Source organism: Desmodus rotundus, chromosome 3 (assembly GCF_022682495.2).
Source record: "Desmodus rotundus isolate HL8 chromosome 3, HLdesRot8A.1, whole genome shotgun sequence".
Taxonomy (NCBI): Eukaryota; Metazoa; Chordata; class Mammalia; order Chiroptera; family Phyllostomidae; genus Desmodus; species Desmodus rotundus.
In genome coordinates, this window is record NC_071389.1 from 101,113,893 (window position 1) to 101,258,071 (window position 144,179).

Here is a 144,179-nt window from a genome sequence, read left to right on the forward strand (position 1 = left end):
ATTCCAACATCTGAATTACAGGGGTGGCAGAAGGACAAGAGGAAGAACAAGAAATTGAAGACTTATTTGAACAAATAATGAAGGAGAACTTCCCTAATCTGGCAAAGGAAATAGAATTCCAGGAAATCCAGGAAGCTCAGAGAGTCCCAAAGAAGCTGGACCCAAGGAGGAACACACCAAGGCACATCATAATTACATTCCCCAAGATGAAACAGAAGGAGAGAATCTTAGAAGCAGCAAGAGAAAAGGACACAGTTACCTACAAAGGACTTCCCATAAGACTGTCAGTTGATTTCTCCAAGAGACCTTACAGGCAAGAAGGGGCTGGAAAGAAGTATTCCAAGTCATGAAAGGCAAGCACCTACATTCAAGATTACTGTATCCAGCAAAGCTATCATTTAGAATGGAAGGGCAGATAAAGTGCTTCTCAGATAAGGTCAGGTTAAAGGAGTTCATCATCACCAAGCCCTTATTATATGAAATGTTAAAGGGATTTATCTAAGAAAAAGAAGATAAAAAATATGAACAGTAAAAAACAACTACACCTAAAACAAAAACAAAAGCAAACTAAGCAAACAACTACAACAGGAACAGAACCACAGAAATGGAGATCACATGAAGGGTTATCTACAGGGGAGTTGGAGGGGGAGAGAGAGTGGAAAGGTACAGAGAATAAGTAGCATAAATGGTAGGTAGAAAATAGACAGGGGGAAGGTAAGAATAGTATAGGAAATGTAGAAGCCAAAGAACTTATAAGTATGACCCATGGACATGAACTATAGGGGCAGAATGTGGGAGGGAGGGGGTGTGCAGGATGGAGTGGAGTGAAGGGGGGAAATGGGACAACTGTAATAGCATAATCAATAAATATATTTAGAAAATAAAATAAAACATTAAAAAAATTTAAAAACTAAAAAATAAAAGATTTTTCTCCTATATCCCTGGTTGTTAGCAATATAACTAGGATGCTACCTGGTGTAACTTTTCCTTTCTCATTTTTCTAATGTTTTATTGAGTGTCTTGGATCTGTGTTCATTTATCAAAGTTTGAAACTTGCCCTTGCCAGTGTGTTTGGATTGTCGTTCCATGCACCAAATGGATAGGGGTTCAATTCCCAGTACGGCACGTACTTAGGTTGCTGATTCCATCCCTGGTTGGGGTATATATGAGAGGCAACCAATTCAATGTTTCTCTTTCACATATGTGTTTTCTCTCTTTTTCTCTCTCTCTCTCCCTCTCTGATCAATAAACATACTTAAAATTTTTTGAAACTTTACAGTCATAATTTATTAAAAAATTTGTGGTCCTCTCCTCTCACTTCTCTCTTTTGGGGACCCCAATGATATGTACATTAAGCTTCTTGAAGTTTTCCTACAGTCCACTAATGACCTGTTGAATTTTTTTATTCCCTTTTCTCTGTCTTCCATTTTATATGGTTCCTATTGCTAAAATTTTGAGTGCATGCATCTTTCTTTTTTAATGTCTACACTGCCACTAATCCCATTCAATGAATTTTTCACCTTACACTCTGCTTTTCATCTCTAGAAGTCAATTTTGAACATGTTTTTGTAACTTCTGTGCTACAAACTTTTTTGAAATGTGGAATATAGTTATAATAACTGTTTCAATGTATTTTTATGCTCATTCTAACATCTTTGTCAGTTCTGGGTCAGGTTGAATTGAATGATTTTTTTCTCCTACTATGGGTTATATTTTCCTCCTTCTTTACACTCCTGGTGATTTTTGACTGGATGTCAAACATTGTGTATTTTAATCTTGCTGGGTGCTGGATTTTTTTTTTCCATAAATATTATTGGGCCTATGTTTACTTGAAAATACTTTGACCCTTTTTGGTGTTATTTAAAAATATGTTAGGTAAGATTGGAACTGTGTTTAGTCTAAAGATAATTACTTTACCCAATGCTCTATGAATTTTGAGTTTTCTAATCTGGTTGGTAGGAAGAGGCACTATTTCTGACCCCTTGTAAACTCCAAGTATTTTCAGGTGGCTCTCTTCCTATCGTCAGGTAGTTTTCCTTATCCTCATATGCTAATCAGTACACAACCCCTTCCTAGAGAGCAGTAACTAATCAAATATATTTACAAATTGTTCATATATTAATCAGATGCTCCTTAACACAACTTCCTGAGAGCTCTCGGAACCATTGGGTGTGGTTCCCAAATAAGATAGCCTCATGACAAGCCATCACACATTGCTGAGATAAAAACAGTCGCACAGGAATTATGAAACTTGACTATTTGAAACTAAAAATACAGACTAGTCATAATAAAACATGAGCAAAAATTATGCTAAATTATATCACATTGATTTCATGTGTGTTTTATTTTTTAGAGACTTTTAAAAAATATTTTATTTATTTACTTTTTTTTAAAAATTAATTAATTTATTTATTTTTGGACAGAGGGGAACGGAGAGAGAGAGAGAAACATCAATGTGTGGTTGCCTCTCTTGCACCCCTCACTGGGGACCTAGCCTGCAACCCAGGCATGTGCCCTGAGTGGGAATTGAACCAGCAACTCTTTAGTTCACAGGCCAGTGCTCAGTCCACTGAGCCACACCAGCCAGGGCTTATTTATTTACTTTTAGAAAGAGGGGAAGGGAAGGAGAAAGAGAGGGAGAAAAACATCAATGTGGGAGGGTGGAGGCAGGGGAGGGAAGAGGGTTTGGCTGGGGTGGGGTAGAGGGGTGAGAAGAAAATGCAGACAACTGTAATTGAACAAAAATAAAATAATTTTTTTTAAAAAAACATCAATGTGTGGTTGCCTCTCACATGCCTCCTACTGGGGACCTGGCCCCCAACCCAGGCATGTGCCCTGATCGGAAATCGAACTGGCGACCATTTAGTTCACAGGCCGACACTCAATCCACTTAGCCACACCAGCCAAGGCTCTTTTAGAGACATTTTTTCAATTCAAAGTCAAACCAAGAAGAAATTCCTTTGGGAACAATTTTTAAGCAACCAGTTGAATGAAAACCAAAAGATTTCCAAATGACAATAGCTCATTATTTAAAGTACTTGCTTTACAGTGACGGTATCTTGCTTTAAACCTATCCAAGTCCACTTCTTCAGAAAAAAAGTGATATTTTACATAAGGGAGACAAGAAGAAAAGCTTATGATGATTAGCTCATAACATTATCACAAAGGGTAGGCATAAGTCAAATAGGTCAACGTATATTCAAACTGTATATAAATTTCAACAATTCTGTTTCTATTTTCATAATCTCAGAAATATGTCAATAATTGCCGAGTAAATTAATGAGTTCCAATAAAAAGTTTCCTCACTTAAATTTTGCTCAGGTTCTAAATCATCTATTGGGTATTATATACACATGTTAAAAATCATAGGTTTGTCTAAGAATAAAACTTACTAGTTTATCAATTTTTAAAGATTTATCTTTTAAAAAAAGCATCAAATGTGACCCATGACTACATAAAACAACTTTGACTTATCGAAAACTACAATAATATATATTACTCCTATTTTTTTCCTATAATCATTATGCTATTTGAAAAAATATACATGGCCCCAAATATAGCAACCATCTAATTACAACACAGAACAAGTCATTTTAGGTTCAGTTTGATCATTTCAAGGTGCTGATTCATTTGGAAACACATTCAGGACCATGTGGAACACAGATGGGGCCATGGCTCATAGATATGGGCTACATGTGACATTTTCAGGCAGGTTAATCCACATACTTCAACAGGAATCATTGTTAATGCAACTATTCTACTATATATATATATATGTATGTATATATATACATATACACACACACACATCCACATCCTCTGGTGAGATATGTGTGTGTATGTGTGTGTGTGTGTGTGATTATTGAGAGGAAAGGAGAGAGAGAGAAACATCAGTCAGTTGCCTTCCACACACGCCTTGACCAGGAGTCAAACCCACAACCTAGCAGCATTTTGATGTATAGGACAATGCTCCAAACATTGAGCCACCTGGCCAAGGCATTAATAGTCTATCTATATTTTAACAAAAGTAAGCATTTACTATCTGGAAGCAAATGGAAGCTCTGAGATGAGGATAGTGGAACTCAGCTGTCCTGCACAGGAAATACACCAGGAGGAAGAAACAGAAAACAAATCTATATGTACATTAGAACCACCATGAAATTTAAAGTTGCTTTTTAAAATCAGATCACCAGAAGAAATGCCTGATTTCTAATTTTGTGCCTACCTGTTAAAGATTCATTCGTGACTCAAATCTACCTCTAGGTAGCACTTTGGATACCCAGTGAATGGCAGCATCATGGAACTGTTCTGTCCTTAGGTTTTGTCCAACCAGGGACAGTCATGATGTCTCTCCTAAAAGACAGATGCCCTGCTTTGAATCCTGCTGTAATTCAATTAGCCTTCATTTCTAGGTTTATAATCATGATGCTATTCTGGAGAAACTCTAAAGACCAGCCATCACATTCTACCAGTTCCACTCATTCTGTACCATGTGCCTAAACGTGTCTACTCTTTAATTGTGGGTTTGAGGAAGGGAGACCCAAAAGTAAGGGAAGTAATGGTACCCCAATAAATAGAAGAGGAAATCAAAGCAAGACACAAGGAAACCACAAGATAATTAAATACAGACACGTAATTATTGTGAAGACAAAATGAGCCCCTGTGAACACCTAAAGCTCTGCCCCATTATGTAATAGGCACGCCGAGACCAAAAAAAAAAAAAAAAAAAAAACCCAAATGAAAGAACAGATCAAAGCTCCAGAAAAAATACAACTAAGCGATGAAGAGATAGCCAACCTATCAGATGCACAGTTCAAAACACTGGTAATCAGGAAGCTCACAGAATTGGTTGAATTTGGTCACAAATTAGATGAAAAAATGAAGCCTATGCTAAGAGAAACAAAGGAAAATGTACAGGGAACCAATAGTGATGGGAAGGAAACTGGGACTCAAATCAACAGTGTGGACCAGAAGGAAGAAAGAAACATTCAACCAGAAGAGAATGAAGAGAGGAGAATTCAAAAAAATGAGGAGAGGCTTAGGAACCTCCAGGACATCTTTAAACATTCCAACATCCGAATTATAGCAGTGCCAGAAGGAGAAGAGGAAGAACAAAAAATTGAAAACTTATTTGAACAAATAATGAAGGAGAAGTTCCCTAATCTGGCAAAGGAAATAGAATACCAGGAAGTCCAGGAAGCCTGGAGAGTCCCAAAGAAGCTGGACCCAAGGAGGAACACACCAAGGCACATCATAATTACATTACCTAAGATTAAACAAAAGGAGAGAATCTTAGAAGCAGCAAGAAATAAGGGCACACTTACCTACAAAGGATTTGCCATAAGACTGTCAGCTGATTTCTCCAAAGAGACATTACAGGCAAGAAGGGGCTGGCAAGAAGTATTCAAAGTCAGGACTGGTGGGAAGATGGCGGAGAGATAGGTGGGGGCAGAGTCCACTTGCCCTCCACACCAGTGAAACACCTAGCTGATCTGAGGAACAGAGCAAACAGCCAACGGTATTCCAGCATATATGAAGATTGGAGACCAAAAATAGAGGACATTGAAAGATCAGAAGGTAAGAAGAGTGCTTAAGAACAGTAAGGTCCCTGGGGCCAGCGTTCGGACCAGGGCGGCTGAAGCCCCCGGTGCAGGGCCTGCAGCAGGTTTCTTGGGAGAGAGCCAGGCTGGGCTGTGTGAGAGGCCAGGTACTTCTTTGGACCAAGGGGGCTTGAATAGGAAATATTTCTCAAAAAGAAAAAGAGAAAATAGAGGCACTCCGTGGCTAGTTAGAGAACTCTCCGCAGCAGCCATGGCCTCTTGTGCCCCTACCCCTCAGCCCCTGGACCGTGAACACGGGAAAAGCAGCCCCAGCACACACCTGAAGCCTGGTTGGCGTGCACCCAGATCAGAGGACTGGGCACCCACAACTGAAACCCTGGGTGGGTGTGCACCTTGCTCAACGACCCAGCTGCCTGAGCGCACAGACCCAAAGCGCCCGAGTGGGTGCATAACCCAATCAGTGTCCTGGGACCCACACCCGAAACCCCAGGTGGGCATGCACCTTGATCAGTGGCCTGGTTGCCCACAACTGAAACCCCGGGTGGGCGTGCAACCTACCAGCGACCTGCTGCCCTGGCTGCACAGACCTGAAGTCGAGCATCAGTGTGCATCCAGATCAGCGACTCAGCTGCCTGGCGCACAGACCCAAAGCGCCTGGGTGGGCTCGCACCTCGATCAGCTGCCAGGGCGCCAACACCTGAAACCTCGGGTGGGTGCGCACCCGATTCCGCGGGTGGCTGCCCCGAGCACAGGCCCAAAACCAGGGATCGGCCTGCAACCTGATCAACAGCCTGGCTTCCCGAGGGCGACCACACCTAAAAGCACCCACCTAGCCCCTGCACATAGAGCCCTGCAGGGCCTACTGGCTCTCTAGGACTAAGGCAGAACGCCCAGCAGAGGGGAGCTGCAGGGCTAGGGGAGACTGCATTCCCGGGAAACACTTGACCCAGTAGGGGGCTGAACTACCCCGTAGGAGCACCGAGAGCCCATAGCATCTAAGATAGCAAAGAGCAAGAAGGTGGAGTGTGAGTTGCCCCTAATTGGTGCAATTCAAGGACAGCACAACTGGTGAAATAAAGGCCTAGTGGGGAGCAAAAGGACCCGGAGGAACTGGACTGAAGGCTGAACAACAGCGAAGAGTGTGGCTCAGGAAGGGAGAAAAGTGAAACCAATCCCTCCTACCACTCCCTCCCGTTCCACAGACAGGAAGACCAGCAGAACTAACCTGACCAGTTTAAAGAGAGCAGAGGACTTTTTTTTTTCTTTCTTTCTCTCTCTCTTTTTTTTCCTTTCCATCTAAATTCCTTCTTCCTTTCTGTCCTTCTTTCTTCTTTTATTCCTTCTTCCTTCCATCCTTTATTTTTTATTACTTCTTCCTGCCTTCTTTTATTGATTTTTTTATTTTAATTTTTGTTAAAATTCCTTCTTCTAATCTTTCATCTGATCTTCTTTTCTTCCTTCTTCCGTCCTTCCTTCCTTCCTTCGTTCCTTCCATTCCCTTTCTATTCTCCTTTTCCCTCCATCCCTTCTCCTTTTTTTCTTTTTTTCTTCCTTCTATCTCCTTTTCCCACAGCTGATATAATACAACCTGGAGCTCTGAAAAGACCAGAGTTAGACCCTGTTAGACCTATAAATGTCAGCTAAAGACCAGTGAGTGCAGGAGATCAAGGAGATGGCGCCACTGAATCCCATCGGCATTCTACTATAGAAGGTCATACCAAAAACCCAGGGAATCAGAACAAATCAATTTAAGCAAAGGCTAACAAGAAGAGTCTCACACACAATGGGAAGACAAAGAAACAATCCCCAAATGAAAGGAAAGGAGGAAACCTCAGAAAGAATGCTAACTGAAACAGAGGCAAGTCAACTATTAGATACTGAGTTCAAAGCAATGGTAATCAGGAAGCTCACTGAGCTCACAGAGAACTACCAGAAACGGGACAGAAACTACAATGAACTCACTGCAAACTATATCAACATGAAAAAGGAAATAGAAACTATCAACAAGGGCCAAGAGGAAATGAAGAATACAATTTCAGAACTGAAGAAGACAGTAGAAGGAATCAAAAGCAGACTTGATGAAGCAGAGGATCAGATCAGCGAACAACAGGACAAAGTAGAAAAAAACACCCACAAAGAGCAAGGAAAGGAAAAGAGGCTCAGAAAGAATGAAGAGGGATTAAGGGAAATGCAGGACAACATGAAACGTAACAGCATCTGTATAATAGGAATACAAGAAGGACAAGAAGAAGAGCAAGGGATAGAAAACCTGTTTGAAAAAGTAATGATGGAAAATTTTCCTAATCTGATGAGAGAAAAAGTCACCCAAAGCCAGGAATCACAGAGAGTCACAAGCAAGAGGAACCCAAAGAGGCCCACTGCAAGACACATCATAATTAAAATGGCAAAATTCCAAGACAAAGAGAGGATCTTAAAGGCAGCAAGGGAGAAAGAGGAAGTAACATACAAGGGAGCCTCAATAAAGTTAGCAACTGACTTCTCAATGGAAACACTCCAAGACAGAAGAGAATAGCAAAAACTATTCCAAGTAATGAGAACCAGAGCCCTGCAACCAAGACTACTTTACCCAGCAAGGTCTCAATCAAGATAGAAGGCCAAATAAAGAGTTTCCCAGACAAAAGAAGTCTAAAAGAATACAGCTCCACCAAACCAGCTCTGCAAGAGATGCTAAAGGGACTGCTTTAAGGAAAGGAAGGAAAAGAGAAAGAGAGGGGAACACAGGCATGAAAAAATGGCAATGAATAACTACCTATCAATAATAACCTAAAGGTAAATGGATTAAATGCTCCAATCAAAAGACATAGAATAGCTGAATGGATAAGAAAACATGACCCACACATATGCTGCCTACAAGAGACCCATCTCAGGACAAAAGACTTACACAGACTGAAAGTGAAGGGCTGGAAACAAATTTTCCAAGCAAACGGACAGGAAAAAAAGAGCAGGGGTAGCAATACTTATATCAGACAAAGTAGACTTCAAAAGAAGGGCCATAAAGAGAGGCCCAGAAGGTCACTTCATAATACTCAAAGGAAGAATCCACCAAGAAGACATAAACATTGTAAATGTATATGCACCCAACATAGGAGCACCCAAATACATAAAGAAAATCTTGGAGGACTTCAAGAAAGATATTGACAGCAACACAATTATAGTAGGGGACTTTAACACCCCACTGTCAAAAATGGACAGGTCTTCCAAACAAAATATCAACGAAGATATTGTGGCACTGAACACTGTTCTAGATCAAATGAACTTAACTTATATACATAGAGCCTTTCATCCCAAGAAGAAAAATATACATTCTTTCAAATGCACATGGAACATTTTCAAAAATAGACCCCATGATAGGACACAAAACAAGGCTCAACAAATTCAAGAAAACTGAACTCATAGAAAGCATCTTCTCAGACGACAAGGGCCTGAAACTAGAAACCAATATCAAAAGAAAAACTCCAAAACACTCAAACTCATGGAGATTGAATAGCATGCTATTAAACAATGAATGGGTCAAGATGAGATCAAGGAAGAAATCAAAAAGTTTCAGGAAACAAATGAAAATGTACTCACAACAACCCAAAATCTATTGGACTCAGGAAAGGCAGTCCTGAGAGGGAAATTCATAGCAATACAAGTCTACCTCAAAAGATAGAAACATTTCAAACAAATAACCTAACCCTATACCTAGAAGGACTTGAAGAACAACAGCAAAGACAGCCCAGATCAAGTAGAAGGAAGGAAATAACCAAGATCAGAGCAGAGTTAAATGACATAGAGACTAAAAGCACAATTCTAAGGATCAATGAATCCAGGAGCTGGTTCTTTGAAAAGATAAACAACATCGACAAGCCTTTAAGTAGGCTCATCATGAAAAAAAGAGAGAGGATCCAAATAAACACAATTAGAAATGAAAGAGGAGAGATTATAACTGATACCACAGAAATACAAAGGATTGTAAGAAATTACTATGAAGAACTGTATGCCAAGAAATTTGAAAATCTAGGTGAAATGGACACATTCCTAGAAAAATATAATCTTCCAAAACTGAATGAAGAAGAAGCAGAAAACCTGAACAGACCAATAACAACAGATGAAATTGATGCAGTAATCAAAAAACTCCCAACACACTAGAGCCCTGGACCAGATGGTTTCACAGGAGAATTCTACAAAGCATTTAAGGAACAGCTAACCCCTATCCTTCACAGACTATTCGAAAAAATCCGAACTGATGGAAGACTCCCAAACACTTTTTATGAAGCCAGAATCATCCTAATCCTAAAACCAGATAAAGACACAACAAAGAGAGAAGAGTTCAGGCCAATATCACTGATGAACATAGACGCTAAACTTCTCAAAAAAATATTGGCAATATTTTAACGCATCCAGCAATACATTAAAAAGATAATACACCATGACCAAGTGGGATTCATCCCAGGGATGCAAGGATGGTACAATATTCGCAAATCAATAAACATAATACATCACATCAACAATACCAAAGACAAAAATCACATGATCATATCAATAGATGCCGAAAAAGCATTTGATAAGGTACAGCACCCATTTGTGATAAAAACATTCAGCAAAGTGCAAATAGAGGGAGCATTCCTCAACATAATAAAGGCCATATATGAGAGACCTACAGCCAACATCATACTCAAGGGCAAAAACTCAAATCTTTGCCACTAAGATCAGGAACAACACAAGTTTGTCCACTTTCACCACTTCTATTAAAAATAGTATTGGAAGTCCTAGCCACAGCAATCAGACAAGAAAAGGAAATAAGGCATTCAAATTGAAAAAGAGGAAACAAAACTGTCATTCTTTGCAGATGACATGAGAGTATACAAAGAAAATCCTATAGACTCCACCAAAAAACTATTCAACCTAATAAATGAATTTGGCAAAACATCCAGATACAAAGTCAATATTCAGAAATCAAAGGCATTATTGTATAGCAACAATAAAACATCAGAAATAGAAATCAGGAATAAAATCCCATTTGATATAGCAACAAGAAAAATAAAGTACCTAGCAATAAACCTAACCAAGGAGGTAAAAGACCTGTTCTCAGATAACTACACAACCCTGAAGAAAGAAATTAAGGAACACACAAACAAATGGAAACACATACTGTGTTCATGGATTAGAAGAATTAACATCATCAAAATGGCCATACTACCCAAAGCAATTTATAGATTCAATGCAATCCCTATTAAAATACCAATGGCATATTTCACAGATATAGAACAAACACTTCAAAATTTTATATGGAACCATAATGTCCCTGAATAGCTGCAGCAATTTTGACAAAGAAGAACAAAGTAGGAGGAATCACAATACCTGATATCAAACTGTATTACAAGGCCACTGTAATGAAAACACTCTGGTAGTGGAACAGACAGATGAACCAATAAGAACAGACACATGGGCCAATGGAAAAGAATAGAGAGCCCAGAAATAAGCCTAAGTCTCTATGGTCAGTTAATATTCAACAAAGGAGGCAGGAGCATAAAATGGAGCAAAAATAGCCTCTTCAACAAATGGTGTTGGGACAGCTGGACAGCTACATGCAAAAAAATGAAACTCTAGCACCGACTTACACCATACACAAAAATAAATTCAAGGTGGATAAAAGACTTAAATATAAGCCATGACACCATTAAAGTCCCAGAGGAGAACATAGGCAGGAAATTCTCAGATATTCCACGCAGCAATATTTTCACTGATATGTCCCCTAGAGCAAGGGACTTAGAGGAAAGAATAAACAAATAGGATCTCATCAAAAAAAAAAAAAAAAAAAAAAAAAGCTTCTGCACAGCTAAGGAAAACAGCATTAAAATGAAAAAAGAACCAATCGTATGGGAAAACTTATTTGCCAATGACACCTCAGACAAGGGTTTGATCTCCAAAATATATAAAGAACTCACATGACAGCACTCTAAGAAAACAAGCAACCCAATTAAAAAATGGGCCAAGGATTTGAACAGACACTTCTCCAAGGAGGACATACAGAGGGCCCAGAGACATATGAAACAACGCTCAGTTTCACTAGCCATCACAGAGATGCAAATTAAAACCACAAGGAGATACAACTTCACATTGTGAGAATGACCATCATAAACAAAACAACAAACAAGTGTTGGTGAGGGTGTGCAGAAAAGGGAACCCTGGTGCACTGTTGGTGGGATTGCAGACTGATGCAACCACAATTTACAATAGCCAAGTGCTGGAAGCGACCTAAGTGCCCATTAGTAAATGAGTGGATCCAAAAACCATGGTACATTTACACAATTGAATACTACACAGCAGGGAGAAAGATGGAGCTTCTACCCTTTGTGACAGTATGGATGGAACTAGAGAGCATTATGCTATGTGAAATAAGCCAGGTGGTGAAGGACAAACACCATATGATCTCACCTTTAACTGGAACATAATCAACAAAAGAAAAAAGCAAACAAAATCTCACCAGAGACATTGAAATTAAGAACAATCTGACAGTAACCAGAGGGGAGGGGAAGGGGATAATGAGGGGAAGTGTTTTCAGGAAATACTATGAAGGACACATGGACAAAACCAAGGGAGAGGGTGGAAGCACGGGAGGGAGGTGGGTTTGGCTAGGGGGGGTGGTAAATGCAGACAACTGTAATTGAATGATAATTTTAAAAAAATAATTCTTAATATAAATGCATTAAATGCTTCAATCAAAAGACACTTTAACAAGTGATACAACTGACAAGGCGTTAATATCCAAAATGTGCAATGAATTCATACAACTTAACACCAAAAAACCAAACAATCCAATTTAAAAAATGGGTAGGAGATCCAAGATGCCAGTGGAGTAAGTGAAAGCTTCACTAACCTCCTCCCAGGACCAATCTAAAATCACAACAAAATTGTAGAGAAATCATCTTGAATAACTAACTGAACACTAGCTGGAGCGAAGCTTTACAACCACGCACAGACAGAAGAAATCACGTCAGCACAATGTGACTGGTAGAGAGAGCAGAGGAGACACAAGAGGGTAGGCTAGGCTCCCATGTGTGGCAGCTGAAGTGCAGGAGGGATGTTTCAGTGTCAGGGTGTTCACCCAAGAAGTGTGGGGTCTAGATCCCAAGCTGGGCTCTCCAGCCCACAGCACCAGAGCCATAAAGGAACCCAGATAACATCCTGTCAGCTGGGAGAGACTGTTGGGGACACAGAAAGCCTATTTAAAGGCCAAAGAACAAAATTTCGATTGCCCATTCATCCTGGGTAGTGGTAAAGGGAGTGCAGAGTGGACTAGCGATACTTGAGGAAATTCTGGGCTTGGTGGCTCTGGATAAAGAACTGAGGGAACAGTCTCCAGGATACTGGTGCTGAGTCATCCCCCATATTGCAGGAGCCATCTCTCTCAGGCAGAGCAGTCCTCTCTGAATGGCATCAGCCTGAGGGGAAGCAATACCTCCACCAGGAATTCCAGCAGGAATTACCCTGCCCATCATGTGGGCTTAAGCCTGACTGCTGATTACAGATTAATTAGATTAACAAGTGATCGGTTTGCTGGATGATTAGTTTAACATCTAAGGTAGAAAACACAAATCAACCAAAATGAGAAGACAAAGAAGTAGAAACCAAATGAAAGAGCAAGAGAATTTTCCAGAAGAATTAGATGAAATGATAAGTAAGCGATTTATCAGATAGTTTAGACTAATGATTGTAAGGTACTCAATAGCATGAAAAAAGACATAGAAACCATGAAAAAGGATCAGTCAGACATAAAGAATGCAATACCTGAGATAAATAATACATTTGGAAAGAATAAACAGTAGGCTAGATGAAGCAAAGGACCAAATCAATTTTGGGGGAGACAGGGTAGAAAAAAACAATCAGGCAGAGCAGCAAAAAGAAAAAAAGGATTTTAAAAAATGAAGAGAACTTGAGAAACATCTTGGACAACATGAAGTGTAATAACCTCTACATTATGGGGATGCCAGAAGGAGAAGAGAGTGAACAAGGGACTGAGAACCTATTGAAGAAATAAAAACCAAAAACGCCCTTAATCTGGTGAAGGAAAAAGTCGCACAAGTTCAGTAAGTTCAGAGAGTCCCAAACAAGTTGGACCCAAAGAGTCCTACACCAAGACACATCATAATTAAAATGACAAGGCTTAAAGATAAAGAGAGAATCCTAACAGCTGCAAGAGAAAAGCAGATAGTTACCTAGAAGGGAGGACCAATTAGATTATTACCTGATTACTCATCAGAAACATTTCAGGCCAGAAGGGAGTGGTGTGAAATATTCAAGGTGATGAAAAGCAAGGACCCACAACCAAAGCTACTATACCCAGCAAGTGGCTATTATTTAAAATCAAAGGAGAAATAAGGAGCTTCCCAGACAAGAAAAAGCTAAAAGAGTTTGTTAACACCAAACCGATACTGCAACAAATGTTAAAGGGCTTGCTTTAAGGAGGAGGAGGAGGAGGAGGAGGAGGAGAAAGACAAAAACCAGAGGAAAACAGTCTAACAATAAAATGGCACTACATATCTATCTATCAATAATCACCTTAAATGTAAATGGGTCAAATGCTCCAACCAAAACACAGAAGGTAGGTGAATGGATAAGAAAACAAGACCCATATATATGCTTTCTCCAAAAGATCCATCTCAGATCGAAAGATACACACAGACTAAAAGTAAAGGGATTGAAAAAGATATTTCATGCAAATGGAAAAGAAAAGAGCTGGGGTAGCAATACTTACATCTGACAAGGTAGATTTTAAAACCAAGGCTGTTGTAAGAGACAAAGAAGGACACTACATACTGATAAAGGGGACAATCCAACCAGAGTATATAACCATAGTATACATTTACACACCCAACACAGGACCACCTAAATATATAAAACAAATCTTGATGGACATAAAAGAATAAATTGAAAGAAATACAATAATAGTTGGGAATTTGAACATGCCACTGACTTCAATGGGTAGATCTTCCACACCGAAAATCAACAAGGAGACAGCAGCCTTAAACAACACACTAGATCAAATGAATTTAATTGATATCCTCAGAGCATTTCATCCCAAAGCAGCAGAATATATATACTTTTCAAGTGCACATAGAATGTTTTCTAGGATAGACCACATGTTTTCTAGGATAGGACACAGAACAAGTCTCAATGAATTTAAGAAGACTGAAATCATATTAAGCATCTTCACTGACCACAATGCTATGAAACTAGAAATCAATCACAAGAATAACACTGAAAAATATGCAAAGACATGGAAGCTAAATAACATGTCCTTCAATAATGAATGAGCCAAAAGGGAGATCAAAGAAGAAATCAAAAGATACCTTGAAACAAATGAAAATGAGGACACACAATCCAACATTTGTGGGACACTGGGAAAGCAATCCTAAGACGGAAATTCATAACATTAAGTCCTATCTCCAAAAAACAAAAACAAACAAAAAAAGAAAAAAAAAACACCCCAAAACAAGAAAAAGCTCAAATAAACAATCTGACTTCATACTTAAAGGAACTTGAAAAGGAACGACAAACAAAGCCCAATGTGAGTAGAAGGAAGGAAATAATTAGGATCACAGCAGAAATAAATGAAATTTAGTCTGAAAAAACAATGCAAAAGACCAATGAATCCAAGAGCTGGTTCTTTGAAAAGATAAACAAGATTGACAAACTTTTAACCAGACTCATCAAGAAAAATAGAGAAAGGGCCCAAATAAATAAAATAAGAGGTGAAAAGGAGAAATAACAACTGACACCAAAGAAATACAAAAGATTGTAAGAAAATATCATGAATGATTATATGTCAACAACCTGGACAACATGGATGAATAGATAAATTCTTAGAAAGATACAATCTTCCAAAACTAAATCAGAAAGAATCAGAGAATCTGCATAGACAGATTTCACCAAATGAAATTGAAGCAGTAATCCAAAAACTCCTCCGTGAAAAAAGCCCTGGACTGGATGACTTCACAGGTGAATTTTGCCAAACATTCCAAGAACAAACACCTCTGCTTCTCAGACTATTTCATAAAATTCAAGTGGAGGAAAGGCTCCCTAACTCCTTTTACAAGGCCAGCATTATCCTAATTCCAAAACCAGATAAAGAAACTACAAAGAAAAAGTTATAGGTCAGTATCACTGATGAACATAAATGCTAAAATCCTCAACAAAATATCAGCAAACCAAATGCAATAATGCATCAAAAACTCATACACCATGATCAAGTGGGATTTATTCTGGGAATGGAAGGGTGGTACAACATTCACAAGTCAATAAATGCGATTCACTACACACAAAAAAATGAAGGATAAAACCACATGATCATACCAATGGACGCAGAAAAAGCATTTGATAAAATCCAGCACACATTTTTGATAAAAACTCTCAGCAAAGTGGAAATTGAGGGAACATACCCAAACATAATAAAGGCCATATGTGACAAACACACTGACAGCATCATACCCAATGGGCAAAAACTACAAATGTTCCCTTTAAGATTGAGAATAAAACAGGGATGGCCACTTTTACCTCTCCTATGCAACATAGTACTTACTGGAAGTCCTAGCCACAGCAACCAGACAATAAGAAGAAATAAAAGGCATCAAATTAGAAAGGAAGAAGTAAAACTGTCTTTATTTCAGGTGACATACTATACATAGAGAACTCCAAAGATGCCACCAAGAAACTACTAGAACTGATAAATGAATTCAGCAAAGTATCAGGATACAAAATTAATATTCAAAAATCAGTTGCATTTTTATATGCCAATAACAAACTAACAGAAAAGGAAATTAAGAAAACAATCCCATTCACAATTGCTTCAAAAAGAATAAAATACCTAGGAATAAACCTAACCAAGGACGTAAAGTACCTGTACTTGGAATATTGTAAGACACTGAAGAAAGAAATTGAAGAAGATACAAATAATTGGAAGCACATACTGTGTTCATGGATAGGACAAATTAACATCATTAAAATGTCCATACTACCCAAAGCAATCTATAGATTCAACACAATTCCTATCAAGATTCCAATGACATATTTCACAAAACTAGAAGAAATATTTCAAAAATTTATATGGAAACACAAATGGCCCCACATAGCAACAGCAAGACTGAAAAAAAAAAAAAAAAAAAAAAAACCAAAGTTGTAGGATCACATACCTAATATCAAACTATAACTACAAGGCCATAGTAATCAAAACAGCATAAAAACTGGCATAAAAACAGACACAGAGATCAATCAAACACAATAGAGAGCCCAGAAATAAACCCGCACATTTACAGTCCATTAATATTCAACAGAGGACGCAAGCACATACAATGGGCTAAAGACAGTTTATTCAATAAATGGTGTTGGGAAAACTGGACAGATAGCATGCAGAAAAATGAAACTAGACCACCTTCTTATACCACACGCAAGAATAAGTTCAAAATGGATCAAAGACTTAAATGGTAGACCCGAAACCATAAAAATCCCAGAAGAAAACATAAGCAGCAAAATCTCGGGCATTGCTCATAGAAAATTTTTAACCAGATATATCTCCCCAGGCAAGGGAAACAAATGGGACTTCATCAAACTAAAAAGGTTTACACATCAAAGGAAATCATCAACAAAATAAAAAGACAACCCACAAAGTGGGAGAACATATTTGCCGATACATCCGATAAGGGATTAACATCCAAAATTTATGAAGTACTTACAAAAATCAACACCAAATAAACAAACAACCCAATTAAACAGTGGGCAAAGGACCTGAATAAACTCTTCTCCAAAGAGTACATACAGCTTGTCAATAGACATATGAAAAGATCCTCAACATCACTAACCATCAGTGAAATGCAAATAAAAACCACAATGAAGATACCATCTCACACCTGTCAGAATAGCTGTCATCAATAAATCAAAAAACAAGTGCTGGAGAGGATGTGGAGAAAAGGGAACCCCTCTGCACTATTCGTGGGAATGAAGACTGGTACAGACACTGTAGAAAGCAGTATGGAGATACCTCAAAAAATTAAAAATGGATCTGCCTTTTGACCCAGCGATCCCACTTCTGGAAATATACCTGAGAGAACCCAAAACACTAATTCGAAAGAACATAAGCATCCCTATGTTCACTGCAGTGTTGTTTACAATCACAAAGATATGGAAGCAGCCCAAGTGTCCATCAATTGATGAGTGGATAAAACAACTGTGGGACATTTGCACAATGGAATTCTACTCTGCCATAAAAAAGAAGAAAATTTTACCCTTTGCAATAGTATGGATGGACCTAGAGAACATTATGCTAAGTGAAATAAGCCAGTCAGAGAAAGACAAATACTATGTAATTTCACTCATATGTGGAATCTAACGAACATACTGAACTAACAAGCAAAATAGAGCCAGACTTACAGACAGAGAGCAGGATGACAGCTAAGGGGGGAAGGTTAGGGGGTGGAGAGATTGATCAAAAAGGAAAAAGGACTCATGGACATGTACAACAGTGTTTTTGGTCACGAGTGAGGGAGGGGTATAAGAAGGGATTACAGACACACAGATGGAAAATACATGGCAGCTATGGGGGGAGGGGAAGTTAGAGGGTAGAGGGACTGAACAAAAAGGAAAGAGGATTCGTGACCATGGACAACAACATGAGGATTGCTGGGGGCAAGGGAGTTTAAGAGGACTGAAAGATAAAGGAAAAATATATAATAAAGGTTCAAAAAATGGGCAGAGTAACTGAGCAGACATTTTTCCAAAAAAATAAATAAACCTTAGAGATGGCCAATAGACATATGAAAAGATGCTCAACATCAGTGATCCTCAAGAAAATGCAAATAAAAACCATAATGAGACATTACCTCACACCTGTTAGAATGGCTGTCAATAAATCAACAGTGCTGGCAAAGATGTGGAGAAAAGGGGAATGCTCATGCATTGTTAGTAGGAATGCAAATTGGTGTAGTCACTGTGGAAAACAGTGCTTAGATTCCTCAAAAAAATTAAAAATAGTACTACCTTATGACCCAGCAATTCCACACCTAGGTATTTACATTGGAGCATTATTTACAATAGCCAATATATGCAAGCAACCTGAGTGTCCATCAATAGATGGATAATGTGGTCAATGTAATATGACTGTTATAAAAAGAATGAAATCTTGCCATTTGCCAAATGGATGGACCTAGAGATTATAATGCTAAGCGAAATGCCGGAGAAAGACAAATATCATATGATCTCATTTATATGTGTAATCTAAGCAAATAAACAAATAAATGAATAAATGAATAAACAAAACAGAAACAGGCTCATAGAGAACAAGCTGATAGTTGCCAAAGGGGCAGGAATGAAGAGATGGGAATTAAAGTAATAATTAAATTAAATTAAATTACTCTAGGCAATGTATGTCCTAAATTGTCTAGGAGTGTTTGGGGCTCAAGGAATACACTTTTTAAAATTTCATGAGAATGCCAAGATAATAGTTCCCAGAAACTTTACCAGAACTCAAAATGAATGAAGTGACAAAACAATTTAAATAAATGTGCAATGTCTATGGACACACATGGGTGTTAAGTAACATTTATAACGCACATACACACACGCCCTCAAGAGGGGCTTGGTGGCTGACGCATCTTCTGAATGCATCTGATGTATCCCCCCCCCTCCCACCAATGCATTGCTCTTTTGTATAAGTGACTAAAATAGTGGATCTAAATTTGGCACATTTCAAGCAAATGATTCAGCAAACAGAATTTGACCTCAAACAATGTGACTTTGTCCATTCACCCATCTACATAAATGTGCACACACACAGTCTTCCTTGCTACAACTCTGTCAATGCCCATCCCAGAAGGTTACCTGCTTCTCCATCTCAGGCTCACCGAAAGAAAAGACATCTGGTTGTGTTTGTTCCTCCCCCTCGATCCTCCACCCCCATGCCCTCAATATACACACAACAGCTGTTAAGAGCAAGAAGAGCATGTTTTTAAAATTCCATAGGCTCATGTAGGCACATAACTTGAAGCATCCAAAATGGACCAAAAAAAAAAAACAACAGTTTTCAAAAGTCCATAATTACATATTTACACAAATTACATAATCCTGTATGTATTTACATACAATTACAGATTATCAAGGAAAACACTACAGTGTTTGTGAGATGAAACAGAATGAAAACACCATAAACTGAATCCATTCATTTATCTACACAACAGGACCTGGTGTGAACAGGTTCTCCAACCTGGCACGTCCTTCAACATTGCCTGGAATATTCACAAGACAGATGGGAGTGTGGTTCAGTCAAGCCTGTTAAGTCTTTAACCAGGGTGCACATATTGGCACTTATAACATGTGGTTATGATGTCTTTGCATCTGCTTGTGAAAACTGGGACTTCCCATTCCACAGTAGCTCAGGGCTGCTGTCCAAAGGGCTCTGGGTCTCTTAGGACAAAACTAGATGCAAACCCATGAGCTGGGAATAACTCACTCTGCTGCTGCCCAACAGGACAATACCCACGAAAACCCTGAGCCACCTACTCTCCCAGAACACTTATTTATATAAATTTCATAAGTCAATATTTATTTATTTACAGACCATTACAGTTTATTGTATCCATTGCCAAAAGCATAACATTTTTATTAAAAAAAAACAAAAACAGGTACCAAAACAAAATAACTCCAAATGTAGACATTAAGTAGCATTTTCTAGGAATGCACGGAGCTCTTAGTCTTTTTCACAAATTTTTTCTTTCTTTTGGGCTAATGAGCACCTCATGCTACCTTAAGATTACTTTTGCTTATCGCCTAAAATCAATTTTTTCACTGCTAAATACTGTACCCATGACATCCTAGAAACTTAATTCTTCCCTGTGGCTAGATGTTTAATGTTTTTCAGTCAAAAAATATTAAATGCCTTTTGGAAAAACTAAAGCCTGAATATATGCACAATTTTAGCAGCAGCAAAGGGTTTCGTAATCAATAAGACTACTACTTCTTGGGATTAAATGCAGTTTCTCTTTAGAAAGTTTTTAAAAAACAAGAAAATGGAGAGCATTTTGACCTTTATCATAAATCAACTATCTTACATCACTTCAGTCCTTTCCCCCAAAGTATTTCTTAATTCCAAAGGTTAGACTTCACATTTCCTTAACACCCATCATCAGGCGGGCTCTGTGGGCTCCAGCTTGAACCTCAGAAGGGCCACATGTACTCACGGCAGTAAGTCACAGGCTTCTACTTCAAAACAGCTTTAACTCACTGGTGACATTTATTTTTCATACAGAATGTGCACCAGAGCAAAACAAAGTTGGAATATTACATTTTAAAATTAGCTACATAAATCCCAACACATTTTTTTAACTATCACTTTCAATTTACCAACATAACTGACTAGAAACTGTTCTCTGTGGTATGAGAATTTGTTAAAAATTCCTTTTTCCTAAATATTGCTTTAAGAATTTGGTTCTTTTCTCCTTAGATATAGTAAGGAATAGTCCCCCTTGCCCAAAGGCAAGTTCCAAAATTATTGCTACTAAAGAAATATGTATTCTTATGCTTTTCAGCATAAAATCTTATAAAAGCATTGTAAAAGATACAGTAACTTCCCCTCTAAAAAAACTGAGTGCTTACGAAGACCTTTTTAAAAACAGAATACAGTCAGCAAGTATAATACTTTCCCCTTGTCATTATTAATGAAGACCTGTTAGTTTCATTTGCAAATTTTACTTGAAGGGTCTGTTACCATGCATTATGACAGTTCACAGCAAAAGCAATTTTCTATAAAAGATGTTACAACGACCCACCCATCTGGTGCTTTTATAATTTCATATGTGATAACCAAACTTACAAATAAAAAATTTACAAGAATGATCCTACTAATCTGGTTCAGGTGTCCATTTAAAAAAAACAAAACTGTGCTATGTAAGCTTTTTTTTTTTTTTCCTTTTTGAGAATTCTCAATCAGTACAGTGTTTGATGTTCACCCTGTTGTGGAGACTGGCTAAAATAAAGCATGGCTACTGATTAGCTTTGGTATATTCTGCAAGAGATTTAGACAAGTCAAATATATACTGACCCTCATATTTTCCAACCGTGACAAGAATGACATCAGTCACTTATGAAAGAGTAAATAGTACAGACACAGAATAAAAGTTTGAGACCCAGTTTATCTTTAATCCTCTGGGATAAGCTATGAAACAAGCAGTCTGAAGAGTGAATACTCAAGTGTCATGAATGATGTGCATAAGTTACAATAATATGGGCACAAAAGAGATTGTCGCCTTCAGTACATTAAGGGTCATCAGAGTTTCTCATATCCACGCAAAGTTATATTCACTTGCATGAATTCACCACAGGTTCATAGCGGACTTTCCCATTTAATGCTTACACAGCCTAAAGCTTCCAAAATGCCTATCTGGCCTGTACATATTTCATTAAAAATAAACTCTATATAATAAATAAATATATAAAATAAATAAAATGTTGCCTTTGGAATTTCTATAAATAAATTTAATTTTTTTTTATTAAGAGGTCTTTGCTTTAAATTCACTGGGATGGTACCAGTGAGAATTAACTGAAAACGTCTCTTAAGTAAGACTGCACCCTTCATGCCTCTGAAAATGCAGTGTGTCCTTGTGCAGGCCACCAACAGATCCTGATGAGTCCAAGTGTGGCAGCTGTGCTGATACCGGCTGAAGGACAGCTGATCGGACATGTGAAAGTCTGCCTATTTCCCAGCATGCATCAGGCCATCATCCTCTACTTTGCTCCTGTCTTTGCATTTCCTGCTGCTCATTCACTCCCACACTCACATCCTCCCCCCCATCCCGGCTCCTCTCCTCTTCTCACAATAAATCAGGTGGGCACAGGCAGGCCTCCCAGAGGACAGGCCCCTAAGTGCAAGACAAAATCAGCATGTCCCCATCAAAGCCTCCATCCTACGTTATGCATGCGACAAAGTTTGGCAACAGTGGAGCAGATGTGATGACAGCTAATCAATAAGAACCCACTGCACAGAACCTTTATAGTGGTTACTTTTTTAAGGGCTCAAGTGAAGAAATGGTCTTTGTCAACTTTGGCTGAGAATATCCTTATATAGCTCAGGTACTTTGTCGGGGTCCACTGGTCTTGGTAAAAAATGTGTGAATTTCTGGTGGCGTTTAGTCCTCGTTCCTTCTCTTGGGGTCCCATCTTTATTTAACGCAACATAGTATCGTCTTCCAGTGTCCACATGTTTATAGAGATTTGAAGAGTACGTGTTATACCAGTTTTCTTCAAACTGTTCTCTAAATACACACTCTTGGGTTAGTTTTTCCTGTTTAAAAAAAAAAAGAAGAACATAAGTATTTTTGTAAAATTAGCTACTTTCTGTATTTAAAACAACATTCAATTGCTACACACTATAACTCTGGCAAGAAAATGATGATCTTAACCTACTATAACCATTTTAACACATTTTACAAAAACTGTTTAACTGTATAAATTTAAAACAATCTTTTTTTTTTCAGAATGACTAAAGCACAGACAATTCCAAGTGTCTTCTAGTTAAGACTTTTCCACCCACCAATTATAAGAATGAGTCAAACAGGCAAAGGATAACTAACAAGATGAGTTGTTCTCCTTTTTTTTTATTTAATTGTTGTTCAAGTACAGTAGTCTCCATTTTACCCCCATCACTCCCTCCCACCCCAGCCATCCCCACTTCCCACCCTTGATCCTACCCCTCTCTAGTTTTGTCCATGTGACCTTTGTACATGTTCCTGAAAACCCTTCCCCCTTTCCCCCCATTACCCCCTCCCACCTCCCCTCCTTCTGGTTACTGTCAGTATGTTCTTAATTTCAATGTCTCTGGTTATATTTTGCTTGCTTATTTGTTTTGCTGATTAGGTTCCACTTTTAGTATTTGTCTTTCACCACCTGGCTTATTTCACTTAGCATAATGGTTTTCGTTTTTATTACAGCAATTAGGGTGATGACAAGCCCAGTAGAAGCCAAAGGCTCAGGTAACTGCTTCATCTTTTCTATATTTTCCATAAAGTTCTTGCTACATAGACCAATATCAGCCACATCACCAGTGATGCCAAATGGCTTCTGACCTTTGAACAGGGTGTTTGCTTGTCCCTCCATAAGCATGGTTTTCAAACCTCAGTGTACATAAAAATCACCTCAGATGCTTTTTAAAATGCATATTTCCAGTCCCCAATCCTTTACAATTCTGATCCAGAAAATCTGTAAATACACATTTCTAACAGGCCCTAGGGTGAATTCTGATAAAGATATTTTAAGATATAATGCTTATGGTCATGAGTGAAGTAAAAACAAATATTCCAGCTCTCCTACTTTCCTCAATTTCAATGGAAGAAGAACCCCCAATTTAAAAAGCCATATTCCCAGGCACACAGCTATCAAGAGAAAAGTTGTACTAATTCTCAGATTCCTAAAGCAAAAAGGTCCCAGATTTTCATAAATGTGGTATATTTCTCCCTACACCCCAAAATCTGGGGCTCCTGTGGCTGCCTGTTATGGGCAGGAATCGGGACCAGAAATGACATGCACATGACATCACAGAATCACAAATAACGCTCTGAGCACAAGCTGGAGCTGTTCACCTAGAGCAAGGAGGCCACAGACTGAAGGGCGTCTGTGCTCTTCTCACCCCTCAACTGAAACTTATAACAGCGATCCCTTCCTAGAGGGCATTTTGAAAAAATAAGTACAAAAATAGCTTTTTTAAATCTTCCATTGCTTTTGTCCACCTGGCACCCTATATATTAAGAAAACAAATACACCCCCCCCCAACACACAGTTAAAATAGCAGAACAGATCAAGGCATTTGACATGCTTCCAAATCTATCATTCAGACCCAGAGGACAGACAGCAAACTATACATCCCGGAAAATACAGACGTCCTCGCACATGCACACACCTGAAAACACAACTCAGGACACTGAGTTCACAGTTCTCAGCTGCACAGGATCCATCCTCTCCAACTGCCAGGGAGTAAGTCAAGAGAGCAAGTCAGGAGAGAGAAAGAGGGAAGAAAGGAAGAGAGTCTGATGTAGTCCAGACTCCCCAGGAAAATCAGTAGTCCAACAAAGACCATCTTCTCACCTTCACTTCTTTAATTAACTGAAGCTTAAAACACACTAAAAAGAGAACAAGGGTCTGCAATTCTTCACAGTTGTTCCTTCACATCAGGAAACACCGAGCAGCTCTGTAATAAAGTGTTATCTCTTAGGACAGTTTTTGCTAAGTGGTGGAAACAGCAGAAAACAAAAGTTAAAAACAACACTACTGGCAAGGACAGAAATGATGGGAAAACTAAACTGTTTATGCCAGGTGTATGCAGACAATGGCAGGCAGGGAATAAGAAGTGATCCATACCCCTCTCCACAAAACCACTCCCATTTGGGGGTGCCAGGAGAAGTTCTGCCCTGCAGGGAGGGGCCATTGGCCTCCTCTCCATGTAAACTATAGGCACATTCATCTGAGGAGACACACCACTGTACCCTCTGTGCTGGCAGATGAGGCTCAATCTCTGTTAAAACAGGAGAAATAAAAATTGTGTGCTAAACATCCCATTGTCAACAATGGACAGATCTTCCAAATGAAGAATCAGGAAGGATATCATGGTACTGAACAATGCTATAAATCATATGGACTTAATTGATATACACAAACCTTACACTGCAAAGAAGCAAAATACAAATTCTTTTCAAATGCACATGGAACATTTTCAAAGATGGACGCCATGATAGAACACAAAACAAGCCTCAACAAATTCAAGAAAACTGAAATCATATCAAGCGTTTTCTTGGACCACACGGACTGAATGTAAAAACCAACCTCAAGAAAACACTCAAAAAGTCTCAAATGCATGGAGACTGAATAACATGTTATTAAACAATGAATAGATTAACAATGAGATCAAAGAAGATGTCAAAAAGTTTCTGGAAACAAATGAAAATGAACACATAACCAAACCTATGGAACACAGTGAAGGCAGTCCTGAGAGGGAGGTTCATAGACACCACAGGCCTACCAAAAAAACATAGAAACATTTTAAATAAACAACCTAACCCTAAATATATAAGAACTGGAGGAACAAATAACAATAAAAATTTAAATAACTAAATAAAAGAACTGGAGGAACAACAACAAACAAGCCCAGAGCCAGTAGAAGGGAGGAAATAAACAAGATCAGGGCAAAATTAAATGACATAAAGACTAAAAGAACATTCAAACGACTGATAAATCCAGGAAATGGTCTTTGAAAAGATAAAGAAAATTGACAAGCCTTTAACTAGACTCATCATAAAAAAGAGAGAGAGGACACAAATAAACACAATCAGAAGCGAAACAGGAGAGATTACAACTGATACCATAGAAATACAGAAAACTGTAAGAAATTACTATGAACAACTATATGCCAAGAAATTTGAGAACCTGGGTGAAATAGACATATTTCTAGACAAGAATAGACAAAAATATAGTCTTCCAAAACTGAGTCAAGAAGAAGCAAAAAGTCTGAATAGACCAATAACAGCTGAAGAAATTGAAGCAGTAATCGAAAAACTCCCGACACACAAAAGCCGTGGACTGCACAGTTTCACAGAATTTTACAAAACATTTAAAGAGCTAACCCCTATGCTTCACAAACTATTCCCAAAAATCCAATAAGAGGAAAGACTTCCAAACACTTTTTATTAGGCCAGCACCATCCTAATCCCAAAACCAGATAAAGACACAACAAGGAAAGAAAAGTATAGGCCAATATCACTGATGAAGATTGATGCTGAAATCCTCAACAAAATATTGGCAAACCACATCCAGCAATACATTAAAAAAATCATACACCACGACCAAGTGGAATTCATCCCAGGGTTGAAAGGATGGTAAAATATTCAAAAATCAATAAATGTAACACATCACATAAACAAAAGGAAAAACAAATGTCACATGATCATTATCAAAAGATGCTGAAAAAGCACTTGATAAAGTACAGCACCCACTTATGATAAAAATACTCAGCAAAGTGGGAGTAGAGGGAGCATTTCTCAACATAAAAAAGGCCACATATGATAAACCTAAAACCAACATTATACTCAATGAGCAAAAAACTAAAAGCTTTCCCACTAAAGTCAGGAATAACAAGGATGTCCACTTTTATCACTTCTATTCAACATAGCATTAGAAGTTCTAGCTACAGTAGTCCAACAAGAAAAAGAAATAGGAGGCATCCAAACTGGAATGGAGGAAATAAACCTGTCATTGTTTGCAGATGATATGATAGTGTATATAGAAAACCCTATGGACCCCACCAAAAAACTACTTGACCTAATCTGTGAATTTAGGATACAAAGTCAATATTCAGAAATCAAATGCATGTTTGTATATCAACAATGAAATATCAGAAACTACAGAAAATATCCCATTTTCTATAGCAACAAGAAAAATTAAGTACCTAGAAATAAGCATAGCCAAGGAGGTAAAAGACCTGTACTCAGAAAACAATACAACACTGAAGTAAGAAATTAAGGAAGATATAAAAAAATGAAAGCACCTACTGTGTTCATGGAATGGAAGAATTAACATCACCAAAATGTCCATACTACCCAAAGCAATTTAGAGATTCAAAAAAATTCCAATTAGACTTCAGGCAAAGATGGAAGCATAGGTACACACACTGTGCCTTCTTGCACAACCAAAAGAAGGACAACAACAATTTAAAAACAAAAACCAACCAGAACTGACAGAAAATAGATCTGTAGGGAAGTCCAACAACCAAGGAGTTAAAGAAGAAACAGTCATCCACACTGGTAGGAGGGGCGGAGATGTGAGGCTAGGGAGAGAGAACACGCGGAAAAATGGTGGCTGGTGGACCCTGCGGTCCCACTACTCATGCTCATATAATGGGGAGGAACAAAGGGGGAGTGAAACAGACCAAGCATCCCAAGGGCTCCAGCTCGGGGAAATAAAACCACTGATTGAAAACCCATTGGGGGTTGAGGCTACAGCAGGAGAAACTCCCAGCCGCACAGGAGAGTTCATTGGAGAGACCCACAGGGTCCCAGAATGTACACAAAACCACCCATACGGGAATCAGCACCAGAAGGGCCCACTTTGTTTGTAGGTAGTGGGGGAAGTGACTGAAAGCCAGCAGAGAGTGGACAAAGTACCATTTTTCCCTCTCCGACCTCTCCCCCACATACTGCATCACAATGCAGCCAGTGGGTTACCCTGCCCTGGCGAATACCTAAGACTCTGCCCCTTACTACAAAACAGGTGCACCAAGACAAAAAAAAAAAAGGCCCAAAGGAAAGAACAGATCAAAGCTCCAGAAAAAATACAAAAAAGCCACAAACAGATAGCCAACATATCAGATACACAGTTCAAAACACTGTTAATCAGGAAGCTCACAGAATTGGTTGAATCTGGTCACAAATTAGATGAAAAAATGAAGGCTATGCTAAGTGAAATAAACAAAAATGTACAGGGAACCAATAGTGATAGGAAGGAAACTGGGACTCAAATCAACAATTTGGACCAGAAGGAAGAAAGAAACATTCAACCAGAAAAGAATGGAAAAACAACAATTCAAAAAAATGAGGAGAGGCTTGGGAAACTCCAGGACATCTTTAAACGTGCCAACATCTGAATCATAGCGGTGCCAGAAGGAGAAGAGGAGGAGATAATGAAGGAGAACTTCCCCAATCTGGCAAAGGAAATAGACTTCCAGGAAGCCCAGGAAGCTCAGAGAGCCCCAAAGAAGTTGAACCCAAGGAAGCACACACCAAGGCACATCATGATTACATTACCCAAGATTAAACAGAAGGGGAGAATATTACAAACAGCAAGAGAAAAGGACACAGTTACCTGCAAAGGACTTCCCATAAGACTGTCAGCTAATTTCTCAAAAGAGACTTTACAGGCAAGAAGGGGCTGGAAAGAAGGATTCCAAGTCATGAAAGTCAAGGACCTACATCCAAGATTGCTCTATCCAGAAAAGTTTCCATTTAGAGTGGAAGAGCAGATAAAGTGTTTCTCAGATAAGGTCAAGTTAAAGGAGTTCATCATCACCAAGCCATTATTATATGAAATGTTAAAGGGACATATCTAAGGAAAAGAAGATCAAAAATACGAACAGTAAAAATGACAGCAAACTCCGTTATTAACAACCACACCTAAAACAAAAACAAAAGCAAACTAAGCAAACAACTAGAACAGGAACAGAACCACAGAAATGGAGATCACATGGAGGGTTATCAATAGGGGAGTGGGAGGGAGAGAGATGGGGAAAAGGTACAGAGAATAAGTAGCATAAATGGTGGGTAGAAAATAGACAGGGGGAGGGTAAGAATAGTATAGGAAATGTAGAAGCCAAAGAACTTATAAGTATGACCCATGGACCTGAACTATGGGGGGGGGAATGTGGGAAGGAGGGAGTGGGCAGGATGGAGTGGAGTGAAGGGGGGGAAATGGGACAACTGTAATAGCATAATAAATAAAATATGTTTTTAAAAATTCTGATTAAAATACCAATGACATATTTCACAGATACAGAACAAACATTTCAAAAATTTATATGGAACTATAAACAACCCTAAATAGCCTCAGCAATTTTGAGAATGAAGAACAAAGTAGGAGAGATCACAATACTTGACATCAATCTATATTACAAGGTCACTGTAATCACCAATGTAACAGAACAGAGAGACCAGAAATAAATCCAAGTCTCTATGGTCAATTAACATTTGACAAAGGGGGCAGAAGCATAAAATGGAGTAAAAATATCCTCTTCAACAAATGGTGTTGGGAGATCTGGACAGCTACGTGCATAAAAAATGAAACTCGATCACCAACTTACACTATACACAAAAATAAATTTGAGGTGGATAAAAGACTTAAATATAAGTCATGACACCATAAAAGTCCTAGAAGAAAACATAGGCACAAAAATCTCAGATATTCCACGCAGCAATATTTTCACTGATATGTCCCCTAGAGCAAGGGACATAAAGGAATAAATGAATGGGACTTCATCAAAATAAAAAGCTTCTGCATGGCTAAAGAAAACAGCATTAAAATGAAAAGAGAACCAACTGTATGAGAAAACTTATTTGCCAATGATACCTTGGACAAAAGTTTCATCTCCAAAATATATAAAGAATTCACATAACTGCACTCTGAGAAGACAAACAACCCAATTAAAAAATGGGCAAAGGACTTCAACAGACACTTCTCCAAGTAGGATATACAGAAGGTCCAGAGACATATGAAACGATGCTCACTCAGCATCACTAGCCATCAGAGAGATGCAAATTAAAACTACAATGAGATATCACTTCACACCAGTGAGAATGGCCATCATAAACAAATCAACAAACAAGTGTTGAAGAGGATGTGGAGAAAAGGGAACCCTAGTGCACTGTTGGTGGGAATACAGATTGGTGCAGCCACTGTGGAAAACAGTATGGAATTTCCTCAGAAAACTAAAAAGGGAACTGCCTTTTGACCTGGCAATTCCACTACTGAGATTATACGCTAAGAACCCTGAAACACCCATCCTAAAGAACCTGTGCACCCCAATGTTCATAGCAGCACAATTTATAATGGGCAAGTGCTAGAAGCAACCTAAGTGCCCATTAGTAAATGAATGGATCAAAAAACTATGGTAAATTTACACAATGGAATACTATGCAGCAGAAAGAAGGAGCTAGCACCCATTTGCAACAGCATGGATGGAACTGGAGAGCATTATGGTAAGTGAAATAAGCCAGGCAGTGAAAGACAAATACCATATGATTTCACCTATAAGTGGAACCCAATCACCAAAACAAACAAGCAAGCAAAAAATAACCAGAGACGTGGAACTAAAGTACAAACTGATAGTAACCAGACGGGTTGAGGGAGGTGGTTAATGAGAGAAAGAAGCAGAAGGATCGTCCAGGAACATGTATTAAGGACCCATGGACAACGCCAAAGGGGGTAGGTTTGAGGGTGAGAGACGGGGATGGGTGGGGCAGTGGGGGCATGGTAGGGGAAAAATGGGGACAACTATACTTGAACAACAGTAAGAAAATAAACAAATAAACAAACAAACACCCTTTTGCAGGAGGGATGGGAACAGATGACTAGAAAACACATTATGAACAAAATTTTACAGTGGCAGGGATATCGCAGTCTAACCATGAAACATACTTATTTTCTGTATTTAAGAAAATATTCTCATTTTACATGTTTTGTGTTTTATTTTTGTGGGGTTTTTTAGTTTAAAAAATTGCTAAGAAATTGAATAGGCCTTTTCAGTGCTCAGTAAACACTGCAGTATTACCCTAGCAGGCTATTTTAGCATCTTTTATACACACATAATATAACTTTCTCAGCAACTTAGAAAAATATTCCATTTAAAACAGTGTAATCTAGGGCTAGCATTTGTTGTGATGAATGAGAGTTCAGTTGTCTCATACATGGGAGGGTTGTAACTTCCCTTAACAAGTTAAATAAGATTGTTCAGACATTACCTAGCAAAACCACTGGGACCTTTCAACTCATGTAATTATTGCAATTGGTATAATGTCATTCAGATAAGCTTATATACCTTAAAAATGTTAATGATAATTAAAAATTAAAGACCCTGTTACTCTTCTGTGCCATGTGTGTGCTTTTAAATAATTTCTTCCTCTTATTAGGGATTAGCAAGATTTACAGAATTAATCTCTTTATGCTCACACTTCAGTACTTAGTGATAACATATTTAATTGAGGATAATATATTTATGTTATGCATTTGTACTCCAAAGTGATTTTTCTAAGCTAAAAAGAAGTAAATGAGTTCAAATTGGGGCAGCAAAAAACTATATTAACTTGTATTTTTATAAATATAAGCAAAGGAGAAAAAAAGTTTCTGCCTTCAAATAAACTATACATTTTAGAATTATAGAAGTCAGATGTTTGAAAACTCACCACATGTTTCCAATGCAGACAGTTTATAGAGTATTCCACTATAAAGTGATCAATCCTTGTTTTATTGTATTTCCATGTTTTAATTTTTTTCAGATTATTTAACTACAGCTGTTTATGGCATACCTATCTTTGAACTGTTTGGATTGTATCACTAGACTTGGGTGAAGAATGTGGATTTAATTCAAAAGTCTACTAAAGCCCATACTTTGGAACAAAATCTGGTGAATGTTAGCAACTATGGAAACCTTTTCTCATTTTATATCACCAAACTCTGAGCAGTGGGGAAAAACTGAAATTAAAACTTCAAAACTTTTAACAATCCTATTAAAACCAAAGTATGAGATAATCATGTGAAAATTACAGTATACCCCAGAGATTGCTTATAGATATTATAAGATATAAACACATACCAAAAATAATTTAAAATATTAGACAATTGAAAAATGTGCAATCCACACAGGCTTTACTATGCCCAATTCATATCTATAGCCATTTAAAAACTGAAATCATAATTTTTCAAAATTTGAGAACCAAGATGGTGGTGTAGGTAGACACACTGCGCCTCCTCGCACAACCAGAACTGACAGAAAATGGAACGGCAAGGAAGTCCAAAACCAAGGAAATAAAAAATAAACATTCATCCAGACAAGTAGGAGGGGCAGAGACGGGCAGCCGGGGCAGAGAGGACTCACGTTGCTGTGGCAGGACCGAGACTGGCGGAGTGTGGGACCAATAGGGCAGACAGTCTGACCACTAGCAGACCCTGCGGCCCCACATTCGCGCAGATAAACCGAGAGGGCCGGACTCAGAGTGGCAGAGAATGGGGCAGGCAGAGCGGCAGATAGCACCCCGCGGCCCTACATTCGTGCACAGATAAACCGGACAAAAGGCGGGGAGCAAAGCAGACCGCGCAACTCAGGGCTCCAGCGCGGGGGGGAGGGGGGGGGAATAAGGCCTCAAACCTCTGATTGAAAATGCCCGTGGGGGTTGGGGCGGCAGCAGGAGAGACTCCCAGCCTCACAGGAGAGGTCGTGCACAAGCCCACCCACTCGGGAACCAGCAGCAGAGGGGCCCAGTTTGATTGTGGGTAGCAGAGTGAAAGATTGAGGTTTGGTGGAGAGTGGAGCGGGTGCCATTGCTCCCTCTCGGCCCCTCCCCCAGGTACAGCGTCACAGCACAGCGACCAGCGTTACCCCGCCCCGGGGAACACCTAAGGCTCCGCCCCTTTAAGTAACAGAGGCACCAAGACAAAAAAAAAAAAATGGCCCAAATGACAGAACACTTCAAAGTTCCAGAAAAAATACAACTAAGTGAGGAAGAGATAGCCAACCTATCGGATGCACAGTTCAAAACACTGGTTATCAGGACGCTCACAGAATTGGTTGAATTTGGTCGAAAACCAGATGAAAAAATGAAGCCTATGCTAAGAGAAACAAAGGAAAATGTACAGGGAACCAATAGTGATGAGAAGGAAACTGGGACTCAAATCAATGGTGTGGACCAGAAGGAAGAAAGAAACATTAAACCAGAAAAGAATGAAGAAACAAGAATTCGGAAAAATGAGGAGAGGCTTAGGAACCTCCAGGACATCTTGAAACGTCCCAACATCAGAAATATAGGGGTGCCAGAAGGAGAAGAGGAAGAACAAAAAATTGAAAACTTATTTGAACAAATAATGAAGAAGAACTTCCCAGTCTGGCAAAGGAAATAGACTTCCAGGAAGTCCAGGAAGCTCAGAGTCCCAAAGAAGCTGGACCCAAGGAGGAACACACCAAGGCACATCATAATTACATTACTTAAGATGAAACAGAAGGAGAGAATCTTAGAAGCAGCAAGAGAAAAGGACACAGTTACCTACAAAGGACTTCCCATAAGACTGTCAGCTGATTTCTCCAAAAAGACCTTACAGGCAAGAAGGGGCTGGAAAGAAGTATTCCAAGTCATGAAAGGCAAGGGCCTACATCCAAGATTACTGTATCCAGCAAAGCTATCATTTAGATTGGAAGGGAAGATAAAGTGCCTCTCAGATAAGGTCAAGTTAAAGAAGTTCATCATCACCAAGCCCTTATTATATGAAATGTTAAGGGGAGTTACCTAAGAAAAAGAACATCAAAAATAGGAACAGTAAAAATGACAGCAAACTCACAGTTATTAATGACCACACCTAAAACAAAAACAAAAGCAAACTAGGCAAACAACTAGAGCAGGAACAGAACCATAGAGATGGAGATCACATGGAGGGTTATCAACAGGGGAGTGGGAGGGAGAGAGATGGGAAAAAGGGAGAGAGATGGGGAAAAGGTACAGAGAATAAGTAGCATAAATGGTAGGTAGAAAATAGACAGGGGGAGGGTAAGAATAGTGTAGGAAATGTAGAAGCCAAAGAACTTATAAGTATGACCCATGGACATGAACTATAGGCGAGGGATGTGGGAGGGAGGGGGTGGGCAGGATGGAGTGGAGGGGGGTGAATGGGACAACTGTAATAGCATAATCAATAAATATATTAAAAATAAATTAAAAATAAAAGAATTTTTCAAAATTTGAGACTTATTTGTTCCTCTAGAAAATGAATAAATTTTATCATGCTGGTATTTTAAAATGTGGTTTCCATGTTTATATATACATGTAAACATACATGGTAGAGCATTAATCACACTTATGCAACTGAAGGGGTTGCTTCAACTATTTGCACTAATCCAAGGTCAGTGATGTACAGAAACTAGCAGGACTGTAGAGTCCCCAACACTTTATAAGTTAATGATTTGATGCAATAACTAGCTCCATACCTGTCACTTACTAGTCATGGTATTCAAACATCCCTAGACCACAATTTCCTGTACCTGTGTAGTGTTCCTCATTGATAATCTAGCAATAATGTCTTAACGGGAGTTGTTGCAGGGATCACAGTGGTTAAACATAATGACTAAAGGTCCATTAATAAGAAGCCAGGTCTTTGGGTTTTGATTTTTCTGTGTGTGCATGGGATTATAGCCTAAGAACCCTGAAACACCAATCCAAAAGAACCTATGCACCCCAATGTTCATAGCAGCACAATTTACAATAGCCAAGTACTGGAAGCAACCTAAGTGCCCATCAGTACATGAGTGGATCAAAAAACTATGGTATATTTACACAATGGAATTCTACACAGCAGAGAGAAAGAAGGAGCTTATACCCTTTGCAATAGCATGGACGGAACTGGAGAGCATTATGCTAAGTGAAATAAGCCAGGCGGTGAGGGACAAATCCCATATGATCTCACCTTTAACTGGAACATAATCAACAAAAGAAAAAAGCAAACAAAATACCACCAGAGACATTGAGGGGGGGAACTGTCTAGCAGGGGCCAGGGGGGAGTGAGGTGGGGACAGTGGGAAGAGGGGTTTACAGGAACTACTATGGAGGACACATGGACAAAATCAAGGAGGAGGGTGGAGGCGGGAGAGGGGAAAGGTGGGTTTGGCTGGGGTCGGGTGGAGGGATAGGGAGAAAATGCAGAGAGCTGTAATTGAATAACAATAAAAATTTTAAAAATAATAAAAATTTTAAAAAAATTTTTTAAAGAAGCCAGGTCTTTTGACTCTTCTCTCCTGGGAGAAGTCCCCAAGTAGACAGAAAGCAAAACAGAGAGAATAGGCACACAGCACTACTGCTTGTTTTATTAGAAGCTCCAATTCAGATCCAACCCCCATCTGCCCTAAATACAGCTCACCTTAAGCCCCACTTTTCAAAATCACTTTAAAATCCCCACTATTCCAGATAGGCCTGCTTTCAGATCCATGATCCTGGACAACAGGATTGCCACCAGAGTGTGGGAATAATTGAATAAGTTGTGTCTGGTCAATGTAAACAACAAGAAACAAGTAAGCAGAAAATTTTTCATTTTGTGTCATCAACATACACAAAAGTTAAGAATTCCTATTGACTCCACCCCTCCCCTATCAAACCAAACCAAACAACAACAATAAAAAAAAAACAAAAACAAAAACGGAAAATACCTTCCCTCCAGAAGCTGCTGACCTAGATATTTAGGGACTCAAGATTAGGGCACAGTCTGAATCCAAGGTACCCAGAAACATCTGTTATGCTGTGAGCTCACCAGCCTTGAGGCACCATCAATGACACCAAGGACAGACCTGCGACATTGCCACAGGAGAGGCTAGACAACTTAGGAGCCTTCCTAAGGAGCTGTCTATATAGACATTTGTTTAGCAAGTCATATTAGCTCATAAACTTTCTACGTATTTTCAGAGATGCTGTCCCATTGGTAAAAGAAAACCGTGCCGAGGGTATAATAGAATTCAAATCTGAGAAGTTCGATATTCACTTTAAGAAATATTTTTGCTTGTATCAATGTGTAGACAATGTACATTTAATTCTTTCACAAAGAACACTACAGGAAAAAATAATAAAATTTGTTTTAGAGTCTTAGAGCACCAAATTAAAAGTTTGTCATCCAGTAACCACTTAAAATGCACATCAAAGATATGCAAAAGCTGAGGAAATTTCAAGCTAAATATTTCATTACATAAAAACTGATAGTAGAATGCCTTTGAAGAATCAGACTGACAGACAATGGAGGAAACATGGAAAGCTAAGAGGCTGAGAAGTGAAATTAAGGAAATAAGGAATCAAAAAAGAATCCTATACAGACAGTTGAATCCAACTAATTTTTTTCCATGGTAAGTATCAGATATATTGTAGTGGGTGGAATCAAAAAATAAAACTGTACCAAAGATTTTCTATGATAGACAAAGAGGGTTAAATTCAGAACTCAGTTTGTAGAAATACAATTAAAGAAACTGATGAAAGATTAACAATATAATGACAATATAAGCCCCAAGACAATTTTTCTTAGGTAAAGGAGTGCCACCCTTCCAGAAACATACACACACACAACCTGGTCACTTGGGGTGGGCTGATTAACAATTCTGGGCCTCAATTCCCTTCTCTGGAAAATGAGGGTGTTGGACCAACAAATGTCTAAGGTCTCTTTTAGTATAAGATTCTAGTGATTCGGTTTTAGAAAATGGAAAGAAGAGCCACTCACAACAACTCTAGGACACATTGAACAGGAAATGGAAAAAGAAACTGCAGTGGAATTGGTCAACAGAGAAAATGCCCAAATAAAATGTGCTGTATCACTCACTCACTGGTGGGGCAGCCAATCAGAAATGTAGCCAAGGGAATGAGGTTGCTACTTCAGGGAACAAAGAAGTACAAGGAAGAAGATACCACTTTGGCACAAGGTACCCCTTCTCTTTCCTCCCTAGGAGACCATTAGGGCTGTCTCCTCCTGGGAGGTGTCTTGTCTACCACTTCTTTGCATTTGGGACCTGCCATTGTTCTCTTCCAACATGGCCCATTAATGAATGTGTACCTAACAACAAACCCTACCTCATGCTACCCTGCAAGGACTTACTTGAAAGAAACACAAAATCCTGTAAGAAAACAAAAAGTTAGTGATGTTAGAGAGCTCTCAAACCGGAGGGAAAGCTGGAAATATACACAAGGCATATAAAATGCAACTCCAAAGATACCAGAACTCCTGAATTTTTTAAGCACCCTCAGCCAATGCTCAAAGCCTCTCTGCACCTCCATTTGCCCAACACCCACAGAGAAATCCTAATAAAATCACAGGTAGATGAAGTTTGTTTCTAACATCCTACCCACTCTGTGGATCCTCAACTCCTAATTCCAACTGTATTTGTGTCTGCTCAGAATTGTCTGGAACCAAACACTTCCTCCCAACCCCCAATGCGTGATATGTAAATGACCCTGCTCTCTTAGAAAGTGATAAGGGCTGTCCTTCCCTTCTTCAATGCAATACCTAGTGACTGTGTCTAATTCTCTCAGGGCCCCTCTCTCTGCTGGAGCAGAATAGCCCACTTCCAATATTAATCAGGGCTGACAGCATTGACTAATAATTCCCTCCTCCAAGGCACAAAACTCATATGCTGACATAGGCCTTTTTTAAAACAGCCTTAACCTTGAAAAACCAATGCTGATGGTAGACATTTCAGGTGCTGTGAGAGTCTAGGGAGTTCACTAACATTTTAATATTAATAATAATAATCAAGAATCATGATGATCATAATCAGCAGCAGCAGCATCACAAAGTAAATTAAATACACCAAAATGCATTTCTTTAACTTAATAAAATCATATTGAGCTACATATGAGAATAAAGTATACAAAATTAATCTTGCCAAGACATGGAGACAATCTAAGTGTCCATGAATAGATGACTGAATAAAGAAGATGTGGTACATACACACAGTGGAATATTACTCAGCCATAAGAAAGGATGAAATATTGCCATTTCTGACAATATGGATGGATCTTGAGAATATCACACTAAGTGAATAAGTCAGACTGAAAAGAGCAAGAACCATATGATTTCACTCATATGTAGGATATTAAATAGAAAGCAACAAATGAACAAACAAACTCACAGACACAGAAAACGATATGGTGGTTACCAGAGGGAAAGAGGGTTGGGGGTAGATAATAAAGGGTAAAGGAGTCAAATATATGGTGACAGAAGGAGACTAGATTTGGGGCAATGTCACACAATGCAATATACAGAAGATGTACTATAGAATTACACACCTGAACTTACATAATGTTATTACCCAATGTCACCCCCAATAAATGCAATCTAAAATAAATGAAATTAATATTTATAAATAAGGCTTTATGGTTAACACTTTAAAATATAATTCAAGGGATGCCATATGTTGACCTGAAGAAAAAATTTTATTTTTGTAGACTATGTAATAAATCTTTATCTCAGAATTGAAACTGGCAAGAAACATAATTTCTGTGCCTCTCCCACCCAGAAAGGAGTCTCAGAGGGTGCACAGGACAGCTGTCCTATCATTGCCATAGTCACCCAGGAGGAACACCCAGGGAAAAGCCGGTACTGAGCAGGTACTGAACAGCTACAGTGAGCTAAGCCCCATACTAGTCACTTTATAATACCATAGTCTCTATCCTCACAGCAATGCTGCAATGTGGCTTCATCAGCCCTGTCTCATCGTCATAACTTAGCAAATTTGAGTAGGCTGCCTGAGTTTGCACAACTAGTGAGTGACAGGGCTAGGATTTTGAGCCTTGTGTTCCTACCACTCATGCTTTAACTCTATGTTCAACCACTACTGAATGCAAATATGGGTTTGACTACTGCATCAAAACAGAGCAAAGTGAAAATTAATTTGAAGGATAGAGAGGAAAAAACAATGCAAATCAGGAGAAAATGATCTGAAACACAGCAATTCATATGGGAAATGGACAGAAGGAGGGATGGAAGGGAAGGGAAGGGAAGGGGAAGGGGATGGGGAAGGAAGAAAAGGAAAGGGAAGGAAAGGAAAAGACCAGGAGAATAGAAAGAAACCTAGAACTGAAAGTGAACAGTAATTATGTGATAAGGTACAGTGTGATGAGGTAACTCAAATGGCAAAAATCTCTCCATGCAACAACAAGGCAAACACAGGGTGCCCCATAGGCACAAAGGTGTCTTTGCCATGACCTTGGCAAGTCTGTTCTTGGAATACTGCATTGAGCTTTGAGTACTTCATCACAAAGGAAAGGCAAATCGCATTGGCGATTTCAATGAAGAATTACAACAGCACAAAAAAGAGATTAAAAAAGGAGGGGATCAACTTATGTCAGGATTTGAAGCGTTTATAGAGAGGGCGAAGGAAGACAGCTCTGTGCCTGTCTCTCCCACTTAATGCTGTAACCCTGTAGTCCTCAGGGGAGCCCTCAACAGCAGGCGTGTCATGAATACAGACGGTTTTTCTCAGCACCTGTCAGTTTGCTGCTGAGGCCACAGACTGACTGAAACAAGATGATGTCTTTGCACAAGTACAAGTTGGTCCCTGACATTGTGGGACATGGGGATGACTGGCCAGGCCACTGCAGAAGCTGACCCCAGAGCAGTTACTCCCACTGAGGCTCAAGGGCACTTCCCAGGCCAGGACACAGCCACTTAAGCACCTTCCCTGATGGCAAGGGATAATGACAAGGGAGGATCCTCTGACTGTCAGCAGGATAGCCTCCAGCAGCAGCCTGGAGATATAGAAGCAGAGACAGGACCATGGTAGGAGAGGGGATGTAAAGAAAACATTCAGGAGACATCTAGCAGCCTATGTTTCCAAACCCTGCAGCAAAGCTGTCTTCTCTCTTGAGAATACCTACCTATTTTTCTACATCTCCTCTGTGAATAATCCTGATATTTTCTTCCACCCCTAGAACTAAGCTCCCTCCTCCAAACTCTCCAAGTCCCTTTCTGTATATAATAATCCTACGATAATATTTATCATACCAAATTATAATACCTGGTTTGCATGTCTGACTCCTCAACGAAGTTGCAAGTTCCTCTTGAATCAGTTCTAGGATCACCCACATGAGGAGGTAGAATTTGCATTTGTAGGAATGGTCCATTCCCATTATCATGGTAGTCCCATTCAATAGAGTCCACACGAACACTGAGTTAGAGAATACCAAACCACTGCTCCTGAGGAAAACACAGTTCCTGCCAGCCTCTCACCATAACATTTTTGTCCAATAATCAATATATAACTCTGGTTTACATGTGTTTCTGTTTAAGTTAATGTTGTTGATTCATTAACAATGAAGCTACAGCCAATAGCACTGGAATGTGCCTGAACAAAGCTAATCTAACACATGTATTTGCTCCATAAGACATATCACAGCCTCCTTGCTCTCAGGAACACCACACATCACTCTCAGCACAATGCTTGGAGGCATCTTAAACCACAAAACCACCAACATAAACACAAAAATGTAAAAAATGTGGTGCTAACTAGATCCTGAAAAGGACACCTGCTGACAGTGAGAGCTGGAACAATAAGGCAAGAGGTTGCCTTGATGGACCTCAGTTTGGAGAGTACCCACCAGGCAACTCATTTTTTTGTTTCTCTGCTCATGTTTGAAAATGACCACAAAAGTGCCACAAGGAATAATGTTAGGGTTACCAGCAAATTTTAGCAAGTAGAGAAACTGGCAAATACAAAATCTACAAATAATGAGGATTATCTCTATATCCAGCACCTACTATGTGTCATGTGTTCATAAGAGGTGACATCAACAATGCTTGCGGACTTTGTGAAAGAAAGTAAGCATAAGCATGCAAGTGAGTGAATGGAAGAGTGAGTGTGAGAGTGAATGGAATACTGACCAAGTGTGTGGGTGAGTGAATGGAAGACTAGTGGATGAGTGAATGTGCACGTGAGGGAATGAGGAGAATGAGTAAGTGAGTGTACAAGTGAATGAAGGAGTGAGTGAATGGAATAGTGACTAAAATAGAGCAAAGTGAAGAATGAGTGTGTGAGTGAGTGAGCAAGTACATGGATGTGTGAATCAAAGTGTGAATGCGTGAAAGAGTGACTACTGAGTACATCCTGATTCTGGATCAGGCTCCTAACAGATTTAATAGGAGGAACTGGGGAGAGGGTCCCCTTAAGAGGTGCAGGAAGCTGTGCAAGTAAAGGTCCACAAAATAGGCCATGGTAAGGAGCAGAGCAGGTTCTGTGGGACCTACAGTGTATTCTAAGGAAAGGGGCATCTGCAGAGGTAAAGTGAAGGACAAAAGAGGGAAAGTGGTCCCAGGAGCTCAGGAGTGCAGAAGATTGGAAGGGGCAGAAGTGGGGAGCACTAGGAGGCAGGGAGCCCATGGTCCTTGCATTCAAACTTACAAATTCACTAGATGTCATGGGTACAGCGAGGCTCAGGACAGGAAAACAGGGGTCTGCACAGACAGTAAACTTGATAAAGGAAATAATACCTCACAGACATGCTGCTCTTTCCAAATGTTTATATGGAAATTCACTTAAAAATGTTAATGAATTCACAGGAATTTTTGTCATAAGATATTTTTTCTATCAAAAGACACAAGTACAATTGCTATCATGTGGCACTCCCTGACACTTTTTATCAAAAATGAGCCATATATGCAAAATAATCAGGAATTACCCCGGTCTCTATATCCCCTCTTCTAGCCTCAAATACCTGTTCATAAACTAGATGCTTGTAAGCCACAGTCTGCCTGGTCTTCTTTTTACAGAAAATGAGAAATAGGAAATCTGGAATCCCACTGACAATATAGTCACATATTCAATATTTATTAAGTGCCAACAGCATGCAAGACATGGTTTAAAAACTGGCAGTTCCATGGAGAACAAAAGTGACCGCAACCTTACCTTCACAGACTCACTCTTTCTGTAATGGAATTCTATTAGAACTAGGCACCCACCGGGTTCCTCTGCAAGAACAGCTTCCCTAAGTGCCTGACTCAGAGCTTCCCAAAACCCCTTTCTCAGCTCTCCTCATCAGACCTCTTTGGCAGGGAGACTTTGAGCACACAGCAGTGTACAGCAGGGAAAATGACAACACCAAGGGCAAGAAGAAAGAGGAAGAGTTGGGATCATGTGTAAGAACTGTGCCCATCGGGAAGAACATTCTGCTCCAGAATTCCTGAGCCTGAAAAAAGACCATCACTGAGGATGTTACAGGGTGCCCAGAACATCCTCCTACCACCAAGGGGGTGATAGTCATCTACAGAGCTGTTAGTTATTAAAACTCAGTCCTTTGCAGAACTGTAAGATCTACAGACCTCAGCCCTATGACACACTGACCATACAACAAGGTCCACACCCATGTGTTTAATTAAGCATAAAAAGAAAACACAATGTGATTCTTCACAATCACATTCATTTCAATCCAATAAGCATTTATTGAGCACCTAGCAGGTACAGGGGGCATGGCTATGTTAGCAACATTAGGGAATACAGAAATACAACTAACTACACTGTACATAATACTGTTATATGAGTGACCATGAAAATATAGGCAGTCCTACAGGGGCCCAAAGGAAAACACCAGAACTGCTAAACAGAATAATAGGGATTCAAGTTAGGGGTATGTTGAAGGTTTTGCAGAAGAGCAACACTTTCATTGAATCTTAAAGAAAGAATCCTGCTTCATCAGGTAGAGAAGAGAAAGGCACACTAGAGAAAGGGGCTAACTTGACCACTTGTACAAATTAGACAGAATAATAAGTACACAACTCAAATTCCACAGGGAAAGAGGGTAAGAGATGGAACTGGCACAGTGTCTGCAACAGTATTGAGGGCATCACCAAAGAATAAGAGCCCTGTGGTCTAGATAGAGGCATAGGTAGACACTCTTCGCCTCTTTGTACAACCACAAAAAGAATTACAACTAAATCTCAAAACAAGTAACAGCCAGAACTACCAGAAAATTGAACTGTATGGAAGTCACACAACCAAGGATTTAAAGAAGTCACATTCATCCAGAAAGGTAGGAGGGGTGAAAATAGGGAGCCAGGGTGGAAAGGTGAGGAGACACAGTGTGGCACAGAGAGGCAGTAGTGGTAGCAGAACTGGCATGGGCAGTCCCACATTCATGTGTGGTAGACAAAAATTGGAAGGAATACCTTGGGAGCAAGTGATCCCAGCCCCAGGCCAGACCACACAGCCCAGGGTTCCAGCACTGGGAAAATAAATCCCCATTAACTTCTGGCTGTAAAGACCAGTGGGGGTTACAGCAGCAGAAGAAACCACCAGATTTTCAGTGAACTTCCCTTAAAGGGCCCACATGGTCTTAAAACATACACAAACCCACCCACTCTGGGATTCAACACCAGGGCAACAGCTGGCAGGGTGCCAGTCCCATACAGGGAGTGAGTGAAATGACTGGAAACAGGGCAAGTGCCTGGCAAACCCCCAGAAGCCGGGCAGCAGCACAGTCTCTTCTCTGAGCTGTCCCCCGACACAGAGTGGTGAAACAGGTTGCCCCAACCTGGAGATTACCTAAGGCTCTGCCCCACACAATTTACAGGTGCCTTTTACAGGGAGTCAAAGCAGCTCTACCTAATACACAGAAACAGATACAGTGAGGCTGCCAAATTGACAAGACAAAGAAATATGGCCCAAAAGAAAGCAAAGAAAAAAAAAACCAAACAAAGAAATAAATAAAACAGAGATAGCCAACCTATTGGATGCAGAGTTCAAAACACTGGTGATCAAGATGCTCTGGCAACTCAATGAGTGTGGCAAAAACATAAAGGAAGAAATGAAGGCTACACTAAGTGAAATAAGGAAAAGTCCAAAGGAAAACAACTGTGAAGGGAAGGAAGCTGAGATTTAAATCAATGATTTGGAACATGAGGAAGAAATAAACATTCAGCCAGAACAGAAAGAAAGAACAAGAATTCAAAAAAAATGAGGAGAGGCTTAGGAACCTCTGGGACATCTCCAAACACGCCAACATCCAAATCATAGGGGTGCCAGAAGGAGATGAGGAAGAGCAAGAAATTGAAAATTTATTTGGAAAAATAGTGAAAGAAAACTTCCCTAATTTAGTGAACAAAATAGACATACAAGTCCAGGAAACACAGAGAGTCCCAAACAAATAAAACCCAAAGAGGACCACACCAAGACACATCATAATTAAAATGCCAAAGGTTAAAGATAAAGACAGAATCTTAAAAGCAGCAAGAGAAAACCAGAGTTACCTACAAAAGAGTTCCCCTAAGACTATCAAGAAATTTCTCAAAAGAAACTTTGCAGGCAAGAAGTATTCCAAGTGGTAAAAAGCAAGGACCTACAACCTAGATTACTCTATCCAACAAAGCTATCATTTAGAATGGAAGGCCTGATAAAGTGCATCCCAGACAAGGTAAAGCTGAAGGAGTTCATCATCACCATTATTACATGAAACGTTGAAGGAACTTATTTAAGAAAAAAAGAAGATAAAAACTATGAACATTAAAAAAGCAAAAATGTACAACTATCCACAATTGAATCTAAAAACAAACAAACAAAGAAAACAACTGAAACAGGGCATTTGGAGGGTTATCAGCTGGAAGGGGAAGGGGGAGAATGGGGACAAAAGTGCAGGGATTAAAAAGCATAATTGATAGGTACAAAATAGACAGGGGGATGTTAAGAATAGTGTAAGAAATGGAGAAGCCAAAGAATTTACATGTACAACCCATGGACATGAACTAAGGGGGAGCACTGCTGTAGGGAAGGGGGTTACCGGGTTGAGGAGGGCAAGGGGGAAAAATTGAGACAACTGTAATAGCATAATCAATAAAATATACTTAAAATAGAAATTGAAAAGAAGAATGTGGACACTGGACTTTAAAGGCAAGTATGGGAAGGGGTCTGAGCTGAGGACACTCATCTCTGGATTGTGGAGGTAATTCTCCCATTGGTGTGGAGAATGAATTGGAGAAAGGAGAGGCAGCACACACTAAGCCACTTAAGATATTTTTCCACAAAAGAAACACAGTATGGAAATGCCTTGTCACACTTTCCTCTAAGCAGCACCCAAACCAGGGGACACTTGTGAGTAGGTATGCATTTCTCAAGCACAGAAGGAAGACGAGCATTTTTTGCCTTTTCTCAGGTTGTCCCCTTTGTTGTGATAGGACTGTCAGCTAGCCCTGTGGCTGTGTGGCCATATTGCTGTCAGGCAGAGGAGGTGAGAAGTCCACTCTTAGCCCCAACCTCTGTGGGCTCCAAAAATCCTAAACAAAGCTTTTGGGAATCACAGAAAACCTGCCAGAATGGGATTCTCCAACTTTCTGCCCCTGGCCACCTTTTCAGATACTTCTGTCACTGGTATTCACTGAGGGCCTGAGCCCTTACTCTGTCCCCAGCCTGTGCTACAGATGGAGCCACACAGACAGGAGGTTAGCTGGTTAAGAGGAGAGATGGGTAAGGTAGCCACTGAAAGAATCCAGAAGGAGAGACAAGGTTGAGCTCGGACAACAAATGTGAGGCCCCTGTGCTGAACACAAAGTTCCATTTGCTCCTTATCAACCAGCAAACCGAGGGGGCTGTCACACAGTCATATGGTCATGTGGTCACACAGTCACAGGGCCATTTCATCTAAAAGATGGGTCATCTTTCTAAGGGGCATGTTCTTGGAGAAGTATGCAAGGTGGTCGGTCCCCAGAGCAGGGGACAAATAGTCCAGTCTCCATTTGTGTTGACTCAGTCATTGCATCCTCGAAAAATGTTTACCTTAATATATGTTTATAAGCTAACACCTACGAACTATATACAATTTCAAAGTAATTTAATATGCACTGTTGAAATCCATACTCAAAAACATTTTTGGTGGTGGTATATAATTTCAAAAGTTTGGAGACTATTATGATAAACAATAGTCTCTGCCACCCAAAGGAGGTCAGATTATGTCCTACACACAAAAAGCATTTTATTGAGTTCAACTGTGCCTGACTTAAATCCACATTATATGCCCAAAGGGGAAAAAATTGAGGTGGGGACAAAAGGAGAATTATCACTTTATATTTAAAATTGAAAAGCTACCTTGCATCTTGTATGTTTGCACTTAAAATGTTAACAAAAATAATTTAAGAAATAAATGATTTTATCAAAACCAAGAAATATATTTAAAAAGGTAACTCAATCCTGTACTTAAAAACATATTTTAAAATAATCTATTCTCTCAAAGAAGCACTTTTTTAAATAACTTATCTTTCTAACAAAATCAGCCAAACCTCATTCAAATTTCACCAAGGCAGGAAAACCATCCTTGAGTCATTAAAAATGGTGTGTGCTATATTCAAATTAAATAGGCCATAACTTATTGTCATCTGGAGTTTTTGAGTGAAAGTTTGATACTATTTCCAAGCCCTGTACACACACACACACACACATACACACGTATGTAGACAGGAAAGGAGCTCTCTATAGAAAATTTCTCCTGATTGTATATGCATATGCCCTTCAGTCCTATTGATAGGGATCTCCAGAATTTCTCCCACCCTGAGCCTCTTTTAATTTTCACCTTTTTGTAGATTCTAATCCAAGTTCTCCTATGGCAGAGAATGTGGATTAAATTCCCATGTGATCATAATGGGAATGAAAAAGTAAAGGTTGATGTCATTAGAAGTTTTGCATTGAAAACTCAAGTTAGTGTACAGGGACTAATAATCTATTATTTATACTCATATGCTCAGCAAAAATGTTTTAAACATCCACTGTGTGCCATGCAATGTGTTTTATAAACTGTGCTAGCACCAGTAAAAAGACACAAAGATGTCAAGTCAGTCTTTCTTCTTAAAGCAGAAGCAGGGACACTGTCTCATCCACTGATGTCCCTGAGCACCTAGAACAGTGCCTGGAACCTGCAAGGTACCATAAATACTTCACTGCCTCCTACTGGCAGCTCACAACCACTGGAGATGAGAAGTGAGAGACAAAAACAAGAAACTCAATACTTGCAAATAATTACATTTATATTCTTCATACAAGAAAATCTGACAATAACTTCCATTTCCCTTCTGTCTCCATAGTGAAAATGTCATGTAGCTCAGAGAAAGCCCCCCTTCATGCTCTATTTTTAGTTTTAAACAATGATTAGCAAAGCTTGGGAGAAGATAATTTTAACTCATTTCGAAAATAACTCACATTCAATACAAGATGATAGGATTTTTCACACGTAGATTTTTTTATTTACTTGATAATGAAAATGGTTTGGCATATGAATAAAGCACTTTCTTAGAAACTCTGCTGTAGTGAAGATCTGGGGCTGGTATTTATTAATAAAAATGAAATGATTTGCCTCAAAAAAGTAAAAGCTCATACTCTCCTTCCCAAAAGACTCGGTTTCATCTAGGCTATAACAACCTAGAGAAAGTACATTCAAGACAGCATGAAACATAAAGGTTGTGAAATCTCTCACAGTACTTACTGATCCATACAGCTCCCCCTTCTCATTCATGCCAAGGTAGAGTCCACTGTCCACGCCTCGAATGCTGACAAGGCCCACAGCTATACTGATAAATTCCAGAATGCCTACAAGATAAAGGGCAGAAGACAAAGGACAGTCAGAGCACAGAGGATTTTAGAGTCTCAATGTCACCATAAGTTTCAAAGAGGACTGAGCCTAGCTCCCAACTGAGATAATCTCACACTCCTTGAGGAAGTGTCCTCTCTTAAAACCACTGCCTAGCCCTGGCCTGGATGATCATTTGGCTGCAGCATCATCCCGTGCACCAGAAGGTTGTGGGTTCAGTCCCTGGTCAGGGTGCAACAGGAGGCAGCCAATCTCTCTCTCGCCCTCTCTCTCTCTAACCTCTTCCTTTCTCTCTCTCTCTCTCTCTCAATAAACAAATCCTTGAGTGAGGATTAAAAGAAAACACTGCCTAAAAGAACTGACTTCTATAATAATAGGATACAATAATACTTATCAACACGATGTAGAACATTTTAAAAATAAAAAGCTAGTATTTACAGAGATAAGACAAGAAGTGATATGACATAAACCAGTGTATGTATTCTAATGAATCTAAAAGGTATAATTGAAAAAAGCATCCAGTTTTACTTCCAGTTGATAAAATGTGAAATTAAGCATTTGTGTATGGGCATAGATCAGAAAAAAATTCTACTCAGAGAATAGTCTTATGTCCCTCAAAATGAGGATGAGGTGCTAACTTGATTGGTTTATACAGAAAGTTATCCAGCTCTCTACTGTATATTGAGCTCCATCTGGAACACTAAAATAGCCTACACACATCCCAAATATTTCTGCTTAAACAAAATATTTATTTTTGCTGTAGTTATCTAAGCCTCACAGTAATTGTTAAGCAATTAAGACAGCACAATATTCTGGAAAAAATGCAGGTTTCACAAACACTCCTGATTTAAAATAGCCATGAAATACTATATCCCCAAAACAAATTAACATAATGACCTTCGTTTATTTCCTTCTTTCTACTTACTTACCTCACTAAGAATAAAAACACTAAGCTGGGCATAAACCCAGAATTTTATGGCCATACAACAGGAGCTTCAATTTCTCTAACTATATTGTTAACATGATTACCCAACAGTATATTTGGGACGACGCTAATATTACTTGTGCTTAGCTATTTTCTCAATTGTGTTATAAAGTGCTAGACTTTGTAAAGACCTTGCATTAATGCATACTAAATATTGAAGTTTTTTATCTTCAAATATTAAAAAATTTACTTACATTTTAGAGTTTAGAAAAAACTAAGAATAGCATTGGCCTATAGTTAGTCTCATGTGACTAATAAAAAAGCACTTACATGGATTTCTTTAAACAGTTAATTTTTCAACTCTCACACAAATAGACTGTGCTACAATGGAAAGAAGACATGACAAATACATGGTGATGGAAGAGAACCAGGCTTTGGGTGGGAGCACACAGTGGAATATACAGATGGTATGTTATAGAATTGTGCACCCGAAATCCATATAAAGTTAACCAATGTCACCCCAAGAAATTTAATTTAAAGCAAAATACATGAACTACATTAATACAATAAAGGGTTCCAAGGCGATGTGAAAGACAAGAGATATTTCTTATAAAGGGGCATTCCTAATGGTTTTATACACACAAAGTGCAACAAATATCTGTGTTTACAATTCAGAGAATATCTGGACCTGAAAAATTATTTATTTTTATAGAATGTGAAATACTATATGAAAAAATAGAAAGAGAAATTACAAATTACATTTTGGATCTGATACTCTGTGACTCTATAATGGAAGATACACCAAAAATAAGCAAGTTTATTTATGGTCTTTCCTACCTCACAAAGCTAATGGAAAGACAAACAAGGCAATATTCCCATGAGAGTCATTTCACCCTTATTGACGCAACCAAGTCTGTTTCATTGTACTATTTCTAACTGTTATGTTTGAAAATAATTACAATTTTGGCATTTAATTAGTACTAGGAGTCACATACATGTGAATCTCTTCTTAGCTACCTGAAAACACAGCACAATATAGGTCACGGTTATCCTGAAATTAGTGTCAGGAATTCATTAATGTCCAACTGTCATCATATAATGAGAGACAGGAAACATTTTGCCCCCTTGGAGGTCTGACCAATTAGGTAAGCCATGTCTTCAGGGAAAGGGTTAATCATTAAGAAAAAAATACTTGCATCTTCTAAGGGGATATATGGTGACCTTTCTTCTTTCCCTAGTCAGGATGCAGCTCTGAGAACTAATAATAAATATTGGCCAAAGGTGAGCATCAGGCCCAAGAAGAAAGAGGGCACATGTAACCTCACAAATCCACATGACTGGATGGTATGCAGAACATCAAGGTTGACAATCTAATAGCTCAAACACTTGAGAATTTAATGTGTGCCGAATGAGATGCCTTCTCTCATTCAAGCCTCAGAACAATCCTAGTGATTACAATATTTTAATCTTTATTTTACAAATGGGCAGACTGAGGTTTAAGGGTATTAAATAGCTTGCCCCCAAGCAACAGACTCCAAATGCTATCTCCTCATTTATTGCACACATTTTACCATTGGTCCCCCGTTTTCCTCACAAATTTGGGATTTCTGTACCATTTGTGTATAGTTATACCATGACTAGTGACTAGAAGATGTTGCCTAGGTCATACTCCACAGATCCCATGGGCAGCACTAGAAGCAGCAGGGAAATGAGGACAGGCAAGCCACTGGGTCTCTGTGCCCTTCTCATGCAGACACTGGGAAGGCAGACATATCTTGTGTGTGTGGACTATTTACATAAATCATTTATGTGCACATAGCACAGATCTTCTTCTGTTAAAGAATTTAAGTTCTGAAATTATTATTATATACTTTGGAAATAAAAATATTAAGATATCTATCTTGTTTCTTTTCTTATATCAAGATAGCTATAATTCATTGCATTGACTTATTCAATCCACAAATTATAAGTGACTGTTGTAAGCCAAGCATCAGTCCATTTGTTGAGTATATAAGGATGAATAAGGTAAAATCTAGGACCTATAACCTCAAAGCCCTCCCCATCTAGTGAAAGAAAAGACAAATAAACAGATGAATATGATAGCAATGTGGTGAATGCAGTGAGAGGGAGCCAATTAGGGAAGAGTCAGTGTCCAAAGATGGGCTTGGGAAGTAGAGTCAGAGGGGTTTCCTAAAAGAAAAGTACCTGGGACAAGCCTCCAAGGGGCTCACATTTGAAAAGGAACTACTTATCTAGTAACCCCAGGTGGAAAAGATTTCATCACTTCAAACACCATCCATATTTCTGCAACTCCTTGAAAAGTAAAGACTGCAAAAGGACAGCCCAGCCCTGGCCAGGCAGCTCAGTTGATTGGAGTATTGTCTGGTACACCATAAGGTTGTGGGTTTGATCCCAGGTCGGGTGCATACCGAAGGCAACTGACTGACGTTTCTCTGTTTCTCTCTCTCTCTCTCTCTCTCTCTCTCGCTCTCGCTCTCGCTCTCGCTCTCGCTCTCGCTCTCGCTCTCGCTCTCTTGCTCTCTGTCTCTGTCTCTCTCTCTCTCAACCCATATACTCAGGTGAGGATTATTTAAAAAAAAAAGAATAGCCCAGCTTCTCATGAGGTGGTCTCAGTGAGCTGACACCAACTGCAACACCCAAAGGTTTGAGTCATGGCCATGCTCCCAAGTCAGAAAGACCTGGCAACCTGGCAATTCACCACAAACACACACACAGACACAGGCCAGGCTGGAATACTTACCATTCATAGAACCATCTTGTCCCTAGTAAGCTTTATAATCTCAACCAGGTCAACTCATATGTTTCTTGGCCTGAGCCAGAGCCAAGCACATGCTTCCAACTGTACTCATTTGAGTACAGCCTACTCCCCCTCTTATCTGTTTATATGAGTGTGCAGCACAAAGGAAGCCCAGGAGAAGGCTTCTGTGTAGAAACATTTAAATGCTTAATGATCAACGAGAGTGGAGGAAAAGAAGGAAAGAAAAAGAAAGAGAAGAAGGGAGGGAGGGAATGGTGGGATTGTGCCTAAAATTAAAACTGTGACCCTTACACGTGTACCGTGGCTGTCTCTCCTCTTAGGCAGACACAACCTAGACATCCTCAAGTAATGGGTATTGATGGACGTACACGGGAAACACAGCGTCCATGTCTAGTGTTATTTGGCAATTCCCTTTCACAGTAGCCAACAAGTCCCAGTGAGGATGAGCTCACTGAGCTCCAGAGGGTCTTATGCTGTCCAAGGTCATCCTTGGTACACAAGATGCCAGGTCAGTTCGTGGGACCACTTCAGGAAAAAAACCACACCAGACCTTTATCCTTGCTCCAGACTCAGTAGGTAATAGTGATGATCCCCAGAGCTCTGTTCAAATGGACAATTAACCCAAAGCTGGCTCAGCTCCCAAGAGCCCCCTTTATTGGGCCTCATCTCCAAGGCCATAACAAGGCCAGCCCTGGGAAGTGGAAGGGGGGGCAGAGGCTGCTCCACTCTGGCCCATGTTAAACAGCTCCCTAGCCTAAAATCCCCCAACACTTAACAGAGCTGCATTCTTTAGAGTACAAGAATGTATGCAGACTGTGGAGAGAGGCATAACATTAGGCTTTTGAAAACAGATTACCACCCCCTCCTCGCAACTACAGAGAGTTTCCTGCTCAGTCAGCAACCCCACACCACAGCTACCCAGTCAGTCATCTCAGGGCCTGAATCCCAGAAAGTCCAGTGAGCAGCAACTTGAGCAAATCTCAGGGTTACTTAAGAAATGACTACCTGAATGGTAGTGATAACCCCACCATTTTTCAAGACTCTGGACCAATCCTGAAAACAGCTCCTTAAACAGGCAGTCTTTACCTTAGTGAGAAGCTGAAGAGTCAGACACACAGATTTTTTTAAAGTGCAAAACCCTGGAAATAAGATTGCTTTAACCTCTTTTTAAAAAATCATACTATCATGTTTCCCCCCTCTAGTACAACTTCCACCTGACATCTGGACCCTTTGAAGTGCAGCCCCAGTTCAGGTGCTCATCTAGGGTCCTTGCAGGGCCACCATGCCAGGCCACAAGGCACAGCTAGAAAAGCAGGCCATCTGTCCACCAAGGAAGGCCAGGGTCAACAGCTCAGGCTTCCTTCCCTGTGAAAGTAAAATAGAGGATCAGGCCCAACACTCGCTTTTTTATTCTTCTACATGACCATTGTCTCAATTCGTGTTCTGCTCACTTTTTTCTGCCTAGCAAGTGTTTTAAAGAGAAAAAAAGATAGGAAATGAAACATCTGCCTCCCCCAGCCTGTATCCCAGAGACACAATTCCCAATTCCTTATCTCCACACCAACACCCCCAAAAGGAAAACACAGGGCTCCCTCAAGGTCCCACCTACTTTGTCAACTCAATAGCTTCTGCTGGGACGAAAGTAAGATCCCCTCCCCCCACCATGTCCCCTGCACTGCTGCTGCTGTGTCACCCTCAGGCTTGCCCCAAGCCTCGGTCACCTGAGGCGGTGGGGGAGGTCATTTTCCAACCTGTTTCCTCCTGCCGGTTCACTCCAGGTGGAAGATGCATCTTCCATATATCAAAGTGTAATCCAGCCCACCCCTGCCCCACTACTCTTCGAAAAGAGCAGTCTCTTAGAAAAGGGACTGCTCTTTTCTCTTTTCTACGAGAAGACACTGAGGTTAAGAACGTTGTCCCCAGAGAGGAGTCAGGAGGAGCACAGAGGTGAGGGTGCCAGATGCCACGTGTGATGCACTGCCGCAGCCTTCCCACTCCGCCAGTGCTGGGTCCTAACAACACTGTACTCCTACGGATGGGGCTGCGCAGCAAGAGCAGGAGGCAACACGCTGCAGAGGTTGCATATTGGGACCTTGCCACATTGGTAGCAGCCGGTGACCGCCGCACTGCTGTCACTCCGGGGGCCAATGTCACTGCAACCAGATGAAAGACTTAAATAATTCTTCCCTACCCTCACTGTGCACAGCCACCCATTCAACTTCATCCAAGCCACGGAGAGCAGCACCACTGAGTTGAGCTGCCGGAGCGGCTGGAGCGCCCTTCGCCTACCCACCCGCCAGCTCTTGCTGACCTTCCGGCTCCCCACCCCCGACTGACTGGGGGCCTGTGCTCCCTCCCTCCCACACACAATACCCCTGCCAAACAGGAGAGATGTCATTTCCTTGGCGACACTTTTCTCCGACACCCAGTATGGGGCGGGGGTGGGGCTGGGGGGAGTGACAAGGTCTAGTTTTTTGTTGTTGTTTTAAGGTCTTCATTCAGTCACTGTACCAGCCGTCCTTGTCTGCAGACCCCAGAATGCACTTCTTGCGTCCTCCCCACCTTCGTGGTCCCCACCTTCCCTTACATCCTCCTCTCCCAGTAGCAGTTACTGGATTTCTAATGGTTCGAATGCATATAGCAAATGTCCTACCCTAAAAGTGACTGCAAAAATAATAATAAAAAGCTTGGGGTATGGGGAGCCCCACTGGCACACCCCATAATCTCTCTACGCGGGGCCCAGTCGTGCTGCATAGTGGTTCTGAGGGTCCTTCAAAGACCAGGCTCAGCCAGTTTACACAAAGCACCCGGCCCTGCCCGGCCCGGTGCGCCCCGTGGCGCCCTGGGCTCCCCAGAGCTGGAAAGCAGCCGTGGGCCACCTCCGTTAAGCTGGGCTCCCGGAAGGGGTTAACCACAGCTCAACGCTGTTCGGCCCGCCTCTACAAGCCTTTGTCCCCCAGCCCACCCCTTCCCCTGGCAGGGCCCCGCCCCCCTCCCGGGTGCTGCAGAGCGACTCTCTGAGCCCTGACTGTGCACTTCTGAAGGAGAAAGAAGGATCTGGGCTGAGACAGGGGGACTCAGGCCTGATCTCTCCAGCTTGTTCTCAGTCCCCACCACCAAGTCTCCCTCCGCACGGTGCACGCCTCCAGCGGTTCCCACACCGAAAACCACCGAGCAACTGAGGGGCGGCTGTCAGCCCCACGGACCCACACACACAAAGGAACGGGTTCAACTTGGGCCAAAAACCTGGCTCCCAAAATGCGGCCTTAAGTACACAAGCCATCGCCCGTGGCCCCCAGACAAGAGTCCAGAATCCTCCCAGTACCGCAGGGAGCACCAGCTGAGGGTGCGGAACATGGAGTGTGTTAGGACCGCGCGGAACTGAGCGGGCGACCGCCGAAAGCTCTAATGGACACGGCTGCGGAGCCGGAGCCGGCACCTGCTTGCTGAGAGCTGGCGGACCCACTGCCTCTTAGGGCGCAAGGAGGGGCCCGCCCCCTCCACCGCAGCTCAGCCCCGGACGCGTAACCCAATATAGGGCAGCCTCTGCGACCCTGACACTCCAGTTGTACCACCCATAGCGCCCACCGCCCTTGTCCTGGAGCGAACACTGGACACGGTGGCAGCCCCTAGAGCGGCCCCAGGGCAGCACTTGCAAAGTTTGGTTTTCGCTGTGCAACCACCAGAGCTGTCCAACTGGGGGCAGGGGGCAGGGGACGCTCAAAGGAATGATTGCAAAGCCAAGAGTTACCTTTTTTCTTTCTTTCTTTTTTAAGACAGCCAGGAATATTTGCACTAGCAGGTTCAGCTTGGGGCTGAGGCAGGGGGGGGGGGGGCAAAGGGAGAAAATTCTGGGCCATCCCAGGCCTGAATCCTGCTCTCCTCCTGGCCTCATCCACAGCCCCCCGAACCTAAAACAGATAGTTTAGATTGTGGTCAACATCTGGCATGAAAGCTGGAGGGAGAAAACCACCGCAGGACTTTGTTTTTTACGACCCACTTTAAGTGTTGTCAGGTGGGTCCACTCAAAAGTTAACTCCTTCCAACAGCCTGGTTGCCCAAACTGGTGCTTTTTATTTATTTTTCTTTTTTGTGTAAGTACGGGTAAAAACCCAGAGTCCCCAACCTGGACTGTGCTGGATGTTGGGCTCAGGGTGGCCCAGCGGGCACGTGTGTGTAGGAATGAAAGGGGCCGGTCACCAGCCCTCTGTTCTGCAGCCTCCATGCTGAGTCACAAGTACCCTCCTGGGAGGGTGAAATCCTCGGCGCTGCTCGCAGCTTTTCGCGGGCACACACACTAGAGAGCTACCCTGGAACCCCACGCAGGCTGCACACTTTGAAAAATTGCAGGACATTGGTGGTAACTTGATGGCTGGGAGGACAAGCGCCCCCAAGTCTAATATGTGACTTCAGTCCTCCCAACTGAAAACTACCAGCAAGCTTCATCCAAGCGGTGCAGACCCTCACGGTGGGAATAAATATGTTTCATTTACAATTCAAGCAGGATACTTGTTAGAGGAAAGGGGGAAGGCAAAAAACTTAATTGGGGCACCAGATTATAAAAACTCATGCTTTCAGGAAAATGCGTTTTTAATTTCTCAGTAGTTAATCATTAAAGCTTTAAACGCCTGGAATTGGTCCATCAAAACAACAACAACAATTTCCTAAACCCGATCTTCCCAAGCACCTGATTCAAAAGAGCGAGGGACTTGTGTGATATTTATAAATCATGCCTTTCTTTGGGGGCGGGGGGGGGGTGGGTGCGGGAGCCTTTCAATGTAGACGTGCATCAGTGCCAGCCAGCGGCAGAGACCTGCAATTCCGGAGGCTTTTTTTTTTTTTTTTTTTTTTTTAAGCCGGCAAGTCAGGGGCAGAAAAAGGGAGAGAGCCTTCCCGCACCCCGCCCGGCCAACCCCTTCTTGGTAGTTATAATCCCAATCTGTCAAGGTGCGGACACGATTGTGTTAATGGTATACCTACCAAATCGGCTGTGGTCTTTCCTGGTTCCCTGGATAGTACCATTGGGGAAGATTTCCAAGTGAAATCCAGTCCTGCAGTAGAGCTGCCTCCGCCTGAGAATCCCCTTTAAATGATCCAAGTCCGTGACTGCTGGCCCCCGGGGAAGTCCCCCTGCTTCGGACTGACCCAGGTGGTCACTTAGCAAGACCGGGCTGTCCACCGGCAACACGGGCACATTCCCAAACGGTACTGCATCCTGCACACCGAAATAGTTCCCAACTTCACCTAAGGGAGCCATCAGAAGGCTGGGCTGCTGGAGCACAGAGATAAACAATAATGATGGTGCCAACCCGGGAGACTTTAGGCGAGGTATATCCAACTCCCCTCCCTTACTGCAATTGCAGGCGGGGAGGGGGGGCGGGGGGGCACAGGTTGTTTTCTTCAATCCATGAAATGCATAAATAAAAGTAGTCTGCCGTTTCACTGGCACAGGTTCAAGGTCAAACCACTAATAACCTAAGAAACCAGCACTGTATACTCACACACTGACATACTGATAAACACATCTATGTATCTCTCTACGAGGAGATCCCGGCTCCTAGCAAGCAGGAAGGTCTGCATCCCAGCCGGCCGTCAAACGGGAAAAAATCCGTAGTTTCTCCATTTGGTTCCAGATCGAAATGACCATAGCAACTTCAATGCCTAGGCGTTATTATAGGATTTTTAAGATGCACAGGCTACGTCAGAATCCACGGGTCCTGACTCTGGGGAAGGCATGCGCCGTTTTTACTCTAACCGACTCTGCAGACATCAGCAGGAATCCTTCCAGGGGGGAACAAAAATCTCACGTTGAAGGCGGTGAAGACTCTCCCCTCCTGCACACCCCTCCAAAAAATCAATAATAATATGATAAAACAAAAAGAAGAAAACTTTAGGCGTCTAAAGCTGGGATCTAGAATCGTGCGGCAGCTCGGTGGAGGTCCATTGGTTCAGCGCCGGCAGCCAGCGGCGAGCAAGGGAGAGGCGTCCGGACATCGCGTGCGTCCTGCAGCCGCGAACAGGTGTTGCCGCGCGGGCTCCAGCCTGGTGACTGGCGGAGCGCTAGTCCTGCGCAGCCCCGCCGGCTTGCTGAGTGGCGCAGCATCAGCTTTAGCTGGGTTTAAGGTAGCGCCGCGCCGGCCGCACGCCCCACGGTCCTAGCGCCTGCTCTTCCACTATGCGCTGCAGCAGGCCCAGCGCAGCCCGCCGGAGCGACCACCCGGGACCGCCGGGGAATCCCGCGTTACAAAGACACCCGAGGAGAGGCAAGGGACGCAAGCCCTGAGACTCGAAGTTCTCCTACGTAACTGGAGCTAGGACCCCGAAATCTGGCTGGGTGCAGTGATGAAGGTTCAAACTGGAGTGGGAAAGTAGTTTCGCATGCATGGACTCTAATGTTGCATGAAAAATACAACTCAGTTGAGAATTGGAGGGAAGGGGGCTGATTTAATGACAATGAACGGACATGGCAGTTTTTCTTTCATTCCTCTGCCAGGCAAACAGTACTACAGGTGAGACGGGCGGACACGACCGCAACCTCTGTCACAGAGCACACAGACGGGCACACGCACACATGCAGGTGCGGCCTCCAGGTCTGTTTTGGCCAATTTCCCTCCCCCCGCTCCCCCCCCCTCCTGTGTGCGTTGTTCTAGTCCCGTCCGCGCTGTTCCCGAGGCTGCGGGGCAGGCAGCGGGGGGCGCCCGAGACCCGCCTCTATCCCAGAGTTGGACCTTCAAGAGTCTAAGGAGACTCAGGGCGGGGAACGCTCCAGTGGTCCCTCCGTCAGACCAGGCTACTCAGAAGAAGCTTGGACAAGGAGAGGGAAGTCCAGTATCCCCTCCACTGCCGGAGCCCACGAGAGCCGGGCGCATGGGGTCTTCCTGCTCCGTCCCAGAGACAATGTGGAAGCCTGGGCTCCAGAGACGAGCTCGGGTTTCTGCTTGTGGTCTGGGGCCTCTGCCATGCCGTGGCCGGGACAAAGTAACCCGCCACTGGGAGCCGTGAACGGCCCTGCGGGGCCAGGCTAGGCACGCTCTGCTCTGGGTCCACCGCGGTGGTCACACACACACACACACAAACACACGCACGCGCGCGCTTCGCAGCCGCCCGCGGGTTTCTCTCCCTGCTGCTCTTTGTTCACATTGTCCTAGAAAGGGCCCGGCTAGGGTCAGGCGGGGAAACTTGGCGAGACTTGCACGCAGCCTCAGACTGCGGGGTGGGCGATTAGAATCAAAATCTGAGCCATGACTGGACCCCTGAGGTGGGAAGGGGAATCCGAGCCTTTTTAAAGTCGTCTACCCGCCATAGCAGCAGCCTCGGAACGAAAGGGAAAGGTTGGGCTGCCCCCATCGGGACATAAGGTTGTCGAGATGAAAGACAGGGATGAATTTGCAGATTCTTGGGCCATCTAGGGCGACCTCACCCTGCCTCCGCGTGGACGAAGTGCTCCGGCAGGTGAGGAGTAAGGACAAGGACGAAGTGACCCTCCCATTCTCCCATTCCTACACCCATTTGCCGCATTCCTGGGTCATGGGGTGTCCGGCACTGCCTCCGCGCGTCTTGCTCACGTGTTCATGAAGCATCAGCGTCGTGCCCAGCGGTATTTCCAGCAGTCACATCCACTGTGTGCTTTCATGTTAACCGTTTGGTGGCGGATACAAGGAGCTGCGGAGCAAGCTTCTCATAAAGCACCTGACTAGTCTGCATTCATCTCGGGGGCAGCCAACAGCGATGGGTTAAGCAGGGCCCGGATCACTTGGGTACAATGCTCCTGGATCACTTGGGTACAATGCTCCTGGGTGGTTTTTTGGGGGGGTTGCGTTTTTTTTGTTGTTGTTTTTTGTTTTTTTTTTTTAATGATACCTGATGAAGAGAGAGAGGCAAACAGAGATGGAGAGGGGTAGATGCTTGATCATGAGACAGCCCAGCAGCACGTGGACATTTCCACTGAAGGCAGGACTGGGGCAATTTCCACCAGCTGTCTCCCACCAAATTCTTTCTATCTGAATTTAGACTGTCAGCCAAAGAGCGAAGACCGTTTCCGCTTATGAATCCTGACACCTCGTGACTGTCACTTTAAAAAGCAGTGCAGCAATGGGAAGTAGCTGATGGAGCATTTTCTCACTTAGAGGCAGCCTCCCATGGGCATCCCTTTTCCACTGCAGTTGACTTAGTCCACACTCCACCCACACCCCTAACTCCAGCTGCAGGAAGACTTCCCTGCTTCCTTGCCCCATTAACTTACCATCTGGTTTCTCTCCCTGCTTTCCTATGAACAGACATAGAGGTCCTTCATTTCACTGCGCACATCACACTTCTTGGGAGCACATCCCAGTAGCTACCACTGACTCCTTTACAATTCCCTCCCAGTCTGTCACAATCAGGAGCTCCTATGTCCAGGCCTGTGTGTGTGTTTTACAAGTATTCTTCAATTAGGATATAGACATTAAGCTCCAAGAAGACTGAGGCCTGGCTTTCTAGAGATACATGGTGTGATTGGCATAATAACACCTGCCTTGGAAGATTGTTATTAGGAATAAAAGAAAAAATGCACATAAAACAGGCAGCACACAATAGACACATAGTTGCTATTATTATACTATTTCTAACATAATTCCCCAGGGATTTCTGCACATGGTATTCCGAAAATACTTGTCTTTATTGTAACCCCCAAGCTCTCTTAGGCTATCTTTTCTCAAAACATTTTAATCCATCTTGTTTTCCCTTCTTCTAGTTTGTCCTCTGTCTTTTCTGCTGACAATTTAGTACTGGGTTGGCCAAAACGTTCATTTGGGTTTTCCATAAAATAAAAGACACAGTTTTCATTTTCACCAATAACTATTGATTTGGATATTTTGAGTCATTGTTCTCAATTAATGTCTCAATTTGATCACTATCAACTTCAATCCTTCTCTGTACGCTGCACAAATCTTTTTTTGCATTTCAGTTGCCTTTTTTACCTTTCTTGAAATAATAAAGCATAGTATGCCAACAATGTTGCATATTTTCTTCCATCTTCAATATTAAAATGGCTACACAAAAATTCACCTTTTTTGATACGTTTTTTTAAATGCATACTGATATGACAGCTGTCACAATACAATCTAACAAAGTTCTTTCGAATAAAGTTAAAGAGAACTAAAGCACTACTAGAGCCATCTTACTGAAAAAAACAAATGAACTTTTTGGCCAACCCAATACTTAGCCCCACTTGGGAATAAATGACAAGGGAAGTAGAGAGAGGCATGAACAGGAATGAGCACCAGCCATAGCTCAGTAGATCTGGACCTGGCTTCCCCAACACCCTCTTACTCCCCATGATTTTGAGTCCCTCTTTCATAAACCAACTGAGCTGCTGCCAAGATAGGTGTATGATACAAGTACGTATAAATGGCCTGTAAGATGTCAAGTCCCTTCCAATTTAAGGTAACAATTTGAAAAAGTGCTCTGTTCACTTTCACTGCTTTGTTCCTCCTTTGTCTCCTCCTCCGATTTCCTTGGGCACCTCAAATGCAAAGTATTATGGAATTCTTTTATTCCTTTCCTACAACAACAGGGTGTAAACTGGGTCTCTAGTCTCCATTCTTCCATTCCCCTCACTCACTCTGCAGCCCTCAGTCCAGGGCTGTTGTATGGGAAGTAAGGAGTGTGGCTGGAGTGGATTGGTTTTGGAGGCTGACATCTGTTCCCCATCTGACCCCCATGCACTAGATTTAAGCTTCAATGGTAAGAGCACAGAACTGTTGTAGCCAGCACTGACTCACTGCTTACTACATTCCAAAAACTGTACTAAGCATCTTTGTGCTTTATCTTTTTAATCCTCAAAACTACCTTATCAGGTAGGTGCTGTTATTATCCCATTTGACACAGGAGGAAATTGGCTTATAAAGCTTTAGTACCATGCCTATTGCCACAGGGCTAACTGATGGCGCAACGAAGTTCATAGACCTCAGACCCCCACTGTGCAACATTGCCCTCTATTATAATAGGCATATACTTTTCAATTTTATAAATAGTATGTTTCTATAAAATAAATATATAGACATAAGTAGCTTATATACATATATAAACAACCAATTAAAAGACATAAAGAAGGTATAAAAACCCCAGTTACAACTGAGGAAAGAAGAAAAGGAAGATAAGATTCCTAGGAACAAAATTAACAAAAATGTGCAAGAGCTATATGAAGAAATATGGTTAAAGCTCTCAAGGTACACAAAAGAAAACTTGGAACAAACAGAAGGGCATACAATATTTTTAGATTTTAAAGAACTCAATTTCATAAATATGCACTCATTTCTAAATTAAGGTAAAAACAACATGATCACAATAAAAATACCAACAAGTTTTTTTAATTAGAAACACAAGTGCTAAATTTTATATAGAAAAACTGACAAATGTTTGAAATTGACAACAAAAATAAAGAGGTAATTAGCCATACAATATTTTTTTAATTGTAAAGCTATACTAATTAAAACAGAGTATTATCATATAAATTATTCATATTAGCATATGAAAAAGAGATAAAGCAATAACACAGAATAAAAATTATAGAAATAAACCCAAATATATATTGGAATTTAATACATGATAATCAGTGGGGAAAAATGAACTATCAAACAATGGTTTTGAAGTAAATTAATAGGGAAGAGGGGAAATAGCACCTAATCTTCATACTTTACTTGAAGAAAAATCATAAATGGAGAAAATATTTAAATATAAAAAATAAATCATAGCAAGCACTAAAAGAAACAATGGAAGAATTCCTTTATAATCCAACTTATGAAAGCCTTACTACAGGCCTACCTTGGAGATGCTTCAGGTTCAGTTCCAGGCCACCACAATAAAGCTAATTATCAAAATAAAGCAAGTATCACAATAAAGCAAGGCACATAAACTTTTTGTTTTCCCAGTGCCTATAAAAGTTAGGTTTATACTACACTATAGTCTATTAAGTGTGTAATAGCATTATGTGTAAAAAAAACAATGTATATACCTTAATTAAAAAGACTTTATTGCTAAAAAATGCTAACTACCCTCTGATCCTTCAGTGAGTTGTAATCTTTTTGCTGGTGGAGAGTCTTACCTTCAATTTGTAAAAAACACAATATGTGAGAAGCACAATAGAGCAAAGCAGAGTAAAATGAGGTATACCTGTAACTGTGTCACAGAATTGAAATGCCTAAAAGAGAATGATAAATTCAAACACACACAAACATTTATTTAACTGCATAGGGGGACAACACAAATTCAAAAGATAAGTGACAAAATTTTTTAATGTGCATCTCTTACGAAGATAAACAACTAATTTCTGTAATATATAAAGAGCTCCTGCAAACCAGAGAAAAATACAACTTCTGTCCAGTTTGATATGTGGAGAGCTTGGAAGTCATCATTCCTGTTCAAGAAAAAAGTTGAACTGAAAGTCAAAAACTATTAGATCTATCAAAGAATTGAGGTCACAGGATAAACTGCTGTCCTGAAAACTGGAGAGACAAATAGATTCAGAGAATCATAGCTCACTGGAGTAGAAGTCCACAGCTCAAACCAGAATCAGTACAAACACTTTAAACTATAATTGATGAATTTGGGGGGGGAGGCTCAATGTATACAGCTTCAGCATTAAAAATTTAGAAAAGGCCCCTATACTTTCCTGAGATTTACCTCCAGAAGCCCTATCAGGTCCTCACTGAGAAAATCTGAAACTACACTGTACACCTGAAACTAATACAAAATAACATTAAATGTAAAGTGTAATTGAAAAAAAATTTAGAGAGAATTTTCGAAAAAATCTCCCCCTGCTTCCTTCAGGAGTAGGGGAAATGCAACCATTTTTGAAATATGCTCAAATTGCTCTGTTCTCCTCATCAAAGTCACCCCTCAGTTTCATCAGCACCTAACCAACCAGCAAGAAGGGAAAACTCCAACTCCAGCCCCCTCTGGCCTTCATTGCGGAGGAAGGGAAATACCCAGCTCAGGCAGGCTTACTAAAAGACTGAGATGTAGTCATATAAAACGCTTCTCCTCCCCACACACCTTACCATCATATCCATAGGGCTCCTTTATAATAACAGGGATTAGAGCTAAAAGACTCAAAAGACTCAGGCACTATTTAAGGAGTCTTGGGGGAATCCCAAAGACAATAGGGGAGACAAAAATAAGGACACAGGAAGAAATTTTGCCGCTGACACCACAGCTGCAAAAAGTAAACACAGTCTAACTTCTAGCCAGAAAAAGGCCTATTTATCTCAGTAATTCTACCCAATACATCATATCCAGCTTTCAATAAAAAAATACAAGGCATGCTAAAGGCAAACACACACACACATGCACACAGTATAGAGACAAAGCAAGCATCAGAAGCAGTCTCAGATATGGTAGAAATTTTGGAATTATGACACCAGGATTTTGAAATAACCATGATTAATATGGCAAAGGCTCTGATGGGGAAAAATGGACAACATTCAAGAACAGATGAGTAATATAAGCAGAAAGATTAAGACAAAAGGAAAGACTCTAAAGAAAAAGCTAGAAATCAAAAACACTGTAACAGCAATGGAGAATGCCTTTGATGGGTCATCAGTGCACTGGACACAGCCAAGGAAAGAACTAGTGAGCCTGACCATATGTCAGTAGAAATTTCTCAAACTGAAATGCAAGGATTTTTTAAAAAGAAAAAATTGGAAAAGTATATCCAAGAACTGTGGGATAGTAATAAAAGGATGACCAGAAGGAGAAGAGAAGTAAAAAAACAGAAGAAATATTTGAAGTGATAGTGGTTGAGAATTTTCCAAAATTGATGACAGACTCTTGGCCAAAGATCTAGGAAGCCCAGAGAATACTAAGATAAATATTTTTAAAATCTACACAGTATATCATATTCAAAATATATTCCATGTCTACAGTGGAGACAATAAAGGACAAAGAGAAAATCTTGGAAAAATGCTAGAAAGGGGGAAAAAAATCTTACCTTTAGAGGAAGAAGAGTCAGAATTACATCAGAATTCTCTTCACAAACCATGAAAGCAAGAAAAGACTGGAATCAAATATTTGAAGTGTTGAAAGACAAAAAATATTAACAATAGAATAAAATAGTTTATAAATGAAATACTACACAGCCAGCCTTAAAGAGAAGGAAATCTCACCTTTTGCAACAACATGGATGGATTTGGAAAGTACTACGCTAAGTGAAATAAGCCAGTCAGAGAAAAACAAATACCAAATGATCTCACTTATAAATGGAATCAGAGAAAGACAAACACGGAATTATGAACAAAATACATAAACTGATGAACAAAATAGAAATAGAGGTATGGGTACATTGAACAGGCTAAGAGCAGCCTGAGGGGACAAGCAAGGGGACTGGATGAAAGAAGGTGAAGGGATTAGCCAAAGATCATATATGTACAACTAATTGTATAGACAACAGTGTGGGGACAGCCAAGGGGAAACGGGGCGGGGGGGGGGGGGGGGCAGAGGTAGGTGGAGGTGGGCAAAGGGGTGGGGAATGGGAAGGGAAAGACTTTGCTTTGGACAATGGGGACACAATGCAGTGTGCAGATGTTTTATTGAGTTGTACACTTGAAACCTGTATGGTTTTGTGAACCAGTGTCACCTCAAAAAATTAAAAAATGACTTAACTAAATAAAAAAAGTTTACAGAAAAGGATATGCAAATGGTTTTTAAACACTAGTAAATATGCTCAACTCCACTCATAATAAAAGAAATGAAAAATAAAACTGTATATACCATTCTGATATACTATTCTTTACCTATAAATTTTTTAAATGTTTAAAAATAATATAAAACACTGTGTTCAAGTTTGGGAAATTCAGGCACATACATTACTGTGGAGATAAAAGTGACAGTCTTTATGAAGGGCACTTTGGTAATATATACCAAAATTACAAATACACAGATCCTTTGACTCTGCAATTTCTCTTCTGGAAACTTAAATAGTTACACACATATGCAAAATAATATGTATAGAAGATTTCTCACTGTAGCACTTTGTGGCTAGCAAAACACTGGAAATAGCCCTTGTGTCCATCAAGAATTACTGGCTATATGAATTACAAGAACCCCATAAAAAAGAATCTTAAGCAGCTTGTTACAGGGGAAAAATAGGGAAGCTTTCTATATACTACTATAAACTAATCTCCAAAGAATACTACTAAGGAAAAAAATACAATCCTGAACAATTTATGTGTTATTCCACCATTTTTGTCCTAATAAGTAAACTTTTATATTTATACATGTAAGTAAAATCTTTGGAAATACATACAGGAAACGAAAACAATAGCTTTGGTTGCCTTCAGGAAAAGGAATTGTATAGCTGAGGGACAAGGGGCAGGAGGGAGAATTTTAACTATATGCACTTTCTTATTGCATAAGAACCACATAAATATAGTATTTATTTACAAAAACATAAACACAGTTTGAGTTTTTTTAAATAACTACATATTCTTCTTCGAACAATGGAAGTACAGTGTGTGATGCAAAGATCTTGAGAGCAATTGCAGAAAACGTTTGAATTAGGGACCACCTTCCTTCACACAAGCCCAGGGGCACAAATTGACACGTCACTGAAAATACAATAAAAACTCATCCAGCCTCCAAGGAAGCTCTAACACGCTGGTGCCCCTTTCCATCTCTTTCCCTGTAATTCTTGTCTTTTCTAAGCCATATTCGGCTTCTGCCCTCTCCACTTACTTCCTGCCTCTCCATTTCTCATAAAGTGTGGCTGATGAAGTCCTGGGACTTCCTTCATTTACAATTGTCCCAATGTTACATCACATTACAGGTTCAAAATGCCCTGCCTCCCACTCCAAGTTCATCCTCATGGCCAGCAAAGCTACCCAACTTCCTAATGTGACCTTCCCTCTTCTTTATTTCCTTTTTCTTTACTTTCCTTTATGTCATTCCAGCATAATTCATTTTAACTTTTTCTTTTCTTGCCTATTTCCTTCCCTACTTGTAGAATATACATGTGATATAAATGAAAATGACAGTATTTTCAAGCACTCACTATACAGAAAGAACTTTACATACATTTAATTTAAACTTCATTATGCTATGAACTATTATGTCTGCTTGTTAAGGTTGAGGAGATGAGGCTTAGAGAGGCTAAGACACTTGACCAAAGTCACACAGCAGGAAAGTGATGGAGCAGTATTCTAACACAGATCTTCCAACATCAGATTCTGGGTTCTCAGCTGCTTTACTACACTGTTGAATTTAACAAGTTAAAATAGGGTTTTTTTCTTTTTTTGTTAAGTAGCTACTTTAGGGATTTTTCTATTCAACCTACGAAGGGGAAAAAAAGCTTCCTTCCCCCTCTTTTCTAAGGGTCTCTTTAATATTTGCTTCTTCCACGTAGTTGATGGAATGCTCTCAGGATTCCCCATGGATGATTAGAAACAAAAAGCAAATTACTTCTCGTTGGTGCTGCCCATATTCTCCTGAAGCTAATGTCTGACAACGTAAATCCAGGGGTCAATTCTCAACCTATTCTACTGCCCTCTCAGCCGAACTTGTCTTTTAATCACTCCTAGCTTTCATACACATTTTTTTGTGTCTCCCATGAGTAGACATTCTCTGTTTCCCTTCTACTACACATATGCTTTTCTTGGTATCCTTTGCTGCATCCTCCTCTCCATAACATCCATTGTTTGGAGCATCTAAAGGCTCAGTCCTCAGATCTTTTCTCTATCTATACTCACTTCCAGGAGGATTTCATTTACTCCCAAGGCTTTAAATAACAACCCATTAGCTGAGGCTTCCCAGTTTACAACTATAGCCCTTTCCTTTCCCCCAAACAACTTTTTCCAGGAATTGGGTGTTATTCCAAGTGTGATAAACAACCATGGTGACTGATGACGATTCCCTCAAAAGAATCCACAGAATATGCAATGCAATTACTTCACTTCCAAACATAAATTCTAAGCAGCATTTTAAACATCATAAAAATACTGTGTGGAATTTTAGTAATGCTCATTAGAATCCTTTCCGCATACTTTCTGTGACTCATTCTTCTTTCCCAAGACTGTATTTTCTCCCCAGGTTTCTCCACCCCTACCACTTCCCAAATTAAGCTTGATTTGTAATCGGTCTCCCACTGAGTTGTATGTTTATATTCTCAATTTTTCCAACTTTGCTCTTTGTCATTGTTAACAAGAATGCTAAATTTAAAGAAGCACTTATCTGCTTCATTTGTTATAGTCCTATCCTATGCTTTTTTTCAGTGATTCAATGGATAATTGCCAAGTTATAATTTTTTAATAATTACCAAAAATCATAAGATAGGAAGAACAGAAAAAATATAAAAGCATAATTATATTAAGGATAAAATAGGGGTGGGGTGGAGGGATGGGGAGAAAAGGCATACAACTGTAATTGAATAACAATAAAAAAATTTTTAAGCATAATTATATTAAGGATAAAATAATATTAGAGGTGTGACTTAATTCTATAAGCTATGAATGAAACCTGGTGAAGAATGAATGAAAAAGAAAAAAGGGTAATGAGAAAATTATTTAAAAAGAAGGTAAGAGCATCTGCCATTTGCCCTTTGAATTATTTGACCCTGCATTTTCCAGTTTTCATCTGGAAACGCTGTCCTTCTTCCTAAAGTACTCTAGTTTTTCTTGTGGTTAAGCCTACTGGCCACAAATGGCCTGTTTCAATGGTGAAAATATGTTTATTTCACCTTCATCCTATAAGATATTTCACTGGGTAGAGAATTCCTGCTTGACAGTCATTTCATCCCTACCACTCTGAAGTCATCATTTTATTTTCTTTCTTACAGCTTCTGTAACTTCAGTGGAGCGGCCGGCTGTAAATCTTATTGTTGCTGTTTTGCAGGTAATGTGTCTTTCATCTTGGGATGCTTTTAAGATTTTTCTTTTTGTCTTTGAGTTTTCAGCTGCTTCAATATGTTGTCCCTAGACATAATTTTTGTGTGATTCTTCTGCTAGGTGTTTACAGAGCTTCTTAAATCTATAATTACCTTCTCCAGTTTTGGAAGCTTCTTGGTTTTTTTAATATTGCTTCTTCCCTATTCCCTTTTCTCTTTGGGACTACCGATATTGTGTATGTTAGACATTTTTGTTTTGTTTTGTTTTCTATTAGTTTTTCTCTTTGTACTTCAGTTGAGTATTTTCTATAAACCTCTTTTCCAATTCACTCATCCTAATTTTTACATGTCCATTCTGCTGTTAAAACCACTTCACTAGTCTTAATATCAGATAATAGTTTTCTTCAGTTCTAGAATGTCCATTTGACTTTTTAAATAGGTTCCCATTATCTGATGAAAGTTTTTATTATGTTAATTATATTACAGTTGTCCTGATTTTTCCCCCTTTGCTCCCCTCCACCCAGTGCCCCCTACTACCTCAGGCAACGCCCCCCCAACCATTATTCATGTCAATGGGTCATGCGTTAACTTCTTTGGCTACTCCATTTCCTATACCGTACTTTACATCCCCAGGCTATTCTGTAACTGTATATCTGTACTTCTTACTACCCTCACCTCTTCACCCATTATTTCACTCCCCTCTTCTATCTGGCAACCATCAGGTAACTAACTTCTTTGCTTTTAAGCGTCTCTCTTTATCTTTAACCTTTGGCCTTTAAATAATAATGTGTCTTGCAATGAACCTCTTTGCATCCATCATAATTAGGACTCTCTGTGCTTCCTGGACTTGCATGTCTATTTCCCTCCCCAAATTAGGGAAGTTTCTTTTCACCATTTTTTCAGATAGATTTCCAACTTTTGGCTCTTTCTCTTCTCCTTCTAGCATAGCACCCCTATGAGGCAAATATTGGGCTTCTTAAAAGTTGTCCCAGATGCTGTTTATACTATCCTCATTGTTTTTGGATTCTGTTTTCTTCTTGTTCTACATGGTTATTTTTTGCTTCCTTATGTTCCAAATTGTTGATTTGATTCTCAGCTTCATCCATTCTACTGTCCTTCCCTGTAAATTGTTCTTACTTCAATTAGTATATCCTTTGTTTCTGACTGGATCTTTTTTATGATGTTAAAGTCCTCACTAAGTTCCTTGAGCATCCTTATAAGCACTGTTTTATAAGGATGGATTGGATAAATTGCTTACCTCCATTTTGTTTAGCTCTTTTTCTGGAGTTTTGATCTGTTCTTTCATTTGGGCCATGTTTCTTTGTCTCCTCATTTTGGCAGCCTCCCTGTATTTGTTTCTATGTATTAGGTAGAGTTGCTTTGAGTGTGGCCTAATTTAGTAGGTGTCCTGTAGGGTCCAGTGGCACAGCATCCCCTATCACCCAAGCTAGGTAGTTGAGTTGTGCCCTTTGTGTGGGCTGAGTACACCCTGCTCTTAGAGTTGAGATTTGATTATTGTTGGCAGGTCAGTTGGAGGGATTCTCCCAGTCCAGTAAGCTGCAAGGACTGGCTGTGACCACTGACTACCAAATGCCACCCTCCATGGAGGATCAGCTGTGCAGGGGCAGGGTGGTGGTGCTCCAGTGTGGCCTGTAGCTGTCCACTGGGTGCGCTGGCCCTGGTGTTTCCCAGGTGGTGCAGGCCAAGTTCAGCCCCCACAAGTGTTTAACCTGGGGCACCCTGCCTGAGCTGTAAAGTAATCTGAAAGGGCTGCTACTTGTGCTGGGCTTAGAGATTTCCAGGTGAAGCCAAGCTGTGACTCTAATCTAACTGCTGCTAGGGCTCAATGAAGCCAGCTGTTGCTTGTTTGATAGGATTTAGGAATGAAGACCAGCCATTTATATGGAAAAGCAGCTTAGGTGAGCCTGTAATTTGGGTGGGGTAGAGCCTCTATGGATCTCCAAGGTGGGTCACACAGTGTTAGCCAAGTTGATGGAGTCTCAGATATGGCATCAGCCTATTGTCTCTGTGGGGGGAGGACTCAGTAGAGGGGCAATGGCCTCTGCTCACTATGATGCCAGACACTTCAGTCTCTCCCTGTATACCACTGGTGCCCTTCAAGTTGCCACTCTGGTGCTGGAGCTCAGAGGGAGCATGTCTGAGTAGGTGAGTCCATGTGTGGGATATTTAAAAGGAACTGCATAGGAGTCCACCAGCCACCTCCACCAACTCAATCCCCATTGGTTTTCACAGCCAGAAGTTGTGGGGACTTATCTTCCTGGCACTGGAATCCTGGGCTGGGTGTGGGGCCTGGTGTGGGTCTGGAAATCCTTGCTCCTGAGATATAACTCCCGAATTTTTAGCCATGTGGGTGTGGGGCCAGCCTATTCTGTGTCGGTGCCCCTTCTACCAGTTTGGATGGATATGGTTTCTTCAATTCCATAGTTGTCAGACTTCCATTCAACTTGATTTCGTAGTTGTCAGGCTTCCATTCAACTCAGTTTCTGATGTTCCTGAGTGAAGGCTGTTCTATATTTTAGTTGTAATTTTGATGTGGTTGTGCAAAGAGGTAAGCCATGTCTGCCTACACAGCCATCTTGACCAGAAGCCATCTGTTTTCTTTTACTCTTTTCATATAGCTACTGGAGATGTAAAATTACACAAGGCTCACATTATTCTTCCATCAAGTTATGCTGCTCTAGTCTGAGGACCCTCTGAGGGCACAAGAATTTCTTCTGTATCCGTAGCTCAGCTCACAGCCTGACAGAGGAGGATCAATGTGTATTCACTGGATTAATTCAAGACTGACTCTGTTAAGTCATGCCCATCACTCCCACACCATGGCAACAAATACAGAATTCCTATGAACACTGATACAGAGCTTTCTGGTCCTGGTGAAATTTTCCATGTTTCCATCTGTGTGTGTGTGTGTGTATAAAATCTTTAACACCATTTTAATGTTCTTGTCTATTAACTCCAATAGTTTTATCATGTGGTCTGCTTCTGCTGTTTTTTTGTCTGTTATTGTTGATTGTATGTCACATCTTGTATGTAAAAACTGGAGGCTGGCCCTGCACAGTGTGGCTCAGTGGATTGAGTGACAGCCTGTGAACCACAGGGTCGCCGGTTCAATCCCCAGTCAGGGCACATGCCTGGGTTGCAGGCCAGGTCCCCGGTGGTGGGGAATGCGTGAGAGACAACTACACATTGATGTTTCTCTTCCTCTCTTTCTCCCTCCCTCTTCTCTCTCTAAAAATAAATAAAACCTTTTTTAAAATGTGGAAGCTAATTATGATGATTCCACTAGAGAGTATGTCCCTTTTCTTCTCTTAGAGAGACTGGGTGAGGAGCTGAGCACCAAAATCCGGCAGGAATTGAAGTGGGTTGGGGTTGGGCCACAGTTTTAGCAAGAATCTATGGACCTTTTGTTGGCCCCTGTTCCTTGCATGGGGCCTTCCCATGCTTCTGTTGGAGAGCCTGGCTGGTGTAATTTCCTTAACCCTGAAAGACTGCAGGAAATCTAGCTCTATCCTGCAGGGGAGTTCAAACTAGCTCTCCAGGTTCCTGGCCACACAAAGCTGCAAAATCTGCAAAGGCCTTAAAAGGGGGAACAGCCTTGTGCCTAAAGCAGGCCCCATTCTCTAGAGGCTTCTTGTTTCTTAGGAGCATAAACCCGTGGGAGGTTTCATTTGCCCTTTATAAACTTTTGGCCACACTCCCCAGGATCCTGTGAATTCTAAGAATTTAGCATATATCTTCAGGAAAAATAAAACAACTCTGAGTTTGAAGCCCCTCAAGTTTCCAGTTTGTCATACTAGCCATATGTTGGTTTGAGCTTTTCAGATTTATTTTTCCTTCACAAGGACCCTCAGCATGAGCTAAGTCCAATCCTCAACCCATGTCCGGAATCAACAAAGGCCCCTCATGCCAAAAACAGCTGTCAATTATCAGCTTACCTTGGAACAACTTTACCGTCTCTATAATTTTAGTTCAACTAGGACTTGTTTCTTCCAAACTCTATGGTGCCTTTTAAAATATCATTTTTTGCAATTTGTCCAATTTTTCCCAGTTGTTGCAGTAGGACTATCAACCATCCACAACCAACTACATACTATCCAAAGTAGTAGTTTCATGTTTTATTTTTGAAATTAAGAAAATTACTATGTCAAGGATTCTACCTTCATTTCATAGTGTTTTCTACTTGTCGAAGGTCTTACACATCCACTGTCTCAATTAAAGCTGGTATTAAAACTATGGCGTAGGTAAACTAGGGCACCTGACTCAGCAGTGACTCTCTAAAAGCCTGCCACGTCAATGTGACTGTCCGTGTGAAAGGCCACGAAGGCTTTGTCAAGTTCTTCTGAGACCTAGCTTGTCTACACTCTCTCTAATTTAAGGAAATAAAAATAAATGGTAGTGTATTCACCAGGCTAAACAACAGTCTTCAACAACTGAATTGCACTTGCTAGTCTTCATTTACAAGACTATATAAATGTAGACAGATTCAAGATGCAATTTAACATTATTAGTGAGTCACTATCTCAGATCTTCATAAAGGTGTCTTTGCAACATTTATGAAACAATTTTCTCAGACATCATTTTACACTAATGGGAGAAAACACAAAAACAAAATTAACATTCCAAATTTTTCTAAATATATATATATATATATATATATATATATATATATATATATATATATATAAAACAGTAGAATCGTGCCCTATATGAACCTCCTGGCACATTAATTGTATAAATTATGCTGGTATATAAACTCACCTCTAGAAAACTACATTGGCTTCTCAATATGATGAACTGGAAAAGATATGTTTATTTTTACCATCTCTCTGGATGGCTCCACCAAGCTGGCCTTTCAAAAACATGTTTGTGCAACATCTTTAAGCCTCTTCCTCTAGAGAGCTATAGCAGTTCTACAAAGCTCCTCTCACTGTGACAGTCATTGCTGTCCAGCTGAGCTGGTCTTTAAGGAAGGTGGTCAGCAGAACTTATGTTGTATCCTCTGAAGGACATCCAGAAAGTCCCTATACCCAAAACTTCTCCCCTAGCATGAATTCAATTTTTTGAAAATCAGAGGGGAGAGAAGAGTGGGTCTTATTCATGAACTGGCCAGGCCCCGAAGACACACTGTTAATATCAAGAATAATTAAATAGCATGAGTTCAAAGAAAAGTAGGAAATGATGGCCATGCCTAGCCAAACAAATTGCTGTGCACAGTTATGGTTGGTGAGGCATTTTCATTTTCAATACACAGGAGCTACTTGAGGGTAAAGAAGCAAAATCATGTTTTAAAATGCCAACATTGGAGATGCCTCCTCCTCTACCATGCCGTGACTGGATTATGTATGTATTTGTCTCACAATATTTGGGGATGCTTGGTTTGGTGTTTACTTCGGGTTGAACATACAATAAAAGGACTAAAAAATTTATTAGTGTTTTTAAGTATACCCAACTTTGGAGAGAATGCTGTATTCTGAATTAGTTCTCATGTGAAAAACCATAAGGAGATCCAATGACAGTGCCTGGTCTTAATCTTTGAATACTTCCTTAATGATGACTGGATTTGACTTATTACCTTCCTACTTGCTTATTTATTTTATTTCCCAGCCTCCCAGTTGGGTTGGATGACCACATAGCACTTTTTCTGTCCCTTTCAATTATGTAACTGACTATGTGGATTTCAAGTGAAATAGTTACTGGTGACTAACTGGTGATTAACCCAAACTTAAAACTATGAAATGTGAACCAAATTTGAAAACATAAGCAACAGTACCTAAAAGAAAAAAGGCATGGTCCACTCTGCTGAGTTTTAGAAAAACACACTGCACAATTCAATATGGAGCCATCTACTGAATCTTTTCACATATTCTTTCCCACAGAACAAGATGAAAAGATATGCTCTCCCACAATTCGCAAATCCCTTTATCTACCAAGAAAAGGTAATGTGAAATGAGCAAGACAAGAGAATACAGCAAAGTAAAAAAACAATTTCTCAGAGGCTCTGCCATTAGTCTGGACATGATTGTTAGCAGTTCTAAGACTAATTTCCTCACCTGTACAATAAGGATGATAATAAACCTGCCACATACTTGTTTTGAAGATAAAAGGAGATAGACCAGGTCAAATGCCTGGTACCTAAAAGAGGGCTCTTTTACCTAAAGAGTAGAGCTATTTTCAATGGGGAAAAATAAAGAGAAAATGATACTTATAAAGACTATAATAACAAAGGGAAAAGCAGAAAAAAAATTAAATACAAAAACTACATTTGCATGAAGTGGGGTTTGGGAGCAAAGCCTGAGGAAGTGCAACACCTGCATGTCTCTTTGAGTGAAGAACTGGAGTCTGTAGCCTAGCCAAGTGGACACATCCAATTGACCATCACAGTCACTCAACATTCCCTTCTTTATTTTCTCCTACTTCCTAGTTTACTTAAAGCCACCAGGATCTCAGCTCACTTCAGACCCCACTAAAAACAGCACCCTCAGGAAATACTATCCTTGCTGCACCCATCTTCTTTCTCAGCTTAACACAACACTGGATGGATTGAAAAGTTACACCAAGATGAACCATCATCAACTCAAAACACAGAGTCATTATTACTGAGGTTTGAAAGTTAGTGAATGCCTTAAATTAAGACAGTATTCTTATTCTGGGTAGGCTGTTGCTTTAATCCTGGTCAAAACCAAGAGAGAAAGGCATTGGAAAAGTCAACAAAAAGCAAAATCCACTTCCTTTTAACCAGAACATCAAATATCAGGAGGCAAAAGGTGGAAACACACATTATGGGCTCCAAATGTTTTGTGATAGTTGTCCTTTATTGAACTTTACTTTTATTAGGCAATCTCTTAATTTTTTTAGGCTATGGTCCCTTACTTATTTACATAGCTGGCATTACTCATGCTGTATGTATCCAATCCCCAGTTCTTCCTCAATTGGGGCAATTTTGCCTCCCAGGGGACTGTAGGCACTGTCTAGAGATATTTATTTGTTGGTTAACACAATTCAGGGATGGGGTGCTATTGGGATATGCAGGGTGGAGGCCAGGGTGCTGATAAACATTCTACAGTGTACAAGACAGGACCATACAACAAAGAGTTATCCAGTCCAAAATGTCCATAGTGCCAAGGTTAAGGACCCTAGTCTAGACCATATTAGTGAGAATTCTGCCACAGACTCCAATCAAGATCCTTAAAAACAAGGTCTATGAAGAAAAAAAGCTTGTTAAATCTTCTTAGTTTCCAGACTTTGTTGAAATTACTCTTTAATATTATGTAACAATTTTTAGCGATTTTGGAAGAGTAAGATGAAGAAAATATGACTATTTTCTAAATAGCTGAATGTTATTGATTATAAACTGCTAAAATTTTAAATATAACCATATGTATGTCTACAACATTATTATTAGTTTATCATAAGACATAATTTATGGTATTAATTATTAGAAATAATATATTTCAGGTGATATATTCAATTTTCACTTCTTCCTTAACTGAACTTATATTAAATATCATTTGCTCCTTTCAAATTCTATTCCATCTCAAAAGTGGAGTCAGAGGAAGTTTTCTAAATTATAACCGTAGCATCCTCACGCCCAATGAATCTGATTTACAATTAACGCAACCTATATCTTCCACCTAACAATCCAATATATGTGTCAATGAGAAAAAAAGAAAGTTTTAGGAGGTCTCAGGGAATCACCTGGGTGGGTGTGAACAGTGACAGCTAGGTTGGTGAAGAATCAGATATGCCAGCACAGTGGGGAAAGGGCTCAGTAAAGGAACAATGGTCTCTGCCAGCACTTTTGTCTTGGAGAAAGCTGTTCCCACTAGCTCTCACCCCGATGCCAGACAACTCAGTTCCTCCCCATATATCTCTGATGCCTTTCAAGCTGCTGTGCTAGCCCTGGAGCTCAGAAGGAGTGAGTTGAGATAGGTGAGGAGTAGAATGGGATAATCCAGAGAGCAGCAAGCATGATAGAATCCAGTACAGCAGGCACACAATAGGAAGGTTCTTTATTTGTACAAATAAAGAATGCTTGGAGTAGACTTTCTTAATTGTAATTAAGAACCTCTATGTGGAGACTACCGGCCAAGATGGAGGCATAGGTAGATGCACTGTGCCTCCTCACACAACCAAAAGAAGGACAACAACAATTTAAAAACAAAAACAACCAGAACTGACAGAAAATTGAACTGTATGGAAGTCCAACAACCAAGGAGTGAAAGAAGACACATTCAAAGAAGACCAATAGGAGGGGTGGAGACGTGCACCTGGGTGGAGAGGACTCACAGCAAAACAGTGGCTGGCGTACCCAGGTAGGCAGTGGAGCTGGGCAGTCTAGGCTGTAGCTGCAGCTGCCCGGCAAGGAGCAGCTGGAGTACCCTGTGGTCCCAAATTCACGTGCAGATAAACCAGGAGGAACAAAGGGGGAGCAAAACAGACCACGCAACCTCAGGGCTCCAGCTTGGGGAAATAAAGCCTCAAACCACTGACTGAAAACCCCTTGGGGGTTGAGGCGGCAGAAGGAGAAACTCTCAGCCTCACAGGACAGTTTGTTGGAGAGACCCACAGGGTCCCAGAACGTACACAAACCCACCCATATGGGAATCAGCATCAGGAGGGCCCACTTTGTTTGTGGGTAGCGGGGGAAGTGACTGAAAACCGGCAGAGAGCAGAGCAAGCAGCATTGTTCCCTCTCGGACTCCCTCCCCACATACAGCACAGGGCCCTGGGGAATACCTAAGGCTCTGCCCCTTTACCTAACAGGTGCGCGAAGACCAAAAAAAAAAAATAAATAAAAAAGCCCAAAGGAAAGAACAGATCAAAGCTCCAGAAAAAATACAACTAAGCAGCGAAGAGATAGCCAACCTATCAGATGCACAGTTCAAAACACTGGTAATTAGGATGCTCACAGAATTGGTTGAATTTGGTCACAAATGAGATGAAAAAATGAAGGCTATGCTAAGAGAAACAAAATAAAATGTACAGGGAACCAATAGCAATGGGAAGGAAACCGGGACTCAAATCAATGGTGTGGACCAGAAGGAAGAAACAAACATCCAACCAGAAAAGAATGAAGAAATAAGAATTCAAAAACATGAAGAGAGGCTTAGGAACCTCCAGGACATCTTTAAATGTCCCAACATCTGAATTATAGGAATACCAGAAGGAGAAGAGGAAGAACAAAAAATTGAAAACTTATTTGAACAAATAATGAAGGAGAACTTCCCCAGTCTGGCAAAGGAAATAGACTTCCAGGAAGTCCAGGAAGCTCAGAGAGTCCCAAAGAAGCTGGACCCAAGGAGGAACACACCAAGGCACATCAGAATTACATTACCCAAGATTAAAGATAAGGAGAGAATCTAAGAAGCAGCAAGAGAAAAGGACACAGTTACCTACAAAGGAGTTGCCATAAGACTGTCAGCTGATTTCTCAAAAGAGACCTTATAGGCAAGAAGGAGCTGGAAAGAAGGATTCCAAGTCATGAAAGTCAAGGACCTATATCCAAGATTGCTCTATCCAGAAAAGCTTTCATTTAGAATGGAAGAGCAGATAAAGTGCTTCTCAGATAAGGTCAAGTTCAAGGAGTTCATCATCACCAAGCCCTTATTACATGAAATGTTAAAGGGATTTATCTAAGAAAAAGAAGATAAAAAATATGAACAGTAAAATGACAGAAAATTCACAGTTAATAACAACCACACGTAAAACAAAAACAAACGCAAACTAAGCAAACAACTAGAACAGGAACAGAATAACAGAAATGGAGATCACATGGAGGGTTATCAACAGGGGAGTGGGAGGGGGAGAGACGGGGAAAAGATACAGAGAATAAGTAGCATAAATGGTAAGTAGAAAATAGACAGGGGGAGGATAATAGTATAGGAAATGTAGAAGCCAAAGAACTTATATGTATGACCCATGGACATGAACTAAAGCGGGGGGAATGTGGGCGGCGGGGGGGGGGGTGTTGTACAGGAAGGAGGAGAGTGAAGGGGGGGAAATGGGACAACTGTAACAGCATAATCAATAAAATATAATTTAAAAAAAATAACCTCTATGTGTTAGAAGACGGACCAGAGGAAGACGGAAAAGAGCAAATTGTTAAAATAGGGAATAAAACCAGTGGAAACTATTGGTTTTCGGTCTGTTATAAAATGGCAAAATCAGCTGAACAAGTTCCAAGAAACTTTTTTGAGGAACTGTGCAATATATTGTGCTGGTCACAGCCTGGCCAGGTGGCTCAGTTGGTTGGGGTGTTGTTCCATACACCAAAAGGTTGTGGGTTTGATCCCCAGTAGGGGCACATACCTAGATTGCAGGTTTGATCTCCAGTCAGGGAGTTATGAGAGGCAACCAACCTATTGATGTCTCTCTCACATCAATGTTTCTATCTCACATCGATGTTGTGCTCTCTTTCTCTCTTCCCCCTTCTTCTCTGTCTAAATTCAATAAACATCTCCTCGGGTGAGGATTGTGCTAGTGATAATGGAGGCATTGCCAAAGTGTCCTGATACTAGAAATTTAATTTGTCAAAAAACCTGCTGTGAGCATGGGATGAAGTTACAGATATTGATGATCAGCTCAGACACCTAAAAGTCCTTAATCTCAGTGAAAATAAACTGAAATTTCCCCTGGCCCACCATCTCCAAACAGAACATGTTCTACACTGAAGGTTTTAGTTCTTAGCTGAACAAGAATAACATGGGCCAAAGTGCTCTGGCGTGCTGCTGGGTGGCCAATGCTCCAGGAGTCTAACAATCTTTCCATTTTAGAAAGGCCGGCTGACATTCTACAGATGGTCAAGTTATTAGACTGTTCCTCTAATCAATTAATTGATGAAAATCAGCTGTTTCTAACAACTCACTGCCCAGATTAGAACTAATCCTTTCCGACATGGCAATTTCTTCTCTACGTGTCCCAGATGCTGGCATTTAGTGCAAAATATCAATGGTTTCTTCCTTGCAATACTTTTTAGTCAATGACAATCAGATATTGCAATGGTCATTTATCAACGAGCTGAGTAAGTTAGAGTCTGCACGCTTTGTTCTGCCTGCAATCCCCTGACTGAGGAAAGAAAAGCAGAGACTACCTGCCAGTTAATTATCACCAAGATTGGTCAGCTGGAAGCCCTGAACAAAATGTAAGATTCTTCCCAAGGAGAGGCATGGAGCTGAGCTGGATTACCAGAAAGTATTTGGAAATGAATGGAAAAAGGCAGGTGGGCACCCGGACCCAGACAAAAACAGGCCAAATGGGGAGTTCCTGGCAGCCCATCCCAGACACCAGTTACTCTGCCTCAAATATGGTGCACCTGAGATGGGGAATGCAAAACACAACCATTTTTGCTCAAAAAACAGCTACTAACACTGAAGATAAAATATCCTAATCATCTTGATCAAAAAGTCCTAAAGAAACAACTGCCAGATCTTGATCAAAAAGTCCTAAAGAAACAACTGCCAGACTGCATGACAATTCAAGGTGAAAACACTGCTGTCACATCTTCTCAAAGTTCCTATGTCAGGTCTTCTGTTATCCTAGGAAAGTCACAAAATGCCAGGCAAAGACACTGAACTAGAAAATGACCAAGTCATTAGTTTTATTCTGTGGAAACTAGAGATTGTCTACTAGTGCAATGGTGACAGCCAACTAATAAAACTCAGAGATTAGACTGTTTATCGTGACTGGGGTTCACTGGAAATAAGTGATTTATTGAAACAATTCCACTCTCAAAAAAAAAGAGGTTTTATAATTTGCCCTAGGTATGGAAAAGGCTGTACTTTTCATTGCAAAGAGACCATTTCTAGGCTTGTATATAATAGCAATAACAAAGGCTTTGTTCCTACTGAAAATAATTTTTTGAAAATACACTAAAAATCATGTTTTACAATGCTCATTGTATTATACAGGGTTCTCCAGAGATGCAGAATCAATAATATACATATTATATTATTTAATATATAGTATATATAAGATAATATGTGTTATATATATACTATATATTATTATAACATAATTATATATTAGATTTAATATATATCAAATGTAGTATGTAATGTATGTACAATAACATTATATAGAAATACATGTTATACACATATACTATATATTAAGTACACATTTAATGTATAATATACATATTATATATTATACAATATATAAATATATATATATGCACAGAGAGATTTAGTGTATATAACATCTCTCTTGAAGGTATCCAGCCATGTAATATGAAAAACAGAGACATATATCAAAGATACAGGAAACACTGTGCATAAGACAATGACACCTCAGTCCTTCTCAAAGTAGGCATCTTGGGACCTCACACAGTTCTCCCAATCGACATCAGCTGCCCCATCACATTTCCTGAATCTCATTGACTATCTGAAATCTCTTCCCTTTCAAAGGTGATTTCAGTTTTGGGAAAAGCCAGGAGTCACCGGGTGCCAAATCTGGGCTGTAGTGGGGCTGAGTCACATGGGTGATTTAATGTTTCACGCAAAAACCTCTGCACAAGATGTGATGGATGAGCAGGCGCATTGTCATGATGAAACTGCAGATCACCAGTTGCCCCTAGCTGTGGCCTTCTGAATCATCCAAATAGTTTCCAGGGAGGAATGTTCAAGTTTAACATGAAATTGGATGCAAATTCATTGCTCTACTCAGTCATTTTGAATGTGACAGCCCCACAGTACACATGGTCACTCAATGGTTGTTTACCACCCCCACTGCCTAGAACAGTAAAGTCATCATTGTTCACACATATGCATTCCATCCACTCTCCTTGTCTGCCAGGTTACATTGATGTCGCACAAACCATTCTCATTATATTAACAATGGTTGGACTTTTTCCAGGCAGACCTTGTATATCATATATATATGTATATATATATATGATATATATAAAGGGATTTATTATAGAGTACTGGCTCATGTCATTATGGAGACTGGTAAGTCCAAAATCTGCAGATATGATGCCCCAATTCAAGTCCAAAGGATGGAAGCTGCTGTAGAAACAGGAAGAGCAATGTGCTATTTGGAAGGCCATCAGGCAGAAAATTCTCTCCAACTCAGTGCAGAGTTGGCCTTTTTTTCTCTTCAGGTCCTCAGCTAACTGAATGAGCCCACCCTCACTCTGGTGGGCCATCTGCTTCCCTCAGTCTATGGTACAAATGTTAACCTCATCCAAAACCACCTTCACAGAAACATTTGGCAAAATATCTGGCACATTCATTGAGACCATTGAAGGGGGAAAAAAAGACACCAAAGGAAGAAAAATTGGAAGTAACTTAAATGTTCACTAATAAGGAATCAGTTAAAAGACTAATTCAGCCATGCACTAATATATATAAACTATTTTTTTTTAGTGTGGCAGAAGATTATTTAGTGTAACGGAAAAGTTTCTTAAATACCATTGAACAGGTTCTGCCATTATATAAGTGAATTCTTATAGTACCTTGAGCTATAACTCATCCAGGCCTAGACATTTCGACTTTTCTAGTGCACTCAGGTACTCATCAGAGCCAGAAGATGGAATCATAAAACTGGAAAGGAACACTGTGGTTATCTCATCCAAATCTCCCCAACAGTGATAAAGAAAAATAAGATGGGGAGAACCAAGATGGTGGTGTAGGTAGACACACTGCGCCTCCTCGCACAACCAGAACTGACAGAGAATCGAACAGCAAGGGGGACCAACACCAAGGAAATAGAAAATAAACATTCATCCAGACTGGTAGGAGGGGCGGAGACGGGCACCGGGGTGGAGAGGACTCGAGTGGCTGTGGCGGGACTGAGACTGGCGGAGTGTGGGACAAATGGCGCAGGCAGTCTGAGCACTAGCAGACCCTGCGGCCCCACATTTGCACAGATAAACCCAGAGGGCCGGACTCAGAGTGGCAGAGAACGGGGCAGGCAGAGCAGCGGGTAGCACCCTGCGGCACCACATTCGCCCACAGATAAACCGGACGAACGGCGGGGAGCGAAGCAGACCGGCGTAACACAGGGCTCCAGCTCAGGGAAATAAAGCTTCAAACCTCTGATTGAAAACGCCCGTGGGGGTTGGGGCAGCAGCCGGAGAGACTCCCAGCCTCACAGGAGAAGTTGTTGGAGAGACCCACAGGGGCCTAGAGTGTGCACAGGCCCATTTACTCGGGAACCAGCACCAGAGTGGCCCAGTTTGATTGTGGGTATCGGAGTGAAAGATTGAAATCCGGAGGAGAGTGAGGCGGGCGCCATTGCTCCCACTCGGCCCCTCCCCCACGTACAGCATCACAGCACTGCAACCAGCATTACCAACCCCCCCCCCCCCCCCCCGTGAACACCTAAGGCTCCGCCCCTTAAAGTAACAGACGCGCCAAGACAAAAAAAAAAAAAAAAATGGCCCAAATGACAGAACACTTCAAAGCTCCAGAAAAAATACAACTAAGCAAGGAAGAGATAGCCAACCTATCAGGTGCACAGTTCAAAGCACTGGTTATCAATATGCTCATAGACTTGGTTGAATCTATTCAAAAAACAGATGAAAAAATGAAGCCTATGCTAAGAGAAACAAAGGAAAACGTTCAGGGAACCAATAGTGATGAGAAGGAAACTGGGACTCAAATCAATGGTGTGGACCAGAAGGAAGAAACAAACATCCAACCAGAAAAGAATGAAGAAACAAGAACTTGGAAAAATGAGGAGAGGCTTAGGAACCTCCCAGACGCCTTGAAACGTTCCAACATCCGAATTATAGGGGTGCCAGAAGGAGAAGAGGAAGAACAAAAAATTGAAAACTTATTTGAACAAATAATGAAGGAGAACTTCCCTAATCTGGCAAAGGAAATAGACTTCCAGGAAGTCCAGGAAGCTCAGAGAGTCCCAAAGAAGCTGGACCCAAGGAGGAACATGCCAAGGCACATCATAATTACATTACCCAAGATTAAACGCAAGGACCTACATCCAAGATTACTGTATCCAGCAAAGCTATCACTTAGAATGGAAGGGAAGATAAAGTGCTTCTCAGATAAGGTCAAGTTAAAGAAGTTCATCATCACCAAGCCCTTATTATATGAAATGTTAAAGGGAGTTACCTAAGAAAAAGAAGATAAAAAATAGGAACAGTAAAAATGACAGCAAACTCACAGTTATTAACGGCCACACATAAAACAAAAACGAGAGCAAACTAGGCAAACAACTAGAACATGAGGGTGGTCAATAAGGGAGTGGGAGGGGGAGAGGGGGGGAAAGGTACAGCGAATAAGTAGCATAGATGATAGGTGGAAAATAGACAGGGGGAGGGTAAGAATAGTGTAGGAAATGTAGAAGCCAAAGAACTTATAAGTATGACCCATGGACATGAACTATAGGGGGGGAATGTGGGAGGGAGGGGGGTGGGCAGGATGGAGTGGAGTGGGGGGGGGAATGGGACAATTGTAATAGCATAATCAATAAATATATTAAAAAAGAAAAATAAGATGGTGGTTTAGATATACCTAGAATTACTGACAGAGCTTTGATGTCAGACATTTAAAAATAATAAGCATTTAAATGTCAGACTGGGTTTGATGCTGACCATCAAAACAAATGGGAAAAGTACAAACCTGCTTTGGCAAAATAACATTTCACTTTTCCTATTTTTTATTAAAGTCAAGATTACACAGGGCATTGTTACCATCAAAGGAAACCCCAGAAGTAGGTCTCAGGCCTGCCTATGCCTCAGGATTACATGAGAAGTGACATAAAAATATAGTTGTCAGGACCCATCTCAGACTTACCCCTAGGATTTCCCTCCCCTTCTGATGAGAATGCCCATCTAGAGCTTTACCCAAACTTTGGACTTGTTTTATTTAGACATACTCACAACAAATGCAAAAAAAGGGAACTGGACATGCAACTTGTGATTCAAAATAAAAAACAGCCCTATAATTTCAAAAACACTGTTTTCACAGCTACTCTTTTCCACCTGTAAAATAAAGCTTGGTGTCAGAAAAAGTCTTAATAATGCCATTTCTGAAGATAATCACAAAAAAATAAAACAATTAGAGCACTGATTTTAACTTCATATCTGGGATCAGCCTTTCAGAATCCAGTTATATATGTATAATATATCTACCTGCTAACAATAGTTAAAAGATTTGAATGCCACCCCACTAGAGTTTAAAGCTCTGATATTAATGAAAAAATATTCATCTTGTACCATTTGTTGTACGTGAACTGCAACAAAGTCTACAGAAATACCAGTTCTTATTTCCAGAATGTGACTTTTAATTACAAATCTACTTGTAGACTGAAAAGTGAGGACAGTAACTCTGTCAAAAACATGATGAGTAGAATGCCTACAAAATACATTAAGACTGTTGGATAAAAAATACCATGTAGACACAAACTCTGAAGCTACAGCATTATAGCTATAGTAATCAATTGAATCAGTAATTTTTTCTTCAGTTTGCATTTACTGAAATGCATACCCTCTATTGGGAAGGTTGACTAATTAACTTTTCTTAAATATAATTCAATCTTTTTCAATTATGTATCAACAGCCCCTCCTTCCCAATGTGAACAGCTTCCTATAACTGGCTTCCCAATGGAGACACTACATAGCCCAGGTATGCACCGGGAGCCCCAGAACTTTACTTGAAAATCACTTGGGATCCTTGTTTAAAATTCACATCTCTGAGATCAAGTGTGTCTAGGATGGGACCAAAATACCCATATTTTTAATGCATACCCCAAGTGACTCTGGGTGGCAATCAGTGAATCCACACTTGGAGGGGCGCTGAAGTGCCATGCTATCTTTGGCTTGCTTTGTCTGTAGTGGTTTTTCTGATGGTTCTCACTCCCTTGCCTAGTTTTTCTCAGTGGTCCCCAACCTTGGGTGACCATTTGGATAAGCTGGGAGCCAAGCCTAACCCTCAAAGATTCTGAGTAAACTGGTTCAGGTGGATCCCACCTGTGTGCATTTTTGTAAAGCTCCCAGATGGTGGTTCAGATTAAGTGTCCAGTGAGTGGTCTTTAAACTGACTAACGATTTCATTTCTAAGCTGTGAGCACCTGATAGGTGTCCCCATGGCCAGGACCCCATGCCAGAGGATACTTAGGTCACAGAGATAAGGACTTTCATGATAAGGAAAAAAGTCTTTTTGACACAAGTTCAAAGACAAGCTTTGGGGACACTGCCCCATACTCCTCACTGAAAGAAATAACAAGCCCAAACAAATGATAGGGCTTTCAGTCACAGAAAATGGGAATTTCTTTTTTTTTCTTTTCCATTTTTAAAAAACCTATTTTATTGTTGTTCAATTACAGTTGTCTGTGTTTTCCCCCACCACTCCCTCCTCATCCCAGCTAAACCCACCTCCATCCCTTGCTTCCACCACCCACTTTGGTTTTGTCCATGTGTCCTTCATAGTAGTTCCTGAAAACCCTTCCCCCATTATCCCCTCCCACCTCCCCTCTGTTTACTGTCAGATTGTTCTTAATTTCAATGTCTCTGGTTAGATTTTGCTTGCTTTTTTCTTTTGTTGATTATGTTCCAGTTAAAGGTGAAATCATATGCTATTTGTCTTTCATGGCCTGGCTTATTTCACTTAGCATAATGCTCTCCAGTTCCATCCAAGTTGTCACAAAGGGTAGGAGCTCCTTCTTTCTCTCTGCTGCATAGTATTCCATTGTGTAAATGTACTGTAGTTTTTTGATCCACTCATGTACTGATAGACACTTACGTTACTTCCAGTACTTGGCTATTGTAAATTGTGCTGTTATGAACATTGGGGTGCATAGGTTCTTTTGGATTGCTGTTTCAGGGTTCTTAGGATATAATCTCAGCAGCGGAATTGCTGGGTTAAAGGGCAGTTCCATTTTTAGTTTTCTGAGGAAATTCCATACTGTTTTCCACAGTGGCCTCACCAGTCTGCATTTCCACCAGCAGTGCACTAGGGTTCCCTTTTCTCAACATCCTCTGCAACACTTGTTTGTTGATTGATTTATGATGGCCATTCTTAATGGTATGAAGTGGTATCTCATTGTGGTTTTAATTTGCATCTCTCTGATGTCTAGTGATGCTGAGCATCTTTTCATATGTCTCTGGGCCCTCTGGGAATTTCTTGAGAGCTTGTTTGGAGGTTCTTGCAGGGGAGCGCAGCTACTCGTATACCCTTGACCGAAGACCAGTCCTCTCCTCTAGTTGGGAAGGTTGTCCTCTTCGACCGAGCACGCAGCTTCGGGAGGGACGTACATGGATCGGTGAGGGAGGAAGGGGACACCCGCCTAGCCAGCCAGATCAGCCAAATCAACCCTGGCGATCAATGGGGTGACAGATGTAGCAGCCAGATCGCCCTCACATCCAGGCCTCCAGGAATTTCTTACTAGTGAAGAATGATCTTTTTCCCTTGTGAGAACTGTTTTGCTTTAGCTCCCAAGGATAAATCACTAAATTAATAGTTAATAAGAAATAAATATTTAATATGTGTATTTATATATTTATTCTTGACTACTAAAAAAGAACATTTCTCACACAGAAGGGGGGCTCCTGTTCTACATATGTATGCATACACATAAGACATATGTTATAACAGAAGCAATACAATCTTTCTGAAACACATTCAGAAAGATGTCTGAATCAGAAATAACTCAGAAGTGTATGAAGTAAAAATGTAAAAAACCTTTCCATCCTCTCACAGGCACTCACTAGTGCATCCTTTCAGACCTTTTGTAAGTACCCACATATCTGTATAGGGTTGTTTCTTTAAATGGGAACAAATTATACTTATTGATATACAGCTTGTTTTTTGAAAATCAGTACTATACCATAGATCCCCTCCTCTGTTGGAACACACAGACTTATGTTGTTCTTTTTTAAGGGCCACTTCATTTTCCATAATGTCATCACACAATAATTTCCTCCTACTGATGGATGTTTGATTGTCATTCTTGTAGACAATGCCACAATAAACATCCTTCAAACTCAATACAATTCATGGTGATGTCAACAGTCCTCCTTGCACAACGTGAAATATTTGCTGGGAGAAGGTGAAGATGTACCCTGGGGATGAAGACACACCTTCCCGGAGTGATGGCCCCTCAGCATAGTTCGTGACATCACAGTTCTCCCTGTGAGCCTTTCCTTCCCTGTTTATAATATTCAATTCCAGTCAATAAACACAGATTGAGCTCCTACTAAGTGCACAGCCCTGTGTAAATACTAGAATTCAATGGTACATAAAACATGGTCCTTGCCCTTGACAGATTTGTAATGACGCTGTGTCAAGTGCCAATCGAGTAACACAAACAGAGCAGAGGGAGAGCAAAGGCTATTGTGATGGTCTCACCAGATCCTGATCTTGACCTGTGTTGACCTTTAATAATTCTACCCTCTTCTCTCTTAGTACCTAACCTTCAAGAGATGAAATCACTCTAGAACATCCCAACCCTTTCTCCTATGGAAAATATGTTGGTATGTTGACTATACATGTTGAAAAAAGCAATAAACAATAAATACATATTACCTACAGATGCACTGCCTGTGGGGAAGGTGTATCTACTATGTACGTAGAAGTGACGGGCCATCCTCATACATAGCTGTCACACCACTCATGTTCTCTCTGGGTGAGCTTTGTTCTCTAGTGTACAGGCCCATGCATGGTTCACTATTCTGTTTCTCTAAGACGATTCCTTATTTGTTTATGTTAATCTGTTTATAGCTCTTTCAAGTTTTAAAGATAAGTAAATAAAGCTTCACGATACTGTATGACCACTCTTCTGGTCAAGATGGTAGTGTAGGTAAATAGAGTACTCAGAACCTCCAATAACCACCATTCAGATTGCCTGAAATTTAGTTGAATGGCAGTCCTAAAACTAGAGATTTAAAGAAGCCACATCAAGACAGATGGGAGGGGCTGAGTCACAGAAAGGGCTGGTCCCACACCCACATGTGGTGGTTTAAAATTGGGAGGAATATATTGAACGTGGAGTTTCCCTCTGAGGAGTGAGGATCCCAGCCCCACATCAGAACCCACAGCCCAGAATTCCAATGCAGGGAAGTAAAGTCCCCATAACTTCTGGCTGTAAAAACCTGTAGGGATTGTGGTTCTGTGAGGCTGAGGGCTCCAAGCATTTCTCTTAAAGGGCTCATGATTGGAATCACTTAGACTGGCTCACCCTGAGTTCCAACTCTGGAGCAGTAGCTCCAAAGGTGCCGACACAACGGGAGGAACTAAACTCTCTAGCATCAGGATGAGGGCTGGAGTGGCAGCTTTCTTCCAGATAGAAGTGCTGGCAGAGGCCATAGTTCCTTTGCTGAGCCCTTCCCACATAGAGCCTGCAGATGGGCACCATATCTGAGATTCCATCAACCTAGATAACACTGTTCACCCTGCCCTGGTGATTCCAAGACCCTGCCCCACCCAACTTGTGGCCCCACTTAAGTCATTTCCAGTGTCTTTTCCATACAACTAGCCACTCTTGGCTCATGCTTCAGACTTTCCTAAAATCTCTCAAACAAGCGGCATTGGGCCTCTATGTGCCCCATACCTCTTGCTAAGTGGCCATAGGCAAGGCGCTAGCAGCAGCCAGCCATGGTTCACAGCTTGGCCTCTCCCAGTCTCCTCTAAAGCCCAGCACAAGCAGCAACCATCTGCAAATCACTCTGTTGCTCTTGCTGGGTGGCCCCAGGCAGAGCACAGGTGATGGCTGACTTTGCACCTTCAAGGAGGCCCCAAAGCCAGTGCATCAAGTGAACAGCTTCAGATCAGGCCAGATTACAACCCAAACATCTCCACAAGCAACACACTCCAGGGGCAGACTCAGTGGGTACCAAAGCCCAATGAAGCAAGACTGCTCCATGGAATCAGCTCCAGCACAGCAACTCCTCAGCTGTAGTTGTAGCCAGTCCCTAAAGTCAATCAGTCTGGGAGTCAGTCCCTCCCAACAATGTGCCAAAAGCAATCAACCTCAACTACAGCAGAACAGTACATACAGCCCACATGAGGGGGTTGTGTACCTGGAGTACCCACCCAACTCAAGTGACTGCGGAGGCTGTGCCATTGAGCCCTTCAGGACACTTACATTAGGCCACTCTACTAAATCCAGGAGATGTAGCAGCTCTACCTAATATATAGAAACAAATACAGAAAAGCAGCAAAAATGAGAAGACAAAGAAACAGGTGCAAAAGGAAAAAACAGGAGAAATCTCCAGGAAAAGAATTACCATGTTTTGCTGCATATAATGTGCTCCCATGCATAATGTACACCCACAGTTTTTTGTGTGCATTATACACAGGATTATGATACCCATTATTATGCCCATAGAATCATTATATCCATGTATAGTGTGCATCCTTCTTTTTCCCTAAACATTTGGGCAAAAAAACTGTGCATTATACACAGTAAAATATGGTAAATGTAATAATGAAGGCAAACAAACTACCAGATAAAGAATTCAAAACTTAATGAGAACTTCAAAAGCATGAAAAAGACAAGGAAACCATGAAAAAAAAACCCAGTCATAAATGAAGGACAAACTAACTGAAATGAAGAATAAATTACAAGGAATCAACAGTAGAGTAGATTAAGCAGGAGATCAAATTGGCAATTTGGAATATAAGGAAGCATAAAACACCAATCAGAAAAGCAAAATGAAAAAAAGAATTTTAAAAGATGAGAATACTGTAAGGAGCCTCTGGGACAACTTGAAATGTACCAACATTCACATCATGGGGGTGCTGAAAGGAGAAGAGAGAGAACACGAAATTGAAAACCTATTGAAAAAATAGAACATCCAGCCAAGATAGAGGCATAGGTAGACATACTCTGCCTCTTCACACAACCAAAAGAAGGACAACAACAAATTTAAAAACATAAAAACCTCAGAACTTCCATAAAATCAAACTGTATGGAAGTTCAACAACCAAAGAGTTAAAGAACATTCATCCACCCTGGTAAGAGGGGCAGAGACGGACAGACAGGGCAGAGATGAAGCATGGCAAGGCGGCAATGGGAGGACCAGGGAGAGCAAGGCAGCAGCTGGCATACCAGGGGGTCCCACATTTGCCTGCAGATAAATCAGGAAGAACAACTGGGGAGCGAGACAGACCGTGTAACCCAGGGGTCCAGGAAATAAAGCCTCAAAACCTCTGACTGGAAAAAATCTGTGAGAATTGAGGCAGCAGGAGAACTCCCAGCCTCACAGGAGAGTTCATTGGAGAGACACACAGTGTCCTAGAACATACACAAAACCATCCACCTGGAAATCAGCACCAGAAGGGCCCAGTTTCCTTGTGGGGAGTGGGGAAAATGACTGAAAGCCAAGGGATAGCTGAGCAAGCAGCATTGTTCCCTCTCAGACACCTCCCCCATATACAGCACCACAACTCAGCAACAAGGGTTGCCCCACCCAGCAAATACCTAAGGCTCCACCCATTACTACATAACAGGTACACCGAGAAAAAAATATATGCCCAAATGAAAGAAGAGATCAATGTTCCAGAAAAAATACAACTAAGCAATGAAGAGATAGCCAATCTATCAGATGCAGAGTTCAAAACACTGGCAATCAGAATGCTCAAGAAATGGTTGAGTATGGTCACAAAATAGAGGAAAAAGTGAAGGCTATGCTAAGTGAAATAAAGAAAAATGTACAGGGAACCAACAGTGAAAGGAAGGAAACCAGGACTCAAATCAATGATTTGGAGCAGAAGGAAGAAATAAACATACAACCAGAACAGAATGAAGAAACAAAAATTCAAAAAAAACGAGGAGAGGCTTTGGAACCTCTGGGACAACTTTAAATGTTCCAACATCTGAATCATAGGGGTGTCAGAAGGAGAAAAGATAAAGTAAGAAATTGAAAACTTATTTGAAAAGATAATTTCTTTTTTTTTTTTTTAAATATATTTATTGATTATGCTATTACAGTTGTCCCATTTCCCCCCCCACTCCACTCCATCCTGCCCACCCCCCTCCCTCCCACATCCCCCCCCCCCCATAGTTCATGTCCATGGGTCATACTTATAAGTTCTTTGGCTTCTACATTTCCTACACTATTTTTACCCTCCCCCTGTCTATTTTCCACCTATCATCTATGCTACTTATTCTCTGTACCTTTACCCCCCTCTCCCCCTCCCACTCCCTTATTGACCACCCTCATGTTCTAGTTGTTTGCCTAGTTTGCTCTCGTTTTTGTTTTAGGTGTGGTCATTAATAACTGTGAGTTTGCTGTCATTTTTACTGTTCCAATTTTTGATCTTCTTTTTCTTAGGTAACTCCCTTTAACATTTCATATAATAAGGGCTTGGTGATGATGAGCTTCTTTAACTTGACCTTATCTGAGAAGCACTTTATCTTCCCTTCCATTCTAAATGATAGCTTTGCTGGATACAGTAATCTTGGATGTAGGTCCTTGCGTTTAATCTTGGGTAATGTAATTATGATGTGCCTTGGTGTGTTCCTGCTTGGGTCCAGCTTCTTTGGGACTCTCTGAGCTTCCTGGACTTCCTGGAAGTCTATTTCCTGTGCCAGACTGGGGAAGTTCTCCTTCATTATTTGTTCAAATAAGTTTTCAATTTTTTGTTCTTTCTCTTCTCCTTCTGGCACCCGTATAATTTGGATGTTGGAATGTTTCAAGGTGTACTGGAGGTTCCTAAGCCTCTCCTCATTTTTCCAAGTTCTTGTTTCTTCATTCTTTTCTGGTTGGATGTTTATTTCTTCCTTCTGGTCCATACCATTGATTTGAGTCCCAGTTTCCTTCTCATCACTATTGGTTCCCTGTACATTTTCCTTTGTTTCTCTTAGCATAGGCTTCATTTTTTCATCTGTTTTTCGAACAGATTCAACCAAGTCTGTGAGCATATTGATAACCAGTGCTTTGAACTGTGCATCCGATAGGTTGGCTATCTCTTCGTCGCTTAGTTGTATTTTTTCAGGAGCTTTGAAGTGTTCTGTCATTTGGGCCATTTTTTTTGTTTGTTTGTCTTGGCACGTCTGTTACTTTAAGGGGCGGAGCCTTAGGTGTTCACCCGGGGCGGGGTAATGCTGGTGGCTGCGCTGTGACGCTGTACGTGGGGGAGGGGCCGAGTGGGAGCAATGGCGCCCGCCTCACTGTCCTCCGGATTTCAATCTTCCACTCCGATACCCACAATCAAACTGGGCCACTCTGGTGCTGGTTCCCGAGTAAGTGGGCCTGTGCACACTTTAGGCCCCTGTGGGTCTCTCCAACGACCTCTCCTGTGAGGCTGGGAATCTCTCCTGCTGCCGCCCCAACCCCCAGGGGCGTTTTCAATCAGAGCTTTGAGGCTTTATTTCCCCGAGCTGGAGCCCTGGGTTGCGCAGCGGTCTGCTTCGCTGCCCGCCGTTCGTCCGGTTTATCTGTGGGCGAATGTGGTGCCGCAAGGTGCTACCCGCCACTCTGCCTGCCCCACTCTCCGCCACTTTGAGTCCGGCCCTCTGGGTTTATCTGTGCAAATGTGGGACCACAGGGTCTGCTAGTGCTCGGACTGCCTGCGCCATTTGTCCCACACTCCGCCAGTCTCAGTCCCGCCACAGCCACGCGAGTCCTCTCCACCCCGGTGCCCGTCTCTGCCCCTCCTACCAGTCTGGATGAATGATTATTTTCTGTTTCCTTGGTGTCAGTCCCCCTTGCTGTTCGATTCTCCGTCAGTTCTGGTTGTGCGAGGAGGCGCAGTGTGTCCACCTACGCCGCCATCTTGGTTCTTCTGAAAAGATAATTTCAAATAAGTTTCTTCTTTAAAAGATAAAGAAGAAAAACTTTCCTAATCTGGCAAAGGAAAAGACTTCCAGGAAGTCCAGGAAGCTCAGAGAATCCCAAAGAAGTTGGACCCAAGGAAGCATACACCAAGGCACATCATAATTATTACATTTCTCAAAGTTAAAGATAAGAAGAGAATCTTAAAAGTATCAAGAGAAAAGGAGACAGTTACCAACAAAGGAGTTCCTGTAAGACTATCAGCTGATTTCTCAAAAGAAACTTCACAGGCAAGAAGGGGCTGGAAAGAAGTATTCGAAGTCATGAGAGGCAAGGACCTACATCCAAGATTACTGTATCCAGCAAAGCTATCATTTAGAATGGAAGGGCAGATAAAGTGCTTCCCAGATAAGGTCAAGTTAAAGGAGTTCATCATCACCAAGCCCTTATATATGAAAAGTTCAAGGGACTTATCCAAAAAAAAAAAGAAGATCAAAAATACTAACAAGAAAATGACAACGAACTCACAACTATCAACAACCAAACCTAAAAGATCAAAAACAAAAACAAAAATGAACTAAGGAAACAACTAGGACAGGAACAGATTCACAGAAATAGAGATCACATGGAGGGTTAACAGTGGGGAGGAGAAGGGGGGAGAAGGGGGGAAAAGGTACAGGAATAAGAAGCATAAGTGATAGGTACACAATAGACAGGGGGTGGTTAAGAATAACATGGGAAATGGAGAAGCCAAAGAACTTAAATATATGACCCACGGACATGAACTAAGGTGGGGAATGATGGTGGGATGGGGGGTACGGGGCAGAGTGGAATAAAGAGGAGGAAAAAATGGGATAACTGTAATACCATAATCAAGAAAATATATTTATATTAAAAAAGAAAACCTATTTGAAAAATGATGGAAAACTGCCCTAAGGTGGTGGAGGAAGTAGGCATACAAGTCCAGGAATCAGAGAGTCCCAAAAAAGATGAACCCAAAGAGGCCACACTAAGACACATCATAATTAAAAAGCCAAAGGTTAAAGACAGAAAGACTTAAAGGCAGAAACAGACAAGCACTTAGTTACCTACAAGGGAACTTTCATAAGACTATCAGTTGATTTCTCAACAGAAACACTGCAGGCCAGATGGGATTGGCACAAAATAGTCAAAGTGATGAAAAGTAAGGATGTATAGCCAAGATTATTCTTTTAAGCCCAGCAAAGCTATCATCTAGATTTGAAGGACGGATAAAGATCTTCCCAGGCGAGAAAAAACTAAAGGAGCTCATCACCACCAAACCAGTATTACAAGACATTTTAAAGAGTTTTCTTTAAAAAGAAGAAATATCAAAAATAGGATAATAAAATGACAACAGATATAGAGAAGATGGCGACAAAGTAGGTGGGAGCTGAGCCCACTTGCTTGTGCACCCAAACAGGACAATTAGCTGATCTTCCGAAGGACAAAGATAACATCCAACAGACTCTTAGCTGATATGAAGTTTGGAAGCCAAAGTGTGCAGAGGACGCTTCAAAATGAGCAGTAAGAAGGTTCTCCTGGCAGATGGGGCAAGTCCCCAGATGTGGCACCAGAAACCACAGCTGCCTCAGGGAAAACACAGGAAGACAGCTGGGTCAGTGATAGCAGCCCAGAGCCTCCCTCCCCTCCGAGAGCAGGCAAACTGCAGACCCGTGGCAGGAGAGGAGACTTGAATGTATAAAGTCACAGGGGTAGGGGGAGAAGGCATGCAGGCATACACACAGCTAGCAGTTCACCGAATTTGCGGTTGTGGTTGCTGGCTGGGACAGTGCCAGAGAGTGGGTTGGAGCCTCACAGCACCTGGAGCTGGGAGAAGAGGTGGGCCGCGACTGGCCATGTCTGAGATAGACTCTGGACTTCCCAAAGAGCTGGAAAATGTGGAAAGCCAAGCAGAGGTTCTGAACGGCATTGGTGCCCAAAGAGATTTTTTTTCAAAAGGGGAACTGAGGCGCACTGGGCAGGGACCTCACATGTGCAGCTGCCCAGCCATCAGGGAAGGAGGATTGTGGGTGCAATTTGCTCCCACTCAGTACAACTCACGGATTGATCAAAGGGGTGCAAAGTGAGGTGGTTTAATGGTACCAGCCAGGAGCAACTGCTCAAAGTGAAGAGTGCAGGCCCCTCAGTGTCTGAGGGCATGGGCAGGAAGCTGGCACTTGTGATTATTGTAACCCAGACAGAGTCCACTTCCTCGCCAAACCACTGGAAAAGAAAAACAAGCCCAAACCCCCACTGCCTGCAGGGGCAGGGAAGATTGGCAAAAACAGCCAGGCAGGCTTAACAACCACCGCCAGAGTTTTGGGGGGTCTTTTTCCCCCCAAGAGTAAGATAGTAAGACCTGGAGCTGAGACAAAACCAGAAACAGATCCAGAATGAAGTCAGGAGGCAACCACTAACAACTGAGACAAATTTCACATTACTCTTCATCAGAACTTGCATGTTTTTTAATATTTATCTCTTTTGCTGTTTATTTAGGTTTTTTCTTTTTTTTTCTCCTTATCATATTGCATTTTAATTTTTCTTCTTTCACTTCACTTGTATGCCAAATAATTCACTACTCCTGGTCTTTTTATTTGTTTTATTCAAATTATATATATATTTTTTTCTTTTTAAGATTTTACTTATTTATTTTAGACAGAGTAGAAGGGAGGGAGAAAGAGAGGGAGAGAAACATCAATGTGTAGTTGCCTCTCACACACCCCCACTGGGGACCTGACCTGCAACCCAGTCGTGTGCTCTGACTGGGAATGTAACCAGCGACCCCTTGGTTCACAGCCTGGTGCTCAATCCACTGAGCCACATGAGCCAAGGCCAAATTATATATTTTTTATCATATTATTGTTATTCCAAATCCCACACAGCACCCTTCCCTGGTCTTAATCCATTTTGCCATCTTTCTGAGCCTTTTTACTATTGTTGTAAACTTTACTTTCTCTCACACTACTCCTGTGTTCCTATCCCTTACTCTATTTCTCCTCCATCTAACCTCAGATATGTGTTCTTCTTTCTTAAATCAGCTCACATTCTTTTTCCGCTCTTGTAAGAGTCTTATTTCTTGTCTACCTTTTATAAACAGTAGCTAATTGTGTGAAATACTACTGTCATTGCTGTACTTCTCCAACAGAACTCCTATTTGTTTATACTTTAAATACCATAGAATACTCTCCCTGTCTTGCTCCATTTTGCTTTCCCCCTACCCCTGATCAGCTGACTCATTTTTCCCCCTCTCTCGACCTATGCTTTACTCCTTACTCTTAATAGTTTGATTCCCCCAGCCTCTCAAAATTATTTTTCTTTTCAATAGACACCTCATGTTCACTTTTCACTTTTGTACAATATTCATATTCCTGGTCCACCTTCATTAAACTTCATACAGTTGTCATTGCTGTCAGCCATGCTGTGGTTTTTCTGTAATTTTGCTCCAGTTGGTCCAGTACCTTTTCAATTGGCTTTCAAACCTCATAGTATACTCTTCCCTCTTCTCATCCCATTGTTCCCAACACCCTTTCATGTCTTACTTATGCTTTAACATTTTTTTACATTTTTAAATTGTTGTTCAAATACAGTTGTCTCCATTTTTACTCCACCACAGCCCCCCATCCCACCCATCCCCACCTCCCAACCATGAACCTACCCCCTTTGGCTTTGTCCATGTGTTCCTTGATGGACCTTCCCATATTTTACCCCATTATCCCTCTCCCCGCTTCCTTCCAGTTACTGTAAGTGGAACCTAATAAACAAAACAAACAAGCAAGCAAAATATAACCAGAAACATTGAAATAAAGAACAAAATGATATTTTAAATTTTGTCCTCTCCCTCCCTCTCTTTGCCTCAGTTCTATCCCTACTCTTATCAATTCTCATCATTCTTACCACTAAATAACATTTTCCCCTCTTTTAGTCATCTCATATTCCATTTGTCCTATCTTATAATATCTGTAATCTCTCTTTACCTTCATAATCTTTGTTCAAATGCAATTGAGATTGCTGATGTGGAAGGGGGGGTCCTTTTTGCCAAAATAGGTGTGCTTCTCTGACAGGTTTGGTTGTCTGGTAATACTGTTTTGTTAACCAATACCTGTACAACAGCATACAGGACAAGGTTGGAGTTGTGACTACCAGTAAGCCCACTGGAAGGGAGAACCTACCAACAAAGAAGCCACCTACAAGTAAAGACCAAGTACAACAAAAGATCCCACACAAACAGAACAAAAGGCAACCACAGAGTATGCAGACAAGGTGATCAAGAGACTGCATGACTCAGTCCCATAGAACTCCTACCACAGAAGGCCATTCCATGAATACAGCTGGCAAAGCAGAGCATTCTGAGACAGAAAAACCAAAAAGAAGAGTCACCTAAAATGGGGAGAAAAAAAAAGAACCTGCAATCAAAAGGAATGTAAGATTCCCCAGTAAAAGAGCTAAATGAAATAAAGGTAAGCAAACTATCAGATACAGAATTGAAATGAATGGTTATGAGGAAGCTCAAGGAACTCACTGAAAACTACAAGGAACTAAGTGGGAACTACAACAGCACGAAAAAGTAAATAGAAACTAAAAACGAGAACCAGAAGGAAATGAAGAATACATTATCTGAAATAAAACATGCACTAGAAGGAATTATAAGGAGGCTGGATGAAGCAGAGGAACAAATTAGTCAGCTGGAAGACCGAGGTACAACGGGAGAATGAAAAAGGACTTTACGAGTTATGTGGAGGAGAACCAAGATGGCGGCGTAGGTAGACACACTGCGCCTCCTCGCACAACCAGAACTGACGGAGGATCGAAAGGCAGGGAAGTCCTACACCAAGGAAATAAAAAATAAACATTCATCCAGACCGGTAGAAGGGGCGGAGATGGGCACCGGGGAGGAGAGGACTCGCGTTGCCGTGGTGGGACCGAGACTGGTGGAGTGTGGGACAAACGGGGCAGGCAGTCTGACCACTAGCAGACCCTGCGGACCCACATTCGCGCACAGATAAACCGAGAGGGCCAGACTCAGAGTGGCAGAGAATGGGGCAGGCAGAGCGAAGGGTAGCAACCCGCGGCCCCACACTCGCGCACAGATAAACCCAGACGAACGGCGGGGAGCAAAGCAGACTGCATAACGCAGGGCTCCAGTGCGGGGAAATAAAGTCTCAAACCTCTGAGTGAAAACACTCGTGGGGGTTGGGGCGGCAACAGGAGAGACTCCCAGTCTCACAGGAGAGGTCATTGGACAGACCCACAGGGACCTAGAGTGTGCACAAGCCCACCCACTCGGGAACCAGCACCAGAGAGGCCAAATTTCATTGTGGGTAGCAGAGGGAGTGACTCAAATCTGGTGGAGAGTTGAGCGGGCACCATTGCTCCCTCTCAGCCCCTCCCCCACATACAGCATCACAGTGCAGCGACCAGCCTTACCCCGCCCCGGGGGAACACCTAAGGCTCCGCCCCTTTAAGTAACAGACGAGCCAAGACCCCCCCAAAAAAAAATGGCCCAAATGACAGAACACTTCAAAGCTCCAGAAAAAATACAACTAAGCGAGGAAGAGATAGCCAACCTATCAGATGCACAGTTCAAAGCACTGGTTATCAAGACGCTCACAGAATTGGTTGAATTTGTTCGAAACCAGATGAAAAAATGAAGCCTATGCTAAGAGAAACAAAAGAAAATGTACAGGGAACCAATAGTGACGCAAAGGAAACTAGGACTCAAATCAATGGTGTGGACCAGAAGGAAGAAAGAAACATCCAACCAGAAAAGAATGAAGAAACAAGAATTCGGAAAAATGAGGAGAGGCTTAGGAACCTCCAGGATATCTTGAAACATTCCCGAATTATAGGGGTGCCAGAAGGAGAAGAGGAAGAACAAAAAATTGAAAACTTATTTGAACAAATAATGAAGGAGAACTTCCCTAATTTGGCAAAGGAAATAGACTTCCAGGAAATACAGGAAGCTCAGAGAGTCCGAAAGAAGCTGAACCCAAGGAGGAACACACCAAGGCACATCATAATTACATTAGCCAAGATGAAACAGAAGGAGAGAATCTTAGAAGCAGCAAGAGAAAAGGACACAGTTACCTACAAAGGGTTCCCATAAGACTGTCAGCTGATTTCTCCAAAGAGACCTTACAGGCAAGAAGGGAGTGGCAAGAAGTATTCCAAGTCATGCAAGGCAAGGGCCTACATCCAAGATCACTGTATCCAGCAAAGCTATCACTTAGAATGGAAGGGAAGATAAAGTGCTTCTCAGATAAGGTCAAGTTAAAGGAGTTCATCATCACCAAGCCATTATTATACCAAATGTTAAAGGGACTTGTCTAAGAAAAAGAAGATAAAAAATATGAACAGTAAAAATGACAGCAAACTCACAGTTATTAACCACCACACCTAAAACCAAAACAAAACTAAGCAAACAACTAGAACAGAAACAGAACCACAGAAATGGAGATCACATGGAGAGTTATCAATAGGGGATTGGGAGGAGGAGAGAGGGGAGAAAGGTACAGAGAATAAATAGCATAAATGATAGGTGGAAAACAGACAGGGGGAGGGTAAGAATAGTGTAGGAAATGTAGAAGCCAACGAACTTATAAGTATGACCAATGTACTTGAACTATGGGGGGGGGGGAATGTGGGAGGGAGGGAGTGGGCAGGATGGAGTTGAGTGAAGGGGCAGAAATGGGACAACTGTAATAGCATAATTAATAAATATATTTTAAAAAGTTATGTGGATAGCTCAAGAGCACTTCAGGACAACATGAAACACAACAACATTCAAATCATAGGAATATCGAAGAAGAAGAAGAAGAAAGAAGAAGAAGAAGAAAAGAAGAAAGAAGAAGAAAGAAAGAAGACGAAGGAGGAAGAAGAAGAAGGAGGAGGAAGAGGAGGAAGGAGGAGGAAGAGGAGGAAGGAGGAGGAAGAGGAGGAAGGAGGAGGAAGAGGAGGAAGGAGGAGGAAGAGGAGGAAGGAGGAGGAAGAGGAGGAAGGAACACAGGTATGAAAAAATGGCAATGAAAAAGTACATATCAATAATAACCTTAAACATAAATGGATTAAATGCTCCAATGAAAAGACAGAGAATAGCTGAATGGATAAGAAAGCATGACCCACACATAGGCTGCCTACAAGAGACCCACCTCAGTACAAAAGACCTACACAGACTGAAAGTGAAGGGTTGGAAACAAATTTTCCAAGCAAAAGGACAGGAAAAAAAGCCAGCGTAGCAATACTCATGTAGACAAAATAGACTTTAAAAAAAAGGGCCATAAAAAGAGATCCAGAAGTTCACTTCATAATATTAAAGGGAAGAATCCATCAAGAAGACATAAACATTGTAAATATTTATGCACCCAACACAGGAGCAACCAAATACATAAAGAAAATTGTGGAGGACTTGAAGAAAGATAATGACAGCAACACAATTATAATGCCGTATTTGAAAACCCCACTGTTAAAACTGGATATATCTTCCAAACAAAATATCAACAAAGATACTGTGGCATGAAACAGTGTCCAAGATCAAATGAACTGAACTGATATATATAGAGAGCTGTTCATCCCAAAGGAGCAAAATACACCTTCTTTTCAAATGCACATGGAACATTACCAAAGATAGACCACATGATAGCACACAAAACAAGCCTCAACAAATTCAAGAAAATTGAAATCAAATCAAACATTTTCTCCGACCAAAGGTACTGAAACTAGAAACCAACCTCAAGGAAAAAACTCCAAAACACTCAAACTCATGGAGATTGAATCGCATACTACTAAACAATGAATGGGTCAAAAATAAGATTGGGGAATAAATCAAAAATTTTCTGGAAATAAATGAAATTGAGCTCACAACAACCGAAAACTTATGGGACACAACAAAGGCAGTCCTGAGAGGGAAGTTCATAGTGTTACAGACATACCTAAGAAAGATAGAAACATTTAAAATAAACAACCACCCTATGCCTACAAGAACTCGAAGAATAACAACAAAGACAGCCCAGAGCAAGTAGTAGGAAGGAAATAACCAAGACCAGAGCAGAATTAAACAACATAGAGACTAAAAGCAAAATTCTAAGGATCAATAAATCCAGCAGCTGGTTCTTTGAAAAGATAAACAATATTGACAAGCCTTTAAGCAGTCTCATCAAGAAAAAAACAGAGAGGACCCAAATAAACACAATCAGAAATGAAAGAGGAGAGATTACAACTGATACCACAGAAATACAAAGGATTGTAAGAAATTACTATGAAGAATTGTATGCCAAGAAATTTGAAAACGTAGGTGAAATGGACACATTTCTAGAATATATAATCTTCCAAAACTCAATGAAGAAGAAGCAGAAAGCCTGAACACACCAATAACATCTAATGAAATTGAAGCAGTAATCAAAAAACTCCTGACACACAAAAGCTCTTGACCAGATGGTTTCATAGGAGAATTTTACAAAGCATATAAAGGAAGAGCTAACCTCTATCTTTCACAGACTATTCCAAAAAATCCAAGAAGATGGAAGACTCCCAAACTCTTTTTATGAAGCAAACATCATCCGAATCCCAAAACCATGTAAAGACACAACAGGGAAAGAAAACTTCAGGCCAATATCGCTGATGCACATACATGCTAAAATCCTCAACAAAATATTGGCAAACCACATCCAGCAATACAAAAACATCATACACCAAAATCAAGTGGGATTCATCCCAGGAATGCAGGATGGTATAATATTCACAAATCAACAAAAGTAATACATCACATAACAAAAGCAAAGACAAAAATCACGTGATCATATTAATAGATGCAGAAAAATCATTTGATAAGGTACAGCACCCAATAATGATAAAACACTCAGCAAGGTGAGAATAGAGGGCGATATATGAGACATAATAAACATAATAATATAATAAACATAACATAATAAAGGCCATATATGAGACACCAACAGCCAACATCATACTCAATGGAAAAAAACTTAGAGCTTTCCCACTAAGATCAGGAACAAGACAAGGATGCCCTCTCTCACCACTCCTATTCAACATAGTATTGGAAGTCCTAGCCACAGCAATCAGACAAGAAAAAGAAATAAAAGGCATCCAAATTGGAAAGGAGAAAGTGAAACTGTCACTGTTTGCAGATGACATGATAGTACACATGGAAAATCCTATAGACTCCACCAAAAAACTACTTGACCTAATAAATGAATTTGGCAAAACAGCTGGATACAAAGTCAATACTCAGAAATCAAAGGCATTCCTGTATACCAACAATGAAACTGCAGAAACAGAAATCAGGAAAGAAATCCCATTTCATATAGCAACAAGAAAAATAAAGTACCTAGGAATAAACCTAACCAAGGAGGTAAAAGACCTGTACTCAGAAAACTACACAACACTGAAGAAAGAAACTAAGGAAGACACAAACAAATGGAAACATGTACCATGTTCATGGATTAGAAGGATTAACATCATCAAAATGTGCATAGTACCAAAGCAATTTATAGATTCAATGCAATCCCTATTAAAGTACCAATGGAATATTTCACAGATATAGAACAAACATTTCAAAAATTTATATGGAACCATAAACGACCCCAAATAGCTGCAGCAATTTTGAGAAAGAAGAGCAAAGTAGGAGGATCACAATACCTCATATCAAACTCTATTACAAGGCCACTGTGATCAAAGCAGCCTGGTACTGGCATAAGAACAGACACACAGAGCAATGGAACAGAACAGAGAGCCCAGAAATAAACCCAAGTCTTTATGGCCAATTAACATTTGACAAAGGGGGCAGCAGCATAAAATGGGGTAAAAATAGCCTCTTCAATAAATGGTGGTGGGAGATCTGGACAGCTACATACAAAAAAATGAAACTCAATCACTACCTTACACCATACGCGATACAAATTCAAGGTGGAAAAAAGACTTACATGTACGTCTTGACACCATACAAGTCCTAAAAGAGAACATAGGCAGGAAAACCTCAGATATCCACACAGCAATATTTTCACCAATATGTCCTCCGGAGCAAGGGACTTAGAGGAAAGAATAAACAAATGGGATCTCATCAAAATAAAAAGCTTCTGCATGGCTGAAGAAAATAGCATTAAAATGAAAAGAGAACCAACCGTATGGGAAAACATATTTGCCAATGATCCCTCAGACAAGGGTATCTCCAAAATATATAAAGAACTCACATGACTCCACTCCAGGAAGATGAACAACCCAGTTAAAAAATGGGAAAAAGACCTGAAGAGACACTTGTCCAAGGAGGACAGACAGAGGGTCCAGAGGCATATGAAAAGATGCTCAGCATTACTAGCCATCAGAGAGATGCAAATTAATACCACAATGAGATACCACTTCACACCATCGAGAATGGCTTTCATAAACAAAGCAACAAACAACAAGTGTTGCAGAGGTTGTGGAGAAAAGGGAACCCTAGTGCGTTATTGGTGGGAATGCAGACTGATGCAGCCATTGTGGAAACAGTATGGAATTTCTTCAGAAAACTAAAAATGGAACTGCATTTTGACCCAACAATTCAACTGCTGGGATTATATCCTAAGAACCCCTAAACACCAGCCCAAAAGAACCTATGCATCCCAATGTTCATAGCAGCACAATTTACAATAGCCAAGTACTGGAAACAACCTAAGTGCCCATAAGTAAATGAATGGATTAAAAAACTATGGTACATTTATACAATGGAATACTAGGCAGCAGAAAGAAGGAAGGAGCCCCGACCATTTGCAACAGCATGGGTGGAACTGGAGAACATTATGCTAAGTGAAATAAGCCAAGCGGTGAAAGACAAATACCATATGATCTCACCTTTAAGTGGAACCTAATCAACTCAACAAACAAGCAAGCAAAATATAACCAGAGTCATTGAAATTAAGAACAAACTGACAGTAACCAGAGAAGAGGTGGGAGGGGTTAATGGGGGCAAAGGGAGGAAGGGTTTTGAGGAACAACTATAGAGGACACATGGACAAATCCAAGGGTGCTGGAATCAGGGGAGGGAGGGAGGGATGTCTGGAGTGTGGGGGAGTATTAGGGAGAACATATAGATAAGTGTATTTGAACAACAATAAAATTAAAAATATATATTTCCTCATACAAAAACAATTATTTTAAATGTAAATGAATTAAATGCTCCAATCAAAAACATATGGTGACTGAATGGATAACGAAACAAGACTCTTACCTATGTTGTGTACAGGAGACTCACTTCAGATTAAAAGACACACACAGACTGAAAGTGATGGAAACAATATTTCAAGAAAATGAAATAACACAAAACAAAAAAGCTGGGGTAGCAATACTTCTACCAGAGAAAACAGACTTTAAAACAGAGGATGTAACAGGAGACAAAGAAGGACCCAGCAACTCCAATTCTGTGTATTTATCTGAAGAAACCCAAAACATTAAATCAAAACGACATATACATCCATATGTTTATTGCAACATCATTTAGTTTTAGCTTTAGTTTTTTATTGTTGTTCAGACAACTGCAACATCATTTACAATAGCCAAAATTGGGATGCAACCTACAACCTAGTGGCCATCAGTAGATAAATAGATAAAGAAGAAGTAGTGCATATATACAATGGAATATGTTTCGGCCATAAAAAAGAATGAAATCTTGCCACCTGTAGCAACATGAATGGACTTAAGAGGGCATTAATTGTACTAAGTGAAACAAGACAGAGAAATACAAATACCACATGATAGCACTTATATGTGGGATCTAGAAAACAAAATAGACAAATAAGCAGAAAAGAGGCAGACTCATAGATATGAGGAGAGTTTTTATGGTTGTCAGATGGGAGAGGGGAGAGGGGATGACTGAAATAGGTGAAGGGACTCAGAAGTACAATTTGGTGGTTGCAGAACAGTCATGGGGATTTAACGTACAACACAGGCAATATAGTCAATAATATTTTAATGACTATGCATGGTGTCAGATGGGTGCTGGAGTTATAAGGGTGATCACTCTGTAGATAATATAAATGTCTAATCACAGGGTTGTACACATAAAACTAATACTTGTACATCAACTGTAGTTTAAAAATAATAAAAAAATTTTTTTTAAGTTCACCAGTTTCACAGAAGACTCATTGATATACTTTCCACAGGTGGTGTGTTTCATTCTTCATCTTTGAATTCAGATTTCTTTCCTAGCAGTTGGTTTGGTTTCTTCTCCTTAATGGAGATGGTCACTCTCCTCTCCAAGATTAACAACTCTTCACATACTTAATGTCATCAATAGGTCTAATTTCTACTGTGTCTTCCCATGCTAAATCACACTTATTTATTTTTGCATTATTTTCAATTTTTTTCACATTGTTCATCCTTTTTCCTTTATTTTTATTTTTGACACTACTGCAGACTTCCCCATTTTCTCCCCCTATGACCCCTCTGTTTCTAACCCTCACTCCCCTCCCCTGGCCTTCACCACACTTGTCTGTGTCTTGGGTTATACATATATATTCTTTGGCTAATTCCTTCACCTTCTTTCATCCAGTCCCCCCTCCCTTCTGACAGCTGTCAGTCTATTCCATGTATCCATGCCTCTGTTTCTATTTTGTTTGTCAGTTTTTGTTCATTTGATTCCACTTACAGCATAAGTGATACCATATGGTATTTGTCTCTCTCTGATTGGCTTATTTCACTTAACAATAATCACACTAATTTCTTTATTTCACTTTCATTTTCCTCAACTTCCAGCCTGACACTGTATTTTTGGATTTTCTCTGCACCTTCCATCAGTAGGATACGCTTCCAACACCACCCAAGAGTAAGCTCAGCAAATTTGAAGTTGTTTGTACTGTTCATCAGTGTGTCTGGGATCCAAGGAGGGAAGGCAGCCCATCCTAGGTGCTCAGTGGAGGTTTGTTGACAAACTGGATGACTGTCCTTGACTCATCTTTGTATGTTCCAGGGCAGAGTATAGGAAATAAAGTAGGTTATATGCCAAAAAATTAAATTCTCCTCTCCTAATCATAACTGTACAGGTTGTCAGAATGTGTGATGACACTGTACAGCCATCTGCTTGACTACAAGGGAAGACGCTTTCAAGTTCTATAAAATAATACTTGTAACTACTTTCTTAAACTGTCCTCACTCAAGGCATTTTATATGCATTAACCTTGATTTTACAGCATTAACTTTACCTTCAACTGCATTTCACTTCTGGTTTCTAAAAACCAAGCTGATGTTTTCAAGGCCAGCCCTGGCCTTGCTGTTATTAATGAGTAGGCATACTATCTGGCATTACAGGTCAATGAACGTTGATGCTTGGATCAGAAACCAATTTTTGATAAGCCAGACGGTGAGGGACAAATAACATATGATCTCACCTTTAACTGGAACATAATCAACAGAAGAAAAAAGCAAACAAAATATAACCAGAGATATTGAAGTTAAGAAAAATCTAACAATAGCCAGGGGGGAGTGGGGAGGGGACAGTGGGGAGATTGGATTACAGGAACTACTATAAAGGACACATGGACCAAATCAAGGGGGAGGGTGGAGGTGGGGGAGGGAGGGAGGTTCAGCTGGGGTGGGGTGGGGGGATGGGGAGAAAAGGCACACAACTGTAATTAAGTAACAATTAAAAATTTTTTTAAAAAAAAGGACACATGGACAAAATCAAGGGGAAGGGTGGAGGTGGGGGAGGGAGGTGGGTTCAGCTGGGGTGGGGTGGAGGGATGGGAAGAAAAGGCATACAACTGTAATTGAATAACAATAAAAAAAATTTAAAAAAAAGAAACCAATTTTTGAACAAAAGGCTAATGCTAACACTTTCTTTTTTCCTTTGCAATTCATTATTTCCTGCTCATCTTCAGTGATTTCTAAAATACCTTGGGCTTGTAAAAGTGGGGGGAGATTGACTTTCAGATAAAAGTCACCTCCTTGGAGAAGTGTCTGTTCAAGTCCTTTGCCCATTTTTTAATTGGGTTGTTTGTCTTCCTGGAGTGGAGTCGTGTGAGTTCTTTATATATTTTGGAGATCAGGCCAACATAAACAAATCAACAAACAAATGTTGGAGAGGATGCAGAGAAAAGGGAACTCTAGTGCACTGTTGGTGGGAATGCAGACTGGTGAGGCCACTGTGGAAAACAGTATGGAATTTCCTCAGAAAACTAAAAATCGAACTGCCCTTTGACCCAACAATTCTGCTGCTGGGATTATACCCTAAGAACCCTGAAACTCCAATCCAAAAGAACCTATGCACCCCAATGTTGATAGCAGCACAATTTACAATAGCCAAGTACTGGAAGCAACCTAAGTGCCCATCAGTACATGAGTGGATCAAAAAACTACAATACATTTACACAATGGAATTCTGCGCAGCAGAGAGAAAGGAGCTTATACCCTTTGCAATGGCATGGATGGAACTGGAGAGCATTATGCTAAGTGAAATAAGCCAGGCAGTGAGGGACAAATACCATATGATCTCACCTCTAACTGGAACATAATCAACTAAAGAAAAAAGCAAACAAAATATAACCAGAGAAATTGATGTTAAGAACAATGTAACAATAGCCAGAGGGGAGTGGGGAGGGGATAGTGGGACAGGGGTCTATAGGAGCTACTATAAAGGACACAAGGACAAAATCAAGGGGAGGGTAAAGGTGGGGGAGGGAGGTAGGTTGCTGGGGTGGGGTGGAGGGATGGGGAGAAAATACAGACAATTGTAACTGAATAAAAACTGAAAAAAAAAATTTTAAAAAGTCACCTCCTTCTCTTTCCCTTTGTACATGTAGGTTTTGTGTTGTTCCTCAGATTATGTAAGAAAAAGAGGGAACAGTACCAGAGGAATCTGAATAAGTCTGAAGGCTTCATTAGACCTTGAAAGAGGCCCAAAGAGACCATCAAGCTCACTCATAAATGCACAGTGTCTAATAAAAATATTATTATTACGCATTTATGAGCAGCAACAATACACTAAATTTAAAAATGTATGCACTCTGTATTATTCATTATTCATATATAGAAACTACTGGCTGTTTGTTTTCCTCATTAGTCGGTACATTGTTTCCATGGGCTGATGGTGGCTGGTGGTCACCAATCTGTTCACAGCTGGACATTTTCTGTGGACCCAGGACTACACCTGACCCCATCATCTCCCACCAGCACCACTTAGTTGTGGATCAAGTCTCACTGTACAGACTGAATCGACATGGGGCAAGAATATTTACCAGGTCCATTGGGTTATTTTTTTTATTTATCTGTAGCAAAGTATTTATTTGTTTTCAAAGTAAGGAATTTGCTTCTTAGCCCAAAGATCACTCACAAAAGTGACTTTATAGGCTAAATCTACTTCTGATTTAGAAATCACTGCCATCTTAGGCAGACTCCTATTCTAACTGGAGAATAACAATAAAAATTAGTTCTTTGGGGAAATGTGAGAATGGTTGCATTAAAGCCCTTTATCAATTCTTATGCAAAGTATCTTAAAAATATAACAAATGTTGAACAAGTGCAAAGTATTATGCTAAGTGAAATAAGCAAGGCAGTTAAAAAGAAATACCACATGATCTCACCTGTAAGTGGACCCTAATCAACAAAACAAACAAGCAAGCAAAATACAACCAGAGACATTGAAATAAAGAACAAACTGACAGCAACCAGAGAAGAGCGAGGAGAGGGATAATAGGGGGAGGTCCATCAAGGAACATGTATGAAGGATACATGGACAAAGCCAAAGGGGGTAGGTTCAAGGGTGGGAGGTGGGGATGGGTAGGGTGGGGGGGCATGGTAGGGTGAAAATGGAGACAACTATAGTTGAACAGCAATAAAAAATAATGTTGAACAAGTGGAAAACCATGACTTGTATTTCAAACCCAAAATAAGTGCTTTGAACTGTTCACCTTCTCTAAATTCTGCAATAAAAAGAATAAAATCAGTCATTAGAAAACTCTTGTTTTAAAGTACTGTTCTGTGCACTATTTTTCTTTGTGCCACCTCTTGAAATGACTCAAGAGAAGCAGACACGGAATATTACAGGACCCAACCTGACAGGGCATGATTACCCCAGCACACCTGAGGCCAGGTGTTCAAAAGGTCCCCTCCCTTTTTGCATCTGCAGTTATTTTCATGCACAAATAATCTAGGTCAAATTGGCCACTTGTGAACTGAAATCAGCACTGGCCCTCATTTCAACTGTACAGGGGATCATCTTCCAGTGAAACTATACAAGTCATTTTTGTGTCTGCATGCTGTGGTGGAAACATACGCTTAACCCTAAAAAGGAGAAAAACTCTTTTTAAAACTTCAGACACTAAATGTATTTGTCATTTCCTCTCATCCTCACTTTTCTAATGTGACACATCACCAGCTACCACACACACACAAATCCAAAAAAAAACTAAAATAAATTCAAAGCTTCTCATTTTTCTTTTCCCTGACAAAAATGTTCAGATGTGAGTCCATCAATTATGCTCAAGAAAAATTATGATGATGAAAAGGCCCAGTTTATCTTTGAATCCACCCAGTAGACAAATTACTGTCTTAAATTTTCTTCTTAGTTTTTATATAGAAAAATATTGTGCAGCCACGGCCGGGTGGCTCAGTTAGCTGGAGCATCATACTGTACACCAAAAGGTTGCAGGTTCAATCCCCAGTCAGGGCACATTCAGCAGGCAACTGATCAATATTTTTTTCTCCCTCTCCCCCCGGCTCTCTCCCCACCCCCTGCCCCTCTCTCTAAAAAAATCAATGAACGTATCCTTGGATGAGAATTTAAAGAAATAAATAAATAAATCAGGCAACTCATTCAATACCTACATCTTTCTACGCATATGTAGTATATGGGTCTATATTCTGCCAAATGTTTTAATGTATTAAATTCAGTAAAGATAAATTAATCATATCATTTAGAGGAAGAGAACACACGGCTAAAACTGAAGTGCTTCTTCTCAGGGCTGGGGCTGGGACAAGGGTAAAGTTGTAGCACCTGTGATGCAAAGGTGACAAGAACCTCACTCGAGGGAGCTGACCCTGTACCAGTGGGATCCTGAGCAACTCCTTCCTCACTACCCTCAAGTCCAGGTCCTTCTGGAGTCTAGTCAGTGCTGCCGTAAGTGGACAAGGCTGATCAGCCTAAAAGATCCAGTAAAGCCAAGCCATGTGCCCTTAAAGTACAGAGGCCACCACAGCCAGCTCTGGGAGCCCCCGCTCTATCATCCTCATGGTGTTAACACCTGTGACAGTAACCTGGTTCATGACGTTAAACAGCATGACTCACAGGTAGAGAAAGTCCAGCTGTCTTTATGGATTCTCATCACAAGAACACACATCTAACTTTTGTCCTCATTTCTCCTTCTAAAATATCATAGGTAAATCTAAAGGCACCTGGCAGAGGGCACCTGGCTCTGTTTTCCCGTTTCTGCCTTGCACTTGTCACATGAAGTCCCTTAGATACCGAAGGGATCACCTTAGCTGAAGACTTTTTGAGAGCAGGCCTGCCTTCCTCACTCCCTCCTCCACCTCTGTTTCTGCAGAGGGAAAGAGGATAGTGTCACTCATGACTATTTTGGCTTTCTCAGGAGACATGAAAATCACTCTGGATAACAACAGTGAGTCCCTAAATGTACGTTGTCACAAGCCTGTGGTCGCTCAATGAGATTAGTCTCTAACTGATGCAGAGTCTTACTGAAAAGGCTACTCTCTAATTGTTGCCATTAGCAAGGCCACCATTAGGCAGTTGCCTCAAACTTCCTGAAAGGACTAGAACAGCAGGGGCTGCACTAATTTCCAGGCCCCCATCCATTAGGGGAGAGAAGCAGCTCATTAGAGGTCCTACCCTCTCAACTCCAATTACCCCAAGATAATGACAAAACATAGAGCATACTGGAAACTCTCAGAGCTTCACAACCAGTCCTCTCATTCATGGTCTCTGTTGATTACATCCACAGAAATAAACTTTCCCACAGGCACGCATGTCTACATAGTCAGCCATGAGAACACCAGGTCACATTCATTGAAAGGCTGGGAATTTTTATCTACATTTGAGACTTTCAGAGAAAGTACTGAACTAAAGTGGTTTAGGAAGATCTCCCCCCTACCCTGGTTCTTCTTCATCTTACAAGAAAAGAAAATCTCAGAGCAAAGTGAGCAAAAGCAATAGTCTCAGAAGTTTTCACTTCTCCTATCTTTGCAGAAAGCCATAAGAACACAAAGCCTGACCTGAATAGCCCCTTTTCCGTGTCATATTATTTAGGGGTGAAAAGGTGAGGGCATGGAAGCTAAGAGGAGAGGGAAATATTTCCCAGGAAAGCAGAAACTGCATATATCTGCTCTAAAAATGGCATTATCACCCATGACACAATGGATTTGGCCACCAGGCACAGCAGAGCCCCTGAGCCAAAGGGCCCACTTTTTGCGTACTTTTGTCTAGCATCATTAAAATTTAACTTCTTTCTTCCCTGTTTTTTTTAATATATTTATTATGCTATTACAGTTGTCCCATTTCCCCCCCTTCACTCCACTCCATCCTGCCCACTCCCTCCTTCCCACATTCCCCCGCTATAGTTCATGTCCATGGGTCATACATATAAGTTCTTTGGCTTCTACATTCCCTACACTATTCTTACCCTCCTCCTGTCTATTTTCCACCTATCATCTCTGCTACTTATTCTCTGTACCTTTACCCCCTCTCCCCCTCCCACTCCCTTATTGACAACCCTCATGTTCTAGTTGTTCTAGTTTGCTCTCGTTTTTGTTTTATGTGTGGTCGTTAATAACTGTGAGTTTGTTTTTTTTAATATATTTATTATGCTATTACAGTTGTACCATTTTCACCCCTTTATTCTCCTCTGCCTTGCACACCACCTTCCACCTGCACTCCCCCCCTTTAGTTCATCTCCATGGGTCATACATATAAGTTCTTTGACTTCCACATTTCCTATACTATTCTTAACCTCCCCCTGTCTATTTTCTACCTACCAATTATGCTACTTATTCTCTGTATCTTTCCCCTCTCTCTCCTCCTCCCACTCCCCTATTGATAACCTTTCATGTGATCTCCATTTCTGTGATTCTATTCCTGTTCTAGTTGTTTAGTTTGTTTTTGTTTTAGATTCCATTGTTAATAACTGAGCTTGTTGTCATTTTACTGTTCATATTTGTTATCTTCTTTCTCTTAGATAAATCCCTTTAACGTTTCATATAATAAGGGCTTGGTGATGATGAACTCCTTTAACTTTGCTTTATCTGGGAAGTACTTTATCTACCCTTCCATTCTAAATGATAGCTTTGCTGGATACAGTAATTTTGGATGTAGGTCCTTGCCTTTCATGACTTGGAATACTTCTTGCCACTCCCTTCTTGCCTGTAAGGTCTCTTTGGAGAAATCAGCTGACAGTCTTATGGCAACTCCTTTGTAGGTAACTGTCCTTATCCCTTGCTGCTTCTAAGATTCTCTCCTTTTGTTTAATCTTAGGTAATGTAATTATGATGTGCCTTGGTGTGTTCCTCCTTGGGTCCAGCTTCTTTGGGACTCTCTGAGCTTCCTGGACTTCCTGGAAGTCTATTTCCTTTGCCAGATTAGGGAAGTTCTCTTTCATTATTTGTTCAAATAAGTTTTCAATTTTTTGTTTTTCCTCTTTTCCTTCTGCCACCCCTATAATTCAGATGTTGGAACGTTTCAAGATGTCCTGGAGGTTCCTCAGCCTCTCCTCATTTTTTTGAATTCTTGTTTCTTCATTCTTTTCTGGTTGGATGTTTCTTTTTCCTTCTGGTCCACACCGTTGATTTGAATCCCATTTTCCTTCCCATCACTATTGGTTCCCTGTACATTTTCCTTTGTTTCACTTAGCATAGCCTTCATTTTTTCATCTAATTTGAGACCCCGATTACCAGTGTTTTGAACTGTGCATCTGATAGGTTGGCTATCTCTTCGCTTAGTTGTATTTTTTCTGGAGCTTTGATCTGTTCTTTCATTTGGGCCATATTTTTTTTATCTTGGCGCACCTGTTATGTAAAGGGGCGGAGCCTTAGGTGTTCACCCGGGGCGGGGTAATGCTGGTCACTGAGCTGTGACGCTGTACGTGTGGGAGTAGCCGAGAGGGAGCAATGGTGCCTGCTCCACTCTCTGCGGGATTGCAGTCACTGACTTCGATACCCACAATCAAATTGGGACCCTCTAGTGCTGCTTCCCGAGTGGGTGGATGGTCTTGTGCACACTCTAGGCTCCTGTGGGTCTCTCCAATGAACTCTTCTGTGAGGCTGGGAGTTTCTCCTGCTGCCGCCTCAACCCCCATGGGTGTTTTCAATCAGAGGCTTGAGGCTTTATTTCCCCATGCTGGAGCCCTGGGTTGCTCAGTCTGTTTCACTCCCTCCACCGTTCCTTCTGGTTTATCTGTGTGTGAATGTGGAGCCTCAGGGTCTGCTAGCGGTCGCACTGCCTGCCCTGTTCGTTCCACAATCCACCACTTCTCTGGGTCCAGCTGCCCCTCTCCACCCTGGTTGCCCCTCTCCGCCCCTCCTACTGGTCTGGATGAATGTTTCTTCTTTATCTCCTTGGTTTTTGGACTTCCATGCAGTTCGATTTTCTGTCAGTTCTGGTTGTTTTTTGTTTTTAAATTGTTGTCCTTCTTTTGGTTGTGTGAAGAGGTGCAGTGTGTCTACCTACGCCTCCATCTTGACAGGACTTCTTCCCTGTCTTATCTGCTTAGTTCGTTATCTATGTTTCAATTTCACATTCAGTTCAGAAGCTACAGATATTTAATGTTCAGCTTTTTCCACCCACCTTTTGGCCACTTAACAGAGTTTGTGTATTTGTCTACATGTTTCTTCATCTCCTGAGACAGCCCCTTTCCTGTTCCTGGGTATGACCTAAAAGTTTAGCATCTGAACTTATTACTGGCAATGTCTTGATAGGCTGTAACTGTGTGAATAATAAGAAAATGCCTCATTCACTTATTTCATGATTTGAAAAGGATCAACCTCTTGTTTTCTATGTTATGTGAGTATTCTTTGAAACATTCAGGGGCAGCCCTGGCTGAGTGGCTGAGTTGGTTGGAGCACCATCCACACACCAAAAGGTTGCAGGTTCAGTTCCTAGTCAGGTTGCAGGTTGAGCCCTGTATGGGAGGCAACTGATTGATGTCTATCTATCTACCATCTACCTATCATCTATCTATCTATCTATCTCTCCCTTCAACCCCACCCTTCCTCTCTAATTAAAACACACACATACACATCCTCGGGTAAGAATATATCTTTTAAAAAGGAACATGAAGGGGCCTATTTGGAGACTATTACTGACTATTACATTAAGACAGGTCTTGTTCATGGGAACTAAGTAAGGAAATGTTTTCACAGATCTTCACAATAGCACAGACTCCCCATATCATACCAATACTGTTAGGAGAGGCATAGCCATTGTTTTTCTGACATCCCACTCTACCACCCTGAATTCCCAATGAGAAAAAATAAGAACTACATAGAATGTAATAAAACTTTCAAAATTACATGAAATCGTCTCGGCAAACAATAAAACTGAAGTCATTCTTCTGTTTATTCTAGGCCAATATGGAAATAGAAATCTACCTGCCAGATGAAAAATAAAAACAAATAATATAGGCGCCCTCTTGTGGAGAGCACTGCCACTTCAAATGGCTTGATTCTGCAGAAGAGTAGGTCCCAAATCATAGAGCACTTGAAGATGGATACCTTTCTAACTATTGCTCAAGGAAATGCTTGGCCTACTAGACATATGCTGTGTGACAGGGCTCTTGCCTCCCAAATTCTTTTTAGCAACCCCCTCTCCCATGCATTCCCAAGCCACGAATCCTTCAGGGATTATATAACCAGTGCCCCTCTGCTGGACTCACTTCAGGTCCTACCCTTTCAGAGCCTGAAACCATTGTAGCCTGATTACCAGACGTCTAATTAAATAGGTCCTTCCCCTTGTCAGACATGGTGCATTCATTTTATTTTCACTATGTGAAAATTAAAACCTGATACAGATAAATTTCATGATCATTGTGCTCAGGGATATAATAGTGCTCTTCTCATGTTTGGAAAACCTGCTAGGGTAAGCACTCTTACACAGCATTTGTGATGGCAGATTTTAATTATTCAACTACTTGGTGGTCTCTCTTTGGACTCTAAGTGTTGTAATGGCAGAAACCTTCTCCTTTGACTAGGGCACTCTCAGAGTCCTTCACAGTCCCTGGCACACACTGGCTGTTGAATACCTAAATGTTACACAAATAAATTCCACTTTGATGTCAGCATTTGGCTTGCCAGAGACAGCCACCAAGAGGGCCATGTAAGCAGTGCATGCACAGAATGACAGGAGTACCCAGAACTATGACTGGGATAGCACAAGGTGCCCCTTCGGCAGCCACAGGAGAACACAGGTGAGCACAGGTGAAAGGAGGGGAAGACCAGGGGCAGCTAAATCTCTGAGTACAGCACATTCACCTTCCACTGTCACACCCCAACCTGAGCAGACATCAGACTCACCTGGAGAGCTTGTTGTTAGGCTAGGTGGCAGAACCCCACTCTAGAATCTGACTCAGCAAGTCTGGGTGGGTCCAGTGTGCATCTCTAACAATGTCGCAGCTGATATAGATGCTGCTGGGCTAAGGACCACATGTCAAGAACCACTGATGTAAAGCGATGTATGATTCTTTCCCCAACTGCTTATTACAACCACCAAGATTCCTGCCCAGGCCACCCCCAGGACAATCTAGATGAGAATCTCTGTGGGTGGGATACAGGAAGAGTGGTGTTTGAAGCTCCCCAGACAGAAGACTTTGTAGACAGAAAGGCTTTGCCAAAGTCCAGGGCCTTTGGGCTGTGTGGGTCGTCAACTTCAGTGACAGAAACACACAATGATCTGCATCCTCTTACTATAAAGGCTTCCCTCATTTGGGCCTCAAACAATCCTAGGATAAAGCTTTAACAGAATTTTAGAGAAAAGAAGTCAGGTAACAGTGGCAGCTCTTGGACTTAAATCAGATGATTAAAACAAATAAGAACCTCAAAGTAAAAAAAAAACACAAAACTTGGAACAAAGGTGTTCAGAAGTGATGGAACTGCTGAGTGAAGTAATCTGGGGACAAGCAACATTGTGAACTAAAAGAAGGTGTGCTATTGGAATACAGGGTCACTTGGTGGAAGCTGGACCCATGACAGGCCTAACAAGAGCCATAGCAGAGGAAAGAGAAATGCCCTGGCTTCTCCCTCCCCTCTCATTCCCTACCAGAATCTTCTTTTAGCCCAATTAATGAGGAAGCCCCTAACATAGGAGCCTGGGAAATGCAGTCTGCAAGGCTAAACAGAGCAGTGAGGATCCAAGTGCAACAGGCCCAGAATGTGCCACATGTACACAGTCAAACCCCAGGTTTTCCCATATAAGCTAGACAACTTCGGTCAAGTAGCCTGACCTCTCAGAAGTGGATTTTCCACTCTAGAAAATGAAGCTTATACATCCAGATTGAATGACTGAATGATTGATTGAAACAATATTGGCCCTGAATATGCACCACATAAGTCTCGTTTCCATCCTCTTACCATGGCCCTCTGCTGTCACAGTTATTGGTCTTCCTGCTATCCTACAATTCCAAAACCACCATAAATGTCATCCATACACTAGTAATGTTTGCAGTGCTTCCATGATCCAAGGTCTTCCCATGGTACATTGCTGTCACTACTGCCATTACCATAGACATCCTCAAGTCCCAGTACTGCTGTTGATGTCATGGGGGAGTTAGACCAATGCTAGAGAAAGTAGCTATTATGGGCTGTGGCAAGGCTGTGCCCACCAGTGTGGGGTGCTGGAGACAGTGCAATGGTCAATTTGTCAATTTTGAGACGCTCCTTAAGATAGCCTGGAGAAACATTACCACTACTAAGTAGACAGATGCAGAGCATAGAAGTATGAGGTGTAGACTAGCCTCTAAAACACTGTTACCATGCTGTCAGTTATTGACCACAAACTAAGGAAGAAACTGATGCCCCTCTTGCCTTCCAATAGGATGTCCACAAGTAAAACATTTCTAAAAACATTTTCATGTATATTGTAAAGCATTTATTCTTATATCACTATTTTTTACTGAAAAGATGATATGTCTCCCATTTAAAGAAACTGGATGGACATTATATAAGAATTAATTATTAACAACAGGTAAGAAAAAAGAAAGTGTTGGAGGTTGGAATATACTTCATGATTACTTGATAAGAAGTGAAAAAGACTTTCATCATTAACAACAGGCAGCCTTTGTTTTTGCTAGTCTGTATTTAGAATGCCAAATTTTTAAAGTCTAATAGCAAGACAGTGTTTTTTTTAAAAAAGGAAAATCTTTAGAAGAAAGTACTTCATTAGGAGTCAGTAGATCTGGGTTAAATTTTGCTAGATCCAGCATAAAACTTAAGTCTCTGGGTTCATTTTATTTCCTTCATGAAACAAGAGAGTTAATAAATGATTTCAAAGGTTTCTTCCAAATCTAAACTTAACCTCACCTAACATCTCTGAGCCTCTTCAATGAACTGTAGCAACTCACCTCTTGGCTACTGGGGACATTCAATGAGCTCATGAGTACTGAGCATAATCTCAAGTGCCAGGCATGTGGCATCACTCATGTTGGCCATTTTACACCACACTTAAATTCTAAGAAAAAACTTTTCTTTTTTTTTTAAAGCCAAGCATTCTAGGTGTATTGTTTTTTGTTTGTTTGTTTTTTTAATCCTCACCCAAGGACACACTTAGTGATTTTAGAGAGAAGGGAAGAAAGGGAGAGAAACAACAATTGGTTGCCTCTCGCATACGACCAGACCGGGGACTCAACCTGCGACCTTTCAGTTTATGGGACAACGCACCAACCAACTGAAACCACACCAGCCAGGAAAGGAACTTTTCCTTTTTGTTAATAAATACTTAATAAATTTGCAAAACCCCATACCAAAATTTATCATTTAAAAAAGTATTTTAAAATTTTGAGGTCAAAAAGCCAATCAAAAGTAAAATTAACTTTTAGAAAATTCAAACATTCATATTACTGCTGTAATGAACAAATGGGTATTTTTCCCTTGTCATTATACAGATATCAGGATAATGATATCTTTCCCTCTATTTAGTGAGTACCTCTGTTCTGAAAGAGTTTGGTGCATATTTCATATGTATTCTCTTTAAACATCTTGACTACAGGAAATAATCCTAGTTAAAATACAATGTGTTTTATAGGAAACAATAATTACAATGTAGTTTTACAATCTAAAACTTTATTGAGGGGAAAATATATACACTTTGTCATCTTCAATATTATTTTTAAAAGCATCACATTTTAAGATGAACTTTACCACTAATTATTATTATTAACAATAATAAAGCTCTTTATAATCATTAGCCCTTGGCATCTGCTCAAAGACACTAGAGACTCAATAAGTTTCTTCAAGTTGAGCATTTCCATACAACATATAATTTTAAAATACTGAAAATAGATTTAAACACTAGTAACTCTGTGTCTGTTTCCTTAGTAGCATTGTGACATAATAGATTTCTTTCCTCTTTCAGTTGCTTTTTCCAGATGCATACACAGCAATTATTCAAAACTCTAACTCACATTAGCCTCACATTCAGAGATCCTAATAAATCTTCCTAAAGATTGGAGTAAAACATACCAGTTAACATTGTTAATCTTGACATGTTTTGTTTAATTTTGCTTCTTAATTCAGCTCATTTCAGAGCCCAGAGAAAATATATATAAAAACTTTCATACTATAACGCCATGTTAAAAAGAAAACTATCAGTAAAAGAAGTAATAAATTAATAATTCTAATAAGAACCAAAAAGAACTAGGCCCACTAATGTTATACATCCTAAACTTTCTAAAATTGATAATTTCACTGAGTACCATTCTTGACACTTAATCAGTTGCTTCAAAAAATCTGGTATGTCTTATAAATTTTTCCAAAAATCATTTGCCTTTCTCAATCCTGTTTGACTTATATTTTTTCAAATACCTTCGTTTTTATTTACACACACTACTCTGGGCTGCCTCTATCCAAGCTCATATCCACTATATTCTATTTCACTGCATTTGAAGAATAAAAATATTTGTTCTTAGGTAAATAAAATTAGGAAAAATATTATTCCATACACCTCATTAAAATTAGTAAATTGACTTTGTTTTTAGTTTTTAATTTATTTTAGAGGGAGAAGAAGAGAAAGAGAGGGAGGGAGGGGGAGAGGGAGAGAGAGAGAGAGAAAGCGAGACATCTACTTGTTGTTCCAATTACTTATGCATTAATTGGTTGATTACTGTATGTGCCCTGACTGGGGATCCAACCTACAACATTGGCATATGAAACAAGACTCTAACCAACTGAGATACTAGGCCAGGGCATAAATTGAGTTTTTAAACACTTGAAGTAGGATTTGTGACATTTAGTGACTCTCTTAGTGCACGTAAGGAAAACCTGGAACCTTCCAGTCCAGCAGAATTGCAACCTAGATGGTCTGAAAGGCCCTCTCACTGTGGAACAAATGCACTCTGCATTCAACACCATTTTCCTAAATTGCTGGGCTTTCAGGGATTAGGATGTGGTAGACATTACAACGGCTCACCAACGTCCACTTTTCCTTTCTTTCTTGGGCATGTGGAAAACTGCATTTCCCAGGTCCTCTGCAGCTGGCTGTCAGGTAACTCTCCAATAAATATGAACTGAATGACAAGTGTCACTTGTGACTTAATGGAATAAAGGTTTCATGTATAATTATCTACACCCTCTCTCTTCCCTTTACATCACAAAGGCAAAGACTTCACCCTGAGACAGTGGAACCATAAGAAAAAAGTAACTGCCCCGACCAGTGTGGTTCAGTGGTTGGGCATTGTCCTGCAAAGCAAAAAGGTCACTGGTTCAACTTCTGGTCAGAGCACATGCCTGGGCTGTGGGTTCAGTTCCTAGATGGGGCACGTACAAGAGGCAACCAATCAACGTTTCCCACTCACATCCATGTTTCTCTCACTTTCTTTCTCCCTCTCTCTAACAATAAATAAATAAATAAATATTTTAAAAGTAGAGACTTCCAGTCAACATGGCAGTGTGGGAAGACATGGTTCGATCTTCATACCACCACATTAAAAAAACTAGAATATAGAACAACCTTCACTCAGAACCACCAGAAAGCGAGTTGAACATAAGTCTGACAGCTATGGAACTGAAAAAACCACGTCCATCAGGATGTGGAGGAGGGGCACACACACAGAACAAGCTGGCCCCCCACCCACATGTGGTGGATAAAAATTCAGGATGGGTATCTTATCTTCCAGGCACCAGGCCCCCCAGCCCAGGGTTCCAGTGCCTGGAAGATAAGTCCCCACAACTTCTGGCTGCAAAAACCAGCGGGGATGGAGTAGGTGGAAGACACTACTGGAGCCCCAGACAGTTCCTCTTAAAGAAATCAAACAAATCAAACATAGACTCATCTACTCAGACTCACTCCCTCTGAGCTCCAGCATCAGGGTAGCAGCCTGAAAGGCACCAGTGGTATACGGGAGAAACTGAAGTTCCTGGCACTGAGGCAAGCAGAAGCCATTTCTAAACCCTACCCCCACAGAGCCGGTAAGCTGGTGCCATATCTGAGACTCCATCAACCTGGCTAACACTGTTTGACCCACCTTAGAGATCCCCAGAGACTCTGCCCCACCCAACTTACAGTCCCACTGAAGCTGCTTTCCATATGAATGGTTGGTCTTGGCTCATGCTTCAAAACTTCCAAAATCTTACCAGACAAGCAACAGCTGGATTCAGTAAGCCAAGGACTAGCAGCAGCCAGCTTAGATTCACACCTTGGCTTCGCCTGGGAATCTCCACGCTCAGCACAAGTACAGCCATCTCAGAATGCTTAATAGCTCAGGCACGGTACCCCAGGCAAAACACAGGTGGGGGCTGACCTTGTCCTGCACCACCTGAGAAATCTCCCAAGGCCAATGCACTGAGTGGACAGCTATAAACCATGTTGGAACACCACCATCCTGACCCTGTACAGCTGATCCTCCACAGAGGGTGGAGGTTGGTGGTTAGTGGTCACAGCCAGTCCTTGAAGCTGACTGGCCTGGGGAAATACCTCCCATTGACCCACCAATACCAAGTAAGGCTCAATTACAAGTGGAGGGTGTACACAGCCCACATGAAGGGCGCACCTCAAGTACGCAGCTTGTTGATAGGGAAGGCTGTGCCACTGGACCCTATAGGACACCTACTAAATTAGGCCACTCTACCAAGACACAGACTCAAAGCAGCTGTACTTAATAAACAGAAACAAACAGAGGGAGGCTGCCAAAATAAGGAGACAAAGAAACATGGCCCAAATGAAAGAACAGATCAAAACTCCAGAGAAAGAGCTAAACAAAATGAAGACAAGCAATCTATCAGATACAGAGTTCAAAACACTGGTTATTAAGGATGTGCAAGGAACTTAGTGAGGACCTCAACAGCATACAAAAGATCCAGTCAGAAATAAAGGATACACTAATTTTAATAAAGAAAAATTTATAGGAAATCAATAGTAAAGTGGATGAAGCCAAGAATTAAATCAATGATTTGGAACATAAGGAACCAAAAAACAACCAATCGGATGAGCAAGAAGAAAATATTATCCAAAAAAACAAGCATAGCATAAGCAAGCCTCTGGGACAACTTCAAGAGGTCCAACATTCACATCACAGGGCTACCAGAAGAAGAAAAGAAAGAGCAAGAAATTGGAAACCTATTTGAAAAAATATGAACGAACACTTCCCTAATTTGGGAAAAGAAATAGACATGCAAGTTGAGGAAGCACAGAGAGTCCCAAACAAGATGGATGTAAAGAGGCGCACACCAAGACACATCATAATTAAAATGCCAAAGGTTAAAGATAAAGAGAAAATCTTAAAAGAAGCTAGAGAACAGCAGTTAGATACCTACAGGGGGATTCCCATAAGGTTGTCAGCTGATTTCTCAAACGAAACTTTGCAGAGAGGATCCAAGAGGGTGGAGGGGTGAGTGGAAGTTACACTAACTTCCTCGCAGGACCAATCTGGAACTATGACTAAATTGTGGAGAAATCACCTGGAACAAACAACTGAACAACAGGGAGAGAGAAGCCTTATAACCATGGACAGGCAGAAGAATCAGCTTCAACACAATGTGACTGGTAGGGAGTGCGGTGGAGAAGTGAGAGGGCTGGGCACCCACAGGTGGCAGCTGAAGCGCTGGAGGGATATTTAAGCAGCTGGTTGGATCACCCTGAGAAGTGTGGGATCTAAACTCTAAGCTGGGATCCCCAGCCTAGAGAACCAGAGACTGAAAAGTACACAGATAACATCCAGAGGTGAAAAGCAGCAGGATTGTTCTCTACCACAGATGCCTGGAGATGCAAAGAGCTATTTAAAGAGCCAACGCATAAATCTTCATTTGCAGCCACTTACCGTGGGCTCCAGCAAAGGGAACAGCAGAGTAGACTGGAGATGCTTGAGAAAAGACTGGGGATGGAGGCTTTGGGGAGAAAACTAAGAGACTAGCCCCAGTGCTGAGTCTACCCCTTTACTGCAGCAGCCCTTATGCTCAGGCAGACCACTCCCCTCCAGGGGCAGCAGCCTGAGCAGAAACAATAGCACCGACCCCAAGAGGGCTCTACCCCGCCCTGTGGTGCATAAGCCCAACTGCTGAGTGTAGAGTGACTAGATTTAACAACTAAAGGAGGCAGCCACAGACAGTAGATCCCTAGAAGTCTTGAACAGGTTGCCTAAGGTCAAACGAAGTAACCATCTGACATCACCAGAGGCGAATCCAGAAAGAAAAAATAGGGATAATACTGGATGCTACTGAGACGAAATATACCATGGTCTTCCCATGATTTGCGATATTTTCTTTCCTGCATAGCTGTTTAACATTCATTTCTTGTACTTCAAGCCTGTATATATTAACTCACTAGATTTTATACTATAGTGTATTTCAATTCACATATTTTCCCTTCCCTTCTCTTACCCTATTTTACCCTGTTTTCTCTTATTATTTTCATTTTTTGTTTTCTCTCTTGCTGCAATTTATTTCCATTCCACACTCATATGATTTCTCCCCCATCCAGCCTCTCAAAACCAATTTTCCTCAATGGTCATCTCACATTCTTTTTCCCACTGTTAAAATACCTGAGTTCTCTCTTCACCATTAGCAATCTTTGGTCATTGGTTGTGGATAGGATAGTTGTTTCATTTTTTCAATTTTATCTGTGGATCTTCACTAATTTTGTATTTCAAATCTCATTTTACCATTCCCCTCCCATACTCTTTTTCATCTCAAATTTTAATTTTTCCCTATCTTAGCCTGTTTTTTGTTCCTTACTCTTAGTATCCCCTCTCCCTCTATCATCCCAAACTCACTTCCCTTTCATATAGACATCTCTTAAGTTTTCTTTCTTCCTGCCCCCTATTCCCATCCCACTTATATTAATTTTAGCTCACTTGTTGATAGTGCTGTAGTGGATCTTTCTCTCCAGTTTGGTTCCTATTTTTTATTATTTATTTACTTTTTTTTTGCCTTTTCCTTTCTCTCTTTCACTTTATCTTAATTTCTGTTTAAACTTAATATGCTTCCTTTCTCTTACTCCATTCTACCTTCTTCATTCCCTTTTTTATTAATGATGTAAATTTTACTTTCTCTCTTTCCATTGCTCCAATCCCCAACTCTTACTAGTGCTCCTCCCTCTACCCTCTCAAAATCATTTTTCTTTCAGTAGGTCATATCATATTCGCTCTCCTTCCTTATGATAGTCTTAATATCTTTACACCCTTATTAACACTGGGTCATTTGCTGTTGATAGTGGGATTGCAGGTGGGAGTTATTTTTGCAGGTGTGGGTTTCAACCCCCTATGGGGGTTGAAGCAGCAGTAGAAACTCCCAGCCTCACAGGAGAGTTCATTGGAGAGACTAACAGGGTCCTAGAAATACAAAAACCCACTCACCCAGGAATCAGCACCAGAAGGGCTCAATTTGCTTGTGGGTAGCAGAGGAAGTTTCTGAAAGCTGGCCAAGAGCTGAGCAAGTGGCAATGTTCCCTCTTGGACCCCTATCCACACACAGCACCACAACTCAGCAACATGAGTTGCCCCACCCAGCAAATACCTAAGGATCTTCCCCTTCCTACATAACAGGTGCAGCAAGATAAAAAAATATGGTCCAAATTAAAGAACAGATCAACGCTCCTGAAAAAATACAACTAAGCGATGAAGAGATAGCCAATCTATCAGATGCAGAGTTCAAAACACTGGTAATCAGGATGCTCACAGAAATGGTTGAGTATGGTCGCAAAATAGAGGAAGAAGTGAAGGCTATGCAAAGTGAAATAAAGGAAATTGTACAGGGAACCAATAGTGATAGGAAGGAAATCAGGACTCAAATCAATGATTTGGAATTAAAGGAAGAAATAAACATTCAACCAATAACAGAAAGAAGAAAGAAAAATTCAAAACGATGAGGAGAGGAACCTCTGGGACAACTACAAACGTTTCAACATCCGAATCATAGGGGTGCCTAAAGGAGAAAAACAAGAGCAAGAAGTTGAAAACTTATTTGAACAAATAATGAAGGAAAACTTCCCCTATCTAGTGAAGGAAATAGACTTCCAGGAAGCTCAGAGAGTCCCAAAGAAGTTGGACCCAAGGAAGCACACACCAAGGCACATTATAATTACATTACTCAAGGTTAAAGATAAGAAGAAAATCTTAAAATCAGTAAGAGAAAAGGAGACAGTTACCTACAAAGGAGTTCCTGTAAGACTATCAGCTGATGTCTCAAAAGGAACTTCGCAGGCAAGAAGGGGCTGGAAAGAAGTATTAGAAGTCATGAAAGGCAAGGACCTACATCCAAGAGTACTCTATCCAGAAAACCCATCATTTAGAATGGGAGGGTAAATGAAGTGCTTCCCAGATAAGGTCAAGTTAAAGGAGTTCATCATCACCAAGCCCTTATTATATCAAATGTTCAATGGACTTATTTAAGAAAAAGAAGATCAAAAATACTAACAGTAAAATGACAATAAACTCACAACTATCAACAACCAAACCTAAAAGATCAAAAACAAAAACAAAAATGAACTAAGCACACAACTAAAACAGGAACACATTTACAGAAATAGAGGTCACATGGAGGGTTATCAGCAGGGGACATGGAAAATAAGTAGCATAAATGGTAGATAAAACATAGACAAGGGGAGGTTAAGAATAATATGGGAAATGGAGAAGCCAAAGAACTTATATGTACTACCCATGGACATGAACTAAGGGAGGGTGAGGGTAATGATGGTGGGAGGGTGGGTACAGGGCAGAAGGGAATAAAGGGAAGGAAAAAATGGGACAACTGTAATAGCATAATCAATAAAATATATATTTTTTAAAAGAAGCAGAAGCAGTAGCAGGAAGATGGTTGCTATGTAGCTGGGAGCTGAGCCCACCTGCTGAGCCCACCACCTGAGAAGTCAGAAGGTGAAGACCAACAGCTGAGACAAATTTCACTTTGCTATTATGTTAGAACTTGCATGATTTTATTTCTCTTTCCGATTTAGTTTTGTTTCTTTGTTTTGAAACAAAATTGTTCATTTTGTTTTTTATTCTTCCTTTCATATTGCACTTTAATTTTCTTCTTTCACTTCACTCATACTCAAAATAACTCACTACTCTTCGTGTTTCACTTTTTATTCAGATTATATATTTCTTCTTTTCATTTTTTTAAAGATTTTATTTATGTATTTTTGGAGAGGGAAGGGAAGGAGAGCAAGCGAGAAACATCAATATCTGGCTGCCTCTCACATGCCCCCTACAGGGGACCTGGCCCACAACCCAGACATGTGCCCTGACTGGGAATCGAACTGGCGACCCTTGGTTCGCAAGTCAGTACTCAACCCACTGAGCCACACCAGCTAGGGCCAGATTATATTATTTCTTATCATGCTATTGTTAGTTCAAACCCCACACAGCATCCCTCCCTGGTCTTAATCCATTTCACCATCTTCCCGAGCATTATTACTGTTGTGGTTAACTTTATTTTCTGTCGTACTACACCAAGTTACTATACCTTACTCTCACTATTTCTCCTCCACCTAACCTCACATAAGGGCTCTTCTTTCTTCAATCAGCTCACATTCTTTTTCCCTTCTAATAACACTCTTATTTCTTTTTTAACTTTCATAAAGAGTGGCTAGTTGAGTGAAATATTATGGTTATTGCTGTACTTTTCCAAAGGATCTCCTATCTCTTTACTACTTATTTATATTCTAAATCCCATAGAACACTCTCTCACTGTCTTACTCCATTTTGCCTTCCCGCTGCCCCTGATGAGTTGAGTGAGGAATTTTATTTCACTGTTTTCTATCATCCTTTCTTTTCTTTATTATCTTTTTTTTATTTCTTTTTTCCGCACTCTTAACCTGGGCTTCACTCCTTACTCTCATTAGCTTATTTCTCCCATACTCTCAAAATCATTTTTCTTTACTATAGATATCTCATATTCACTTTTTGGTTTTCTATAATATTCTTATTTCCGTTCCATCTTTATTAAACTTCATTCAGGTGTCATTGCTATTAACACTGCTGTGGCTTTTCTGCAATTTTAATCCTGTTGGTCCAGTACCTTTTCAATTACACTTCAAACCTCATAGTATATACTTTTCCCTTTTCTTACCCCATTGTTCGCATCACCCTTTCATGTTTTACTTACGTTGTAAATTTTGCTCTCTCCCTTTCTTCACCCAGTTCTATCTCAACTCTTATCAACACAACATTTTCCCCTCTTCTAGTCATCTCATATTCCTTTGTCATATCTATATCAACAATCTCTCTTCACCTTTAAGAATCTTAGTTCAATTGCGATAGAGATTGCTCATGTGGTAGGGGGATTCTCTTTGCTGGAGTTGGACTGGTTTTCTGGTAATACTGATTTGTTAACCAATACCTGTACAACGGCATACAAGACAAGGTGGGAGTTGTGACCACCACTAAACCTGCCAGGGAGGAGAACTCACCAACAAAAGTGCAACCAACAGGTAAAGCCCAAGGACAACAAGAGATCCCACACAAACAGAAGGCAACCCTAGAGCATCCAGACAAGGAGATCAAAGAGACCACATCACTACGTCCCACAGAACTCCTACCACAGAGTTCACCCTACAAAGATAGCAGGCAAAGCAGAGCATCTGGAATCACAGAAATAAACAAAAATAAGTCACCTAAAATGGGGAGGCAAAGAAAGAACTCACAATCAAAAGGAATGGAGGATTCTCCAGTAAAAGAGCTAAATGAAATGGAGACAAGCAAACTATCAGCTATAGAGTCAAAACAATGGTTAGAAGGATGCTCAAGGAACTCACAGACAACTACAAGGAACTGAGTGGGAACTACAACAGCAAGAAAAATGAAACAAACTATAAACAAGAACCAGGAAGAAATGAAGAATATCTGAAATAAAAATACACTAGAAGGAATCACAAGCAGGCTGGATGAAGCCAAGGACCGAATTAGTCAGCTGGAAGACATGGTAGAGAGAAATACCCAGGACAGCAGCGGCACAAAAAAAGACTAAAAAAATATGAAGATAGCTTAAGGGAAGGAACTGCAAGACAACATGAGACACAACAACATTTGAATCATAGGAATACCAGAAGGAGAAGTACAGGAAAAAGGGATAGAAACTCTGTTTGAAAAAATAATGACAGAAAACTTCCCCAACTTGGAGAGGGGAAAAGATATGCAAATTCAGGAAGCAGATGGTCCCAATCAAAATGAACCCAAAGAGGTCTACTCTAAGACATATCAAAACAGAAATGGCAAATATTAAAGACAAAGAGAGAAGAATCTTAAAGACAGAAAAAGAGAAACAGGAACTAACATACAAGGGAACCCCAAAAAGACTAACAGCTGTTTTCTCAACAGAAACATTACAAGTCAGAAAGGAATGGCAAGAAATACTCCAAGTAATGAAAAGCAAAGGCCTGCAACCGACACTACTCTACCCAGCAGGACTCTCAATTAAAATGGAAGGCCAAATAAGGAGCTTCCCAGACAAAAGAAGGCTGAAAGACAATACTTCCACCAAACCAGCACTGCAAAAGATGCTAATGGGACTGCTTTAAGAAGATGAAGTAAAAGAGCAAGAGAGAGGAACACAGGTACAAAGAGGAAAAAATGAAAAAGTACCTATCAATGAAAACCTTAAATGTAAATGGATTAAATGCTCCAATCAAAAGACATACTGTAGCTGGATAGATAAGAAAATATGACCCGCACATATGCTACATACAAAAGACCCACCTCAGAACAAAAGGCCTACACAGACTGATAGTGAAGGGTTGGAAAAAATATTACAAGAAAATGGACAGGGAAAAACAGCTGGGGTAGCAATACTGATATCAGACAAAACAGATTTCAAAACAAAGGCCATAAAAAGATACACTGAAGGACACTTCATAATATTTAAGAGAAAAATCAAGGTATAACCACTGTAAACATATATGTACCCAACAAGGAGCACCCAAATGAATAAGGAAAATATTGGAGGGCTTCAAGAAAGATATAGACAGCAATGCACGTATACTAGTGGATTTTACCATGCCACTGTTACCAATGCATAGATCTTCCAAACCAAATATCAACAAGGACATTGTGGCATTAAACAATGCCCTACATAAAACAGACTTAACTGAAATGTAGATAGAACCTTACATCCCAAAAGAGCAAAACACACGTTTTTCACATGTACATAGAACATTTTCAAAGACAGACCACGTGATAAGACACAAAACAAGTCTCATTAAATACAAGAAAACTGAAATCATTTTCTTGGACCACAAGGACCTAAAACTAGAAATCAAACTCAAAGAAAAAAACTCAAAAACATTCAAATTCATGCAAATTGAAGAATAGCTATTAAACAACAAATGGGTTAATAATGAGATCAAGGAAAAAATCAAAAAGTTTCTGGAAACAAGTGAAAATGAATACAAAACAGACCAAAACCTATGGGAGGTAGTCCCATAGGGAAGGCAGTTCTCAGAAAGAAGTTCATAGCGATGCAAGCCTACCTAAAAAAGACAAAAACATTTTAAATACACAACCTATCCCTAAATACACAAGAACTAAAGCAACAACAACAAATAAAGCAGGCAGAAGGAAGGAAAAAAACCAAGATTAGAGCAGAATTAAATGACATAGAAACTAAAAGAACAACTCAAAGGATCAATAAATACAGGAGTTGGTTCTTTGAAAAGATAAATAAAATCCACAAGCCTTTAACCAGAGTCATCAAGAAAAACAGAGAGAGGGCTCAAATAAACAAACTCAGAAGTGAAACAGAAGAGACTACAATTGGTACCACAGAAGTACAAAGGACTGTAAGAAAATACTACAAACAACTGTATGTCAAAAAATTTGAAAACCTTGAAGCAATGGACAAATTTCTAGAAAAATGCATTCTTTTAAAACTGAATCAAGAAGCAGCAGAAAGCCTAAACAGACTAATAATAGCTAGTGAAATTGAAGCAGTAATCAAAAAACGCCCGGCACACAAAAGGCCTAAACCAGATGGTTTTTATACAATTTTTAAAACATTTATAAAACACAGTGAATTTTATAAAACATTTAAGGAAGAGCTAACGCCTTCTCCTCTCAAGCTATTCCTAAAAACTCCAAGAAGACAGAAGACTCCCAAACTCTTTTTATGAGATCAGCATCATCCTAATCCCACAACCAGACAAAGATAAACAAAAGAAAGAAATATATAGGCCAATATCACTGATAAACATAGACACTAAAATCCTCAACAAAATATTGGGAGACCGCATCCAGCAGTACACTAAAAAGATCATATACCATGATCAAGTGGAATTCAACCCAGGGATACAAGGATGGTGTGATATTCACAAATCAGTAAACATAATACAACACATAAACAAAAGGAAAGACAAAAATCACATGATCATATCAATAGATGTGGGAAAAGCACTTGATAAAGTACAGCACGATTTATAATAAAAACAATCAAAAAAATGGGAGTAGAGGGAGCATACCTCCACATAATAAAGGCCATATATGAGAGGCCTACAGCCAACATCACACTCAATGGGCAAAACCTAAAAGCTTTCCCACTAACATCAAAAACAACACAAGGTTGTCCACTCTCACCATTTCTATTCAACTTAGTATTGGAAGTTTGGCCACAGAAAATAGACAAGAAAAAGAATAAAACGCATCCAAACTGGAAATGAGGAAGTAAAATTCTCATTGTTTGCTGAAGACATGATAGTGTACATAGAATATTCTATAGACTCCACCAACAATCTCATCGACCTAATAAGTGATTTTGGGCTACAAAGTCAATATTCAGAAAACAAAGGCATGTTTGTACATCGACAATGAAATATAAGACACAGAAATCAGGGAAAAAATCCCATTTACTACAGTAACAAGAAAAGCAACCTGCCTAGAAGGAAATAAACAAGATGAGAGCAGAATTAAATGACATAGAGACTAAAAGCACAATTGTAAGGATCAATGACTACAGGAGCTGGTTCTTTGAAAAGATAAACAAAATCGACAAGCCCTTAAGCAGGGTCATCAAGAAAAAAAGAGAGAGGACCCAAATAACCACAATCAGAAATCAAAGAGGAGAGAATACAACTGATACCGGCAAAACACAAAGGATTGTAAGAAACTACTACGAAAAACTGAATGCAAAAAATTTGAAAATCTAGATGAAATGACAAATTTCTAGAAAAATATAACCTTCCAAAACTCAATGAAGAAGAAGTAGAACACCTGAACAGACCAGTAACACCTGATGAAATTGAAAGAGTAATCAAAAAGCTTCTGACACACAGAAGCCCTGGACCAGATGGTTTCACAGGAGAATTATACAGAGCATTTAAGAGGGAGCTAACCCCCATCCTACAAAGATTATTTCAAAAACTTCAAGAACATGGAAGACTCCCAAACTCGTTTTACGAAGCCAACATCATCCTAATCTCAAAACCATATAAAGACATAACAAAGAAAGAAAACTTCAGGCCAATATCACCGATGGACATACATGATAAATCCTTAACAAAACATTGGCAAACTGCATCCAGAAATACATTAAAAAGATCATACACCATGATCAAGTGAGATTCATCCCAGGGATGCAAGGATGGTACAATATTCGCAAATCAGTAAACATAATATGCGACATAAAAAAAAGCAAAGACAAAAACAACTTGATCATATCAATAGATGAGGAAAAAGCATTTGATAAGATACAGCACCCATTTCTGATAAAAACACTCAGCAAAGTGGGAACAGAGGGAGCATTCCTAAACACAATAAAGACCATATATGAGAGACCTACAGCCAACATCATACTCAATGGACAAAAACTTAGAGCTTTCCCACTAAGATCAGGAACAAGACAAGGATGCCCTCTCTCACCACTCCTATTCAACACAGTACTGCAAGTCCTAGCCACAGCAATCAGACAAGAAAAAGAAATAAAAGGCATCCAAATTGGAAAGGAGGAAATAAAACTGTCAGTGTTTGCAGAAGACATGATAATGTACATGGAAAATCCTACAGACTCCACCAAAAAACTACTTGACCTAATGAATGATTTTGGCAAAACAGCTGGATACAAAGTCAATACTCAGAAATCAAAGGCATTCCTGTACACCAACAATGAAACATCAGAAACAGAAATCAGGAAAGAAATCCCATTTGATATAGCAACAAGAAAATAAAGTACCTAGCAATAAACCTAACCAAGCAGGTAAAAGACCTGTACTCAGAAAACTACACAACACTGAGGAAAGAAATTAAGGAACACACAAACAAATGGAAGGATGTACCATGCTCATGGTTTGGAAGAATTAACATCATCAAAATGGCCATACTACCCAAAGCGATTTATAGATTCCATGCAATCCCTATTAAAGTACCTATGACATATTTCACAGATATAGAACAAACATTTCAGAAATTTTTTATGGAGCCATAATCGACCCCGAATAGCTGCAGCAATTTTGAGAAAAAAGAACAAAGCAGGTGGGATCACAATACTTGATATCAAAGTGTATTACAAGGCCACTGTAATCAAAAAAGCCTGGTACTGGCATAAAAACAGGCACATAGACCAATGGAACAGAATACAGAGCCCAGAAATAAACCCAAGTCTTTATGGTCAATTAATATTTGAGAAAGGAGGGAAGAGCATAAAATGGAGTAAAAATAGCCTCTTCAACAAAGGGTGTTGGGAGATCGGGACAGCTACGTGCAAAAAAATGAAACACGATCACCAACTTACACCATACACAAAAATAAATTCAAGATGGATAAAAGACTTAAATATAAGTCGTAACACCATAAAAGTCCTAGAGGAAAACATTGGCAGGAAGATCTCAGACATTCCACACAGCAACATCCTCACAGACATGTCCCCTAAAGGGACATAAAGGAAAGAATAAACAAATGGGACCTCATCAAAATAAAAAGCTTCTGCATGGCCAAAGAAAACTATTAAATTAAAAGAGAACCAACAGTATGGGAAAACATATTTGCCAAGGATACCTCAGACAACGGCCTGATCTCCAAAATATGTAAAGAACTCACACAACTGCACTCCAGGAGGACAAACTACCCAATTAAAAAATGGGCAAGGACTTGAACAGACACTTCTCCAAGGAAGACATACAGAGGGCCCAGAGATATATGAAAAGATGCTCAGCATCACTAGACATCAGAGAGATGCAAATTAAAACCACAATGAGGTACCACCTCACACCAGTCAGAGTGGCCAACATAAACAAATCCACAAACAAATGTTGGAGAGGATGCAGAGAAAAGGGAACTCTAGTGCACTGTTGGTGGGAATGCAGACTGGTGCGGCCACTGTGGAAAACAGTATGGAATTTCCTCAGAAAACTAAAAATGGAACTGCCCTTTGACTCAGCAATTCCGCTGCTAGGATTATACCCTAAGAACCCTGAAACACCAATCCAAAAGAACCTTTGCACCCCAATGTTCATAGCAGCACAATTTACAATAGCCAAGTACTGGAAGCAACCGAAGTGCCCATCAGCAAAGGAGTGGATCCAAAAACTATGGTATATTTACACAATGGAATTCTACGCAGCAGAGAGAAAGAAGGAGCTTATACCCTTGGCAACAGCATGGATGAAACTGGAGAGCATTATGCTAAGTGAAATAAGCCAGGCGGTGAGGGACAAATACCATATGATCTCACCTTTAACTGGAACATAATCAACAAAAGAAAAAAGCAAACAAAATATAACCAGAGACACTGAAGTTAGGAACAATCTAACAATAGCCGGGGCAGGGGTGGGGGCGGGGGGGGGGGGGGGGCGGGGACAGTGGGAAGAGGGGATTACAGGAACTACTATAAAGGACACAAGGACAAAACCAAGGGGGAGGGTGGAGGTGGGGGAGGGAGGTGGGTTCAGCTGGGGTGGGGTAGAGGGATGGGGAGAAAAGGCATACATCTGTAATTGAATAACAATAAAAATTAAAAAATTTAAAAAAATAAAATAAAATAAAATAAATTTAAAAAGAAAAAGAAAAAGAAAAAAAGCAAACAAAATATAACCAGAGACATTGAAATAAGAACAATGTAACAATAGCCAGAGGGGAGTGGAGAGGGGATAGTGAGGAGAGGGGTCTATAGGAGCTACTATAAAGGACACAAGGACAAAATCAAGGGGGAGGGTAGAGGTAGGGGACGGAGGTGGGACTGGCTGGGGTGGGGTGGACGGACGGGGAGAAAATGCAGACAATTGTAACTGAATAAAATAAATAAATAATAAATAATAAATTAATAATAATAACCTTCCTAGTAATAAACCTAACCAAGGAGGTAAAAGACCTGTACTCAGAAAACTACATAACACTGAAGAAAGAAATTAAAGAGGATGTAAATAAATGGAAACATATACCATATTCATGGAATGGAAGAATTAATATCATTAAAATGTCCATTCTACCCAAAGCAATTTATAGATTCGACACAATCCCTATGGAAATACTAATGACATATTTCACAGATATAGAAAAAACATTTCAAAAATGTATATGGAAACACAAACAACCCTAAATAGCTGCAGCAATTTTGAGAAAGAACAAAGTAGAAGGGATCATAATACCTACTATCAAACTATGTTACAAGGCCACAGTAATCAAAACAGTCTGGTACTGGCATAAAAACAGACACATAGACCTATGGTACAGAATACAGAGCCCAGAAATAAACCTATGTGTTTGGTCAATTAATATTAGACAAAGAGGACAGAAGCATAAATTGGAGTAAGAATAGCCTCTTCAACAAATGGTGCTGGCAGATCTGGACAGCTACATGCAAAAAAAATGAAACTCGCCCACCAACTAACACCATACACAAAAATAAACTCAAATGGATAAAAGACTTAAATATAAGTCATAACACCATAAAAGTCCTAAAGAGGAAATAAGGAAGAAAATCTCAGATATTCCACACAGCAATATTTTCACCAATGTATTCCACGGACCAAGGGATAAAAAGGAAAGAATAAACAAATGGGACTACATCAAATTGAAAAACTTCTATGTGGCTAAAGAAAATATCAGAAAAATGAAAAGGAAACCAACCATATGGGAGAATATATTTGCCAATGATGCCTTGAACAAAGGTTTAATCTCCAATACATATAAAGAGCTCACATGACTCAACAACAAGAAGACAAGAAATCCAATTAAAAAATGGGCAAAGGATCTGAACAGACACCTCTCCAAGGTGGACATACAGAGGGCCCAGAGACATATGAAAGGATGTTCAGCATCACTAGCCATCAGAGATGCAAATTAAAACCACAATGAGATACCACTTCACACAAGTCAGAATGGCCATCATAAACAAATCAACAAACAAGTGTTGGAAAGGATGCGGAGAAAAGGGAACCCTAGTGCAGTGTTGGTGGGAAGCAGACCAATGCAGCCACTGTGGAAAATAGTAGGGAATTTCCTCAAAAAACTAAAGATGGAACTGCTTTTCAATCCAGCAATCCTACTGCTGGGACTATATCCCAGAATCCTTAAACACCGCTCCATAAGAATCTGTGCACCCCAGTGTTCATAGCAGCATTATTTACAATAGCCAAGTACTGGAAGCAATCTAAGTGCCCATCAGTAAATGAGTGGATCAAAAACCCGTGGTATATTGACACAATGGAATACTAAGCAGCATAAAAGAAGACGGATCTCCTACCCTACCGAACAGCATGGATGGAACCAGAGAGTATTATGCTAAGTGAAATAAGCCAGGCAGCAAAGACAAATGTCACATGATGTCACCTATACGTGTAACCTAATCCATCGAACAAACCAAGGAGCAACATAGAACCAGAGACTTGGAGATAAAGAACAAACTGACAGTGACCAGGGTGGGGGGGGGGGGGTGGAGGGCGGAGAGGGATAATGGGAAAGAAGCAGAAAGGACAATCAAAGGAACAGGAATAGAGAGGACTCACTGGCACAGACAATGGGAGCAACTGACTCTGGAGGTGGGGGGCAGGGTAGGGGTGAGCACTGGGGAAAAAGGCAGGAAATCTGTAACTAAACAATAATAAAAAATAAGTAAATTGCAGATAAAAATAAATAAATATGGAAGAATGGAAAGTAAGAAGTCTAACAGAAAAAGATAATTGTCAGAATAGAGACAGTAATTGAAAAAATGACAAGATTTTCCAGTACTAAAAAAAGACATCGATTCACAGATATTCAAAGTAAATTGTATTGAGTAAGAAAATTTTTTTAAATCCAATGCTAGACACATTTTAATAAGTTAACATTCACCACAGATAAAGAGAATATCTTAAGTGCAAAAATACAGAGCACCAAGAAACTATAATCAGACTGTGAGCAGACATCTCGGAACCAATTAGCAGTAAGGTGGTAGAATATCTTACATGTGCTACAAATAAATAATTACTAATCTAAAATGGTACACCCAGAAAAACTATGTTTCAAGAAAAAGTTTAAAAAAAGAAGCATTGTGAGAAATTTAAAACTGAGTGTTTACCAGTAATAGAATACAGTAGAGGCACTTCTAAAAGATGTACACAGGAAAAAGTAAATGATTTCAGAAGAAGGGACTGAGATGCAGGAAGGCAAGGTGGACAAATAAGTTCTTTGAATTGCAGGAAAACCTACTTATATACATGTCTTTTGCATCAATAATAATGTCTGAATAGTAAAGACAAGGCCAGGATAAAGTGTTGGATGAAAATAACATGTAATAACTGGGAGAAGGTAATCAGTACTAAAGTCTTCAAAAGACCTGACTTGTTCAAAAGTAGGCTAATATATTAACATGAAATATTGATGAAACGAGTATGCTTAGTAAAATTTCAAATATAAAAAAAATGTGTAATTTCCAACTAGTAGACAAAGAGAAAGTGAGTTAAATAAGCAATTCTTTTTAAAAAAAATCAAATTGGGATGACTGTAACAGCATAAACAATAACATTTTTTAAAGAAAAAAATAAAAAATCAATATTTAAAAGGCAAGAAAGGAAAATCTAGACAACTTGAAAGCCCCAAATAAGGTTATTGAAACAAAATGAAATATGTCTATAATCACAGTAAAAGTTAGTAGACTAAGCTTGCCAGATAAAAGACAGGCAAAACCCAGCCTTGTGCTGTTCACAAAAACTGAAACATACAGACATGGCAATTTTTTACATAAATTTTAATTTACTTTTACATATGGAAAATGTATTCCAGGAAACTAAGTAAGCAAAAGATAGCTGCAGTGACTATATTCATTTCAGACAAAAGAAATTGTCTGACCACAAGCATTATTAAGGATATATCACTACATAATAAAAAGGTTTAGTGCAGCAATAAATTACTACAACTTCAAAACTTATACGTCCCAAAATTAAAAAACAAATATTGCCAGAACTACAGGAGAGAGATCTTGAACTACACATACACATCTTACGATGGTAATTTAACATCTTCACACACACATCTTATCATGGTAATTCAAGATCTTCCTCCTGCACTTCTGGCAATATTTGTTTTTTTAATTTTGAGGTATGTAAGTTTTGAAATCGTGATAATTTGTTGTTGCGCTAAACCTTTTTATTATGATGTGGTAATATATCCTTAGTAATGCTTGTGGTCCCACAATTTCTTTTGTCTGAAATAAATATAGTTATTGCAGCTATCTTTTGCTTACTTAGTTTCCTGGAATACATTTTCCATATGTAAAAGAGGAGTGGAGGAGGGGGAAAACAGAAGAAATAAGGGGTAGGGTCATCAAGGAACACGTATAAAGAACCCATTGACAAAGCCAAAGGGGAGTAGGATTGAGGTGGGAGATGGAGGTGGGTAGGATGGGGGAGAGTGGTGGGAGGAAAATGGAGACAACTGTAACTGAACGACAATAAAAAAAATTAAGTGGAAAAAAAAAGAAATGGATTGGGAATGATCACTATACAAGTCTCGGGGAAGTGGGTGTGGAGATAAAAATAACAATGAATTTTTTAAAAATATTTTTCTCAAACAAGAAACAAGTCAAGGAAACAAAATTTAAAAAAAAAAACAACTATGGCTACTCAAGAATTAGAACAACACAACAAACAAGCTTGACTAATTGGACATATCGAAAATGGATCAAATAATGGATTATTATAAAAAGTACTATAAAGCAATTCTCTACATTTTAAAGAAATATCATGCAAGTCACAGGCTCTAAACACTAGATAACACAGTAACAAAAAGATTATAGTCCCTATATTAAATTTTTTTAAACTTCTAAAAATACGTCAAAGGAGATATCAGAGTGGAAATTTTAAAATATTTACAAATGAGTAATACGAACACCATATATTTTTTAAAGATTTCATTTATTTATTTTTAGACAGAGGGGAAGGGAGGGAGAAAGAGAGGGAGAGAAACATCAATGTGTGGTTGCCTCTTGCGCACGCCCTACTGGGGACCTGGCCTGCAACCCAGGCTTGTGCCCTGACTGGGAATCGATCCGGCGATCCTTTGGTTCACGGGCTGGCACTCAATCCACTAAGCCACACTAGCCAGGGCACAAACACCGTATTTTAAAACCTGTAGGGACATAGCAAAAGCAGTAATTCATGAATATTTAAAGACTTAGATACCTACTTTAGAACAGAATAAAGACTAAAATTTAAGTGTAGACCTAAGAAGGTAGTAAAAAGAAAAAAAGAAGATAAACAAAAGTAGAAAGGAAGCAATGAGAAAAGCCACAATTAATTCAATATATAAACCCAGAGGGTAACAAAGAAATGATGCACTAAGAAGTGTCATATTCTAAATCAGTGGCTCTCAAACTTCATCTTGCAAATGAATCATGTAGAAAGCTTGTTAAAACCTGGATTGTTCAGAATCATCCCTAAGGTTTCTGATTCAGTAGGTCCAGGATGGACCCAAGATTCTGCATTTCTGATCAATTCCCCAGGTGATGCTGATGCTTTTGTTCCAAGGATCAAACTTTAAGAACCGCTGCTCTAAATTAATGTCTTTAAATTCTAATCAAAATCATCATAAAAGTACATTTAAATCTAGTTACAGAAGACAGATTACACATACACATTTATCTTCTCTTCCTTCTAAGACTCCTCCAAAATATAAACCCAAGTAATAATGAAAACACCAGGGGAGTCCATCAGCAGGTAAAAAATTATAATATACTTCTGGGAGAAAGCAATTAGAGTAGTGGTAGCAAAGTCAATGATAGAAATGCCACAATGTTTTTGGGGAAAGGAAAGGGGTACTGAATTATTCCTGGTAGAACTCTACACTGGATCAGAATCAGTCTAGAATGTACTAACAGGAATTCAAGGTAGAAAAAAAGAAAATAAAGCAAAAACTTATCAGTGAGATACACAAGAAAATATTTGGGCTTCACATACCTTGGAATTTACTTGGAGAAATACATATACAAATGAAGATGATAATTACCAGACATGATCAATCTGGGTAATTAGGAAAGTAAGAAAATACTTTACAAAAGAAATAAAACATGACCTAGTCCTCAAAACCACCGTAAGCGGGGGGGACCCAAAAAACCAGAATTATCTTCTGGAGGGTGGGCACCTTTTAGTATAGGCTTTCTCTGCTACGTAAGTGTTCTAGGAACCCATCTGTATTAGTGTACCAGCTGGCATTATTGCGAGAAGCAGCGTTCACCTTCAGTTAATTTTTTTTTTTGAAGACTCTTTTCAAACCATTTGCCCATTCCATGATGGGTGATTTACCAGCAAACATGCCCACACCATGTGAGTGCTCAGCAGTTTTTGACTAAAAATGGCATGACCCCCATGCCCCACCCTTCCTATTTACCTGATCTCACCCCAAGCAACTTTTGTTTCCCCAAGTGAAGTAAGTCCTCAAAGGGAAACATTTTGTCCATACAGGTGAAACAAAAAACAGAAGCACTAAAAAGGCATCAAAATCAATGAGTTCAAAAAGTGCTTTAAGTGGTGAAAAAAGTCTCAGTAGGTGTATTACATCAAATGGAGAGTACTTTGAAGATTACTGAACTTTAAATATGTAAGAATAAATAAACAATTTTTAGTAAATAAATTCCTGACTTTTTGGGGGGTGCCCTCTCATATGTTATATAGGTGGCAAGAGTTGTTTCTTTAAAGTTCTTTTTTAATGCTTCATCTTCCAAAGTAGATTATATCATCGATGAGTGTCAAAGATTGGTTACAAAATTTATCTAATGATAAAGAGAATTGCTAATCCTAAGTGTTTGATACAAATTAGAATTCTAAACATATTTATAACTTCAGGAGACAAGGAGAAGAGGTAGATACAGACATACTTGGTTTGAAGAAGATATGCAAATACTATGAATAAATTCAAAGCAGTACATTCTTACTCCAAAGACCATGGAAATCTAGGAACACCGAAACTATAACATATGCCTGCAGATATTGACACTAGGAAAACTCAAAATAAAATTTTCAACTTATAACTAGAAGAAAAAAATTTAAAGATTAACGTTAAAGCATTAATAATACTTAGCTGTCTCTTGGGTGTTAATATTTCTTTAAATCTTGGTCAAATCACATATTATCCTTATATGCAATATCATAGAACTGTGGAGAAATATTAAAAATAAACCAGCCCTTACATTTTACCAGTAAGAAAAAGGAGACCCAGAGTTATGGAATGAATTCATTAATTGTTGTGCTCTTATTTTAATAAAGATTTTAGTTTATTTAAAGAGAAGATGCCCTGGCTATAGTGGCTCACTAGACTGACTGCCTGCGAACTGAAGGGTCACCAGTTTGACTCGCAGTCAGGGCACATGCCTGGGTTGCAGGCTGGGTCCCCAGTTGGGGGGATGCAAGAGGCAACTGATCAATGTCTCTCTCACACATCAATGTTTCTCTCCCTTTCTCCATTCCTTCCATTCTCTCTAAAAATAAATAAACAAAATCTTTTTTATATATATTTATTGATTATGCTATTACAGTTGTCCCTTTTCCGCCCCTTCATTCAACTCCATCTTGCCCACTCACTCCCTCCCACATTCCCCCCCTATAGTTCATGTCCATGGGTCATACTTATAAGTTCGTTGGCTTCTACATTTCCTACACTATTCTTACCCTCCCCCTGTCTATTTTCCACGTATCATCTATGCTACTTATTCTCTGTACCTTCCCCCCTCTCTCCCCCTCCCACTCCCCTGATGATAACCCTCCATGTGATCTCCATTTCTGTGGTTCTGTCCCTGTTCTAGTTGTTTGCTTAGTTTTCTTTTGTTTTGGTTTTAGGTGTGGTTGTTTAAAACTGTCAGTTTGCTGTCATTTTTACTGTTCCTATTTTTTATCTTCTTTTTCTTAGACAAGTCCCTTTAAAATTTCATGTAATAATGGCTTGGTGATGATGAACTCCTTTAACTTGACCTCATCTGAGAAGCACTTTACCTTCCCTTCCATTCTAAATGATAGCTTTGCTGGATAGAGCAATCTTGGATGTAGGGCCTTGCCTTTCATGACTTGGAATACTTCTTGCCACTCCCTTCTTGCCTGTAAGGTCTCTTTGGAGAAATCAGCTGACAGTCTTATGGGAAGTCCTTTGTAGGTAACTCTGTTCTTTTCTCTTGCTGCTTCTAAGATTCTCTCCTTCTGTTTCATCTTGGGGAATGTAATTCTGATGTGCCTTGGTGTGTTCCTCCTTGGGTCCAGCTTCTTTGGGACTCTCTGAGCTTCCTGGACTTCCTGGAAGTCCATTTCCTTTGCCAGATTAGGGAAGTTCTCCTTCATTATTTGTTCAAATAAGTTTTCAATTTTTTGTTCTTCCTCTTCTCCGTCTGTCACCCCTATGATTCGGATGTTGGAACGTTTAAATATGTCCTTTAGGTTCCTAAGCCTGTCCTCATTTTTTTGAATTCTTGTTTCTTCATTCTTTTCTGGTTGGATGTTTCTTTCTTCCTTTTGGTCCACACCATTGTTTGAGTCCCAGTTTCCTTCGCCTCACTATTGGTTCCCTGTACATTTTCCTTTGTTTCTCTTAGCATAGCCTTCATTTTTTCATCTACTTTTCGACCAAATTCAACCAATTCTGTGAGCTTCTTGATTACCAGTGTTTTGAACTGTGTATCTGATAGGTTGGCTATCTGTTCGCTGCTTAGTTGAATTATTTCTGGAGCTTTGAAGTGTTCTGTCATTTGGGCCTTTTTTTTTTTTTTTTGTCTTGGTGCGTCTGTTACTTAAAGTGGCGGAGCCTTAGGTGTTCACAGGGTGGGGTAACGCTGATGGCTGGGCTGTGATGCTGTATGTGGGGGAGGGGCCAAGAGGGAGCAATGGTGCTTGCTCCACTCTCCACTGGATTTACAGTCACTCCCTCTGCTACCCACAATCAAACTGGGCCCCTCTGGTGCTGGATCCCAAGTGGGTGAGCTTGTGCACACTCTAGGCCCCTGTGGGTCTGTCCAATGACCTCTCCTGTGAGGCTGGGAGTCTCTCCTGCTTCCGCCCCAACCCCCACAGGCATTTTCAATCAGAGGTTTGAGGCTTTATTTACCGGAGCTGGAGCCCTGGGTTACGTGGTCTGCTTCGCTCCCCACCGTTAGTCCCGGTTTATCTATGCGCGAAAGTGGGGCTGCGGGGTGCTACCCGCCACTCTGCCTGCCCCGTTCTCCGCCACTCTGAGTCCGTCCGGCCCTCTCGGTTTATCTGTGTGCGATGTAGCGCCACAGAGTCTGCTAGTGGTCAGACTCCCTGCCCCTTTCGTCCCACACTCCGCCAGTCTCGGTCCTGCCATGGCAACGCGAGTCCGCTCTGCCCCGGCTGCCCTCTCCGCCCCTCCTACCAGTCTGGATGAATGTTTATTTTTTATCTCCTTGGTGTCAGACTTCCTTGCCATTGGACTTTCTGTCAGTTCTGGTTGTTCGAGGAGGCAAAGTGTGTCTACCTACGCCGCCATCTTGGTTCTCCCAGAAGACTATTTTCATTTTGCCATGTTTAATTGAACTAATTTTATAATAGTAAGCATAAACACATATTCCAAGCACAGAAAAGAGATTAAGATTCAAATGAAAAAAACTTAAATAATGACATATATTCATTTATGTACAAAATTGCCAGTGTTACAATCCAAAAATTTAAGGTATTTTGTACTGATACCAAGTCTTTAACCATACTAACATAAAAAAAAAACCTGATAATTTTTTCCATATAAACTCCAAGAGTTGGCTTCAAGTAAGATTTTAAAGATATAATTTAAGGCTCTAGCCAGTTGGCTCAGTTGATTAGAGCATCCTCCCAATATACCAACATTGCAGGTCTGATCCCTGGTAAGGGCATACATAAGAATCAACCGATGAATGCATAAATAAGTGGAACAACAAAATCAATGTTTCTCTCTCCCCTCTTCCTTTCTCCCTCTAAAAATCAATAAATAAATAATTTAAAGATATAATTTAAAAATAAAGCTTCTCTTCGAATCTGCCTTAGAAATTCAAAAATAGCAAAATATCCATGAAGACATGGTTCCATTCTTACTCCCTACACTCAGGAACTGAAAATGTTAAAGGTTAGGTAATAAGAATCATTAGGAAAGATGAAAGGCAGTAATCTTTCCTAATACAGTTATTTACAATCTCCTGTGATCTTTTCAACTTTGGATTCTCAAAGAATCAATGAAAGTAATGACTTGGAACAAGGGGGCAACAACCAGCCTCTAATAATGTAGTGACTGACTACAATATTAGAAGACTAATAATGTAGTCTTTACCTCCATCCTGCAGGGAGTATAAGAGCTCATGCAGTCTTACCATCACTATGTTCTTGAACACTTCTTGGGTGGGAAGTTTAAGGCCTCCTGAGAAAACTTCTGCTTTTGTTGGGCACTAACTACTGTGGAGAAATACATCTTCAAATAAAACTAGAAATCCCTCCTAATTGATTAGAACAGTAATTTTCAACCCTTTTCATCTCATGGCACACATAACTTAATTATTAAAATTTGGCTGCACACCAAAAAATGTACTAAATTTCTTGCCATCTGACACACACACACCAAAAAGGCACAATTTTGATTCATTCACATTGGATGGCTATTGTTGGGTTGGCTGTTGTCTTTTTTTTTTTTTTTAAATCCTCTCCCAAGAATATGTTTACCGATTTGAGAGAGAGAGAGAGAGAGAGAGATGATGTGATAGACTGGGCCACCCCCCAACATGCTCCAATCAGGGATCAAACTCTCAACTTTTTGGTGCATGGGAGGACATTCTAACCACCTAAGCCACACTCAGCCAGGGCAGCTGTTCTCTTTTTTTAATTTGACAATCTAAGGGTAAAGAGGTCAGTTCTCCTGACTAAATTATCAGGTATTGTACGTTTTAAAAATTCTTGTGGCACATCAGTGTGCTACAGCACACCAGTTGAAAATTGCTGCATTAGAAGGATTTAAGAATAGCAGGCCAATTATTTTCCAGTTTATTGCCTGCCCTCTCAGTTCTCTATTCTGACTACTGCATCCAGATATTAAGATTATGGTAATTTTATATAAATATATTCTATAACACTTCAATGACCCATTATAAAATGTAAAGTCCCTTGATAACAAGACTTCTTGCATTCAACACTAATTAAATTAGGCCCTAAGGGGGATAGACACTTTCTTTCCCTGGAATCTGTAAGCCTTTAATTATCCCATTATTGTTTTCAATTTTATATGTTTTCCTCTTCAGACACAGCTTTGTTTAGTAAATGCCAGCTAGACCTTTTGTTTCTAAGAGTTCCCCCAATATGACAAATTTAAGTGTGGATAATACAGTATATGTACAGTATAGAAAGAGCTGATTATCTTTCTCTCTAAAATCTATTCCTTAGTTAAGGGGGGGGGGAGGCGCAGGTAACAACAACCCTGGTTTGGGAACTGACCAGCAGGTAAGATGGCAAAGGGACAT

The 144,179-nt window shown here is 40.4% G+C and overlaps 1 protein-coding gene and 1 pseudogene across 1 annotated transcript; one reads left to right on the plus strand and one right to left on the minus strand.

The window, feature by feature from the left end:
* Window positions 1–19,553: 19,553 nt before the first annotated feature.
* FGF9 (fibroblast growth factor 9) lies at window positions 19,554–60,200 on the minus strand. Its single transcript, XM_024580829.4, has 3 exons — window positions 56,110–60,200; window positions 47,321–47,424; window positions 19,554–22,890 (listed from the first exon to the last, which is right to left on the minus strand). Exons 1-3 carry the CDS (start codon window positions 56,384–56,386, stop codon window positions 22,645–22,647), a joined length of 627 nt encoding a protein of 208 aa, XP_024436597.1. The 5' UTR covers window positions 56,387–60,200; the 3' UTR covers window positions 19,554–22,644.
* Window positions 60,201–78,430: 18,230 nt separating this feature from the next.
* LOC112323184 (tubulin-specific chaperone E pseudogene) lies at window positions 78,431–79,783 on the plus strand (annotated as a pseudogene).
* Window positions 79,784–144,179: the final 64,396 nt, after the last annotated feature.

Bases quoted from the DNA above. Each gene is read 5' to 3' on its own strand.
- FGF9 (XM_024580829.4), bottom strand. From the start codon at position 56,386: ATGGCTCCCTTAGGTGAAGTTGGGAACTATTTCGGTGTGCAGGATGCA. The intron at 47,425-56,109 runs GTAGGTATACCA...TTTATCTTGTAG, and splicing joins GAAAGACCACAGCCGATTTG to GCATTCTGGAATTTATCAGT. The intron at 22,891-47,320 runs GTAAGTACTGTG...TTTTTTAAACAG, and splicing joins AGGGGGAGCTGTATGGATCA to GAAAAACTAACCCAAGAGTG.